The sequence below is a fragment of the Maylandia zebra genome, linkage group LG15, assembly GCF_041146795.1.
Source record: "Maylandia zebra isolate NMK-2024a linkage group LG15, Mzebra_GT3a, whole genome shotgun sequence".
NCBI classification, from domain to species: Eukaryota; Metazoa; Chordata; class Actinopteri; order Cichliformes; family Cichlidae; genus Maylandia; species Maylandia zebra.
In genome coordinates this window covers 23,688,994-23,795,223 of record NC_135181.1, presented here as the reverse complement: position 1 = coordinate 23,795,223, position 106,230 = coordinate 23,688,994, and the positions used below count along the sequence as shown (strand labels likewise).

Here is a 106,230-nt window from a genome sequence, read left to right as displayed (position 1 = left end):
CCTCCATTACAATGTTTTATTATTGTTATGTATTTTAATGTAAAAAGAACGATTTTAATTATTACATGTAATTAATGAGTTTTAATTTTCTCTCAACTTGATGATCGAAAGTACTCATTTTATTGTGAAGTTAACATTTTTGGCCTTTCTATTTTCTCTTAATCTTTTCCTTAACAGTGTATGTAACAATGTACAGTTTATCAGTTAAATATACCTCTTAATAATAATAATAATAATAATAATAATAATAATAATAATAATAATAATGGATTGCGTTTATATAGCGCTTTTCTAAGCGCTAGTATGGTGATGACAGCTTTCTTTAAAAGAGTGAAATTAGCAGTAAAGTGCAAAATCAGCTGTTTTAAATGTAAGTGTCTGGATTCGAGGATTCTGTCTTCCTGTGCTGATGTCTTTTATTATCCTAGTGATGCTGCCCATTAGCTTCATTGTGCTACTGAGTTATTGTTGAAGTTTTTGGTACTTGGTGGATTACTTTGAGGTTCCCTCAGTGTGGTGTTCTGATTCTGAGGGGGTCCAGTGGGAAGCACAATGTGAAAATTCTATGTCTTTCTACTTTAAATAATACTGTGATGCACGTTTAAAGATAGTAGACTCAATAAATGTAGAAAAAACGAGATGTAGTGTTGACATTGTAATGTTACTTTCTTTATCTGAGGTTAAAAATCACCTGTTTTGTAAATAGATCTTTACAAAAAAAAGTTTCGAGGAAGTGTAAAGGATTTCCCACTCATGTTTTTGTGGATTAAAGTTGTTTGTTTGTTTGTTTGTTTGTTTGTTTGTTTTAAAGCTCATATATGGTCCGCGTGAATGTTATCAAAAAGTACTTTTTTACACTTACAATAAGTAACTGACTTAAAAATAAATAAATAAATAAAAACAGGCTATTATGGGACAATTTTACTGTCTGATACTCGAGATCAGACTGAGCTGCACGTGGTTCATGAAGTAAAGTTTGTTTCCACGCAGAGTCAACGTCATGTCTAATTTCTGCCAAAAGAGGGCAGTGTTCTCTAAAAAACTGCCATATGTTTATTCATGAAGAAGTCAGAAAATATCTTCACAACATATTTGTTCTAGTGATGCAAACCCAGATACCAACACCAATGTTTCACTCAACAGTGCAATACCAATAATTTTTCCTGATGCTTAATTTGTTTGTTGTACTGTGTATTACTGTAAACAGTAAACTACATTAGTCCTGCAGTAAACCAGTTTACAGTAAACTTTAATAAAAAATAATATGATAATAATAATAATGTAAATGAAATTATCTTAATGGTAGTGCAAATTCCTGTGAAGTATTGTAAATGAATACAGCAATAATATTATAAACACATTTGCAATAAACCTTTCACAGTGTAACTTTGTGCTAAAATAAGGTCCCCTGAAGGTTAAACTTCCCCCACCATGTTTCCTCCTGCGCAGTCCACCCATAGATATTAACTCAGGGTTCTTACTGTGGTTGTACATCTTGATAAGCAACCCTCGTTTCTTTCCAGTTTTCTACTTTCATTTCACATCTGTCTCCTCGATCGTTACGATTTAGACTTCTCACCCATGTTAGCAGAGTCTGCTGAGCTCTTCTTCCCATGGGAAACATCAGCAGAAAAAAAAAAGTCCTAACAAGCCAACACCCAGCACACATGACAGAGCTGCTGTGGAGCTCAGAAGATCAAAGATCTGATTACAGGCCAGAAGAAACATTTTTAATGTGATAATCAGCCGTGCAGAGGCTTTGTTTCATATGAGGCTGAGAAGAAGTCTTGGTAGGAAAACACTTCCAGTAAATGCATGCACAACTCATGTGGACTGAATATTACCAGAGACACATGACCCGATAAAACACCGTCAAAGGCAACACCCACATTATTTTAAAAGATGAAAAGGTGTAATGGCGTGGAAAGCAAGACAAATATTGTTTGAGTTTCCTAAACAAAGTTCTTTCCCCATATTTCATTTTCTGTGTCCACCCTCTTTATGAAGGACATAAAGGTCTCACAGTCCTTTACCAATCTGGACTTTTACACATATCTTGTTGTTGTTTTGGTTATAAACATTTATGGGTTGCAAACAGCATACATACTCTTATATCACAACAAAAATGGGCATATTTCTAATACTTACATGGGATGAACACTGATATCCTGGATGATGGGAGGAAAAATAGAAATATAAAAACTTAGAAACAAAATCTTATTCATGATAAATGTCTTTGTTTAGGATGACAGTCAACTCATCTTCAGAGCTTCCGAGCTATGCAGCGACTAAACCTCACACCTCTGAAAATGCTGCTGCGAATCTTCTAATAGGCTCCATTTAAAGATTAATCAACTACATTCTTGGTTTGAAACAACTCAAAACTCTCATTTTATATGATGAATGCTCTCTATATACACTTTTTTGAAAGTAAAAGTCTCATGGAGATTGAGAGAGTAGCATTGACAAAGAGAAACATTTTCACAATCCTTAAAAAGCTAATAATTTCAGGTTCTTCTGGGATTATTCCGGAAAATGGGGGCAGCGTTTTTAAAAGCTTGTTTTCCGAGTTGTGTCCGTAAATGCTGGAAACACTAATAATAATATGTTGAGAAAGTAAAGGCCACACTGATTATGGTTATTACACATGTGTACAGTACATGTACACAGATAACAGGGAAGTCGTCCATGGTGACATTTAATATAAAAACAAACCAATGGCAAACATACAGAGACGGACATTTAGCAGCAGCAGCGTAGAGAACAGTGATGTACATGATTTAGACTAATAATAATAAACGTAAAGCACAGTGGCACACACTATCTAAGTTCCTTACTGATACCGAGCAACTGCATTTACAAACAAATGACCCTGATCCAGTAAAGACAGAAGTTATATCTACCTAATTTACTTTCTTACTTATTTTCTCATCCCATAAACAAATCATAGTCACGTTTTCCAGGTCATACTTTAGGAAAATGTTTACAAATGTCAAATTCAGGCATTTTTTCTTTATATGACATAAAGAGAAAATGCCTGAATTTGACATTTGTAAACATTTTCCTAAAGTATGACCTGGAAAACGTGACTATGATTATGTTATGTTATGATGGGGAAAGCACTTTTTAGAAAACTGCAGAGAAAATTGGAAATGTAAGTCTGAGGTCTGTAAAATGACATTTAAAGGAATAAAAGGGCATAATTATATTTTGGAATATGCTTGGGACATTTTCAGTGAAGGTGAAAACTGGGATTAAAAGTGGAAATTGACAAAACCAGCAAATATGATTAGTCTCTTTTTTTCCTGTTAATCTCTGTTTTGTATTGATGAAAATGAAGCCCCTGATAGGGTGCTAAGAACTGCTAAGAATATATGTTTAACTATTTTTTTAGACCACCTGCCATAAAAACAAGAAACAAATAATTTTGAAATCTGTACAAAAAATATGTTTAACACTAAAAACTATATTGTTATTTAGATGCCAAATAAACAGAATTTAAGTTTTTATACTCTGAGAAGTCAGAAAATAATTAAGCATAAAATTAATCCACTAAAACTAATTTTGTATTCAAGCACGCAAGTAACTAAGTGGAATGTAGCATCTTAATAAAAATAATAATAATGATGCGCTTCACGAGCAATTTGGAAATTTAAGGATAACAGCAAAAATTATACTGAAGCATTATAATATAGGAAAGTGTTTGTGGTGGATTAGGCAGTACAGAACATTAAAAATATAAATTGGAAATGGCTAATATTTAGGGCAGCTGTGGCATATACATAACACTGGGTGGTGGTCTAATAAATTTGTTAAGTACTGTACACATTACAATAAAGCTTGATTATTTTAATTTTTTATCAGCTTTTTGTAATCCTGTTGTTGCTTTGTTGCTTAATTGTACATTTGATATATGTATTTAAACAGAAAAGAAAAGCAAACAAACACAAGAAATAAAAGAATAAAAAATTAGTTTCTTTCAAATGCTGTTAAATGCTGTAACCTTTGAGTATTCAAAAATATTCACATATATATATATATATATATATATATATATATATATATATATATATATATAAAATCTGATCGTTTAATGTTGACATAAATGGCATTCCATACAACACTCCCCCTTTCCCCACAAAAGTTAACTACGGCCTCGCATATACTCATGCGATTGGAGGTAAAGGAATAACGGGGCGTGGTCAAAGCAATGGTAACCTGACACCTGCTCCACGCGCTGCTAACCAGCCACCACAGAGCAGCAGGCAGGCAGTCCGTCAGTGAGTGGCGGACTGTTGGGTCGTTGTTTCACTGTGTGTCTCTGTGCTGTAATGGACCTCTTGTGTTCTTTTCTGTGATAAAATCATGTCCCATTAACGGATTCGTCTCGCTGGTTCTGGAGTTAAATTAAACCCTGGTGCTCCCAGCGCTTTGGAGAAAAATGGAAGCAGTGAGCAAGTGGAACCCGCAACAAGTGGTGGAGTGGATGAGAGGTAAGGCTGCTGAAGAGTAGGAACTAACTACATCCAGTGGGTGGGAGTGGTAGTGGGGTGGGGGCACTTTTCGGAGGGAATTAGCGGTTCTTTGGGGGGCAGAGAGGAGAGTTAATGGCTAACTGTAAAGTTCTGCTTTTCCCGGCCTTAACCTACTTGTCATGCAGGAGTTTTCTTGATCTTTATGGATCAGTGTCGGCCCCATAAACTGCAAACAGTAAAATCTACTACTTTTATGTGTGTTTTTTTTTTTCTTTTTAAAAATTAATATTTTTAAAGACGTTTCTAGTTTATAGCTAATTGGGAAGCTTGTGTCTTGGAGGAATGTTTGCTTTTAGATTTAAGGAGTTTACAGCATGTATATATTTAGTCAGAGCTAAATTCACATACAACAGGTAAATATAATTTTTCTTAAAATATCTGAAATTGTTTGAATATTTTACTATAATCTAATAATAGGTTTTCTACTATTTCTTCCTTTTATTGATATGTTTTACTTCTGTTTGTGTTGTGTATGATGTAGTAGACCTGTACTACTGGAAGCTTGCAGTCCTGTTTGCAAAGTACCCTTAAATAACAAAAATGGGGAAAAAACTTGATTTTTACACCATGAGCTGATAAAAGTATATGTTACCTTTAAAAAAGCAAAAGTATTGTAGTAGTCAGGCAAACCTAGCTACATGGTTGAATAGTTTATAATGCATGGCTCTCATGTTTGTAGATTTGCCAATATGTAGATGATAGTGGATTGTATATTAATGTATTTCTAATTACATTTTGTTTATATTTATGAAAATAATCATTTTGTAGTATTAAAAGTTGTCTAAGTGCAGCCACAAAGGTGTTCTTAACAACACCCTCATTTACTAAGGGAAGTAGCATTAGCCCCGACAGTGGCGAACAGTGTTAGAAAGTAATATATAGTTGGCTAGATAGCAATAACTTGCCTATGCTGTGTAAATCTGGTGACGTTTAGAGACCATAAGAGAGAAAGACATGGTGCTAAAATAATCCTGAATTGATTGGATATTTGGATTTAGGCTATGGTTACCATGTAAGCCCCTGAGATTGGATATAGAAGCCAACCATATCTGCTCATATTTTACTACATGGCCACATGGCTGGGTTTTCATTTGATACCAAAAAACTAAACACCCTATATAAATAAAATGCACGGTTTATGTAGACGATGGCTTTTTGATATTAACTTATTCTCTTTCTTGTTCTCTAACATTGAAACTTTTAAAAGCCAGTGTGAAGCCAAATCAGTTTTTTTCTCTTTTTGTGGCGTTCATGTTGTTGTTTGAAGTTACTATTTAGTGGGCTACATTTCTAAGCAAAGAGAGGTACCTAAGATTCTCAGGAAGGTCTAACATTTTAATTTATTTAATTTAGTTACTCGTCATATAAACACTGGCAATAAGAAACATTTATTATGTGAAAAGCATTTCTAAAGCACATTTAAGTAAGAATGCAGAAATTCTACTTGAGAATATACTTGAAAACTTGATTATTGTTATTTTGCAATATAATTTTAGTTTGTATTTAAGAATGTGACTGAAAAATGAACACAGTCGAAACACAAATTAAAACAAACAAAAAAAATCCCTTAAATCCCAAGTATAGTGCAGGTTAATTTGACTTGAACATTGTTGGCTGACAGACTGTCTGATAAGGAAACACTCTGTGGTGGTTACAGTGTTGTTTACTGACTGTGGGATTTGCACTCCCACATTCACTGAGCCAAGTATTCATATTCATCACTAACAGTGTTGTTAAGCAATAAACAGGCATGACCTGTTAGCACATCTGCCATAAAACGACACTCACACTGTTTTAACCTACCGGGACGTGACTCTTAGCAGATGACTATCATTTTATTGTTTTTATTATTAATTTTATTATATTATTCAATTTTCATCATAAATGCATAAAGTACTTTATTGAAAAGCAGTTTATCGCCATGGTTTTAAAAGGCCAGTATGTAGCTTTCCTGGAAAAAACAGAAAATTCCTGTGTAAAATGACCCATTATAGGAAAATTTAGGAACAAGTTCAGGGAAACTATTTTAATTGTATTTTCGACCTTTTAACCCCTCTGAAGTTGATAAGTTTGATAACCTGGGAGTTATTAATGTATTAATAGTCTGATATCTGAGGTAAACTAAGCAGACTGGGATAATTAGCCAAGTCAGTGAGCCTCTGTTGCCTTACTGTGCATTTTCCTGTATTCCAATCCTACTCTGAAAAACTGTTTATTTAAAAACAAAACAAAAGAAACAACGCAGGACATTTTCCTGCCAGAATGTCTTTATATTCATACCATAAGTGAAAAAAGACTTACATACCAAGGTGTAATGACATTCTTATCAAACTCTTTAAACCAATATCAAATCTCTGTAAAAGTTGTCCTATGTTTTTATTTTTAATAATAATAATAATAATAATAATAATATTTGTAATTTTACCTCCCTGGGTCATTGTGGAGCATCTCAGCCTGTGTTTGTATGCGTTTATTACACTGCTGAGAGAAAACCATTCAGTCTAGCTTTGCTTCAGTATGCACACATACAGTCATTCACATGCGCACTGGCCATTTAGCAGTAAAGACAGTGCAGAGCTAAATGCAGTAAAGTGGTGGGCCTCCTGTCATGTGCTGGGTGAAAAGGTCAACGTGATGCTGGAGGTGCTATTAAACCAAATCTGACTATGTGACTTTGTTCTGCGTGAAAATGAATGACAGACACGTGAGCGTCAGTCCCATGGTTTGATGGCAAATGACAGTGAAAAACCTCAGATTTTACATTTGAAAGGCTTCAAAGTGTTTTGTTTTGTTTTCTTAGAAAATAATGGAGTTGTTTACTTAACTGTCAAAGTGGTTATCAGGATAATTTTCCTTTATTTTCCAAAGTTAAAAAGACATGAGTTTGTAAAGTGGCAAACAGAAGCTTAGAAATGAGATGTGTTGTTGGCTCTGATCCTGCTGTAGTATTGACAGAGTGGATTGCTGCCGCTGGGTGAAGGCAGTCGGGGTGTGTATTAGGTATCTTTGCTCGACTCATGCGATCCAAGCTAGAGGTTCTTTTCATGGAAAGTACGTTCAGTCATCTTGACTGTAAAATCACAAGCAGGCTTCCAATGAATTTCTCCACCTGACCTCCAACTCAAGCCATTTTTTCAGTCACTCTGGTTTCTTATTCCTCTGCTCTTAGTTTTGCTGTCTTTTTACATAGACTGTATAGAAAAAAGGACAGCTTCCAGGCCTAAAAAGTCAAGTCATTGAGGAAGTCTCTTAAACATGGATCCCTTTCAGTGGCCACCAGGGGGCACATCCAGTTTTTTTTTTTTTTTTTATCAGTGTTTCCCACAGGATTTCATTGCCTTTGTGACTGTAGTAAGGCATGTGTAGACTTGTGTCTAGGTGAATAAATGATACCATATGCATTCTCTGAAAACAAATAACAACCCAATAATCAGTCTAGAGCAGGGCAATATGACCAAAAATATTTATCACGATATACATTTGAAGATTTGTGATAACTGACGATATAATTGACACTAGACAAAATACTTTACAACTCCACAACTTTATTAGTGCAAAAAAAACCCCCCCATCAATGTATTTTCACTTAAACAAGCAGCTGTTTTTTTTATGTGCATTAAAGTTATATAAAAATGTAACAGTGCAAATTCCTTGCTGACAGTTTAACCAAAAAGGCATTTCCGGTGGAAATTGGCCGACATATCCTCAGCATAACCATGTATAATATCCACAAAACTTAAAAAGAGGTTATACACACACAATACGGTAATATTATGTTGAAGCACAGTACGTATCACTCCTCGAGGCTCCTGCCTACAATAGCCGTAATGCTCCGACAATCCATCAAGCTGTGCGGGTTTGTAGTTTAGCAAAGTCGTACTAAAACATTTGACAGATTTTCGAGCACCATGTACCACATAAAATCGTTTTGAGGTCAGTAAACACAACCAGAATTCATACATAAGGCACACGGGATTATAAGGGGCGCTGACGATTTTCAGAAAAATCAAAGGATTGATTTTAAGTGTGCCGTATTTTCCAAAAAAACACGGTAATAACGACGGCCGGCTAGCACGCTCTACCAAAAATAGTGCTTTGTTGTGTATCTGACGGACGAAAGCTAAACCAGTTCCACACCACTGAAGTTGCAGCATTTTTACAAACCAGTTCTGATTCATCCGTTTCAATCAACAATCTGCTTTCGACGCTATGCTTTTTCCGCCATGTGCATATGAAAACAAAGGCACTGCGCATGCGCGTTTTACCCACATTCTATCGCGATATTTCATTTTCCTATCGTTGCCCAACATTACACCGGTATTACCATGAATGTATGTTATGGCCCAGCCCTAAATCGGTCCATCCTCCTGTAAAATAAAAAAATCTATTACCTAACTTTCCATAGCTAGAAATGTTCCTAATGATTAAAGGTGGGTAAGAATTGTGTCATCAGGTCTCATTTATTTATTGATCATGTTGTCTCAGACAGACAGTTTAGTAGTGGGCAAACAACTTGCCCTTAATTTGAAAGTTGTGTTGCTAAGCAGGTTAAAGGGTCCTTCCCTTCTCGTGTTTCCTGACGAGGAGCCTGCTTGGATTGCTGTTACGGCGGTCCTTGATGTCAGTCCACTGTCTCAAGTATCTTGCTTGAGTGGTCAGTGGTCACAGACGCCATCTCCAACATCTTGGACCGCAGATGGTGGTTATAGTTCTTGTTCTACTCTGGAGATCGCACTCCAACTCCATCTTGTTCAGCAGTTTTCATGGTAGTCGCTGCTCGCCTCTGCAGCATTGAGCTCAGCATAGCGTCAGCAGTTCTCCACCTGCTACAGGTTGGAATGCAAGTGTGGCCCACCAGCTCGTAGTGGAGGTCAGGCACATTTAGGGAAAAAAAATTGGGCTTAAAGACACAATTTTTATCCATCTTTAACCATCAGGAATATTTCTAGTTATTAAATGTTGGGTAGTAGATTTATAGGCTGTGTTTTCATACATTTCATCTGAAATGCTTCTGTTTCATCTTCTAATCAAACCATTGCTTTCATGCTTTCTCTTCTATTTAAATCAACATTAAAATCTTGTAAAACTTGATGAACCTTGCAAGGACGAGAGTACTGCAAGTACAGCCTTAAAGCTCTTAGCTCATCAGTGTTTAGTCTCATGTAAATGTGAGCAGTCCTCCAACACCATGTTCCCTTGTTCTAACTGAAGAAATGTGTGACCTATAAATAAATGCTTACAATAAATACAGTGAGGGTACAATAAGAGTCTACCCCATGTTTCTGTGCAGGCTGATCAAACAGCTGTCACTCACTGGTAAACATACGTCTCAGGGAATTAACTGAACATGTTCAGACAGATCCACATACCGCCCTACTCCCGACAGGTGTAGTTACACATGACGACAGGCTGGTTAGACGGTTGGCACACTCTAAATATGAGGTCAATGACCTCTTTATGGAGAGGTGCGCGGGAAATAAAAGTCAATGAACAACAAGTAGACTGGAGGAAACTACATAGGGAATGGGTAACAGCAAGCTAACGTATTTAACGCAGTTACAGCGTTGTTTGTTTCTTGAATCACTTCTTCTCTTTTTTAAGTCAGTATTGGGCCTTGAATTCAGCATATGGTATTGATCCCCTCGCCCCCAACTGGTTGCAGCAGATGGCTGCTGGAAGTTTCTTCCTGTAAAAATTGACGTTTATTTTTTTTCCCTTCCTGCTCCCTTTGAACTTCATGCCTTGTTTTTTCTTCAGGGGGAATGGGTGGAATCAATATTTTTATTGCTTGTTCTTGAACAAAAACTCCATTATTCTGTTAAACTTCACCGCTCGCATGCTTTAACCAGGCACCAATAGTGCCTGATGAGTTTGGAAATGGAAACACAAGTCAGTATTATATACACTTATATCCTGATTTTGGCCCCAAGATATACTTCCCATCGTATAGTTAGAGTGTAACTTTAAACTAAATAATTTTTCAAGCTAAAATGCCAAACATTGTCTTGTGTCCTTGCTTCTCACACATGATCGTTTCCTTCTTTTCTTTGCCTCCTTTGTTGCTGAATTGAATATATTTGAGTTTCAAGCTAATTTTTATGATTAAAGAAGACTTCTGTTGGTGTTTTCGTGGAATTGAGGAGAATTACCAGTTCATTAAAAAAATCAAAATGATAACATTTGTGTAGATTTCTTTTTTTTTTTTGACAGGAGTCAAACATGCTTCACAGAAGTGTTCTTTGTTTGTTTTTTGTTCAACTAACAACCCCAAATACCGTAATTTAGTTTGTAATCCAAAAACACAATGGATCACTTCATGTTTTTGTTTTGGATGCTATAAAGTTACTGAGAGTTTTATTGTCAAAGTAGTTTCCAGCTGGTTATTTTACAAGCACCCAAACTTCTTTGACAAAATTAATGACGTCTTTATGAATGTATGTAACTGATAAGATTTTCCTGTTTGGGCTGTAAAACTGGTTGTAACAAACTCACTGACTTGAACAGTATTTAGTTTCAAGTTTTAAATCCGACTGGTTGGAAATGCAGAGTCTGTAAAATCAGATTGTTAACATGGACATTGACTCTTTGACCCTCCTCTTCCTCTCGATGCTTTTTGGCCAAAATAAACAATTTTATCTCTAAAAATGTCGATCAGCAGAAAGCTGCCAGAAATCAGCATCACTGTGGTTTCAGTTTGAGGAATTTTATCTAACAAAGAGCTTCCTCCCGACTCTTTAAAAAAAGCAAAACCCCCAAAAACCATCTAGATTACAGCTGTCACTCGTGAAACCCATTTTAATCAGACTTTAAAAGTGTGGGCCATGAGCAGGAGCTGGAAACATCTGTTATCTGCAATCTGGTCAGATTACATTGATCATTTTCACCACCACATGTCTTTGGTGACTCGGGGAAACTTCTTTGTTGTATTCTTGGATTCAGTTTAAAGAGAGTCGTTTTAAATGGGTCACATGACTTCCAAAGAGCATAATTATTGGTAGTTAGTACAGGAACAGACAGACCAGTGTTGGCCAATGATCATTGAGAAACCAATGCTTTAGTTGAAGGCTAAACTTAAACAGTCTATCGGAATAATAATATTATAAAATAATCAAGAACATTAAAAATGAGACATTAAAGGGGCTCTATGGCGTGTTTCCTAATTAAGGTGATCAGTGTGTTACCTTACTGTGCTGGTGCCTGTTTAGAAAAGCTGGTGATGATTTGACTTTCAGTGAAGGTCACTGTTTCTGAATAGTTATTTGAGTGGACGCTTCAGTCATGTGACCTGAGATATTAATTCATATTTGGATTAATTTATATCATGTTTCTGGACTGCTGATGTTGAGCTACATTAGTAACAGAGGCACTGACACAGCATTTAAAGCTGAAGTGTAACGGGCCAGGGAATGAACTTGATCAAAAACAAATGAAGGGGATTATGTGGCAGAAGACAAGGGACACTGCAGGTTTGTTCCACAAGCTTTGTTGTGTTTACCTGAGCTTCTGTTTGTGCAAACAGCATGTGTCTAAATAAAGATTCAGAAGTGCATAATGATCCAGTATTGTACATCATGATATGGTTAATGCCTGGAAAAAACTTGAAATAAATTGATAATTTCTACTTCACGACCAAATAAAGATTTTTGTTTGAACCTAAATGAGGATTTTGATAATTTTCCCCAATATTGTATTAATGATGTAAGTCAAAGAACAGCATACCTGTCCTAACAATATGTCAGGCAGTTTGAATGGCTACCTGCCTGTCAGTTATGAGCGCACCTGTAAATCAAACAGACTCAAGTGAATTCCCGTTACTGGATTTATAAACCAAAGAACAGTGAGGAGGTTGCTGTTGAGGTTTGTGGTGGCGCTTCAGTCTCTCACACAGCGAGTAGCAGAGAGGCTCTTGAAACCCAAACCAATTCTTCAAGCTTAAATGCAACGCAGTGTCTTTTTAGCTTCTTGTTTTATGATTTGTTTTATGCAGAGACAAAGCTACAGATTGAGGAACAAGTTGAAACAGAAGCAGACAAAGTCGGACTGTAATTTAGTTTCCCACAGACTCTGAATTTGGCAGGTTGCTCACTGAGCTGTGGTAGGTCTAGTTCACTCACAGTTTAATCAATTTTAAAAGTTAACTTCACAGTTTTTGCAACGTCTGCAAGATTGTGATTTGTGACACAAGTAAACTGCTTTAATCACAAATAAATGGATTTTGCATTGACGGGTACTTTTTTAGGATGGCCATTTATCAAATGGCATGTGAAATAAATCCAGGATTACATGGCTGAAAATGAGCTTCTGTAACGTAATCCAGTCGAAAGTGTTTTTGAGGAGCCTGTCACTGACTTTCAACACATCATCAAATTAAAAGAAAACGATCGTCTTCTTGTGTATCCAGACTCACACGAGTGAAGTTTGGCAGGTTTTCACTGTTTAAACTCAGCTGGAATGAATCCAAATAAACAACGTCTCATCCAGTAAGACGAGATAACCGAAACTTTTGTTTTCGATAAGGAGGACGCGACATCCACATCATCATGTTTGTTTAGCGGGGACGACGACCTTTAATCAGTGTAGTCCCGCGTAAAGAGCATAAGACAGTCTGGGCTGGGGGTAAAATTCTTATCAAAGATGCACTTCATTGACAAAATGAAATCTTTAATCTGCTGCGTTTGCTCTGCTTGTGTCTGGCTTTCCATCATATGGTCAGTGTAAAAATCTAATCTGCCTAAGATGTTCACATCTTAGACATTCAAAGTAAGGGTCTCTGATTTTTATTTTATTTTTTTGTTCTTTCCTTTTCCCTGACTTAGCAGTTGAAGTTTCAAAATGTGTTGAACTGGATGCTCATACCATCCATGCTGCTAGCAGAAAGCGGCACTTCAAGGCACTTTGTGTTTTGGTTACAGTGTTTTTCTCACACTTCCGATGAAGCTGATTTGATAAATCAACTTGCATGAAGTAGCTTGTTGTGAATATTGAGAAGGACATGTTGGGTTACGACCTATGATAATTCATCATATCAACCGAAATTCATGGGGAGAATAAAGAAAGAACGACAGCAAAACAGCATCAGTAACCTTTAGAAATTACTTTTAGGATCGGGTGTTCAAAGTTTGAGTGTTCTGCCTGAGAATTTATCTCGTTTATTCAACAGTTTGTCACAATTTTCTTCAGAGCATCATTAAGTCTTAAATTTATCTTACTTTAATCAATCAATTTGATTAAAGTAAGATAAATGAGCAAAAAAGAAAACTGATTGTTCTGCTATCAACAAGTGATTGATGATTCACGTAGCCAAAGATATTGATAACTCTTTTCATTCTTAGGCTACGTCCACACTAATGCGTTTTCGTTTGAAAACGCATCGTTTTCTCTCCGTTTTGACCTCCCGTCCACACTGAGGCTACGTCCACACGTACACGGGTATTTTTGAGAACGGAGATTTTCCGTTTTCGTTTTAAAAAATAATCCCATCCACACGTAAACGCAGAAATGAAGGAAAACGCTGCTAAGAACATGCCAAAGCAACAGGTGGCGATATATTCCTAACCGTGTAGAAATGTTGGCCGATCAAAAGTCTAGAAGCCTCGGTGGGAAATAGTAAACAAGGATGGGGCATAGAAGCAGAACCGAGTCATATGTGTGGAGGCACAGTAACTGTGTGTGTATATGTAAGCATTTAAACACTACAGAGAGTACAAGTAACAGTATTGTAGAAATTCACAGTGCGCACAGTGTGCCGCACACCTTTGACGCTGCATTTTCTCTGTTTACCTCGTCCACATGTAAATGCAAAAACGGAGTTTTCGAAAATATCCACCCTGGCAGGCGTTTTTAGAAATCTCTGTTTTCAGTGACCGAAAACGCCGTTTACGTGTGGATGAAAGGTGCAAACGCATAGAAAAATCTGCGTTTTCAAAAATACCCGGGTACGTGTGGACGTAGCCTGAGACGGCGTTTTCCTCAAGGAAAAATGCAGCATTTTGAAAACGCTCCCGAAAACGCATACATTTCAAAACGCAGATGTCCTGTCGCAGTTTGGACACACGAAAATGCAGACTTTCTAAAACGATGATGTATTTTAGTCATGTGATGCAGTCATGTGACCAAATAAACAAAGGTAGGGGAGGGCATTGCAGCGGTTGCTTGGATTGCTCTCAATTTTGACAGCCCTAAAAAAAGATGAATATCAGTCTGTACATGCTCCAGATAGCTTTTCTTCAAATTCTTTAATTCTCACTTGCTTTTGCGCAGGACTGGAACGTAAGCGTTTTCATCTGTTTCAGTGTGGATGCACGACTCTGAAAAGACTGAAAACGCTAGTGTGGATGCGGAGCGTTTTCAGTTGAAAATGTCATTTTCAAATCTATCCGGGCTAGTGTGGACGGATAGATTGTAGTTTGTGGTGTTATTGGATGTTTGCAGAGAGTGCTGTTCGGTCATGAATAAATGTTACCCTGGTAATAGCACCAGCTCTAACCAGATGGATTTAAATGAGAAGTGCTGATTGTCGAGGAGTGTGATTTTGATCAAAGACTGAACCAGCTGGTGGATGTTTCTTTTTTTTTTTTTTTTTTTTCCTTCTTTTTTTTCTCTTAGTTTCTTATCAGTGAAGTTGAGTTCACCCAGGGAAGAGCGGTGAATCACAGGAAGCAGCCGGAATATCTCCATTGAGGCCCTCTTCCTGCCTTTTGTCCATCTGTGAGCAACTTTTGGGTCGCTCAGTAGAGAGAGTGTCTCGAGTCACGTTAGCTATATCAGCAGGTCCAGATATCCAAATACACCGATCACGCAGCGTACTGTTTACTAGACAGGCTGCAAAACCAGAAACTGACCCCCGTAAACTTTACTTACTTTTACTTCAATTCAGCTGTTTAGCTGATATCTCTCACTAATTAAACTGAATTATTGACATTTGTCTGATTGGTTCAAAAACAGTGATACACCACTGGCAGCAGCCCTTTAGAAATTCACCCGTGAACACATTATGTTTTTAAGTGTTTTGAGATGGATTTTGCTCTATTATGAGAGGTCTCAAGTTTTCCACCTTATGTCAGGGTCAGTTGACTAATTCGAAAACTTCGAAGTGCGTTTTCCATGTGGAGTAGTTGGATGGTCAAAACAATTTATCGTATATGAAATGTCTCCTTTTTATGCATTTCACCTTTGATACCAGGCTCACCTTGTAGGTGTGATTCCTTGTTTTTCAGAATCGGTGCACAGAAGTGAGTTTTAACCCTAAATTCTTTATGTGGTTATCTCTGGGACTTCTGAAGCTTTTGACCAACATGTGTGTGTTCTATGAAGTAAAAGTATACATGTATAAAGGTAATGATTTCATTAAATATAATAAATATACTAAAGTTAAAGAGTCTAGGGTGGGGTCAAGTGTAGACTTTTTCTGGATGTGATTGAAATAAGTGCTAAATATAACATAACTATGCCTCATACTCCTGAATGGTTACTGTTAAAACACAATAACTTTACACCACTACTTGTAAATAATAAGATAAATATTAAAGTTTGATATAAACCACTGATACAGTAGGCCTGCTCTGCTTTTCACTCAGTCAACTGCCACAGTTCCCATTTGTTTAGTTTTTGAGGACAGATCTACACGGTGCTCAAGGAAATCCTTTTTCCTCTTGAATGGTGTTTGTTCGACAGAAGGCTGCCTCACACCCCTCAGATGAAGTGTGTGTGTGTGTGTGTGTGTGTGTGTGTGTGTGTGTGTGATATAGTGCAGGGTTTGACAGAGGCCTAGTCAAGCTATGAATAGCCTCATTGCTCTTTTACCACTTTTCCTTGCAGCCCTCCACCCTCGTCCTGTTGTTTTTGGGTGGTGGTGTAAAGATTCCTTTTGTTTCACCCAGTTGGGGAGTGTCGGGTCCGGACTCCATCTTTGCGCTTCAACGACTCAACACGTGTCATTTGTTGTAATGAAGAGGTGACTGAGACCTCGACAGGGATAAACCTTCAGTACAGAAAGTTTCTGAGGAGATATCTGACCTTTATCACCCGAGTATCACACAAGCCAACTGGACTTGTGATTTTTGACTGCAAAATTATAAAGTAATTCTCATCTTTCAGGAATCATTTCAGTTTTCTCTCTAGCCCAGAATGGTAGAGCGCATACTAAAATCTAGACACAGTGGAGTTTTTGGTCTATATAGCAGTAGCAGTGACACTCTTAAAACCTTTATTCTCTTCTTTCTGAAACTGTTTGAATTTTGCCTCTAGGACAAATTATAACAGAGTTAGGATTATTTAAAGACTGCTTGTAAAATTGGCTCACCCTGAGACAATGGTTTAAAAAAAAATAAGGGCTGAGGGTATTTTCACGTTTAACTGCCCAGTAGGTTGTTTTTACATGTATATTAAAAATGCAAACTGTAAGCCATGAAAACTACTGTTAAATCTACACATTTAACAAATTCAACATGTTATTTGTTCCATTTAAGACCTCAAACGAGACAAATGCTCAATACAGAAAGTTTTGAAAGGGTATAAACTGCATCTATAAGTAGATATTTAAACTTGTTTTAGTAGTTTAAATGGATTTTAATGGAGTTTGTTGTATTAAACATTCCAGTAATCATAATTCAACAACCCAAATTCCCAAATAGATCTTTAGTATTATATAAAAATGCAAAAATTTACCAAGCAACAGTTCTTTTCATTTCTGCTTGAATAAACATAATGGATGTCTTTAGGTTTTCGCTTCAGCGTGTTTTCTTTAAAGGTGGGAGGTATCATGGTGCTCCTCGTTTTGTTTGTTTTCATCTTTTTGATAAATGATTAACTCGGCTGTTGATGAGCAGCTGGAGTTTAACCTGCAGCTTTTTTGATATTCTCTCCCGTGCTTGAGATGGCTAGAATAACCAACTTTATTATGACCAAGTCTTATAAATACTCCTTAACAGTCAAAATTGAGTCATGTCTGACAGAGGATGTTAATCATTGGCCATATAAATCCTGCTTGTGTATTTAAGACCCTTTATTTTTTTTCTTTCATTAACATTTCATTGATTTTAAATGTCACTGAATATTTGGCACTATGGCCACTCGGCGCTACCAAGTTTACCTGATGTTAGCAGCACAACAGCTTTCTTTTCCTGCAGGTTAACGTGCATTTTGTGCTACGGCTGACTGGTTTGCCCTGAGACAGTTTACATAAAGCCACTTGTTTACTCAGTTATGGCGTCATGGGACTGAGGCTGTGTTCTGTCTAACCTTGCTTATTTACAACGCTATGCAGCTACGTACGATCCACACATAGGCACTGCTTTAACGCTTGCTAGCCATGCCTGAGAATTCTGTGTGGAGCATCTTCTCTGTTGTCATAGCAACAACCAGTCTTACAAGACAAGCTGGCCAAACTGCGAGGAGGAGTAGTAGTAGTAGTAGTAGTAGTAGTAGTAGTAGTAGTAGTAGTAGTAGTTTACCTCTGTAAACACCCACAGTTGTTATTTTATCCACAGTCACTTTGTTCATACTCAATCTGCACTGCAGCTAAGGAAGTACAGCAAGAAAGAATCTTTTTAAAAATATATTTAATGATACACATATTGATACTGTAGGAGAATTGATGTGATAATACATCCAAAAATCTCAATACATCTGAACATTACTCGTGAACAAATTACAGTCTGTGCTTTGTAAGGCTTTTTTTTTTTTTTTTTTTTTTTTTTTTTTTCAGGATGTGGAATCTGGCTGCTAAAGGTTGCTTCAGCCATAAAAATGTTTATTTGTGAGTTTGATTAATAATGAGTGTGTTAATTCCTCAAAGAAGGGAAAATGGATGTAGATGTGTTTTCACCCCTGCATGGCTGGTCAGGCCTGGTGTGAAGTAGGTGTGAACATTGCGCCATCGGGTTTTGGAGAGCTGTGGAAGCAGACACCTCCTGTCAGATGTCAGGATGCTGTGGAGGGGGGTTGAGGTCAGAAGTCTTTCACACTGAACTGTTTAAACAGTTTCTTCATAAATGTAGCCGTCTGCCAATCCAAAATGGCCTCCACAAAGTTGGGGGGGGGGGGGGCTTAAAAACATGGCTGTCTTATCCTTCTATTAAACTTAACATGTCTTTTACAGGAATGTTCTTGAAGTTGAAATCTTGTTCTTTTAACATAAAAGGAAAATGTATAAATGGGGATGAATGAAGCGGGGTTGCTCAGAGTTTGACACAAATTAGTGAATGCTCTGTGGCTGTATAGCTTATCTCGCATCCGTCTGTGGGTGGAGAGGGTGACAAGGATAGTCAAAGTTTGTTGGATTATTTTGTTTTCATAATCTTGGAGAGCAAAAGTAGTCACAAAGCCCTTAGCACTGCTGCCATCTTTTGATTGATAACAGATAAAATTGATTAAGACACATGAAGTAATGACCCATCAAATATTAACCTCCTAGTTTTCATGGATTTGAGGCTATCGTGCAGCTTTGTCATTATGGTAACAATTAAAACTTTCCCACCCTGAGCTGCTGCTTCCTGTTGGCACACAGTTTCCCGGCAGCAGCTGAGAGACAGATATATATACCCATTTCAATTATTTATTTTTACCAGTGAAACCAATATAACATCTCCACATTCACAAATATACATTTCTGACATTCAAAAACAAAACAAAACAAATCAGCAACCAATATAGCCACCTTTCTTTGCAAGGACACTCAAAAGCCTGCCATCCATGGATTCTGTCAGTGTTTTGATCTGTTCACCATCAACATTGCGTGCAGCAGCAACCACAGCCTCCCAGACACTGTTCAGAGAGGTGTACTGTTTTCCCTCCTTGTAAATCTCACATTTGATGATGGACCACAGGTTTTCAATGGGGTTCAGATCAGGTGAACAAGGTGGCCATGTCATTAGTTTTTCTTCTTTTATACCCTTTCTTGCCAGCCACACTGTGGAGTACTTGGACGCGTGTGATGGAGCATTGTCCTGCATGAAAATCATGTTTTTCTTGAAGGATGCAGACTTCTTCCTGTACCACTGCTTGAAGAAGGTGTCTTCCAGAAACTGGCAGTAGGACTGGGAGTTGAGCTTGACTCCATCCTCAACCCAAAAAGGCCCCACAAGCTCATCTTTGATGATACCAGCCCAAACCAGTACTCCACCTCCACCTTGCTGGCGTCTGAGTCGGACTGGAGCTCTCTGCCCTTTACCAATCCAGCCACGGGCCCATCCATCTGGCCCATCAAGACTCACTCTCATTTCATCAGTCCATAAAACCTTAGAAAAATCAGTCTTGCGATATTTCTTGGCCCAGTCTTGACGTTTCAGCTTGTGTGTCTTGTTCAGTGGTGGTCGTCTTTCAGCCTTTCTTACCTTGGCCATGTCTCTGAGTATTGCACACCTTGTGCTTTTGGGCACTCCAGTGATGTTGCAGCTCTGAAATATGGCCAAACTGGTGGCAAGTGGCATCTTGGCAGCTGCACGCTTGACTTTTCTCAGTTCATGGCCAGTTATTTTGCGCCTTGGTTTTTCCACACGCTTCTTGCGACCCTGTTGACTATTTTGAATGAAACGCTTGATTGTTCGATGATCACGCTTCAGAAGCTTTGCAATTTTGAGACTGCTGCATCCCTCTGCAAGATATCTCACTATTTTTGACTTTTCTAAGCCTGTCAAGTCCTTCTTTTGACCCATTTTGCCAAAGGAAAGGACGTTGCCTAATAATTATGCACACCTGATATAGGGTGTTGATGTCATTAGACCACACCCCTTCTCATTACAGAGATGCACATCACCTAATATGCTTAATTGGTAGTAGGCTTTCGAGCCTATACAGCTTGGAGTAAGACAACATGCATGAAGAGGATGATGTGGACAAAATACTCATTTGCCTAATAATTCTGCACTCCCTGTATGGTCATCAAAAGAGCAAAATACACTAAACAAAGTGAATGTAGGAATTCAGGAATCATGTCAGAGTTCAGAGTGTCTGTGCACTTTGCTCTCTAGTGGCCTTTCATGTCAAGCCGAATTTATTCTGTCAACAAACACGAAAGTTTCAACGGAAATACTGAGATGGTTCTCTCATTTTAACTGTGCTGTGATGGCAGTGAACTCGGAGCAGGTAAGTTTAAAATCAGAGGTTAAAAACTGAAAGTTAAAAACAGTTTTCTTTTGTTGACAGTATATTTAAAGAACACTTGCAATAACAGCATTTCTGATGATACAGACAAAAATACTAAACACTCAGTAAAACTGTGTTCATTGTATGCAGTATTTATGTCTTATCTTTTTCCGATGAAAAAGGTGAAATAAGACTGCATGGGTAAGCACAAAAGTAGCGTGGACAGTATTTTCCCTGGAAATGTTAAGTACAACATAACTGGCTTCACACTTGTTTTACAATGACTAAAATAACTTGACCTTGAAAATATTTTCTTCCTGGGATGTTCTGCAGTCGATTCTGCAGCATTAAACAAATACTGGAGGCTTCCTCTCAGACATGCCTGGGCTCTTTTTATTGTTGTGTGCACAGGGAACACAAGCTCATGGAGTTGCTATAGCAATCATACCACAATATGATATTTTATATCATTTAAAAATGAATTATCTATTATCTCAGACGATATGATGCGACACAGGTCTAGCTGACACTGGACGTATCGATGGGCATCGAGGAAATGCCCTTCGATACGTGCACTGTTTCTTCACGTCTTTTGAAAAGGTGTTCCATGGCCTCGGATGGGCTTGGAACTGTGAGTCACTGGCAGTTTGTCTATAAATGTCGGTGAATGAAGCAGCTGATCTGCTCCCAGCGTTGTTGTCCCTCCTCCTTCCTCTCACCTGTTTGGAAATCAATCCTCTGAAACAGGCTATGAATATTTCATCAGTCTGAACCTGAGCTCAGAGTACACTGTGAAACATTCACATTACAAGTCTGTACAAATTAGATGAACTAAAAACATAAGTGCAGATACAGTTGCTTTTTCCCCACCTATGCAGCTGATCATGTTAAAGCAATAATTATCAAACATTTTGTACCAAAGGGGACAACCAAGATGATCTGAATGGACCTCTGTGGTTCAGTTTTATCCCAAGAGATAACCCTACTGTTTCAGACCATATTTGCTCAATAAATGAGGGCTTCTCTCCAGCTCTTCCTAAAGTAAGTGTTTCTTGTGGTGCTATGGACAGAAAAGGTTCACACAGATACCATCTGCTGTGTTTAATTATTCGTGCTGCTTGAGAAGCATCTCACAAACCAAACAACTAAACCGCCAACACAAGGCTCTCAGCAGTGTTACAGTGTGGTAATCCAGCTCGATCCTCGGCGCCTGTCAGAGGTTTGAAACGGCTTTCCGAGAGTTTGGGCCGAGCGCCAAACCCGACAGAGCAATCATCGAGATGAGGAATGATAAAAATGACTCAGCAGCTACAGAAATTAATGAGGTTTTATGTATTGCTGGAACATTGGATCCAGACCTGAATGTTGGACTTGAGTTTTTATTCTTTTATCTACTTTATTTAACTTGTTAATCTCCCATAATTTGAGCAAACTGTCTAAGCCATTGGTTTTCAGACCTGAATCTATCGAACGTTTCCCATCTGAGCAGGATGTTTCTGCATCACAGGAAGAATCAAGTGTAGAAGCTTAGCAGAAACTCCTGTTTGCTTATGTTATGATGGTAGTTGTCTCTGCTTTTCAGGGAGACTCAGTCTTTTGTTATCATGCTTTCATTAGCAGGCGATTTGGCTCCCGTGTGACGTTTAGCCGACCCTGCTGTGCAGCTGAGAGATTATCGGCCTCCTCGGGTGACAGTAATGTGATCCAGGCTGTCACCAACACATTCCTGCTGACTGCAAACTGCTGTCCAGCTCTGACCAACAGCAGAGGGAGTTTAGTTTGAAGTGTGGAGATGCGCTACAACCTAGAAGGAGCAGGAATTGTGGATATTTACCTGAGGAAGGTTTGGGAGTATGGTCACAGTTTCAATTTGGGTGTATTGAGAAACTTTCAGGAGCAACTGAACTGGAGCAGAAACCAAAATGAATGTGTGAAGATATAGGAGTTCAAGGCTTTCACAGTAGTATCTCATTTTCTTTTAGTTTGATGAATGGAGAATTTTTAATTAAAGTTTAATTTACATGCTTTAATGGAGGGATCTCAAACTTGTTCTTGTTTATCATGAACTGATCCATTGCTAATTACCACCTCAAATTAAACTAAATATATTTTGTGACAATAAAGAAGCAGTATCAGTATCACTGTCTTTCAGTGACTTTCTCATCCCATCCACAATCTGAAGCTGCTGTTTGGGACTCATTCAGCTCTCCACCTGCAGCAGGTTCTGGAAGCAGATCTTCAAATCAGATGCAGGACTGCTGGGTGCAGTCCAAGAAGCTGGAGTTGGAGTCTGTCATTCTGCAGGATGAGAGTGGTGACCAGATCACTCTATGAGGAAAGCTCAGTACTAAGTGCTTAACTTTCAAAATGATAGGAAGGGGATCAAAAGACAATGCATGTTTAAATCCGTTGTTTAAAGTCTGGCCCTCTGAGAATGTCCTGAAGTGTTGCCCATCCCAGATGGTCTAAATTTTACCCTGTTGGGGGATGAGCAGACGACCCGTATCCTCCTGCTGGGGCCTGATTTGGAGTGCTTCCCAGACAATTTCACCCCCTCAAACTTTGCTGAAATCCTGTGAGTCTTTATTCTGGCCTTTTATAATAAAGACCAAAATTAATCGAATCTTACCGTTGTACTATCAGTAAGCAAACAAACACGCTTTGTATTCTCGGTGCAACTCTGTGTCAGAGGCTGCTGAACTCGGAGGTGTCCCGTCAGCAGTTAGTTAAGAGGAATGTTCCTCCCTGCTGTCAGAGAGAAAGCGTGGGCCATCTGTCGTCCCGAACACAAACAGGAGTCGCAGCTTCTTTAATGACCACATGCTGGGGCAGTTGTTTTCTTCTCACCCTCCCAGACATTTTGTTGGCCAGTTGCTGCTCGGCTTCTGCATAACATCATCATCATCTGCCATTTGTTGAAAGCTTGTGTGCTAAAACTCTAACATTTATTTTTAGTATGATGCAGGATTCAAGTCTGAACTTAAATCAAGAAAAAGAACTTGTTGAAATGTTTTGAACAAAAACAATGCTGTGGAGTGAACTTTGAGATGGAGGATTTCACGCTGGCAGAACGGAGAGTTGTAGAGGCTGTTGAACTGTTAAATTGCTGTAGACAGTTCTTCTCTTTAGCGTACAATGTGTGCACGTATGCTTAATATATTTTTTTGAGTTTTTCATATTCTTCCCAACCAAACACATCCAAAAACCCTGCAGCGAACCTTGTCTGTGCTCATGTGTGTCAGACAGTAACTGGTGCGTGATTGCTCATTTTATTGATCCAGCTAAGAGAACTCTTTGAACTCGTTCACAGAGGTCAGAGGTGAATGTTGGGTGCAAAGTGGCGCCGCTGAAACGGGCGCCATCTCCCTTGAGGTCTCATGAGGTCACGGGGCTGAAAGTGGGGTGCCCAGTATGACCATACCGGGCCACCAGAGAAAGATGTCATTAAGCATGCAAACCTGCGCATTAACCACTACTGGCAGAGCTATTAAATGTTAAATGAACCAACACTTTATGGATTGATGATTTGAGTATTTCTGGCATTTTAAGTGACAGTAGCCGTAGATTTGTGATGATGGTACAGAGGATTAGTGCTACGAGTTCAATACACGTGAGCTCCCCGACGATGTTCACATGCACGCGTGTGGTTGAGTTGGCTGTCAAGGATTGATTCATGCCAGAAATTCAATTTGTTCTACACATGTGGGGGGGAAAAGGTCTCATCCTGTTCCCTCCTTTCACAGTAAAGCTCTCTTCTCGCATATTCTCTGTTGTGATAGAGTAAGTCATGCATTAATAACTACTGCTTAAATTGTCAAATGTATTTCTTCAAATCAAATTAGTTTGAGTGTTGTTCCTGCAAATGTTTCACAATAAAAGCCTCATTAAGATGTGAAGGGTTTCTGTACAGTTACAAGTGCTATAGGACTTTCAATTTGAAATATACAGGAAGTGTTGAGATTGTAAGAAACAACAAAATGAGGCGACTGTAACAGAGAGACTGAGATTTTAAAAAACTAAATGGGGCTAATTAAAATTGTCCTAGCTATCTTTAGCTACTCAGGTAAAGTTAGATAAATAAAATCAGAAAAACATTATACTTGAAACAAAGTCTAGGACTAACAAACAGACAGTAAGTTATTGAAAGAAACGTATTCCTTTATACAGGAATGTGTTTCTTGGTCTGTTATTAGGTGACGAAAATAGTTTGCTTGTTGGTTGGTTGACGGAGGTGATGGATTTAAGAAAAGGTGTGGTTTGGTGAGCTGGCAGGACGCTGCCAGGCTGTTGGCTGTCACAGTGACTGATTGAGTCAATAAGGCGATGTTGACTCAGCAGCTGTTTGCTGTAAGACCTGAATGGATCATTGAGAGATGACTTTCACTGAAACTCAGATGCTGAAGTCATGCTCTGGTTTACTTGCATGTGTGTGCCTTAAGAACTCCAGGCTGATTGGTGATCCATGATATACAACCTAGAAATGTGAGCGATCAAAAGCACTTCTGTTATAAAACACTAATTGTGTTGCATCCCTGATGAATTTGTCAGTTTACTCAAATAAATTTCAAACCTGAGTTTTGCTGAATTAAAATGGTGAATTTCATCAATAACCTGTTCTGTGAACATTAAATGTGCTTCATTGTCGTTGTCTCTCTCAGGTCTGGATGACAGCCTGCAGCAGTACATCCCATCCTTCCAACAGCTGCAGGTGGATGGGGAGAAGCTGCTCAGGATGTCCCACCAGGAGCTGCTGTCTCTGGGCGTGGCGAGGGTTGGACACCAGGAGCTGATCCTGGAGGCGGTGGATCTGCTCTGCGCTCTGGTCAGTTAGAAATCAGAAAATCCCACATTCTCTTTTTACTTCTGATAACGTTCCTGTTTAGAAATGTTCCTCTACTATATAACTGTGGATTTCAGTGTCCGCTGTCATCACTCATGAGTCAGCATGTTAAATATACCTGTTTCAAGTCCTTTGAGATATGTCTTTAGCAGTGTTGACCTCCAATTCTTGTTCAATCAAACAATTTCTAATGATGCTGATGAGAAACTGCCAAAGCTTCTCTCCGTGTGAGACTCTGCTGAGATGGTGTCTGGACCACACAAACACCTGGCTTGTGTTACAAACCATAAAAATGTTGTAGGCGAATGCATGCACTGGAGTTAACTGAGTTAGCAGTTAGTAAAGGGGATATCTCAATTTGAGCTTCCATCCATTTTTGGCCACTTGTCATGTTTTTCTGGCTTGTCCAGGGAGTCCACTCCAGGGGAGGCTCAGGACTGGAAATGCCTTGGAAAGTCTGGAGAGTCCAGGAAGGAGGGAGGTTTGGGAATCTTTGCTTAGACTCATTGGCTGATACTTATAAGTTCAGCAGCAGAGCAGAAGATGATCCTTTTCTGTCCATCACTGATGGCAGTGCTGTAAACCTTGTGTAAAAGTTTCTAGAGCAAAGATTTGTTTCTTTTAAATAAATGTTTCAGTTGCATTTAAAAACAGCACCACAGCTACCACCATGCACATTACACGCTGCCTGAGGGGGCATTAAAACAGCTCAGTGTTCATCATAACAATCATAAGACCAGTGCTGTGATCAGAATCCTACTGCGTCTGATATATTTGGACAGTTTTTCTCAGAAAGTCTGAAAACTGAGCAAGAGAGGGATTTTCTAGGAAACTACAGAGTTTATCTTTGGTTTTTTAGGTTTAATGCCACAAATGAATGAAAGTTGAGCAGTAGTTTGTGTTGTGATTCTCCTGTTGTGCCCTTTAGTGGAACTGAGTTTTGGTTTAGTCGGTCGTGGCTAAAAAGTTCAGTATTCCTGTTTTCACTCAAACAAATCAACGGCAAACATTTATATGATTTCTAAAAAAATTGTTTCGCTGTGAAACACAGAGCTGTGTGATATGTTTTTAATGCCCAGAAGGTGTCAAACGGGAGCAGAAATCTTTGTTTAAAAGCACGTCAGTTATGCATGAAAATCAGTAATGAATGAAATAACCAGTGACTTAAGCCGATGACACGTGGACATTGAAACAAAGAGACGACAGAAGAGTAAATGATCCGGTGACTCAGCATGGAGAACGTCATAAGAGGAAACATCTATCATAGAGTTAATATTGGAAGGAAAACAGAAAGGGTAGTAGTGATGTTGAAATTAAATTATCCTGAAAGTCACTCCAGCTTAGGCTGGTTAACCATATCCAGACACAAAGGTGGAGTTAACTAGCAGGTAGGTTGGTTTGCAAAAGGCAGACTGGATGTGCGAATCACCTGACCCTGAAAAACTAACATTGAGGCTTCATAATAGCTGTGTAGTGGCTGCAGACTTTGGTGTGACCCGTTTAAAGTTTTGAAGCACACACAGAGCCCCTCAGTCAGCTGTTTATGGGCTCTAACGTCTGTGTGGTGGTGAAAAGGGGGATTTACAGGCTGTGCTGAGGTTTAATGTTGTGACTGGCCTGAATAGGATTCAGTGGCTTTTTTTAAATGGAGACTGACACTCTGCTGTACCCGCCAACAAATGGTGACGATAAAAGAACAAGTGACCACAACAGACACTTATCAACCGCACTAACTACAAATTACTGTGTCCACCATATCAACTTTTCTCCAGTATAGTTGTTCAGATTGTCTGACTGCTATCTGATAATATGACATTTACACGCAGACATCTGTAACTGAACTTTTCAATGTTTGTTTAAATGTGAAAAGCATTAAAACACAGAATACTTCATTGGCTGAAGAGAAGATTCCTAAAACTCCCAACATTTCAGGGAAAAGTCTTTTTTTATATATATTTTTATATATATATGGCTTTTCCTCATAACAGCTGGGGCTGTGCGATATGACCAAAATCTCATATCCCGATATAAGAATTCTATCATCCGATAACGATATAAATCACAAAAATGCAACATTTTCTGTAAATTCTGTGAATCTCGGGCAGCTCGACTTGCGGGAAGTGTTTCCAGCTGCGCGTCATGTAGCTGGAGTCGAGTGTTTTAACCGATGCATGAAACTATACATTTTTAGACATAAGTTGTAACGGCCGCCGTTTTCTTTGAGTATTTATTACACGGCGTGCTGCAGGGAAAAGCCTGTTCTAACGTTTGAGTCTAAGGTTTATTTTTTAGCACCTGATGGCTCTTTTTTACTTCTCATCCGTAAATAATCTGCTCTTTCACGTGATTTAGTTTATTTAGAAAAGTCTCAACTGGATCTTGAGCTTTATTGTGAAAGCTTTATGTGGACGCCCTCAGACATCGGTGCGTTGGTGGTTCTTTGTGTCTGGGGGTGGGCGTCCAGGTACACACCGGCTCACTCCTTGGCGGCCGCTTATCGGGGCCTGGAGCCTGGGGCTCGCTCGGGCCCCTTCGGGGGTGGGGTGCCCCCGGCCTCTCGGCCTGGGGCTCGGTCACTCAGGCACAGCTGGCGGCCGGCGGAGCTCACGGGCGCGTCACTGCAACTCCCCCTGGCTTCTGCTCCGCGGCTGCTGAGTGAACCCTCATCTGGGACTCTCCTCAGCTCTTACTGGAACAGTGGCGCGGCTGCCCCTCTGTTGGTCTTCCATGGTTTCTTGTGTTCTGGGGGCCTCTGGATGTCTGGAGTTTTGATCTCCTCCATACCTGCTTCACACCCTGGAGGACGGGGCTGTGGCCCCCCCACACTCCCTAGCAGATCGTTACATGGAGAAACCTTTGGAATACAAGCGCGCTGATCCACACAGGTATGCACACGGGTGTTCACTGCTCGTAGACCCAAATTACACCTTTCTTGGCTGCTACTTCGAAGCACATCTGTCCTGCGTGCTGCACAACAACATTGAATATTTAGTATTTACTGCTGTTTACACTTAGCTAGATTAATGCGATGGTGTTGTGTTTAGTATGTTGCTTTGTTTTTTGTTTTTTTTTTTGTCTTTTTTTGCTTGTTTTCTATTCTTCTCTCAACAGGTGATCCAGGAGATTTTTTATTTTTTTTCTCCCCCCCTTTCTCACTGTCCCTCTCCCCTTCTGTTTTTCCTTTCCTTCCTCTTTCTTTCTCCCTTTCCTATCTCTCACTCATGTCTGTCCCGTCTGTAACATCTGAAAATAAAATATAATAAATAATAAAAACAAAGATCGACCAAATGGACCAATACGGCAATGCCACGATGATCCATTTGGCAAAGTAAATCCATTGGGTATCCTTGTTGGTCTTCAGACAACAATTCTGATGGCTAAAGAACCAAATGGGACAGGCGGAAAAAAAAAGAAAAAAAAAAGAAAAAAAAAGAAAGCTTTATGTGGAACATAAACAAGCGGACATGTGATGGCGTTACCGTCGTTGTTCCTAACCACAACGCATAAAAAAACAGGCGCTTGTCCGTCCGTAGTGTGGTTATATAAAATATAGGAGAAAGAGAAAAATTTATGAAATTAATATAGCCACTACAGTGACCATCAAAACGGTGAAAAAATATTGCCGTAAACAGTTTATTTTGCGACACCACGAAACAAACGATAGCATAAAATGAAACAATAGATGTTTTTATATCGTCATCCGATATATATCTGATCCCTCAAGCCATCCCTCAAGATTTTGTACATTAAAAGCAATGCATTGTCCGGGATTGTAACATTTAGTCCTTTACTGAATCAGTGGAATCGTTAGTACAGTCAGTGGGGGATTTGCCCAAATAAATGACAATTTATTTGCTTCTGGTTCATAACGGCTTTGTCTGTCATATGATTCAGTCTTTAGGAATGTCATAAGGAAAGGCAACTTAAAGAGTGCTAGTCAGACCCCTCCTCATACTGTATTTGTGTTTGCAATTAGCTGATCTTTATTAGATTCCTGACCCCAGGCAAGGCTGAACAACCTGACAGTAGCGTATTTCAGAGCTTTAGTCTGTATCCCACATCCTCCCTCAGCCATGTGACGGGCACAAGCGACGTGTCATTTCCTGAAATGCTTTCACTTACCTCTGGAAAAATACAGTTATGACATCACACTGAAACTAACCAATCAATGCTGCGATCAGAGCACACACAGCTCCAAAGTTTCAGGGAGCGTTTTCCTGCAGCATTCAAGCAAGGTCAAATGATGTGTTGTGGATATTTTTTGCAGCATGAGGCAGAGTTTGCTGCATTTTGGGGTGGAGCAGGAAACAGATGTGACCCTCCCACCTGTCAGAGACCCCCCCCCCCCCCCCCCACCCTTCCCCTGACACACACACACACATTCAAACAGTTTTCAGCATGTAGAGGAAGAGTTTTGTTCCAGCGTCTTGTCACATGATCAGTTTTCAACTGAGGCTCATTTAACAGAACAAGAGAGGCCTTTTCTCTCCCGACTTTAACCCTCAGTACATACCACAGACTTATTCTGATAATTGGAGTGACATTAGGCAGCCACAGGCTCTTAATGACCCAGATTTTGTGTAACAATCATGATGCACTCAATGATCAGGGAGGCCTGCAGTTGGGTTCACCGCTGTTGAGGGAAAAAGATGTTTTTGTTTCAGCTCAGGTCTCCTGATTGACTGGAGGCAGCTGTCTCTGTTCCACAACAGACGTAAAAAGAAATTACAGAGATGATGCTCTGGGGATAATAATGTGGAAGAAAAGAGGAAACGAGCATTGTTTTATACTGACAGTTACAGTAAACATTTTCTATAGATTTCGATGTGTTTGGCATATTAATTTATCCAGATGTTGGCAAGATTTCTGGTTAATGTTGCATTTTATAAATGATTTTGTGTGCAGATTGTGTGAGATAGTTGTTCTCTCTCTTCTTTATGATTTTTGGCAGTTTTGCCTCTCCATATGAAAAGAATGGAGCTGACACAATTAATCTGCTACCAGAGAAGCTTCTATTTATGTGAGATGATGAAAATTTGTTGGTTCAGTTTGTTCAAATGTGCAGATTGGGTACTTTCTCTGTTTTTGAAGACCTTATAAATTTTGTTTGATCTGTAATACTTCTAGAGATCTTTCACTTCAGTGCCGACATTTTCTGAAAGTTTTAAAATACTTGAACCTCCTAAAAACCTTCTGATAGTTATGCTCCTTGTTTCACTCCATCACAGCCCAGCATCATCCTGAGCTCTTTTCTGATTGACACCTAGGGATCACATCCTTTCTAACACGATTTGAAAGTTCTGCCTGAAACATGAGGTCAGGTGTCATGTTGTGTTATGAAGGATGTGTTTTCTGCGTTCAGTCAAGGTGGAACGTCGATTTGGCTCCAGATGTTTTGTTTGCATGACGCCTCAAACATCTGAATCGCTGCAGGCGACAAAGCGAATCAAAGGTCGTGTTCAGACCTGCAGATGTAATAACACATAAACGTAACACATCTGCACTTATTCATGAAAATAAACAAAAAGGTATCAGATTCATTAAACTGATTAATTAAACACGTGGCATTGATGAGTCATTTAGTTTGACGTTGATGTGGTGGGGAATTTTTTTTTTTTTTTTTTTTTTTTTTTTTTTTTAAGTCGCATAATCGCTATGGCGACTGGTTTGCAGGAATGTGTGTGGGGTTTTTGTGTGTGTGTGTGTTTTCATTAGGGAGACAGGGTGTGTTTGTGGTCAAGGGTCGTGGGAATCTCTAAATTCCCTCCAATCATTCCTGAACATTGTTGTGTGTTCTCAAACAAAAAGTACTTTGAGGTGCAAAATACAATGTGGACTACTCAAACTGCAGCTTCGTGCAGTGTAACGTTTCCGCAGTGCCTCTTTCAGAGTTTCCTGTGGCAGCATACTTGTGCTAAGGTTAGTGAGCCAGGAAATAGTGACAGTGCTGATGGGAAGTGTAGTCTTTATGTTTAATAATTGAGTAAGAAGCAGGTTTGTTTCACTGAATCTTTCATCTTTCTTTAACAGAACTATGGCGTGGAGTCGGACAACCTGAAGACTTTGGTGGGGAAGATGAGAACAGCGCACCACAACCTGAGCAGCGCCGTGACGCAGCGCAGGAAGAACCCCGCCTACCACAGCAAAAATTCCAATCAGCCCACCAATGAATTCCTCACCGCCGTGGTCGAACTGATCGGCACCGCCAAGAATCTGCTGGCCTGGCTGGACAGGTAACCACGACGGCATTCAGAGTATCCTGGTATTAAAAACGAAACATTATTTGCTCATTAAAACAACCGCGATCTCGTAAAAAGCATAAAAATAAAACTGGATACCATGATGTCACAGTTGATGTTTTCATCCAGGCTTTCTTTTGAATTTGTAAATTTAACTGTACTTGCATAATTGCTCACACAACACTTTCACTAACATGGCATTTGTTTTTATTAACGTGTCAGTCAGAAGTTCACTCATAACGTGCAGCTCAGTGCACAACTTTGTTCCTTCTAAGATAGCGGTTGTACTCTCCCCTCCGTTCTGATTATTTTAGTATCGTGTTTCCTCGCAGCGCTGCTCCAGTTTACTGCATCGCCGCTTTGACTGCTTCAGCTTTTTTGCAGCTTGTATCAGCTTGAAACACATTCCAGCTTGGCTGCAGCAGCTGGAAACAAACATGGATGCCCCATAATGCACCTGACATCTGAAGTGTGTCAGCTCGCTCACCCAGAAACACCTGGGGCCACTTTTTATTCAGTCTCCATCCAGTTATCTCATCCAAAAAATTTTCATACTCGATATGTTTGGGTTGGAACAGCTATTATGATCTGAAGTTAATGAAAACTTACAGAAAGTCAAATTTTCATTAATTTCTTTGATGTTCTGTCCTTTTTTTAAAATGTGTTTTAAAGTGTTCAGCATTGCATGCTGTTTTTTTTCACTGTTTTTCACTTGCTTACCATTGGCTGTTCATGGCCGATCAGTGTGAAGCAGTAAAAGATCAGAGGTAGTGTATAAAGAGACCGAATAGTCTGTGGCCCTGCTCGTATTTTGAATCCGTTTTAAAACACAGCCCTGTTGTCTGCCAGCACTGACATGATTCTATAATTTTAGTTTCTCTCTTCTTGCTAGGACTCCTCTGTCGAGTGCCAATGACTTCACCTCAACCAAAGGCAAGATCATCCAGCTGTGTTTGGAGCTCACCTCCACCGTCCAGAAGGTCAGTGACGCTCAGACGCCGCTCTGTGTTTTCTTCAGTGTTTCTGTGCTTTCCTGAGTGATTAACAGATCCACTCTTGGAAATACAATCTCCACATGAGACCTTAAAAGAGAAACAGATCTCTGATGTTTTCTGTGTGCAGCAGCTTGTCATAAAGACACATCAGAGAGGAAGGAGGTCATGAACTAAAATGTTTATTTTCTGGATCTGTTGTTGTTGGTGGTGATGATCATGAAGAAGCTCCAGATAACTACTGTATACATGAGCACAGTCATTTTGATGGCATATCTCCTTCCGATAGCTGAGATCCTTACATGTTTCATACTTTAGAAACTTTGAGATTATTACTAAAATGTAAATGAAAGCACAAGATGTGGAACTTCAACAAAACCAGTTCATGGAGAGTGGGAAATGTCAAGTACGTGTCCTGAATACATTTTAAAAGTTTTACATTTATAATTAAGAAGCATCCCAATTCTGTGAAGACGTATATTCATGCACCATCCTAAAATGCTGCTGCCCAAAGAACATGTCATCTAAGCAGTTTTACGCTCCTTAAGCTATAGACTGTATTTAAAAGATGGACATACCCCTGATGTCAGCTTTTGAACACATTTTGAAGCCTCAGTTTTCATATTTTGGTAGTCCACTTTACTGGAGCCAGAAGTGACCATTTGGTTGAGGTAGTGGAGCTAAGTTATCAGCTAATGCTAGCTGGCTTGATTATAAAACCTGCGAATTTCTCTTAATTTCAATGTCTTTACCACACAGAGGAATAATATTTGTCAGAAAGTTGCATTAAAATGCTCTAAAAGCACTGACAGCAAAAACATAGTTGGGAAGTTTAGCTGAGGTAAAGCCTAACAAACGGAGACTGGCTACAACCACTCACGTGCTTTTCACCCGTCATTTAAAGTGACAGGCCCCTAATTATACACAAGCATAAACTATTAAGAGACTTTTTAAAAAATTCCCTCACTGTACAGTTACCATGAGGAGGGGAATTAGCGTCACAGAACAGTTTGTTTCACATCTCCTTCTCAGCTATCAGTTATCCCATAAAGAAAAGTGAAAAAAATCAGGTTTTCTCAGCTCTGTTAATGCTAAATCCACAGCTTAAGGATCTATTCTATACAAAGTCTTGTGCAACCAAGCATAAAGTCATGAATCAATGATGAATTGTATGTAACCCTTTACATCGTTGCAGAGTCTACCTGAGGCAGTCGTGCTGTCACACGACAAAATATGAGGGAACTAATTGTGTGAGAAGTTCAAACATGATGCATATTAATGCAGCTGAGGCGTACAGACATGTTTTATGCAACGGCAGAATACTTCAGCTGCAAATCAGCCAGACGTTTCATTAGTTTAGAACTTTATAATTTCCTTTAGGGACGGCAAAAGTTTGTTTCAGAGCTTCACATTTTGCAATAAGCTGGATTTCTCTTCATTTATTGAAGTATTCAGAAGCGGATGTGCACTTGGAAGTTTTCTGCAGCGTGCCACCTCCCTGCATGTGTCTGCAGAGCCTTCTGAGGCGTCGCCCTGCTGCGCTGTCATGCAATCATCCTGTCAGCGTGTTTACGGGGAACTGTTATTTCTCCGACCGCAGCAGGAATCCTCTCGGTGTCTCTGGGAGGCGTTCACCGTCCCTGCCTCCTGGTTTCACTCTCCTGTAGGCTGTCATTTCTCAAATATTTGTTTTGCCGCTGATTCCCTTTCTCCTTTCCCGTGTTTGTTTGCCACACTCACAGTTCTGGCTTCTGAATGGAAAACCTGCCAAATTTGATATGAGCAAGTTCTCCTTTTCCCCAGATGTGAAAATGCTCCACTGCATCTGTTTTCTGAAACAAAAAACTTCTTTAACCATCAAGATGAAAATATTCTGTCTGCTGTACAGTAACACGATATTAGCCTGAAAGTTCTTTCCAAATACAGAACAACATAAAAATAAATTTACTGTCGTCATGACTTTTAATTCTCTTCCATAACTAACTGTAAAGGTATGACTGTCAAGGCGAGACCCCATACAAAACACAGCTGTAGTTGTTTGGCACCAGAATGTTGTGTGGAAAAAGTCTTATTTAGCAAATGATTAAAAAATTACAATATTAGAAAATTGATCAGAAAACAGTAAGAATAGGAGTTAAAGAAGAGGAGGTGAAGCATTGATTGATTGCCATCACTGAATGACATTGTATGGAGATTTTGTTTGATATCAGATTTTACAAATTCAGTCTTCTAACGTGAAATATTACCAAGGACATCCAGACTTCAGATCTGTGTTCATGAACTTCTCGTCCATCCTGACACCTAATTCAATTTAGTGTGAACAGTATTTGCTTTTGAAGCAATACTAAATTGGGTCACATAGTTTAATCATGTGACTCTGTTTTCCTTACCAGCATGGGTAATTTCCCAACTCTTATCAGTTGTTTTTGTGTCATACGCCACTTCAAAATAAAAGCATACAATTAAAAAAACCAAAGGCAGGGGCTGCCTTGTTTCTCTGATATTTTTTTGTTTTTTGTTTTCTCTCACAGTGATGATAATAAAGCAGATGTTGGACAGATGTTTGTGAGATCTCTTAGTCTCTGTGTTTATGTCTGTAATTCCAGGACTGCACAGTTTATGAGATGGAGGAAAAGATTCTGGAAGTGGTGAGTGCTGCTTTTGCTTTTCTTTCCTCTGTTCGAACATAGGTGTGTGTGTGTGTGTGTGTGTGTGTGTGTGTGTGTGTGTGTTCGGCTCAGGCACATCCACTTCCTGTCTTAGATAAGACTTCCTGTTGTTTCAGGATTCACACTTGGATGAAGTTCAGTCACTTTCCTTCTCATAGCCAGTTTGTCATGTGACCTCTTTTTATACAGTAGCACTGCTGTACTGTTACAGCGGTGGATGTTCATTTTACACATGCACGTTGTTTAAATTCATGTGGTCAGAGGATATTTGATATGTAAGTAATCAGAGTTTTCTTACACAGGAAAAGCGCTTTGAGTCTACTTTTTCTGTACTCGTCACATCTATAAGATGTTAACTTGGGCAAACTTGGCTTATAGTGACAAGTGGACAGAAAAGCTTCAGCTTACAGTAAACAGAACGTGGCTGGAAATGGACCTGATGTTTAATGTACACACTGTTTTAATCCTCATGGAGACAGATGGGCGAGTATAATGTGAATAAAAGTGTCTTTCATGAACTAAAGATTTAGTCTTAAAAACTGCTGAAGTATAACATTGGTTTTGCATTATTTTTTTAGTAATATTTCCAGTACTTTATGGGATAAATATCTATGAAGCAAATTTACTTTGTCTTTGTAAGGGGAGCAATAAAGTCACCATATTTGAAAAAAACAAACAGCAGGAAGCTGACCAGCTATATCCCCAGAGGAGCATGTTTTCCTGGTTTACTTGTAATTTCCTGCTGGTTTGTGTTTTCCTGGTCAGCTCTCTGCTTCCCATGAGCTCGGGCTCGGTGCTGCGCTCCAGGCCTGGGTGTCTGGTCATTTGTGATGATAATATGAGGCTGTTCTCGTTCTGCAGAGGCATCAAGCTCTTCTCCCGTACAACAAAACCAAGCACCGTCCCCACGTCCGTATTTGGAGCTTTTATTTGATGCTTTTCCAACTCCTGTTGCATCTGTTGTTTTCTTTCCCTTTTCCACTGAAAGGTCAGAGGTTTGGATCAGGCAGATTTGGTGCAGGAGGCGATTCAGCATTTCAGACTAAATTTAGAGCACTTTATAGTCATCATGAGAGATGTAAGCTAAGACCACCATGCTGCCAATGGCTTTCTGTCTTGAATCATGTTTTATTCTTTATTCGAGAGAAAACGCACGACAAAAAGTACCTTGTTTCGTTTTCAGTCCAACGATATTACACAAGCTATAAAACACTAAAATGTAACCACAAGACAAGTCATAAAATCAAATATGCAGTTGATGTCGTTTAAAATGTAACCGTGAAACTCAAGCAGTGTACAAGCTGGTGTGTAGAGTTTGATTCCAGAAGGTTAGCAGTCAGAAATGTATTATTTTATTATTTATATAATTAGACATTGTTGCATATGGTCAAAACAGTATTTGCAGTTCAAGGATCAGAAATGCCACTTAAAAAATGGTAACCAATAATTTTCTCGATTAGATCATGGAAACAAGATAATTATTGTCAAGTCTTTCAACTGTGAAATCCAAACCAGCACATTTATTCTTACATGTGCATGTTTGTTCTACAGCAGGGTAGGGTTTAACCAACAACAGCAATATGAAAAACTAGTGTTAAATAAGGCAACACAGACTTTAACTCATATTTACACAAACCAGTCAGGTGCATAGTCACCACCTCGGGCCCATTTTGAGGATGGAAAGGCCCAGGTGTATAAATCGCAAACCTACATAGATACGCACCTACATAATGAATGACACCTTTACAAAATCAATGTAAACCACGTATATGCATAATTATAAACCGCTAATTATACAAAATAACAATGTTTTCCCTGGCATTTTTTAATAACTACCAGGTGGGTGACACCTGTGGTTTCAAAAAGGCTTCCAGTTTTATAAAAGTGTATAAAATCTGAATCAGACTCTTATATCTTTTGAAATAATTTTTGGGGTTACAGTATGGGACAGAAGAGTGAGCAGTGTAATAACACACTGTAATACAATTGTTGCCTGATAACTGGGTGAACACTTGCATGTATCCATCCATTGGACAAGCTGAACCTATTTGTATATATTTTCTTGTTTTTCAGTCCCGAGCGCTCAACAGCATCTGTGAGAAAACTGTCCAAGCGACTTCTGACCCCGCAAAAAGGGAAATGTCCTGTTTGGAGGAGGTTCACATCACCAATGTCAAGCCTGGGGAGGGACTGGTGAGGATTTTCTTTTAAAGGGCATAGAATAAAAAAAGAAAATACACAAATGGGACAGAAATGATCATTTCCCTGTTGGGCTATGTCAGCGGGACGCCGCTGTCCGATAAGTACTGACTGCTGTAAAAAGAAAAACCCACAATATGACCCCACTTCCCCTCATTAACAGGTATTTTAGTGCTATGCCATGAACCACAACCAGCGTTGAATCAAAAACAGAAACAGATGTAGGTCCAGAAAGGAAAACCCCATCACCACCACTGCAGCGAGGAATTACAGAGGAACTGTGGGAGGTGTATTTATGCAGAAGATCCATGTTTAAGTTCTGTTTTATCTTTCAGGGGATTTACATCAAATCCACCTACGACGGGCTTCACGTCATCACGGGAACAACAGAGAACGTGAGTGAGCCTCTGGGTCTTCTTCGCCGCTCATGTGCCATTTATAGACTTAAAAAATCTCTCCTGAAAGTCTTCATCACTACCAGAGATCATGGAAACATGCAGTCAATGAAATGTTAGTCTGTTAAACTCTGCGCTTCTCTTTGTGTGCTGTTCAGTCTCCGGCAGATAAAACCCAGAGGATTCACGCTGGAGATGAAGTCATTCAGGTCAACAAACAGACAGTGGTGAGTCGAATAGCCACAAGTTTCTCATCATTTTGGGAAATGGCCTTAGTCATTTTCTTAGATGGAGAGATCCCACACACGTCTGCGAGGCAGGACGTAGCTTCAACACTTGACTGTAGTGTCAAGTACCTGAGGATTCTCAGGTATTAGTTGTATAACAATCTTCTTGGATGACACGTGAAACATGTTCACAAACTTCACAAAGTCCAGCTGTCTCTTTTTTTTTTTTTTTTTTTTTTTTTTTCAAGCGACAAGTTGTATCTTCTTTATTTTGTCTTATGTATAAACTGAAGTGTTGCGACTTTTCAGTATGCAGGACTTTTTCCTTTCTGTCATATATTTAGTGCTACAACAGTGAACACTAATGTTAAACGTGGCCTTGTGAAATAAAAGGTCAGACTTCAGACTGCTCTGAACCATTTCAGATAGGCGAAGAAAACACAAGCTCCACCCACCTACAGTTCAGATATGCTTATTTTTAGCAGGAGCAGCCAATCAGAAGGAAGTTGGCTTTAACATGTTTTTCACTAATGAAGATATCACAATATTTATTAAATGTACATACTCCAAATAATTATTAGTGAGATTTATAGATTTTACAATCATGCAAATGCATTGATCTTAATAAAATATTTATTATCATGTAAGTGTAAATGTGATGTGAATTACATGAAACTGACTGTAAGCCAATAAACAGCTTGTTTCAGACAGTACTAAACCAAGGCCAAGTATAAGAGTTGGATCCGTTTCCGCAGGTTTCATAACAGTTCACAGCTCACAGTACGTGAAATGCTTCATTAAACGCTGACGTTCAGGGTCGTGAAGTTTAAGGTCTTTCCTCATGCTAGCGCTCTCTAGAGGCTGCAATTCTCTGACTTTTGCTCTGGTTGGTCCAGGTGGGCTGGCAGCTAAAGCACCTGGTGGGGAAGTTGAGGGCGGAGTCTGGAGGTGTTGTCTTGATGCTGAAGAAGAGGCCCTCTGGACCTTCTGCCAGCTTCGCACCGGCTCCACTGAAAAACCTGCGCTGGAGGCCGCCGCTTGTGCAGGTGAGCCGCCGCTTGTATTGTGCTGAAGTGCTTCTCAGCAAAATAAACGACTAACACCAGGGACTGTCTCCTCCTTTTCATCCTTCCTGATGGAGGCCCTCTGTGGTGGCAGATTGTTCTCCTGTCGTGGAGAGGTCAAATGATGTGGGAAATCCCAAGCTGGAGTAGAAATGGACAAGTACTTGTGTTGCAGTTTTTCTACCTTTTTTATCCACAAGTTCCACATAATTTGATGAAACCAAAAACATGATGACTGCACAATAAAAATGAGGAATTCAGGCCTAAAGCTCTGTGTAAAATGCAACGCTTGAACATGATCTGGAGTCTTTTTGTTTTCTAATGTATTCTCGCTTCTCTTTTTCGCTGTAACATGAGCTCAGTATTCGGACTTCCCAAAATGAATCTGAAATGCAGATTAACAGTCCTAACAGCCCCCGTCTCAGGAGCGTTTATTTGTGTGCTTGTATGGACGAAAAGAGAATTTTCATCAGTGAAAAACTTCGCAGCAGAATTGAGCAGGTAGTCTGTATATCCTGAAATCTCAAATTCGCTACATTACCTGTGTTTTTTCTTACACACAAACATTTTTGTGAACTCAGTCACTGAGAAACTGAAGGTTTTATTTCCCCATCCACAGATAAATCAGTGTTTGGCGTAACACGTACTCAAACCTGTTTGCTTCTCTCTTGCTTTCCTGATGCACAACAGAATTTTAAAACATCAAAATTCACAATGAAGCTTTTATGATTCACTTTCCTGTTTTTGTCGTCAGGATTGAAACAGTGACACAAATTCACCCAATAAAACTGACTGATTGTAATCCAGCCTTTACTTGTTAACACACTTCTCTTCACTGTAAAACAAAGAAGTCGTCCTTGTTAAGATTTTTTTTTTGTTCTTCTGATATTAAAACATGCAAACATGTTCTTGTAAACCTCTAAAATTAAACAATGAGCTTGTAAAGGGCAAATCTTAAAGATACAACATTTTCTGAACATTTGACCTTGAAGAAGAGCTCAACATAACATGATATTTAGAATCACCATATCATTTCTTACATCTTTATATGTTGACAATACAAACAATGGCATTAAGAAACATAGTTTGAAATAGCTCTACATAACTTTATTGACACTTTGGCCTTCAGATTCATCTACTGGCCCTGAAAAAGAAGTGAGGAGAGGTTCTTTTTCCTGGTTCAAACTGGACATTTGGGAGTGATTGTGTTTTCGATTTTAGAGAAGTCAAAGTTTTTCCTGTGGGGGGGAAAAAGAAAGAAAGAAAAAGCACGAGTGTACAAAGTTCTGGTTAATATCGGTAAATGTGGAAGGATAATGGATTCTTTCTGCAGAATTTCCAGGTGAGGCGTAGTTGACGCAGGTCCTGAACCTGCAGCAGCTGTAGTGTTGTGACAGACGTCACTGCATGAAAGTGAAGCAGACTGTGTCGGTAAGAAAATCAAGCTGCACGTGGTGGTTTTCAGTCTTTGTCGTAGCTTTGAGGTTTTGATTCGAGCAGAAAACGCAGCAGCCGCTCAGTCTACAGCTCCTCTGAGATGAGCGGGTGAAACAATGGAGCCCTTCTTCCCTTTTCCTGAAAAAAAGGAAGATAGGAAAAACTCTGCGTTGATGTCAGATCTGCGGTGGCTGACTCACACTTTAGTTCACAATGTGACAATCCTGCATTCACCAAACCACCTTCAGGGGTTTTGTGCTGACAGGGGTCCAGGATGTGTGTGTTTAGGGGAGATAGGAATCCAGAAAGGCGCTGGGTAGCTCAGCTGATGAGCTCAGGCTCTAATCTCAGTCTTTCAAAACGGATCTGAGATCTCTTATCTCATCGTCACTCCCACCATTCACTTCAAAGGTTACGCCACCTGCACTTACATTTGTTTATCTTTTGTTTTGTGAAGTGGGAACAATGACAAGCCTGAAACTATTAGAATGAGTAATAATAAGTTAGCTCAGTCAGCTTGGTGTTAAAAACAGATGACTGAATCAAGTAGCAAAGACCGGGGTCACTAATGGAACCTCTTATTCTTATTTCGTGAGACAAGAGCTCCACCACTGGAGCCACACCCACCCAGCAACAAACATTAAAACCCACTCATGATTATTTTCTAAAAAGCCGAGTCACACACAGATGTTACAACTAAGCTTAGTGCAAACTCTGGTGTCCAAGCGACGTGGCCCCATGAAAAATTACAGATCAGTTCGCCAAGTACACGACAATAAGAAATAACACATCCTTACAAGGTTGGCTATTCCAGTTTTGGCTACTCACATGTAACAGTTAAAGGTTTTAGGTTAAATACCACGAGCTAATATCAACTGCTGTTGTGACATTCACCTTAATTCATTTGTTGATGAGTAACAGCAACTACCAAAGTCTTAAACACCAAATACAAACCTGTAGCTTGTGACTACGACACCTGAAACATGTCAAATTATGTGCCTGTTTGTTAATGCTGGGCTGATTATACAGCTGATTATGATGCTGTTTTTTGTTTGATCAAAGGGCTTTAGAAAAATGTCTTGCTCCTTATTTAAACACTCCTAGGCATTTAAATGTTGGCAGTTATATTGAAGCATCTTACTGGGTCTTTACATATTTCAAAACTGATTCATCACATTTGCTTCGTAAACATCAGGTATACTGCAGCAATCCTGAGGTTGACTGAATAAGATAAGACAAGATAAAGATAAGACTTTATTGATCCCACAACGGGGAAATTTTTGCATCACCTCAGCTCAGGTACAGATATCAGAAGGAAATACAAATAGTACAATCAATGAAATGAACTTAACGATGAAATGAGCCCTTTTAAGGGAAGTGTATGTGTGTGTAAATGGGTGTAAAAGTGGTAATGAAACCACTCAGTTTCTGCTTGTTTTGGTCTTTCGTTGGATTTTTCACAATTGGGAGCATTCACAGTATCGCCAGACTGGATTAAGTCTGGCATGGTTAAAAGTGGCTGCATTGAAACGTCCTTTAAACGTGTTTTTCAAAGTGCAGGTGAAACAGAAAACGAGCTGAATGAAGTTCCTGTGTTTGTGAGAACTTGAAAGTGAGGAAGGAAACAGAAAAGCCTCCTCTGAGCTGGAACGACTTTCGCTTTTGTTTGACGATAAACGCAGTTCACAAAGTCATCGTCTGTTGTGTGCTGAGACACAGAAGCAACCAAAAACACAGATTAGAAGAGACAAACCAAACGTGTTAGTTACATGTGATTCTTTTGTTTCCTTTATTAAAGGGCTTAAATTTGTCTTTTTTCTTTATTAGACCTCTCAGGGAGCGCCAAGTCTCTATAAATCACGAGAGTCAGAAACCTCAGATGCTCCTGGAAAGAGAGGGAAGACGACCATCTTGGATTTGTATATCCCTCCTCCCCCAGAAGCGCCATATGTCCCGCTGTAAGTACCTCACTCAAGCTTCAGTATTTCAGAATCATCTTTATTTATTTTCTTTTTTATGCCTGTAATGCTGAGTTTCCTGCTCCTTGTGGCAGAGATGGGAACACAAGCGTATTTGCAGGTGTGAAAATGCGTCCCAAGTCTCCAAACTCGCATCTGGATGCAGACGTGCGGCAGCGGCGCTACACTGTAGCAGAGGAAAACCGGACGTCTGTCGTCCCTCCACCTGAATCCAGTCATCCTATCCCAGTTCGCCTCAGGCAGCGCTCCTCCTCACGCTGTAAGGACACAAAGGCTCTTAACCTTACTCTAGAGCAGGGGTGGGCAACTCCAGGCCTCGAGGGCCGGTGTCCTGCAGGTTTTGTATAATGTGTATGTGTTAGTCCCCATAGGGAAATAGTTCCTCTGCATTTAACCCATTCACCCAGTGAAGCAGTGCAGCGCCCGGGGAGCAGTGTGTGGGGACGGTACCTTGCTCAGGGGTACCTCAGGGTAGCCGTTCAGTGGAGTCGAACCCCCGACCTTCCGATCATGGGGCCACCACTCTACCTACTGAGCTATCCCTGCCCTTTTAGATCTCACCCTGGGTAAACACACCTGAATCAAATGATTAGTTAATTACCAGGCCTCCAGAGAACTACGAGACATGTTGTAGAGGTAATTTAGCCATTTGAATAAGCTGTGTTGGATCAAGGACACATCTAAAACCTGCAGGACACCAGCCCTCAAGGCCTTGAGTTGCCCACCACTGCTCTAGAGCTTAGTCTAACAATGAAAACAAAGCTCAAACTATACTTTGAATAAGAAGGAAAAAGTTTAGTCCTGTCCCAGTGTTTTATATCCAGACTAAGTTTATAGGCTGAGTGATTCCATGCCCAAGGGTCAAAATATGAAGCGACAGCCAGCAGCCAGTCATCACAGCACAAAGACAAAATAAGAGCACCACAATGAGGGGAAAAACATGTGGGTTATGATGAGTTATACAACACTTACAGTACCACAGGAAATGAAAGCACATAAAACCACAATCAACTGTTTTTTTTAGTTGTTGTTTTTGTTTTTTTTGCTTGATGCATAGACTGTTCTCACACATGCACAGCAGCCCTGAACTTTTGTCAGAGGCTCACTTTAACCTCACAATCCTTTAACCTCCTGAGACCCAAACTCTTTCATGGCATGCGTTTTTAATTTGTCTTTGCTATTTGGGCTGATTGGGACCTGACGAACGTAAAAACAAAGAATTCCCTAAAAAGTTTTTTTTTTTTTTTTTTTTTTACCTGATTTTTGTTTCTGAGAAAATGAGATCCACATAAGAGGACAATCATTTTACATTTCGATAGAACAGTGGCAGTATAAGAGACTAGACTAAAATATAATGTCCACACATGAGGTTAACCTGACAGTTCTGTAGTTCAGTCCCTGTGATTTCATGTGAGAGAATAGCAGATCAGATGATGTCATGTGTCTGGACCAATCTAGCCCCATCAAACCAAACAAAGCGTTTCTACTAATAAGACTGTGTATCCTCAGAGAGCTTCTGTTGACTTTAAGGCTTGATTTCATGAACAGTAATTCCTCCCCGCTGAGTTTGGAGCCGTTTTGTTCTGGTTTTGGTTGGAAACACTGGGATATAGTGCCACCTTTGTCTCTGGAGTCACCACAAAGCAACCTGAATGCATTGTATTATATTTTGAAGCTTTACTGGGTCATAGTAATCAAGGACACCTTAAGCCAGGAGTGGTTCTTTGGGGATTTAAAGATGAATCATTGATTTAGAAAACAGCCTGATTCTCCCAAGAAGAAAAAACCCCAAAAACATTTCTGTTAGACTGACTGCAGCTAGCTGTTTATGGGCCATATTGGTTTGTGCTCTAATATCTGGCTAAGTGTCAGCCTGAGGTGGAAGTAGAGGAGTAGTGTCTCTGAGATGGAGCTGATGTTTTGCTCTTTCTGGACTCTTCGCAGGTAAACCCAGACCCATCTCCATGCCTGTGGAGGCATTTTCAGGCGTGTCTGACCGGCTCTCCAGGCCCAGTACTCAGGGAAGGAAAGGTAAGTCCCACCTGTCCAGCTGGACCAGACGCAGTGAGCGCCAGTAATCTGACAGTTATCAGTAATAGCCATCTGTCCAACTCATTAAAAGGCAAGGACAGACTGTAGCAGGGATGGGCTGCGTGCTTTGAATTTTTACCTGGTTAATCATTAACCCCGAAAGCTGCCACTGCATCTGCGCGACTCATTTCATACTCTGCTCAGTCTGAGCGTTAGAGCACTTCACCTTGACGAGCACGGTGCATGTTGGCAGTTTGTCCAAGATAACAGGCAGTTAATGAACGGTTAAATAAAGACACGTGAAGAAGTGGACTGTTTTCCACTGACGGCAAACACGAGGCCGACAAAAGAGCGAAGTTTACACACTGCTGCATGAACCTGTGAGGTTTAAAGTGGAGTCATCCTTAGAAGTTCAGCGTCGAATTTATTTCTAAAAATATTCTTTTTTTTTTTTTTTTTGCTTTGTTTGCATTATTACTTTTCTTTTAAATGAACAATTGAAACATGAAACGTCATGTCCAGATTTATCTCAACTGTTTCTTTAAAAAGACTTGCTTACTTGCTTTGACCTGCAACTTAACAAGTCAACTGTTACTTTTAGCTGTTTTGTACGATTCAACAGGGAGGATGGAAGGATAGAAGCTCGTTTAGGGAGGAGGACTTGCTTATTATGTCTTTTCACTCACATGTAAATCCAGTATGTAGGACTACCTCCTTTCTTCTTCGGTACAAGGTTGTCGTAATTAGGAACATGAAAGCCGTCATTTAAAGGTCTCGCAGCTAAAATGAAACAAGCCGAATAATTAAATAATTAACCTGTTGTCTTCTAACAGGTAAGGACGTCCTGCACATGTATCGGAGTAATGAGGGCATTAGCACTATCACGGAGGAGGAGCCGTGTTTCCCTCTGCCGTACCGAGGTCACCCATCTGTACGTGGCGTCGACCATATCAGGGGCAGCCAGTGCTACATTAACGCCAACCTGCACAACACAGCCACCATACCTTACCAGGAAGTGGGGTCCAAAAAGGCTTCTGCCTCCACTTCTGCCGCTGTCTCTCCCACTAAGGGTGTAAACAAACAGTCCACGTCGCTGCTCGGCGGCTGGCTGGCTCGACTCAAACTGCTCAGTCACTGAGGAGGAAAAGCTCAGTTTGAATTTTATTAGATGAGACAATTATTCTCACCTGGTTTCTGGAAGAGTTTTTAATATTCTGCTTTTAAATATCCATTTAAGTTTCACGGTCCTGATAAAAGGCAATGCAGTACATCATTTTATAGTTCTGGATAAAAACAGCAGATCGTGGACTGTTGGAGTTAACCGAACATGTTAAGATGGTGAGGAATTCATCTCAAAATCTAGCACCACAGCAAGGAAAAAAACTAATCCGGCATAGTGCTTTCCACTTAATGAACCTGATACTGGAATCTACTGATCGCTCATTTTCTGTTTGATTTATCAGTCATGGAAAATTTGAAGATTTTAAAGTCGTCAAGGAACCTTTTGACAACACCAAGCTGAAAACAAGCCCCACCCGGGGGGAAAAAAACACTGCAACTGTTACAGTTTTTATATATATATTTTTAATCATAAAGGAAAGTTACATCTCAGAGTTAGTTTTAAAATTGCTGCTATCATTTAGCAGAATTATCTGCAGATGTATGGATGCTTGAAGGATTGGTTTGCTGCAACATTCCAGCTTCCATGTTTTCCCTTTGGCCTGTAGTGCTGTAAATTCATCCAGATACCTATATATATTTTTTTGCCTTCTGGTCTATGTTACAGACCTAAATGTCACCTGTGTTGTGGCCCAGTTACTCTAAAAAGACCTCTGCAAACCTTGTTACGGAACTGTTTTCCTACCACTGTTTACACCTGACAGCTAAACGAAGAGCGCAGCAAGCTAAATGTAGCTCAGCCAAGGTGATTCAATTAATGTTTGATTCTGTTGTTCAACTTCATCACAGGTAGATGGAGCCTGTTTATTGCAGTGTGAAGAAAGAGTTGTGATACAGGGTGTAGTTTGGTAAAGAGAAAATTGTTATTTCTCAGAACTGCTTTTGGAATAACTATGTCAGGATTTCTGGAAATAGACTTCTCTGCTGTAGTTTTTGGCACTTTTAACAGCACAAAAAAATCTCACTTGGACAACTCAAACCAAAGCAGTCTGTAGACGGATACAGAGGACTACATGCGAGAGGTCAAATATAGAGATTTGAATTTGTGGTGAACTGTCCCTTTAAAGTTTTAATTTTATAACCTGATCTTCCTCACCTACCCATATTGAATGTTTCACATGTAAGGAGGAAAGGGTTTTCTAAAGATTATTTAAAAAAATGCTTCATGACAGAAACTTCAAATATAAAAAAATATTTTGAAGGCGTTCCTCAGGGAACCATCTCGGAGCTCTTCAAGTTTTTTTTACCCAGTTTCTAGGTCATGAATATTTGGTGCCTTTTTTACTAATGAAACATTATGCAAAAGCTCCTAAGCTGCTAGGGTGACTCTTACTACAGAAACTGGGCAATATGGCTACAAGTGTTGTTTTGTTTTCATTTTAATCTTCTTTTTCTTTGGATTTTTTTTAATCGTAATACTTTGGGTGGCAACAGCTAACAATGAAAATAGCTCAAATGTTACTCTGAGTTGACCAACAGAAGTCAGTTTCCATCTTCCAGTTAGTTTTATGTCAAAGTTGAAGCTGTGATTCTAATGTGGAAGATTTTATTTTCTGTCACAGTGTACAATAATAACCTCTTCAAGCTTTTAGGAGAAGATAATTTAGCCGCTCATATCATATATAATATACAGATTTTAAATACAGCTTAACTGTTATATTTAAAGAGGACCTTTTATTAATTTCCTGTCATATTTACTGTTTAAACAGTGGTTGCTCATAATTAAAAATGGCCAATTTGTGGGTTGATTTGGATGCTTTTACTTGTGGTTCTTCTACATATTCTACCCACTGAATTTGAAAAGAGGCAGGCTTTAAAGGGGGAGGAGCTTAAAAGGCTTGTTTTAGGAGGATGAATGAATTCATCAGTAAGGCCCAGGATCACATAAATAAGGATTCTTTTGAACTGCCAGTCATGGAAATGGACACTACTAGAGTCCAAGAATGAAATTATGATGGAAATAAATAGATCTGGTTTTTGATCTGTTTAGTGTTGAATTAAAACATTTCTCAGCATTGCTTCTTTTTTTTAACATTGAAAATAAAGGTTTCACGTGTTGACCATCCAGATTTAAGGCAAAACTTCTATTTTGGGGCTTTGATCTGAAATAACAGATTATAGCATGCTGAATCTGCTGAAGATGAAGCTGGTTTTTGTTTTCAGTAGACTTCTTGTTTTGTTTTGTTTTTGTTTTTTTTATTTTCAAAACTTATCAGTGGATTATCAGAGCCTTAGCGTTTATGATTGTTGAAGTATTTTTCTAGTAAAAACACCATTTGTAATTAAGGAGCCATTAGTGCCTCTTTAGATATTTTGGTTTGTATGCATAATATGGTTTCTAAAAATGTTTTTATCTTTTGTTCTTTTCTCAAAGAACTTAAGATTTGTATACATTTCTAACGTTATCAGGGACATGAAAGTGTTAAAAAGAAGAAAAAAATGCACATTTCTTTTTAACAGAGGGAACACGGCAAATAAAAACAGTGAAATGATTAACCAGTGTTTTAGTACAAGGATTATGATTTTATGATTTCAGAAAGCAGTTCAAAAGCTACTCTACCTGAAAATATGCTGCATCCTTTTGTAATAGCTCAGAATGTAAACACTTTGATTTATTCTTTGTGCTAAAAACACAAAGTAAAGAGAAAAACTTGAACCCTGACGTGGAACAATTCTGAATCCGAAACTGAAATCGGGATAGAAGCATCCCCAGTATTGCATTATGGTTCCAACTTGTCGTACTGTGGAAGCTGTGATGTTTAAACATTGAGGTAATAAATGAACTGGAAGCATAGCACATTTAGTGTAATTCATTTCATCTCATGATCCAGTCATGATCGAGTGATCAGGCCACTGTAGCTAATTGTGGTTTCAGTCAAATCTATTTTACACCCCTAAAATAGATTTAGAATTAACTTTGATAACAGATTTAATGGATTTAAATACATTTGAAGTATCTAATATAAGGTTTAATTATCTTTGTCATTTGGCAGATTTGTCTGCAGGAAGCTGACAGAAATTTTAGGTATACTTAAAAAAAATTTTTTAAAAAATGATTACGTTCTCATCTCAAGTATTTGTTTTTCTTTTTATTAATGGACTCAAGAAAATGTATATTCTCTTAAGAAATTCTTTGCAGGTTTAAGGTTTCTATAATGAAAAATTTCCTGAGGGCGTTCCTCAGGGAACCTTTCTGGATCCACTGATATTCAAGAACTGTGGACTTAAATGTTGTTGTTTTTTTGTTTTTTGTTAAGTCTTAACTTTTCTAAAGGGTTTTTCTAATTCACATTATTTGCTTTTATACAAACGAAACCTTATGCAAGCATTATAAAAGATTCTCAGCGTGTATAGAAAAATTTTAAATGTGTTTGTGAGAAAATCTATAATGTGTCATTTTAAAAGTGAACATAAATCTCTTTACTTAAAAAAAAATAATAAAGTTTAAATGAACACACAATAGAAAACAAAGTTGCTTCATTGTGAATGCTTTTGGAGGGAGTTTGTGTTACAGCTTTACTTTTTTTGGTAAGTGGCCTGTATTTGTATAGTGCTTTACTAGTCCCTAAGGACCCCAAAGCGCTTTACACATCCAGTCATCCACCCATTCACACACAGGTGATGGCAAGCTACATTGTAGCCACAGCCACCCTGGGGCGCACTGACAGAGGCGAGGCTGCCGGACACTGGCGCCACCGGGCCCTCTGACCACCACCAGTAGGCAACGGGTGAAGTGTCTCGCCCAAGGACACAACGACAGAGACTGTCCAAGCCGGGGCTCGAACCGGCAACCTTCCGATTACAAGATGAAGTCCCAACTCTTGAGCCACGATTAAAGAAGACCCGCTTCTCTTTTCCTTTTCTTCCAAGTCTTCTGTTCCAATTGTGGATGTTTATATTATGTATACTGAGAGGTGATAACACGAACATGGTCATGTTAGGCTCAGAACCACACCCGCCACCATAAACTGAAACTCGGTGAATTAAATATAAACTCCAAATCAAATCACAAACACATAACAAAAACTAAGAACCCAGAAAATCCAGAAAAAATCTGATACATAAAGATTACAAAGATTACAAAACTCAACCAACACCATAACATCAGAATCCAAACTTGACTAGAAATGAACCAAAACTATAAAAAAGAAGAGTCCAAATATCAATACAAAGTAAAAGCTCAGGCACAAAACCCAGAGTCCATGACATAAGTAAAAAATGTAGGGCGTAGTTGAGTGAGGTAAATGAGTTTTGTAGAGAAAATAGAAGTTTGACACCATCCTTTATTTTTGCAGAAAAATTAATAGGATTTTTTTTCATGCTTCTGTAAATATATAAATAAGTTGTAGAGCACGTGAGGTGCCAACTGTAATGCTGTGTTTGAAGTGGGGTGTTGCAGAATTGATCTAAATGTATAGTAGCCATAAAGACGGAGGAGTTAAAATGCCTTGTTTCAGAGGGAGGATGAGGTGCAGGAAGGCCCAGTGGTGAAAAATGAAAACCTGGAAGTGGAAATGGGCGGAACTGATCCCTTTTAAATCAGCTGAAGTGAATAAGGGGTATACATTTATTTATTTTCCTCTAATGGCCACTTTTGGCAACAGCTGTTTAGCAAAGTTAAAGTGTTGAAGTTCACTTGTTTCTTGATGATCTAAAGTGAAGCTGGTTTGTAAAGTTGTCCTTTTGTCAAACTTCATGCATCATAATCTGATTTTGCTCTGTCTGATTAAGCACAAACGGTCCCTCTTCAGAGCTCTGTGTTTTGTTGCCTCTGTAATGCTTTGGAAAAATAAAGTGCAATTTATTTTGAAACTTTGCGTTCAATATTTTTATTTTTTGGAAGTTATAGCAAAGCTTATAATTTATATATTTTTTAATGTTAAATTAGCAGCTGGATTATAATGATAAGTATTAAGCTACAAAAACATAAAAAAATGAATTTGAGTGCAGAGGGTCAGTAGGGTCCTTGGTTCTCAAAAATGTGAGGAGCACTGATATTCTATTAGTACCTGACAGTCATATGAGATAAAACATTTGAATATATATTTTAGAAGAAGCATTTTAATTTGGTGACTGCAGATAATTTAAATACTAACAAATGACAAAACCATTTAACCCATGCTGTTTATGTCCTGTCCTAGATTCTGTTTAATATTGATGATATAGAAGTTTCATAAACTCCCCAAACCTCATGTATCAGTTATGATACCCCTGCTGTTACAGGGTTAACCTGCATTTCTGCAGGCGTTCCTGAGCCCATGCACCAATTTCCATGACAGATTTGTATTTTTTTAATGCAGTGATGCCTGAGGGCATGAAGGTCACTGGCATCCAATAGTTACTTTCATCCTTGTTCTTTGCACACGGAAATTTCTCCAGATTCTCTGAATCTTTTCATGATATCATGTAGTGTAGATTATGAGAAGGTCAGTTTTTCATTGAGGAACCTTATTCTGAAATTAAAGATGCATCTTTTTTGCAGCTCGTAGTTTTCATGGAATATGATAATGTATTTGTCAGGCTCCGGGGGAGGCTGGAGCCTGTTCCAGCTACCAGTGAGCAAGAGGCGGGGCATACTCTGGACAGTTGCCAGTCTCTCACAGGGCTAACAGGATATTATTTAAATATTTGATAGATTTTTATGTTCCACTGGGAACAAAATATTGGCTCATGAGATTTGAAAAATCATTGCATTTTGTTTTTTATTTACATTTAACACAATGTTGTAGCTTTTTGGAGTTGTGTTATAGCTGCAGATAAACCTTCATAAGAAAAACTGAGATGACCATGTTAGGAATATCTCCTCCCACTGACTCAAGAAAAAAACTGTCTGACACCCATCTGAGCTCACAGAAAACTTGCACATTCACTGATTTATTTATTTTGTCCGATTTTAATATGAACATCCACCATTTTAAGAGTAGATATATGACAGAAAACAAGAAAAGGCAATAACAGGTCCACTTTAATCTGTTTAAATGCTAAATCAAACTTTAGCTTTTCTGGTGTTTTTTATTTTATTTTTTATAAATAATTAGTGAATTCTGTTGTTTGAATCGGGCTTTGCTGTGTTACAAGATCAGTGTCAATGAAGCAAAGTGTAAGCTGTTCATTATCTGGTTCTAAATGAGCTAGTCCCTCAGGTAATAATCTTAAAGGGCACATATGAAGCTGTCAAAGACTAACAGCTCCATCTCGTGGACCCTGTGGTGAACTGCAGTTTGAACTTATGCCTACTATTAAACTCTCATTCAGCTCTGCAGCTGTGTAATAGACAGACTCAGGTGTATCTTTAGAATAGTCCACATTTTCTTCTGTAATATTTGAGTGGATGCTCAGGAAATTTGTAGCAAACAAATGTTTAGAGCTAAAATATGCAGACTGGTGCATGAACACATTTCACCCCACTATAGTTGGCAATAAGGCGGCCTTGAAGTTTTATTTTCTGCTACAAGAAGGCTGAATGTCAATGACATGTGTCTCTTTGATTTGACTGTAAGAGGGAAATGGTGTGAGATACTGAAGTCGGATGTCTCCACTGTAACTAAACAGCACTGCATAAATTTGCTTAATTTCCTGAAAATAAGTTTTATTTTCTACAGAGCAAACGGGAAGTTTCTGAGAAACAGACGAGGGCATAAAGATCACGAAGAGCACCGAAACAGGAAGGACGCTGTGGAGTCTGAGTGGTGCGTTTATGTAGAGCGTGAGTGTGATTTTGTGACTTTGTGGTCTGCTGATGTGTTAACATAACTTCTCACAAGCGGAGCACACTTCAGTTCCTCCTGTGCTGCGCGTCTGTCTGCAGGAAACGCATTACACTGCCGGACACCCAGACTGCAGGTAAGGGCGCTTGTTTCGGCAAAGTTTCTTGCTTCAGTCCCCCCTCTGTTTCATTTGGCGCGTGTACAGAAACCTTAGCTAGACAGAGACATGTAAAGTTAAGACTAACGAGACCACAAACATCTGCCCAGTCTCATACAATTAGCGGTGAGTCTGTAGAGGGTTTTTTGTTTTTTTTGGTGACCGAGGTAAACTGGTTTTAGAGTACACAGGAAAAACAAAAAAAGGAACCGCTAACAGATGAAATATGCAGCATCATGCAATATCTCTAATACTGTAAACCTCTAAAGTGCAAGGTAAAGTGTTAAAAAACAGACAAAGAAATCAAATTTCATTATATCATATATTATTTTTAGCTGTTTTGGACCTCACAATTACACCACGTGATCTTTACAGGTATGCGCTCATACATTTTCCTACCAGAAACTTGTGATTCAGTGCAGTTGCATTTATACAGCATCCCATGAAACTCTTTTATATTGTAAGGTAAAGTAAGGTAAGCACTTGGTGATGGTGGGGAAGAAGAGACCTCCAACAGAATCAGGCTCAGGAATGGGCGGCCATGCTGTGACTGGTTGCAAAACGATGGGAAAAAAGACCAAAAAACAGGATAAATAATTCAATGTAAATATTAATACATGTTCAGCTATAAATGCATGTGGAGTGGAAAAGAAGTGCACAGTGCATCATGGGAAGTCCCCCAGCAACCTGAGCGTATAGCACACATGTATACCACCTACTAAACAGTGGAACATGACACCCACAGAGATGTTGTATACTCAACTTTGGTATCAACATATTCATGATCAGCATGTCCAGGATATCTTTGCCTTATCTTCACAGAGATGAAACGCAGTGTAAAGGCTGAGGACAAGTGAAGTTTAAATATCAAAACAGAACTCGGACCAGGAAGTCCGCTTAGCCTACTTGCAAAGTCAGCAATTATAAAATGTCTTGCTGTAGCAACCATGATTTAAGGCATGCTTAACACAAAAAATCTTTTTAATCTTACAGGAAACACGCACACAGAAAATCAGTGTTTCCTGTAAATTATGCTTGCTAATTAAGGAAAGGCAAAGACTTCAAAGACATCAGACTGTCTCTAAAACCTACAGACTCTCCTATACCTGCACACTAACAACTGAATTTACATAATTTACACAGAAGTGACTGGACAGTACATGGAGACTTCTGCATACTACTATGACGCATAAATTACCACCCCCGTTAGAAGTGAAAGGTTAAACCTGAAGTTTCCCCAATAACTTATACAGAACAGTGCAGAACTGTGATGCCCCTCCCTGCCCTATCCTATTTGTGTGAATGTGTTAATATTCATTAAACCAACTTCCACACTGTGATATAAATGAATACATAACTTCATTTCCTCTTCCTTTCTGTTTGTGTGAGTGTATCTGACATCAGACAGCTGACATGAGAATGTTGTCAGCTGCTGCAGGTCTCTCTTCCATCCTGTCTGGCAGCAGTCTTCTTTGCTGTTTGTGTTTTGCTAGTTTTGGGTAAATACCTAATTTTGTACTTAAGCAAAGCTTCTTGCCACATACCGTGCGCACATTTATGATGAATGGGGGATCATCCCGGATATTCACACCATGTTAGTGTTTGGGCCATTGTTGAAACCACCTTTCCTTGTCGTTGCTAAATGCTAAATTAGGTAGAATGGCTTTCTTGGGTCAGGCTTAACATTTTGTTTAGATGCGTTACTTGACTCTTGAGTTAAGCTGCTCTTTTACCACAACTTAAGTTAAGTTCCTATTTTTGTTCCTATTTTTGTTTGGTACATATACTCATCTGTTCTCTTCTATAACCACATAAGTTCATGAGTCATGTATTCCTTTAGTAGGTTTACTTGAAGTGAGCTTTTAATGCTGGTAAAACTGGTGTGTAAATACCCGTCATGCATATCTGTCCGGAATCAAGGTTTGGGATTAGTGTGGGTGGATTACCTGGGACTTGTTGTTTTTGTTTGTTTGTTTGTTTTTCATTTTACATTGAATATATGGTTACCCTATTCAAGAAAAAAAAACTATTTAATGCTCACGTTCATGGTCTTCATGCCTTTATTACTCCAGCATAGCTCTCCTCTCTTACCTGTCTCACCTACCTGTCACTTCCTCTGTAGCCTGGCTGTGGCTGTGTCCCAATTCAGGGTCTGCACGCTTGAAGTATGCACACTACACATACGTACGTACGGTGCGTACTATAAGTACGAGCAGTGCGGAAGTGAAGCAACCATGATACTAACTGCGAGAAACGTTACATACAGCTTTGTTTGACAGAAATGAAGGAGAAAAAATGTTTTGTTGGTCATTCATTTTTGTCATGACATCACTTTGATTAGTTGAGTATCTGAGGCTGAAACCACGGGACTATAAAACATGATTGTTGGGCTTCATTCCTGTACTGAACAGTCATTTCAAGATTACTTAGTAAATAACAATTAGCTAATGTTGTTCATGAGACTAAAGTCATCTCACTGTGGTAATGTAAATATATATATATATATATATATCCTTCAAGCTCGGGTCCTCTACCAGAGGCCTGGGAGCTTGAGGGTCCTGCGCAGTATCTTAGCTGTTCCCAGGACTGCGCTCTTCTGGACAGAGATCTCCGATGTTATTCCCGGGATCTGCTGGAGCCACTCGCCTAGCTTGGGAGTCACCGCACCTAGTGCTCCGATTACCACGGGGACCACCGTTACCTTCACCCTCCACATCCTCTCGAGCTCTTCTCTGAGCCCTTGGTATTTCTCCAGCTTCTCATGTTCCTTCTTCCTGATATTGCTGTCATTCAGAACCGCTACATCGATCACTACGGCCGTCTTCTTCTGTTTGTCTACCACCACTATGTCCGGTTGGTTAGCCACCACCATTTTGTCCGTCTGTATCTGGAAGTCCCACAGGATCGTAGCTCGGTCATTCTCCACCACCCTTGGGGGCATCTCCCATTTTGACCTCGGGACTTCCAGGTTATACTCGGCACAGATGTTCCTGTACACTATGCCGGCCACTTGGTTATGGCGTTCCATGTATGCCTTGCCTGCTAGCATCTTGCACCCTGCTGTTATGTGATGGATTGTCTCTGGGGCATCTTTACACAGCCTGCACCTGGGGTCTTGCCTGGTGTGATAGACCCCAGCCTCTATGGATCTTGTACTCAGAGCTTGTTCTTGTGCTGCCATGATTAGTGCCTCTGTGCTGTCTTTCAGTTCAGCTTTGTCCAGCCACTGGTAGGATTTCTGGATGTCAGCCACCTCCTCTATCTGCCGGTGGTACATACCGTGCAGGGGCCTGTCCTTCCTCGTCTCCCTCCTCTTTCTTGGGTTTCTGCTGCCATGCCATGCATGGTAAGGAGCTTTCTTGTCTTTATGTCAGTAGCTTCTATCTCCTCCTTTGGCCAACTTATTATACCAGCTGGGTACCTGATCACGGGCAGGGCGTGGGTGTTGATAGCCTGGATCTTGTTCTTACTGTTCAGCTGACTCCTCAGGACTTGCCTGACCCTCTGCAGGTACTTGGTGGTTGCAGCTTTCCTAGCAGGCTCTTCATGGTTCCCATTCGCCTGCGGGATCTATGTCTGCAATGTTGCCTTCTGGTAGCTCGATCCCCTCAGTTCTGACTTCCCTCTCTTTGTTATCATCCGACTACACTTCTCCAGCCCGAATGTCATTGCTGTATATCCTGGTAGTGTGGATCAGTGAATCGATGTCTCGTTCACTTGCATAGATTCGCATACAGCTTGATGTCATCCATGTACAGGAGGTGGCTGACAACTGCTCCATTCCGTAGTCGGTATCTCACTGGTTCAGGCATATGCAGAACAGCAGTGGGGACAGAGCATCTCCTTGGTAGATCCCGCACTTGATGGTGACTTATGCTATGGGCTTGGAGTTGGCCTCTAGTGTTGTACACCACATCCCCATTGAGTTCCTGATGAAGGCTCTTAGGGTCCTGTTGATCTTGTACAATTCTAAGCATTCCTGTATCCATTAACATCATCTAGCAGACCTTCTGAGGGTACTTCACTTAATCTTGGTAACTGGCTACGGGGGATCCAGGTCTCAAGCTTGGCCAGTTCCTCTCGCACTCAACGATCCTTCTCCTATTGCACTTGGGGCTTACTTGCATAGTAGCATTCCAACAACGCCCTGTTTTCGTCTCTTGCCCACTGATGCCTTCTTGTTCCAGTAGCCCACTTCTCGTCAGGGTGCCCTGGTTCCTCAACACCTGACCTTGTTGAACCGGGCGACGTCCGAGCTTATCCCAGGGTTAGGGATAATACTGATGAAGACTTACACCTGGTAGTGACATAAATTTTGGATAGAAAAGAGAGAGAATTTATTCAAAACATAGACAAAATTGAAAACCTTTGCCCACTGGGGCAACAGGGGCCAAACTTCACTTTGAGTGAAGTTTGGCTCATGTGAGAAGAGAGCAGCATTAGTTCCTATTTTTGTTTGGTTCATATGTTTTTTTGTTCTCTATTGTAACCACATAAGCGTATGAGTCGTGCATTTCTTTGGTAGGTTGACTTTGGGTGTTAACTTTCTGTGCTGATAGAATTGCAGAGCATTAATGTTAGTAATATGAGAGTTAAGATTATATCACAGATGTTACAGAGTAAAATGTCGCAGTTGGGAAACTTGCCATGCAGATAATGCAGCATATGAAACACACTAAATACCCCACTCTGTCAGTATAAATATACAAAAAGGGTCAGACAAACACAGAAAAATGACTCTATTAGTGCCACCTTTGAGCGGGTTAAACAAGCAAACCCCAAGGATGGTAAGGGTCCACAATGGCACTCTGCACCTTTGAGATGGTCCAAATTTCAGATATACTGAAGGTTATCATGGTGGCACCTCTGATCGCATTGCACAGGTCGACTTTTTTTCTAGTTTGTTTTGAAACCAACAAATAAAAAAATGAAAGTTTACAAAAACAAAAAAGGAAGAAAACGTTGCTCTCATGGCTTTTGTGACAGATGCTCTTCAGTGGGGTGGGTAGAAGTCCAACAACAAAACCCAAACCTTGCAAGCATAACAGCTCAAGCATTGTGTCTACAGGTAAAACTATGTTTTGAGATGATTCTTCAAGCAGTTTGGCAGAAAACTATCAACATGCATCAATTCTAAGTCATCACTGATCCTAATAAAAGTAAAAAAAGTTTTATCTTATGACAGAGTGCCTTGCTTGTTCTCTATTGTTATTAGAATACCACAAATTATCTGTCAAGACTTCCTGAAACTTGTTTTTATAGAAAATGAAAGGGCAGACTCAACAAAGAAAGAATGAAACAGTCTCATCTGTATGAGTTGATCAAAAGAGACAGAAAAGCAGCTCAATGATGTTGTTTATTCTAAAATTAGTGCCAAAACCGAACATCAGAGTGTGCAGATAAACCGGTAAACAGTGGAATTAGGACAGCATGATTTAAAAACATTTGCACTACCCAGGCCTTTGTATTTTTAGGACACACTGAGGTCTACAGAGAAGATCAGGAGTCTGTTTGAAAACTCATAAATACCAAATCAGGAAACCAAAAGTGGCTGAACATAGGATGACCACTGCACCGAGGCTCTGTGGGTTTCAGCCTGCTGCTCACAGCTGCAGGCAGCGTGGGGCATTTGACAAACGTGACACAAATGTACAAATTTACTTAACTGCTTGTTAAGTAAAACTAAAATAAGTTTCAATCAATAAAATAATGTTAAAAGTAAATTAAAAATGGAAATACAGGAAGATAAACTGCAAGAAGAACAGACAATGAAAATCTGTCTAAAAAGATAAATGTATAATTTAATAAGGAGCTGAATAAATAAAAATGGATATACAATAAAATAAAAGTCAACAATAGAGGTAAAATAAATACAGGTGAATAAGTTAAATATTGTACATTAAAGTGTCTCAGGTCTTATAGCTGAAGAAATAACTCAATAAATCCAATAAAGTAAGCAGGTCTGAAATTAGTAAAAATAGTTGTCCAGTTGTCTGAGTACATGTGAGGCCCCTAAGGAGCATCATTGTTGGATGGCTCCTCCCTCTGATCTGAAGATCTGAACCTGTAACCTGCCTTCCTCCTTCTCCTGCAGAGTCTGCAGCCATGAGTCGGCGTCGGGTTTCGGTCAAAGACCTGGGAGCGGTGGACTGTCAGGGATGGCTGCACCGGAAGAAGGAGAGCCGTAGCTTCCTGGGAAGCAGATGGAAGAAATACTGGTTTGTCCTGCAGAGGAGCTCTCTGTACTGGTACAGTAACGAGATGGTGAGCCACAGTTATCTCACAGTTAAGCCCTACAGCTCAAACAACGTGCAGTAGAATTCAGGTCTGACATGTGCGATTAGCATCAGAAAATCTGTTCCCGGTTTGCGGAGACTTTGCAAAACTTGAATGAGCACTGTATTCTTAATCTTGGACTCTATTAGAGTGTTTTTGCATGATTCATAGTTCAAAATAATCCTTCTTTATCTTATACTCCTCATTTGATCCTCTATCCTTATTTGAGCTGCCCACCCTACCTTGAAGCTAGCTTGATTCTGATTGGTTGCCCCTCTTAAAAGTTTAAATAGAAGTTGGGTGGGGCTTTTGGTGTCTGAGTTGACCATATTATGGGTACCTAACTCTGTGACATCACGCAGAGATAAAAAGTAGACCTAAATATCTGAGTGCTGAAGCTCACAATGTTTACCTGTACACACAGTGACCTCGTGAAACTTTCGGATATGATGTGTCAGACAATTGCATGAAAGTTGCTCCTAAAGCCACGAACATGCCCAAGATATCTAGTTTAAAGTGGAGGGGAGCTCTAAATAGATTTTAAGTGGCTGAGTTATACATGAAAATAACCTTTGCAGTTGAAGTCCAAACTGTTGTTGAAGCAGGTTTTAACATGGGAGTCTGTGGGGCCTGACTCACTGTTGAAGTGAGCCTTAGAAGAAGTGCTGCCTGTGTGTGACACACATGACATCTTTTAGAAAAATAAATAACTAAATTACGTGGTTTTGAAATTTTTTAAGTTTCTACTTTGATACAAATACATTAATATTCCATATAAATGTGTTTAAATAGAAACATCTCTTATATGTTAAGAATCATATGTAAATCCCTTTATCTCTGTGAAGCTGTAAATTTAAATAAGCATATAGTCAAACCACACTAAGACACGAAGTAGGTCAAACTGCAACCAAACAGACAGACAGAGCACAGTCCACAGCGATGTGCATCCTCTGGCTCTGACCACTGACACTTTGCTGAGATCACACAGGAACCTGAGATACAGACACATTGTTTTCTGCAGACTTCACTGCATTAAAGTGTTTCTCATCAGGTTTTCTGAGCTCTTTTTGCTCCTCTCTGCAGGCTGAGAAAGCTGATGGATTCATCAACCTGTCAGGCTTTACCATCGAACAGGCCAAAACCTCCAGGAAGAAATAGTATGACATGTTTTGTTTTTTTAAATTTCCCCCTCTTAAACCACAAGACTTTTTGCTGTTTGTACACTCTCTGTTGCTAAAGCATCTTAAAAAAATGTCTCAGTGGTGAGAGATCCGCTGCAAGGCATTTGTTTTCCACATCTTCACCAACTGCTTTATATAGTGCATTGAATTTACCATTACTTTGCTCTGTGTTGTGTTTCAGTGTCATAACAGCCAGTCATCCTAATGTAGTGACTATTACTATTGGTGCTGAGAGCTACATAGAAATGAATAAGTGAGTACTTTTAACCCATTGTTATTATTTTATCATATGTCATTGAGTTGACTGATACTGCTTCTCTTTATTTCCTGTCATTGACTGCGTACACTTACAGGAATGAATTCTTCTATAAAATATGACTTTTGACAGTTTTTATACACTTGGTGCTGAATGATGTTATAGAGATTTGGATAGAGATGCCCCTCCCATCTACTGTTTAAACCTTACACATGGAGCAGCCAATCAGAGGTTGGCTTAAAGGGGGTCAGTTCAGTCTAGTAATGCATGTGATGCTGGAAATCAGCATCTTAGGCCCACTTTGAGGGTTTATACCAGCAGAAAAATGTCATTATAACTTTTCAAACTGATCCACATAAGGCAGAAACTGTTGAGATTTTGCAGACATGCTTGTCTCAGAATGTCCTCTCCTGACTTTAGTGGCTTAGTCTTATAGAAAAGAGTGAAGCCTAGAATTAGTGACATTTGCACTTCAGCCAGTGGTGGCTGAGAAACTTTGCTCTGAACTAATAAGTATCACTATTCTGTGTCAGAAAGTACAGTCATTTCCTCCTCCCATCCTTTTAATGTCATGTTTCTTTTTATTGATTCATTGCAGTACACCGTGTAGTATGTTGCATGTTGTGTGTCATTTGTAGAGTTTAATGCAGTGTGTGTGTGTGTGTGTGTGTGTGTGTGTGTCCAGGTGGATCAGTAAACTGACAGAAGCAGCTGAACTAGATGAGGCAATCAACAGTGAAGGTGAGAGGATTAAAAATAAGAATCTACCAAAATGATGATGGTGACACAGCTGCAGTCTGAAGTTTCACACACTCATGAGCATGACTGTCAGGGTAACTCTGGCTTTTAATAATTTCTTTGAACTCTTTAAATCAAACGTAACATTATGACCACTGACAGGCGACATGAATAACACTGATCATCATGGTGGCAACTGTTAGTGGGTGAGGCACATTAGGGTGAACATTTTGTTCTCAGAAACTGGCAAACATAAAGATTTGAACAACACGGGCCAAACTGTCATAGCCAGACGTCTGGGACAGAGCATCTACAAACCTGCAGCTCTTGTGTGGTGCTTCTAGTCTGCAGGGGTCAGTATCTGTCAAAAGGGTTCCAAGGAGGGAACGGTGGTGGACCAGTGACAGGGTCACGGGGGGCCAAGGCTAACTGATGCACGTAGGCAGCAAAGGCTGGCCTGTGTGGCCAATCCAGCAAACAAGACGTTGTAGCTTAAATTCCTGAAAAAGTTTATGCTGGTTCTGATAGAAAGGTGTCAGAACACGCATGGTCTGCATAGTTACAGACCAGTCAGGGTGCCCATGCTGACCCCTGTCAACCACAAAAAGTAAAGAAGAAGGACTACCTGCAAATTCTTCAACATTGCCTCAACTCTACATTTGAAACTTGTTGAAACTGACACATTTGGGTTCTCCTGTGGGACAATGATCCCAAAAACATTAAAACTGATTAAATCAAATTAACATTAAGCTTTTAGAATGGCCTTCCCGAAGGCCTGACCTCAGCCCTAATGAAAATATGTGGATACACTCAAAAGCTCAAAAGTCCAGTTTTTTCAGAGTCATTAGAGATGTGTGCTGTGCAATCCTTCCACTGTGGATGAAGAACTGTGCAGAGAAATCATTAATGCCAAAAAATACCATGACATACTCACGATGAGTGTCTGTAAACGTCTGACCACAGTTACTTCCCACTAATGTATCTCTCTTACAACTAACATTTCACACTGCACCCTCTTCTTTTCTTTGATTATCCCAGCTTTCCTTTCCATCTTCACAAATTTGGTTTTCTAAAATTTCTTTGCTCATTCCTGTCCCTTTAAAGGAAGGTGGTATTTTTCCCTTTTTCATATATTTTTTCCTTGACACACTTCCTCTCCCTTTCCCATTGCTACATCTTCCTTTCCAGTTTTCATTCCTTTTTTCCCATTTACCCTTTCTCAGTTTTTCCTTCTTTTTTGTTTTTTCTATCATTCTTTCACTCTGATTTTCATCACATCTTCACATGTGTCTTCCCATTTCTTGTCTCATGTTATCTCTTTCACTGATCTGTTGGTCCTCTAGTTTCCTTCACACATCATCTATTTATTTTCTGCTTTGCTGCTTTCTTTACATTGTCTCTATTTATGCATGTGTGTGCAGAGCGCTACAGTGAGGGGAGTGATCAGGATGAAGAAGACTTGTCGTTTTCTTCTCTTGACTCTCAGCTGGATTCAGTGGCCACCCAAAATGTAAGTAAATGCATGAAGTCCATAGAAGAGAGCTTAATGTAAAAGTAAAATAGGCACTAGCCATACTGTAGATGGGGTAATACATTTGGGAACAAATGGTCTTTGGGCTGCAGCATTTTTAGCTGCAGTACCACAAATGACCACTGACGAAAACTCTGGCAAAGTTTGTTCAGGCTGTTGTATTGATTTTGATTGATCGATTTGAAACCATAGTTGGTAACACCAGTTTCTGAAATACCTTGGCATTAGTTTGGGGTGTCATCACGATGCCCATCTTTATCTACACTGATCAATAACATTAATACAAGCTGCACTCTGTGCATGATGAGGCCAAAGAAGCTATAACCTGTGATGTCACGTCCGCCGGCACAAGCTGTTGTTTTGGTGTTGTTTCAGCCAGTGGTGCATTTCTCAATTTTGTGTGAGACTGTGTCGGTTTTCTAACCCCAACCCTTTCTGAAAACAAAAAACCTCAAACTCTGTGATTAGTTTGCGTTCAGTTTTTACTTCCTGTAACAGCGCTGATGTGAAACTTTTGACTGAATGGGAAAACCTATTGTTCAGAAAGACACTGTGGTGGGTACGCACGCTGTAAATGCTGGTTTAAATGGTACGTAGCTGTGGCTATAGCACCATCAGTATTTGAAGCAACCTGTGCTGGTGGGTGTATTGGGGCACTAAAAGCTGAGTACCCAGCTCCTAGGCCTTGTTCCAGATTCAGATCTTCATCTGGAATTCCCCCTCAATTTGGATTTCCTATTCACAAAGTTGGAGCAGCCCAATTAACTCAAAGTTAACAGTGGCAGCAGTGAATGATACATGATTGGCTCTACCTCTCTAAGAACCAAAACAAGTCCTTCTTCACCAACCTTGCATTCATTGTAATTCTCTTCCTTTAATAATTCCTCCAACCCTCACAGAATCCCAGCTCGAACTTCACTTAATTATTCCAGCACACTGATTTCAGATAATCTCAGGATCTTGGCAAGAAAAGTGACTTCTTTGAGTTTTTTTAAGTCTTTACTGTACATCTTTGCTGATTTGATGAAAGCTGGCATAACCTTTACATTTGTGTGCTCCTTTTGTTTCCCTGATGCCTTGGAGGGAACAGTTTCTGCCCGCTGTTGGAGGGTCCTGATTACTCTAAGTTTCTTCCAGATGGTAGTGTCAGCATAGGATTATTTAATGGTCTGTGTGCATGGGCCTCCGGTAAACTTCAATGTTGAGGTTTCCATTCTCCTCAATGTGCACAGCACAGTCCAGAAACAGCAAATTATTATTATCCTTTGTTATATCACTGAGTTGACCTGAACAATGATTCACGTGAACAATTGGTGTCATCCACGTATCTGTACCAGAGGCTAGGTGATGTTCCTTTCCTGTTCCACCTAGCCACTTCCACTTCCTCCATACAAAGGTTGGCTAGAATGGGTAACACTGGGGAGGTCATGGCGCACACATGTCCTGATAAAGACCCACATCCTTTTTCATACCTTGGCACATGATCATTAGTAGGTCAACGAAACTCATGAGCATCATGAAACCAAAAATACAACAGGGAAGATTCAGAGTTGCTGAGCAGCTAGAGTCCTCTGTGAGACTATTTTGACATGTTTTCCTGCCAGAACATTTGAAAAGAAGATTCAAAAAGGGATAAAAAGAGATATCATATTTTTATTTAAAATGGTACACTTGCTCAGTTTAAACATTTGATAGGTATGTTCTCCTGATTCCTGAGTGGGTTTTTTCCAGTTTCCTACCATATTCCAAAGACGTGTATGGGGTCAGGTTGATTGGTTGTTCTAGCATGCCTGTGAGTGTGAACTGTTTTTTCCCCTCTGTGTTAGTCCTGTGACAGACTGACAACTTGTCCAGGTTGTATCTCTCACTGGGATAGGGGTTAATCAAGGGTTAATCTTAAATTTAAAATGACTGAAAACACATATTCTGAAACACTTTCTGCCCTTTTCACAGGGAAACCGTCTTCAGCCACCCTGGGAGTCTTTATCCTGCACCTCACTCCCCACCGTCTCATCAATAATCACTGAAAGCAGAAGCAGAACCAGCTCGGCTGGAAGCTCTATGAGCAAAAACCGAAGACAAAGACCAGTTTCTGAGGGCAGCGGTCGTCTGTCCTGGCTGGACCTCCCCAAGCAGGATGAAACCAGCGGAACACAGACTCCTCCTCTAATTCATGTTAGAGAGGAAAAAGAGGAGGACACAGTCCAGGGTAAACACCTGCAGCTACACGTGGTTATCATGTCGTCTCCTGCTACTTAACCTTACTGATTTTTTTCCTGTTTCCAGAAAAAACGCCAGATGAGATGGAGAGCCTCTACAACCATCTGAAAGCAGCCAGCGTCAATCCAACTGGACAGACATTTCAGAGGGACTTCAGGGCCTCATTTATCCGGCGATGTAAGAATGAAAAAGTCAACGAAAAGGTTCACCTGGTCCGGATACTCAAAAGCACATTAAAGGTGAGTCTGAACTTTTGTCTTTAACTAAATGCCAAAAAAAAATGAAAGGGTTAGGGTACTCAGTTACACGTGCTGTTATCAAGCAGCAGACCCTGGGGCTGAAATGTCAAAGGGCCATCATTCATCAGCTGATGGAGGAATCCAAACAGCGTGTTGATTCCTCTAATGGCTGCTTCAGCCTGGCTCCAAAAGTGAGTCAATCCTAAAAGACGTGTTAAAGTGTCCAATTTTACAGTCGAAATTATCATGTTTACAGCCAGTATAAGAAGCTAAACCACATACTTAGATAATATCAAACAATAAATTCTTTATTTATCCCAAAATTTGGAAAAAATTACTGTGTAACACCAGTTAATTACATAGAAATACACATATACACATACGAATATGATACAGTAAGGAGCTATTCTTGAAAATGAATCCAGGTATCATGGTGGTAAGGATTGTCTGCACCTGTCCTTGAAGCAGCAGAGCTGTAACAGATGTTAGTCTTCAGCTACATGTGTGGTAAGTGGTGCAGAGGGTGTTCAAGATCCTTTATTGTTAACTTAGTTTGGTTGGTGATCAATAATTAATGGTACTCGTGGCCATTGATCAGTGGTCTTTGATCAATGGCCAACTGCAATGTTGAATTGCTAAGCTATCAGCTAATGCTAGCTGTCCTGCATAATACAGGGTCAATCGATGTTGACATGCAGACTGACTATCTAATAAATCCCTAGATTTTTATTTAAGGAGACTACTTCTGTGACTGCCTCTGACTTTATTAACAATAATATCTCCAAACTATCGCTCCCGACCTGAGCTGTTTTCTTGTAGCAGGTCTTTTCTTCTGTAAAACTGGACATTTTAATAAGGGAGTTAATGGGAACTGACCCGCTTTTGGGGACACCCTACACTAAACATTAGAGTAATCTACACCCTGTTTGGATTCCTCCATGAGCTGATGCCTGATGGAGGATCACTGCATGTTTCTAACACTCGTGTTTTTCAGGCTAAAGAGTCCGAGCTGCTGGCTTTGGAGAAGATCCTGAATGAACCAAATCTCACAGCGCTCATGTACAGGGAGTGGAGACTCTCCAACACCATCCTGCTGCAAGATATCCTTCAGCACAACCAGGAAGCGGAGGGTGCCACAAGCCCAGACGGGATAGTGTCTGAGATTTTAGAGCTGCCCAACACTGCTGTACAGTAACGTTATGAAGTCTGAAAGACACTGAAAGACAAAAATGTCTAAACCCCACCATCATCCTGTGATGAGAGGAAGTTGGTTCCTACTCTGGATTGAATAACGATGCTACAAGTTTACTCGAGGTTAACCTTTAAATGCTTTTCACCTCACTTCTTTTCATGCAGCAGATTGGGATGTTTGTAGGTCTTTAAAGCTCAGGAAACACTGTTTTTAATTTCAAGCCAGAACTTTAATTTGTATTTGATTAATGTTTTTTTGGGTTTTTTTTGACGATTTGCTTTATTTTGTGGATGTATTTTTTTAATATATAATTTCTGTTTATTTTATTTAAAAAGAGATGACCTCCACCAAGTAGCTTGTGTGACTTTTTTCAGTTTCTTTAGCAGGAATACTCCAAAGGAAATGATGGATCTGCATGATGGTTTTATGTGAAGTGGGGATCATTCCAGCTTAGAAGTGACTAAAGTGTTGGATTCAGCAACTTTTGGAAGGATTCTTTGAAATTGGAAAAAAATTGACATGTTGAGTCACAGCTTCACAAATACTTCCATCCATCCATCATCATTCCCGCTGCTTCACACACGGCTGCGAACCGTTCCAGTGGGAGCTGGAGGCCATCACTCAATGAAGCCAACAGAACCACATCATCCGCAAAAAGCAGAGATGAGATTCTGAGGCCATCGAAGTGAAAGCCCTCCGCCACATGGCTGCGCCTTGAAATCCCGTCCATAAAAATTATGAACAGAATCGGAGCCCACCCATATGGAAAAGATATATATAAATCTTATAAAGTTTGTATCTGTCTTGTGTGAAACTTGTATGAAAAGCATACAAGAGTGAAAACAGATATAAGATCCCTTGAAAAATTATATAAATGAAACTTGTATGTTTTGGATACTTACTAAAATAATATCTGAAGGTGGCCACTTTCATGAGTAAATCATATAAGCCTTATATGATTCACTATATGAAGTAGGCCACATCTTATGCAAGTCTTTTATAAGTTTTTTTCTATTTCTTTTCCATATGGGCATCATCCGCCCAGGAACGAGTCCGACTTATTGCCAGCAATGTGAACCAAGCTCTTGCAACGGTTGTACAGGGATCGAATGGCCCGTAGCAATGAGCCAGACACCCCATACTCCCGCAGCACCTCCCACAGGACACCCCGAGGGACACGGTCGAATGCCTTCTCCAAGTCCAAAAAACACATGTAGACTGGTTGGGCAAACTCCCATGCACCCTCAAGTATCCTTGAAAGGATGAAGAGCTGGTCCAGTGTTCCGCGACTGGGACGAAAACCGCATTGTTCCTCCTGTATCTGAGGTTCGACTAGCAGACGAACTCTCCTTTCCAGCACCCTGGCATAGACTTTCCCAGGGAGGCTGAGGAGTGTGATCCCCCTTCTTAAAGATGAGGACCACCACCCCAGTCTGCCAGTCCAGTAGTACTGCCCCTGATCTCCACGCAACATTGTAGAGGCGTGTCAACCAGGACAGCCCTATAATGTCCAGAGCCTTCAGGAACTCAGGGCGGACCTCATCCACACAAGGGGCTCTGCCACCAAGGAGTTGTTTAACTGCCTCAGTGACCTCGCCCCCAGAAATTGGCGGGTCATCCCCATCATTCCCAGACCCTGCTTCCTCCTCGGAAGACGTGTCAGTGGGATCAAGGAGGTCTTCGAAGTACTCCTTCCACCGCCCGACAAATACTTTTCATGTTTAAATTTAAAAAATCTGGTAGACATTAACTCGGTATATGGGCTGGTTCTTATTCAATGCTTTTTTTATCTACTCTTCCTGAGCACTCAAAGCGCTTTATTCAACACGTTCACACATATCCACATCCACCTTTTTCTATGTCTAAGTGCTTTCTATCTAACATTAACACTGATGGATGCAGGAGCAACTCGGCGTTCAGGATCTTGCCCAAGGCCTCGTTGACATGCAGACCGGAGCAGCCAGGAGTCGAACCTTCTATGCCTTAACTTATTGTTGTAAATAAAATATTACAACTAATCTGGATTCAGGAGCCGAGTTCATGCCAGGTGTCCCTTCCAGTTATGAGCAGTGTTAAAGTTTACTCAAAGTAAAAGCAAATATTGATGTTTGCAAAGATTTAAATGAATTTTCAGTGAAAGAAGAGGCGGGATCTGTATATATTTGTTGATACTTTTGTTGTGTGAACAAGTCTGAAGCAATGATTTTACGACAGCTTGTTTTCTACCTCTGAACTCGTTCACTGCAGTGTCGTCTTGAGGATGTCTCACATTTTTATCATCCAACACAAAAATCCCATTCAAGCTGGGGCTGCGGTCGAATGCTCAGTTTGAATCTGCTCATCATCAAGCTGATGCCTTGATTTAACATTTACAATAATTCAGTTTGCGTTTTTACATTCAGGTATAAGATACTTTATCATAGGTGTGTTTTGTTTGTCTCTGAGCGGAATGAAATAACACAATAAGAACATGTTGTATTCAGTCTTCTGACTGCAATACATCTAGAAACTCTAGAAATGCTGTGAAAATATTCTGCTATCAAACTGGTGGAAATGTAGGAACGGGTTCCCAAAAGGCACCGAAAGTAGAACTGGGTCTAAACTGGTGCTGCACCGGTGAAAGACAGGTTTTAAAGTCTGTTAATATTTTGCTTTTTGCTGTATTTATTGTACATTTGCAGTAAAATGTTTGAAGTTTCTCATTTTGTTGAGTCATTGTTTTACGGCACACTGTAGGAACCCAGTACTGACATTTCTCCACATTCAGATTTCAAGTTTGAAAAAGCGATTTTAACAAACTAGTGTTAGGAGGTTGAGGCTCCAACAACACGCGTTATTAAAACTCCTGGATTTGGCCTCTAGATGTCATCAGATTAAAAACAACCAATGTTGGAATCCTGTTTATGATTGAGGGCCACAGGTAAAATGCATGCAGGGGCAACATCAGTATTTATAAAGTGTGTGTATGATGTGTATAAGTTCTTTTCATTAAAAAAGAAAAGAAAAAAAAAGGTTTCCTTTTAAACAGTAAGGTGGCATTTCTTGATAGCAGAAAAAAAGCTGCTGCTGACAACCCACCTCTGGCGCTGGTGCCCTACCCTCAGTTTTAAATGGATATAGACACTGAGGGTTTTCGGGAGGAGCCTGGGTCTAGGTGCGGCTTGCCGCTCTGGGGCGGGGGTACCTGGACCTGGGATATAGAGTATGTTTGGGGAGAGCGACTGTCTGGGCAGTGTCTATTTGTGTCTGTCTACACGTTGGGTGAGTGTCGAGTATTTGGTTGTGTATATGGGGGTGGGAATGCACGTTTGTGTCCGCGTGTGCCTGTTTGTCTGTGTCTATATGTCAGGTTGGGTCTTAGACTCAACCTCTCTGGGTACATCTCAGGCCCTCCAAAGTACGGAGGCCTATCTCCCCTCACCACACTCCCTGCCGGTGGCTGATGCCCTCAGACGTTGGTGTTTTGGTGGTTCTTGTCGACCTGGGCTGGGTGCTCATGTATGTACCGGCTCACTCCTGGTGGCCGATTGGCGGGGCCTGGCGCCTGTTGGGCCCCTTCCGGGGGGTGGGGTGCCCTCAGGCCTCTGGGCCTGAAGTTCGGTCCTCTCTGGCACAGCTGGCTGCCGGCAGGCACGCCACTGCAACCCCCTCTGGCTTCTGCTCCGTAGCTGCTGGGTGACCTCTTGTTTGGGGCTCTACTCAGCTCTTCCCAGGAGGGTGGCACGGTTCCCCCCCTTTAGTGGTCCTCCTTGGGTCCTCGTACTCTGGGGCCTCTGGATGTCTGGGGCCTGGATCTCCTCCATACCTGCTTCATGCCCTGGGGGACGGGGCTATGGCTCCCCACACTCCCTAGCAGATCGTTACATGGAGAAACCTTTGGAATACAAGCATGCTGATCCACACAGGTGTACACACGGGTGTACACAGACGCGGACTACACCTTTCTTGGCTGCTGCCTCAAAGCACATTGTGCGCTGTCTATCGTGCGTGCTGTACAATATCGTTTTAGTATCTACTGTTATCTACTGCTAGCTAGTTTATTGTGATGGTGCTGTATTTATGTTGCTATTTTTTGTTTTTCTCTTGTTTTTTTTTTATCCATACAGGTGATCCAGGTGTTTTGTTTTTCTTTCTTTCTTCCCCCCCTTCTCACCGTCTCTTCTCCCCTCCGTTTTTCTTTCTCTCCCTCTTTCTTTCATTCTTTCTCCCTGTCCTATCCCCCAGTCATGTCTGTCCCGTTTGTAGCAACCGAAAATAAAATAAATACATAATTATAATAAAGGTCAATCAAATGGACCAATATGGCAAGGCCATGATGATCCACTTGGTAAAATAAATCTGCTTGGCATCTTTCTTGGTCTTAAGACAACAATTCTGATGGCTAAAGATCCAAACGGGACAACAAAGAGGGGGGGAAAAAAGCTGCTGTGACAAAGAAAAATCTGTCAGCATGAAATCTTTGGACTATAATTACACAAAATAAATGCATAAAATTACAGAAAAAGTTCTGAAAGCTCATTGTCCACACGTTTTGCTTTGTTTAAATTTAATGGAAAAAAAATTCTGTCATTTAATTACTTTGCAGTATGAACGGAGGGAGGTTTTAATCTGTAGGAAAAGCTGTAAAGCTGAAAATACTAAACTCAAAAACCTCTTGTGGTGAGCAACAGATCAAATGGCTTCAAGTGCACATTCAGGCCTGTACGACTCATTTAGACATTGAGCCAAGGCTCTGTAAACATGCACACGTCTGCCATTCAAATACACTTTTTTGAATATAAAACTATATACAAACTAAACTGTAAATGTAATTCAAAGAAACTATTTGTATTTAGTTTTCATAAAAAGCCTTAGTTTAAGTCATTTACGACTACTTGGGAGAACTCAAAGTGTAAGACCTGGACAAGTTTGAAATCTCCTGTCCTCCACAATGAAAAATGGATCAACATAAAAATGGGTGTCATTATTCTTAAATAATAATGAAATGCAGCCAGATGATGCAGATTTTATGTTTTCGCCCGTTCCCCCTCCCGGACAGGCTAGCATTTAAATCTGGGCTCCGATCTGTGTACCTGGCCTGTATCACTACATTCACCGTCTTCGGTCAGCCACCCACCCTTCTTTCCAGTAATGGTATGATCTGAGCTTTTGCGAAAAGTGTGCCAATCAAAATAAAATCCTGCTTGCATGGATTTTCAACAGGGCTGAAGATTTTGCTCCCACATACTGACAGGTTATTAATAATTGACATATCGTTTGAAAAGCTTAATAGTGCTCCGCTGGTCTCCAACGTGCCCTCTGAGAAGGAAATCAAAGACCACAACCTGCAACAGTAGTGACAGTAAACAAATTTTATTTTGTCATCTGCATTTACAGCTGGAATTCTGGGAATTCAAACACGACGTCTTTGCCTGTGAGCTTCTTGTAGACACCAGAGAAGGTCTCCACCTGAATCAGGAAAGAATAAAATCAACGTTAGTTTAACTTAACCTGCCTCTTATTTACCATCACCACTTTTTCTTTACATGATATAAAAAAAAAAACAAAACAGCAACAACCAAGGCTGCAGGACAAACTCCTGTCTGCAGCTGAAGGATTTAAACAGGTCTATTTTTTATGCCAGTATGTTGTACTTAATACAACCCTTGGATTTTGGATTGGACTTTGATCTGTGCATAAAACTCAAAGTAAAGGACAAGTTAAGCCATAAATTCAATTTCTGTTTATGATCAGTCTGTGCACTGCATGGTTTAGCTCCCCAGTAATGGCCCCAAAGGACTCTGGGAAGATGTAGGAATATGCAGGACGCTCGTCCTCACCGGCCAGCAGCCGGGGACAGAGCTTTCTGTCCGACATTGTGGAACGGGACTGTACGTCTCAGCTCAGAGCTACGCTCCCATACGCCACCAGGACAGAGCCAGGAGAGCAACTCTCTGGATGTCCACGTCGGAACAAAAAGGTTTCAGACTTAAAACATCTCCAGAAATTTAACCGAGGGACACGTGCTCCGTCTTATCCTTGTAATAAATCCCGTTTTTGGGAGGTGTTTGGTGTGACAACGTGACTTTTTCCACACCAAACAATCCTTCCACTGATTAATACATTAAAGACTGACACTTGAAAGCATCGTTATTCGTGTTTCCTGAACATGCAGACGCCTCCGCTGCTTTAAAACTCACTTTGTGTTCGACGTTGTTCTGCTGAGCCTTGTCCAGGTGGACCTTGATGAGCCTGCTGCTGTCCAGTTTCACTCTGATCCTCTTACCCACGATCTCACTGGGGAACACCAGGTCCTCCAAGATGGCGTCATGGACCGCGGTCAGAGTGCGGCTGTAGAATTGGGGGAAAGAAAAAAGGTCATCAATGCTTCATTTCCAACTCCGTTTAGTTTCAGTGTGTGTCCACAGCGAGTTTCCGTGCTTCAGTTCAGTTTGGTTCTTATTGGTTGAAAGCTTTAGGTTCTACTTGAGCTTTTATTACTTCTCTACCCTGGTGGGGTATTTATCGTGGGCAGAAACACTTAATCATGCTGACATCCTGCTCGTGTTAATAACTTCGAGCAACAAGACATTTCTTCCTCCTCAAGTCCGGTTTTTATTTCATTTCATTAAAGTAAAACATTTTCCCCGATAACAGTTTTATGTTACAGCAATAATCTTGGGAGTGAGGCCCTGAAGGTCAACACCTGAGGCTTGGTGTTGATTACAAAGCTTGTCTCCCAAGGGCAGCCATGGGTCCCTGCAGGCCTGCCTCCACTGCACTATGTGTGGCTGCAGACCTGCACGACAACCACAGGCCGATCAACAGGATGCCAGCCTAGACAGCCGCCACCTCAAGCAGACTGGAGGGGTGGCAGACTATGACTTACAGAAGCAACGGGCACCGCTATAGTACCCTAATGAGTTTCACTTCCTCTAAATAAATCTTACTGAGAGTTTTAGTCAGCCTGGTCCGAGCTGAACTTCGGATTACTGTGTTTTACCAAACGGTTGAAAGATTTAGCTCGGATAAACCGGGGACCAATAATCACATCAGTAAAGTTTTCCTTCCAAAGCACCTGCAGCGCCCTTTCAAACATCCAACTTTCAGCAAAAACCGGGACTCTCTTCACAGAAAATAAAAACATTCAGTCACACCTTCTTTGGTTTCTATTAATGATCAGTCTGTGCACTGCATGGTTTAGCTCCCCAGTAATGGCCCCAAAGGACTCTGGGAAGATGTAGGAATATGCAGAACGCTCGTCCTCACCGGCCAGCAGCCGGGGACAGAGCTTTCTCTCCAACGTTGTGGAACGGGACTGTACGTCTCAGCTCAGAGCTACGCTCCCATACGCCACCAGGACAGAGCCAGGAGAGCAACTCTCTGGATGTCCACGTCGGATTAGATTTACAAATGGGTTTATAGCATCATTCTGTCCAGTTAATAAACCTTTCTCCCGTTTTTTTAGAAACACATTTGTAGATTTAAGTTTACAGTTATCCTCACAATCTCTTTTATTTTGAAGGACAGAAATAAATCTTAAGGGTGTTACCTGAAAAAAGATGCTTCAACACAGTATTAACATACATCTTTTAAAAATCATTTATACACAAAGCAATTTCTAAAGCTTAAAGAGAGCACTGCAGATGCATTAACGTCATGTGATGAAAATTAATATCACAAGAACTATTAATTTTCATCACATGCATCTGGTAGCATGCATTGCAACAGTACCTCCACAAGGTGGTGGTAGATCGCAAGTAACCACCACCAGGCTACCCGACGCTGGACTGATAAAAGGGGTCTGAGAAGGTGACAGAAGATCGAACACTTTACAAACCGAGAGAACACTGAAGTTCAGAAAAATGAAAGTAAACTAAGCACAGTGTAAATGTTGCCAGCTAAAGTTCATTATAGTGTTTTTGTATGAGCTCAAAAAAAAAAAAAAAAAAAAAGGGCTCAAGAGTATTAGTGGAAATGCTCATCACTGCACCATCTTCCCTCCGTTCTTTCACTTGAATCATTGTCAGAGCTGGAAAGTTTCTAACATTAAAGACTCCAGATCCACTTTAACACATTGACCCACTCTTGCGAGTCAGCCGCAGAAATCTGTGATCAGATTTTAAAGCCAACTCTCGGCACTCACCTCCTGGGACGCTTCTGCTTATTCTTCGTGCGGCTTTTCCTGGTGGGTTTGGGCAGAATTCTCCTCTGAAAGTCAGAAATTGTTCAATTAATCTCCAACGAGGAATTGGGCAAACAAAAGCAACTACAGAGCAGCATGAAGGTAACAATCAGGTTCAGGCTGATATTCTTGCTTACATAAAGAGGTTTTATTTCATTATCAGCCTATAAGTTGAACCCTGATTTGAAAAGATGTGCACTGCATGGTTTAGCTCCCCAGTAATGGCCCCAAAGGACTCTGGGAAGATGTAGGAATATGCAGGACGCTCATCCTCACCGGCCGGCAGCCGGGGACAGAGCTTTCTGTCCGACATTGTGGAACGGGACTGTACGTCTCAGCTCAGAGCTACGCTCCCATACGCCACCAGGACAGAGCCAGGAGAGCAACTCTCTGGATGTCCATGTCGGATAAAAGAATCACCGCAACACACGGACACATACCTGAGCTCACGCCTGTTCTTAACAGGGTTATGCATTTTAAGTAATGTTTTCCAGGCATCCAGCTTGAAAGCAAAACGTAATATTTCTGGATATCAAGTAAGTAATCAAACTGACAGTCACAGCGATGGTATCCTCACCTGTGCAATGAAGACCACGTGCTTTCCACTGAACTTCTTCTCCAGCTCCCTCACCAGGCGCACCTGAATCTTCTGGAAGGACTTCAGCTGAGGGACAGGAACGAAGATGATGATGGCTTTCCTGTTTCCACCAACCTCGATTTCCTGAAAAGAATAAAGCAGCAGTCATTTAAGAGCACAGGGGCTCTGAAGTGTGATGTGACGCCACCTGGGCAGGGCAGGAGCTCTCCACGAGGTGCCCAAATCCCAGCTTTGGATCCTTGAAGGAAATTGTCTTAATGTTTCGTAAATCTGTGGCTGTTAAAACTCAGAGGAACATGCATTGAACTCTAGGTTAGTACGAAAGAATTTTAGTAAAACACGACGACTTATAACACCAGTACGTATCAAAAAGTGTGCACTGCATGGTTTAGCTCCCCAGTAATGGCCCTAAAGGACTCTGGGAAGATGTAGGAATATGCAGGACGCTCGTCCTCACCGGCCAGCAGCCGGGGACAGAGCTTTCTCTCCAACGTTGTGGAACGGGACTGTACGTCTCAGCTCAGAGCTACGCTCCCATACGCCACCAGGACAGAGCCAGGAGAGCAACTCTCTGGATGTCCACGTCGGATTAGATTTAAAACGTAGCATAAAGATAAATTAAAGCTTGATTTTGAGTCAGTGAAAAGCAGCAAACACAGCAACAGGCTTGCTAAAACAAAATCTATGTATCAGTTATGTAAATAATTCAATGACACGAAGCTCATGCACACAGGTTCATGTGAACTCTCACCTTTGCTGCAGTGATGTTCAGTTCTCTCAGCTGAGCCTTCAGGTCAGAGTTCATCTCCAGCTCGAGCAGAGCCTGTGGAAAGACCAGTCAAATGAGTAAAGCAAGCACAACCACATCACTCATCCTGACTAGCTCAAACGTTTTCTATTAGCTTCATATTTCTGCTTCTCTCTAAAGGAGAGCCCAATCCCACTGGTGGCAGATTTTCCATGTGGTCATTAAAAGAAACAAAACCATCCCTTTTTAAAATACATTATAAAAAAACTGAAAGTTATTTTGGGAGACTCAATTATCAGCTGCTGCACCAGTAGGTTCTTCATCCTGAAGACAGACTAACAACTCTACCATCTTGGACTCCAACTGGTGACGGTTATGCTCTTGAGCCTCAGTGAGCTTCAGCTGCTGAAGGTTCAGGATTACATCACCTTCCAAGTTACAGGATCTCTCCACAGCAAGGGGAAAGACTTCCATCACCAGCTGCTGTCCAAGACAGCAGAGTTAGAATCTGAGACAGCTGACTGATCGCCATGAGAGCAACCAGGTAAGCTTTAGGGAACACAAGATGAGAAATACCACAGCCGCCTGGTGAGCAGGGTTAAAACATCACTTCAGTTATTGTTAAACTAATCAGTTAAGCCAGGGGTACAGCTTTCTGTCCGACAGTGTGGAACAGAACTATGTTGAGCTTCAGCTGCTGAAGCTCAACATAGCACTCACAGGTGCATTATTTTACTTGCCTTTTCTTTTTTTGAAAGAGAAAACATGACCTGGGTTACTTTTTTTGCTTACTGAACTTAAAATGTACCACCACTATTGCACTGCAATGCTGGTGCTGCTGGTACTTTATTCACCAGACACTTCAAGAAATATGATATAATTTTAAGGCCGCATCACCCCATCAGTCCACCAACCAGTAAGCGGACAAAACCACCAAACAGGGCTGTCCTAATGAAACACTCAGCCTTACAGGATTGAGAAGAACCAGCAGCTGAGACTTTAATGTCAGTCATAATTAAATCACATTAAAGACTCAATCACACACAGCCTTACATTCCTCCAACAGTACAATTCTTGTTTAAATAGTCACTTGGAGACAAGAGAGTTCTGATACTGTACATGAACCCCTGTACACAAAAAAAAATCAGTACCTTTTTTTAAAATGTAATCTGACATAAAATTGGCCTCATATTAACAGATAGTGCAGTTATGTAATGGCTGACCAATAAATCATATAGTTCTCTTACACCATATTTATTCATGATGCCCTTTACAGTTTTCTCCCCAACGGCCCCCACAGTTACTCATTCAGCTGGACTGAAGCTTCAATAATACATGGATCTGTGATGCCGACTTTCTTACCTGAGAGATCCCAGACTCAAACTCGTCTGGCTTCTCGCCATTAGGCTTCACTATTTTGGCGCTGGTACTGAACATGGCCTTTGTCTCTGCACGGAGAAATAAAAACATTTAGGTTAGACCCACCGGCATCCGAACATATTTAATATCCACCCTTTATTGAAAGCCCAGAGCACCGCTAACCTCCAGGCGTAACACCTCTGAGCTAACCGGGCTACACCACAATAGCACAGGAGATTGATATAACAGCCCAATGGACATAAAACGGCACATACATATTAACTACTTGAGTCACAATTAAAAGAGCTGAACATCCGACCCTGAAAATTAACTTAAGCTCTTTTTCCTTCGGTTTTGTGACGGCTAACTGAACACATGCACGGCCTGTTGCTAGCCGCTACTCGCTTGCCGAACTCATTGAGCAGAGCCCCTCTACTATGTCTTATTTAGACATTAAGATGAGCCATCCGATACTGCAAATCACATAATCTAAGCTATCACAGGATTCACTTGCCCTACTGTGTGTAAACCTTGCCATTAAATACATTTAAAGTACATTTTAAAACAGAAAAGCTAGTCCAGAGTAAAATGGCACGACTAACCTCTGTCAACGACGGCCAAGGAAGAGGCCGGAACATCGCGAGAGTTGGATTAATCCAATCGGGAGCGACCTTTTTTTCTATCGCGAGAATTGTAGAAACGCTTGAAGTGATAAGAACTATCGCGTGAGTGTAGTAGAAAACAGTCGGGGAAACTGCAGGCAGATTATTGCTGTGCGTTTAGACTGATTTTTGTTCGATTTTGTTTACTGCAACATTTTCAGATAGGGATATACGGCCAATGAAGAAACTAAGATGACTGCAAGACTTATTAGACTGGTGTTAAATATATATGGAATACTTTTTTGGGCTTTTTCGGGTTTAGCTTTCCCGGACATCTGTACACCTGGCTGCTAATTTGGTCCCATATTTCAAGATTTTATGTCAAACCACGCCTTCCCTACTCAAATCTATTGATATTTGAATGTATCCGAGTTAATATCACGATGCTAGCCACCTTTGTCCCCGTGCAGTGTGTTGGCAGACAGTGATGTTTAGGCTGACTGGTCTTTTCAGAGTTGCATGCAGGACCTTTTGTAGCGCTGCTGACGACATGGCGAAAGGGAAGTTTTTCTACGCAGTTAGGAAAGGACACAAAACGGGAGTCTACACTTCATGGTGAGGCCGGACACAACTCAATGCCTGCACATTTGTTTTTAAGAAAATCAATGTTATTGGCTATTCAAAGTGCATGTTCTTTCAGTGAGAGTGAGTGGATGCCAGCTTCCGTTCAGATGCACGAAGATTTCTTTTTCTCCTTGAGCTACAGTAAAACAACCCAGCGGGTTTAAGATCATATCAATGTTTCCCTGTCAGTACATCCCACACTTTAATTCGGCATGGAAGCATAACATACACGGCTTCGTTTTCTCCGTTTTTCAGGTGGTTAGCCTTCAAACTGTTAAATGTATTTCCGCCATTAATGTGGCTCATTTGTGAGTAGGAGGGCCTAAAATTGATTTATTCTTACATAATGTAGTATGTCTTTGGTTTGTTTATATTACAAATAAATACATATAAAATAAACAACACGCCAGTACCAGACCAGTGAAACTCCACCTTCTGTTAGTGCACAGAAGTTTAACTACACATTTAATCTTTGAGAAAATAAACTTTGGACCTATTGTTACAAGAAGGGAACATTTTTGTTATTGTTTTTCTGTTACTTAATTAGTTTAATGTACCGTAAATGATAGGAAACAGTCAAAAGTTAAAACACAGTTAAAGTCATCCTCCACAGCTGCCCACTGGGCCGGATTGGAGTCTGTCCTAGATATTTTCTCTCATTTCATTTTCATGCTGGAAATTCAGAAATCACTAGTTTCTGAAATATTCAGGCCAGTGTGTCTGCCACCAACAATCACTGCCATGTTCAGTGCCACTTAAATTCTCTTTCTTCCTCACTCCAGTGGCTCAGTTTGAACGTCAGTGGGTCATCTTGACCATGTCTGTGCCTGAATGGATTGAGTTGCAGTTGAAAAGGTGTATCATTAAAGTGTCCGGAGGGGAGAATGAAGACATCTCAAGGTTTTTATTCTCCTGATTTTTTACTTTTTATTTTTTTTGTCATTTAGGGACGAGTGTAAGAGCCAAGTGGACAAATTTCCGTCCGCCTCCTTTAAGAAGTTTGCCTCAGAGCGAGATGCCTGGGCATTCGTCAGAGGGATCGAGCCTTCTGCAGTTCCAGACGTGAAGAAAGGTGAATATTTTCTAATTTTATACTCTTCAAATACACACGAGAAACTATAATTACTTGGAGCTGGGATTGAGGCTGAACTTGGAGCATCTTGGTTTGGAAGTGGCCGTCAGTTTGGAATCCAAGAATATGTTAAAACCCTCTACTGCATGACTTTTTATTTTTTGGGGAAAAAAATATTTCTGGGGGAGCTTTAGGGTCCCTTATAATATATCAATCATAAAATTTGACCCCCCCCCCCCCCCCCCCAAAAAAAAAACAACAAAACAAAACAAAAAAAACAGATATTGGTTTGTTATTTCAAGGCAACACTGTGCGATAAGGGTAGTCAAATAACAAGTTATTCTATAATACGTTTTATTAGTACAACCAGGATGAACAAATAAATAAACAACAATAAAAAAACTATGTAAACATTTCACAGAACAATAAAACACCAAAATACATCCAACATTTGACCCTAACCCCATGCGTGTACACACACACACACACACACACACACACACACACACACACACACACACACACACACACACACACACACGTTGTGTTTCCATCACTTTTAGGGATATTACATTAACTTGCATTCATTTCCTGGAGACTTATCCTGACCCTACCCATCACAAGTCCCTGCCTGAACCTAACTCTAACCCCGACTCAAGCCTTCACCCTAAAATTGAATGATTTACCTTGCAATTGTCCCCATAAAGTAGGCTAGACCTCACAATATGAGTGTAAACAAATTTGTGTTCCCACAACAGTAAGACACACACACACACACACACACACACACACACACACACACACACACACACACACACACAGTTACTTTACCAACTGACCCCTGAGCTCCTAAGTGTCCCTCAAACCTGATTCAGGGATCCACTCCTCTACTTCACTGTCACTCCCTGAAAGCTCACTGTCCTCACTTTCTGAGGACAGAAAGTGCACATCCCCTTGGTTTCCTTCCATAAAAGGTTTTTACATCCATGTCCTGTAATTGAAAAGTAGAACAAACAATCAAATATGCTTCTTAAACTTGCATGTGCATGAATATGTTTTCTTTTATATACATTTATTTGTGTGAGGCATGAAAATGTGGTTTGTTGCCTCAGGGCAACGCTATGCAGTAGAGGGTTAACCCAGCCACTGTGTCTGTTTGAGGTGGTAATACAGCATGCAGGTCTGGATTCACACAAAGCTCACAGGTGATTTTAAGTGGAGAATCAGGTACTTGCTGCACACTGTTCTTGATGAACTTCTTGTGTTTGTGGCTTTCAGTAACTCAGAGCGTGGAGTCTGATGTCACTCTGCTTCCTAAACGAGGCCCGGAGCCGCTCGAGTACATCCCTCTTGGCAAAAAGAGATGTCACTCGGAGGAGGAGGCGGGGCACCAGCCCAAACGAGTTAAGCCATCAGAAAGCTCGACATCACAAAACTCGTCATCAGAGAGCTCGGACGGATTCACGTACATGGGTGAGATGTGCAAGATTTAATATTAGAGCTCAACTCCATTCAACATGTTATCGGGACAAAATCATGTCATTTACTACATACAGAAATATTTAAATATAAAATGTAGAAAATGGAAGCAATAAAACTTGAACTCCAGTCTGAACTGTTCTGCGTTCTCCGTACAGGTGACGCTGTGGTCGTTTACACCGATGGCTGCTGCTCAAGAAACGGACAGAGCGGCGCACGGGGGGGCATCGGGGTGTACTGGGGATGCAACAACCCACTGTGAGAATATGTGCACGTGCTACAACGAGCATGTTTTAAACAGTTCCTAAAATCTGCTCAGTCTAAACCTCCATAGTGAAAGTCTTAACTGCATAAATGGATGCATCGGTTTCTCACATTTTGTTGCCTCTGGCTTTATAGAAATGTTGCAGAGAGGCTGCAGGGAAGGCAGACCAACCAGCGCGCAGAGATACAAGTAAGATTTACATCTCAGCATGAGAGTTTCTGTCTTAAAAGTCCAGTTTAATGCTCAGTGTTAACTCTGCAGGGCTGCACTTAAACAGTACTTTTTAAATTTTTAACACTAACATGGGGTGATTTTCATTCTGTTGCTTTAGAATCTTTTTAAAGGGACCACCATGACACCCTTTTTTCCTTTTGTGAGATGTTGTGTAGAGAGAAATAAAAGAAGAGCACTTCAATTTGCCACTTATTGTTGTGCTTTAATATATTTTAATGGGAAGTATGTTTTTTATTTTTTGGTTTTTTTTTGGGTGTCGGGTAAAATCTACCTGACATTAGTGATAGTGTTATAAAACTGCATGTTAGTGTGCTAGGGTTAAAGAGAGGAGAGGCTGAGGCAATTTTAACCAGTTTAAACTACTGAGGGCCAGCATGTAAAGAGGCTTATTAAATGTACAGCAAATACAAAGAAGCGCCACCTGATGGTCATAGAGGGAACAAAACTAAAAATGGCACCATGAGAATGAAGGTTTTAAACTCAACTTCTGAAAAGTTTCCTGAGGGAGCAGATATGTAAATGTACCTATTTATTGGAAAGAATAGCAAGACGCAGGCCTGTAAATGCCTGTTTGTTATTTTATGCTTGGATTTTTCTCTACAAGCTTTAAAGCATAACTAACTGTCGTCTCTGCTCTCGCTGCACCAGGCGGCCTGCAGAGCGCTGGAACAGGCCAAACAGAATAACATCAAGAAACTCGTTTTATACACTGACAGCAAGTTTACGATAAACGGTGAGTCACAAACTCGAGTCATGCTGCAGTCATGTTGCATTACCACTCAGATTTCAGCTTTTGAATTTCCCACTGAATGGGTAAAGGTTTTTCTTTTCTTTTTCCTTCATGCAGGTGTGACCAGCTGGGTGAAGAACTGGAAGCTGAACGGCTGGAGGTTGAAATCTGGAGGTCAGATTACCAACAAAGACGACTTTGTGAAACTGGACAGGCTGAATGGACAGGTGGAGGTGGTCTGGGTAAGTATCAGTGTTTCTTTGCGGACGGGGTCTTTAGATTCATGCAGGTCAGAAGTAAACAATGTTTTTACATTTACCGCAGGAGTCTTTTTGCAGTCAACCGCCCCCTGCTGGGGAGGTGATAAATCTGTCCATGGCCTGAAAAATGGCCACAAGGGGGCACGGAGGGCTCAGTACAGTCAGACAGAGCAAGCAGCCGAACAGCTTTCCTCAGAGGCTAAAACTGTATATATCAAAGGGACAGTTTCAGTGGATTACTTGGATTAAGATGATTATGTTTTGTTTTTTGTTTTCTGAAATCTTATGCTTTTGATAAGCAGATGAAGTGTTACATATCCAAATAATTTTGCTATTTCAAACGTCTTCAAAAAAGAAAAATCTGAGCATTCGGCTGAAGACAGGTTCAGCGTTCCTGTTTCATTTTGTTTGCACATTAGAGTCTTAATTCAGAAAAATATCGTAAATTTTTATTCTTTTAATCAGCTCTGAATGATAAAAATGTTAAATGATAGAAACTCCCTGGTTTGTTAATAAGACTAAGTGTTCGACAAGTACACATTTGATACTAAAATATGCTAATGTTTCTTTCATTAGTACTAATTAAATGTGCTAATTTGCATAAATGTTGAATAAACAACAACATTTTATTCAGACTAGTCTCACAAATGTGTAAAAGGTTCCTGCACTGCGTCACCTTTCTGTTCTTTGGTTAAAAAAAAAAAGTAATTTTATTCCTCTTGCTGCGGGATCATCTGTGTTTTTATTTTAATTGTACGAAGTCAGGCTGGCACAAGGTTGATTGTCACTTAATTTCTGATTCAATTATTCGAATGCTTAAAAATGTAAAATATACGTTAAAATAAGGGTCCACAAATAAATCGTGAATGCCAGAAAGATATTACGAAAGGGTTCAGATTATCGTGAGGGAAGAATTAAACCCCCTCAGTCCAAATTAGGCCCAAAAAAGGTGAATATTCAGATTTTTGAAGGTGAAGCCAGAGAAATTCAGCATTTTCTGCTTGGAAAATTTAACTTAAAATGATGAGCTCATTATTACATTGTTCTCTTCACTTCTGGTGGATTGTTTTGATGTGCAGAAAGTAGTCTGATCTGGAAACGGTGTGACAGGTTCAATTTAAAAGTAACAGTCAGAGAAAAGCATCAGCAGTATTGTTAATGCCTTATCTGATGGATGAACCGGTAATGGTAAAAACCGCCTGTTTGAAGGTCGTACGTATCAGGATGTAATGAAAAATCTTCTGGTCATTTGCAGGTCTTAATGATTTAAATGCAACCCGTGATGAGCACCCCATGATTTGGCAGCAATAATTTGAAGTGATCATTTTACTGTGACTGCATTACAGGCCGCAGTAGTAAACAGTCTTAGTGCTGCATAGTACAGCCATATCCAATCATTTGTTTAATGCTCAGTAAGCGTCCAAGTGATTGATTATTAGTTGTTATTTTCATGTTTTTATACTTACTTGTCTGCCCTTCTGGTCCTCCTCCAGATGCACATTCCAGGTCACGCCGGCTACAGAGGCAACGAGGAGGCCGACAGGCTGTCAAGAGAAGGAGCGGCGAAGCCTCTGCAACCAGAGCACAAAGAAAAAGACGAGCACCTTTAAAGAAATCTGCTGCAGGACTGTTTAATGCTCTTTTTCTGGTTCTTTAGCTTTGAAACAAACCTTTGAGAGGTTTGTTTCTTGTCCGTGTCAGTTGTGACTGTACCGAAGCTTGAAGGTTGCAGAGAGTCTGCACGCTCATCCTTTTTCTTTTTTTTTGTGTTGAATGTAAATTTCGATTTGTTTTGGGTCTGAATAAAGATTTTAAGTTTCACCTGTTGTTTCCTGTGAAGTAGCAAGAAGTGAGAAGACAGTTCTTGAGTCTAAGAAGTTGAGGAAATCAGGTGAGCTCAAAAAGGTCAAGGAGATGGAGACATGTTGATGAGAAACTTGGACGATGTTTTTAGTTTATTCTGTCTCGTTGTAATCCCCGCAGCCTTCCAGCAGGAGGCGCTCCAGGTTATCATTCGAACACAGACAAAGGGCTCCTGAGGATTTGGGGTTTATTTAAGGATCTCCTCGCGAGCTGATTGATACATTTTGATGAACATCGTCCCAAACACGCCAGTGCTTGGGGAATATTGTTTTCAAATCACATGTAAGTAAAGTTTATTACAGTGAAACTGAAATGAGAACGAAGGGGTTTGAGATCAGCGTCTGAATCCTGAAAATCCTGTTTCTCTGTCACAAAATTAAACTGGGAGATGTCTACTCCCAGTCTGACAAACCAGTAATCATTATCACATTATACAGTATTAACTCTCCTTATGGGCAGCTTATCAGAGTAATCCTTGTTTCCTGGACTGAAGATGTACATTTATTTTAGTTTTCTAAAATAAAGTTTTATTGTGAAAAACACCTTCACTACATTAGCAGCAGGTAAATTCCCCTCAGAGGAAACTCTGACATACTGCTGAGGGCAAACACGAAACCTCCTAGAGACTGAAAGGGACACTGTGCATTAAGAAGTTTTTTTTATTTAAAAAAGGACATGTTAATTAAATTGAACGCTTAGTCATGCAGGCTCAGTTTAATATGCAGGTTGGTGGCATTTATAAAGGGTAAAAGAAAAGCAAAGATGAAGAAGACAAAAGAACATCATTGATAGAAGCATAATAACATTAAAGGCCACTTGTAAAGCTCACAAGCACAAAAACACACGAACCTGATTAAAAACATGTATAAAACAGTATTTATCTTTAAAGACTTGGACACTGCAGAGACAGACATCACCTTTCAAAACAATTGAGCCATTATTGTAAAAGAAACCGGAATCCTAAATAGGAGCATAAATAATGAAAGGAAGACATCTGTAGAACTAACAGCTGACAAGGAGGAAGGGCAGCACTGTCTCCCTTTATTGCTTAAAATGTACATTCTCAGTTAATCTCCTCACATCTTAGCCTTCCTGTGGTCCACCAGAGAGGAGCAGAGGAGTAAAGCAACAGGCATTTAACTTAATGAGGCATCCTTCTTTCAGAGCCTCATTTTAAACCAGCTAAGTAGCCCAACTAAATCTTTGTCTCAGATGGAGCAACAGCTTTTTGGAAGGGACAAATATAAGCTAAATAATCAAAAATCTCCAAGGCACTCTCTTTTTATGTGAAATTATATTTCCTTAAGCTCATGGCATCATTATACTCAACCTAAAACTCTGACTTGTTTAGACACACACACACACACACACACACACACACACACACACACACACACCTGGAAGAAAACGGACTCCATGAACACACCGACTATTTTCCAGTTGGTGCTCTACCAGTAGGAAACTTCCATTTAGGTGAGAGCGGAAAATTCCACCAGGAACACTCCACCAATAGGAGGAGTCTTCAGTATCCTAGAATTAACCAAAATGAATCAGATTCAATCCAAATCAGATGAGAAAAACAAAACACAGATAACATAAATGTTATAACAAAGTAATAAAATCTTAGTCCTCATTTACTGTAAGTTGGGGTATTCAGTAGTTTCCTTTTGGTTAAGATGCCTTTTTCTTCAAGATGTGGTCAATTCCAAGTGTTTATATTATAAAAGTCCAGGTAGTGCTTGGAGGTAATGTTACATGTGCCTATAGGATATTTTATATTCCCAAATAAAACAGTGATTTAACGAAACGTGTGCTGCTTAAAGAGTCCTCCTGTATTTTCCAGCCATGCTGTGGCATATTTATATACTTAAAGGTGACCTCCCCCTCTGAGGATACACTTGTGCCTCCTTGATTATATCTCCTCCGTCCTCCAGATGCTTTTTAACAACTGAGACGCACTGAGACTGATTTACGTGTCATAAGCAGGAAATCAGAGCGACGAAGACAGGAAGTCAAGCCGCATATTATCCAGTCAATTACAAATGTTTGACTGTGAATTTAGTACATAGGTCTTTTTATATTTTTATTACTTAACCTGGCAGGAGTTACATATGGTCATATTAACCAATTATAAAGTGCTAATCTGAGGCTGCACCTGCTGAAATTTCAGTTTCCAGTATTTCCATTCCAGCGTGCAGTCTCTTTAATATGCTGCGTTGTTGTATGCATCGCTGCTGATAGGTTAACTCTTCATACATGCTCACAAGAATGAGATTAAACTAAAACTACTATGTTGTTACCACAGTGAAAAGTTGTTCACTTGTGTCCCTTAAATTGATCTAGTCCTTTCGATATTTGGCGTAAGCACCCTTTAAACTCTTGACATCGATGATGGCCGCTAACCCTGCAAGTAAACCCAGAGCTCCGCAGAAGTTTGAATCACAAAAGAAGCACCTCCGAATCGAAGGATTTAGCAATGCTCCCAGTCTTTTATTTTGAAAAAACCAGCTTCTCTGTGTAAGTCCTGTGTCAGGCTTCCTGACCTCCTCATCTGGTCTGTGCAGCCCAGCAAGCCTAAAAAATAGACACAGCTATATTTTAAGTGAAGCTCAGTGAATCAGATGCTTAAAATATTCCTGGTGGAATGACAAACATTGTCTTGAGGAGGTGACAGGATTGGAGCTGGAACGCGGTCCAGCATGTGGGATGTTCTCGTGATAACCCTTTGCAATCAGAACATGGAATTTATTATTTATTTAAATTGTGCTTCCAAATATTAGGAATCAGTGGGCAAAAAATTGACATTTTAACTGACACACCTCAAAAAAATAATGAAATTCTTTCCAAATGAGTCCTGTTTCATTTTCTTTAAGACATGGGCTTGGGTTTGTGACCTCACAGGGTTCAAAATGACACTTGGTTGCAGTTGGCAGAATTGTTGTTTTGAACATTTTGGAAAACCCATCTGAATGTCTTCTTCTCCATGAGGCCTAAACCTTCTGCTGCAGGACTTGTTCTTCTCGTGGCTGAAGTTAGTTCCTCATCTGCAGCTGCTTCAGAAGGAATTCAGAGCCAATCAGACGCCTCCCTGATATTATTGGATAATAAATGGAAACATCTTGTAGGCCCAAAACTTCGGCACACACTGAGAAAAGCTTTGTTTCTCCAACACGGAGAAAGAGGAATTAGACTCATTTGTCCTTCCTCCTCCTCCATTCTCCTGCAGCCTTTCGATTGGTCGGTGTCGATGTTGGAAAAAGGACGGAGGCTCTGGGTTTCTCGCTCTGACCTCGACCGCTGCCTTCCGGCAAGCGTGGGGCACCGCGACCCCGCCAGAGGCAGCTCAGTCTGAAAGAGAGTGCCTCTGAGGGTCAAAGGTCACCCCGCAGCAGCTTCACCTCCTCGTTGGCTGAGACTCGTTAGCACTCCTCCTCAACACATACATGCCTCCTTAGCAGAATGAGCTCTGGCATCGTTCCGCCGCTGCCCTGCTGGAGGGGAGGAAGACCAAACAAACTGCAAAGAAACTTAACTAACCAGACATTAGAAACATCCTGCTCACACTTCAGCTGGAGGTTTTGTCAATTTTTAGATCATCTGCTCTAAAATAAACCACAATGTTCTGCCGGGGTTGCAGAACTCTCTGACACCGCAGACCGTCTGACACTGAGCGGGGGATGTTCGCTGAAGTGCTCGCAGTGCTGACGGGGAGAAAAGAAAACTTCACGCAGGCGTTCAGCCGCTTGACAGGAAATCAACCCGGTCTACGCCGCTGCGTTAGCCAAGTCGCTCCATTCCAAGTAAAGTCTCATGAAGTTTGAGGCTTCGGAGTTAAGGTCCTGCTTTCGGTCGTGTGCAGGTTGACGAGGCTGCACCAAAGTTGCTTAGAGGTTAGAGCTAAAGTGTCTCACATGGTGCTACTCAGAGCTTTGCACACACACATCTAAATGTTATAGCTCTACTCTGTCAGCAGGGGCAGTGTTGAGAATATTTATAATAACTGGCAATGTGGGCTGCTCGTGTCCATCTTGGTCCTGCCTCTGGTCCTTCGGCCACAAGCGGGGCGCAGCTGACTTCTTTCCACTGAAATGAAACACAGTGTTGGAAACCAGTGAAACTCTACTGCAGCAGCTGTCTGTGCTCCTCATGCAAGGTTTTTTGATCTTTTATGTAGCACCTTTTCCTCTTCGTGGAGAGCAGTGTTGGTCAAGTTACTTGAAAAAAGTAATCAGTAACTAATTACTGATTACTTCCCCAAAAAAGTTATCCCGTTACTTTACTAATTACTTATTTTCAAAAGTAATTAATTACTTAGTTACTTAGTTACTTTTTAAAAACACGATTTACAACCTGATAGAGGTGATAAAGAGATAGATCTTTCAGCCCAATTCTACTTTTTCTACATAATCCATCATACAAAATGTAATCAAATGGAAAAGTCTCTTTTTTTTAACTTGTTTTATCAGTTTTAATCTTTTAACTTTATGCATCAAGCAAAAATGTAATTATATGCAACATTCTCTGCGTTGAATAAATTAGTTTAACATTTAAACCTATTTTCTGCACATTCCAGCACATAAAATAAAATATTTTTTGTGTTTACACTCACTCTTTCAAATAGATGCAAATGAGGAGACTTCACTCAGGCAAGTCTGCTGGACCAGACGGAGTGAGTCCCCTTGTCCTCAAGGCCTGTGCCCCCCAGCTGTGTGGAGTCTTTCATAAACTGTTTATGCTGAGTCTGAGTCTGCAGAGGGTCCCGGTGATGTGGAAGACATCATGCCTCGTCCCTGTACCAAAGACGCCTCGTCCCAGTGGCCCCCAGGATTACAGGCCCGTGGCACTGACCTCCCACATCATGAAGACCCTGGAAAGGCTCATCCTGGACCAGCTGCGACCCATAGTAAGACCACATCTGGATCCCCTTCAGTTCGCTTATCAGCCTCGTCTCGGAACAGAGGACGCCATCATCTACCTGCTCAATCGTGTCTACACCCATCTGGACCAGCCGGCGAGCACTGTGAGGGTCATGTTTTTTGACTTTTCCAGTGCTTTCAACACCATCAGGCCGACCCTCCTGGGTGATAAGTTAGCAGCGATGCAGGTGGATGCTTCTCTGGTGTCCTGGATTGTTGATTACCTGACAGGAAGACCACAATATGTACGTCTCCCACAGTGTGTGTCTGACAAGGTGATTAGCAACACAGGGGCACCACAGGGGACTGTCCTCTCCCCCTTCCTCTTCACCCTCTACACCACAGACTTCAGCCACTGCACAGAGACCTGCCATCTTCAGAAGTTTTCTGATGACTCTGCGGTGGTTGGATGCATCAGCAGGGATGATGAGACAGAGTACCGGGCTGTGGTCGACTCCTTTGTCACGTGGTGTGAGCAGAATCATCTGCAGCTCAACGTGGCAAAGACCAAGGAACTGATCGTGGACTTCAGGAAGACCAGGAAACACTTGACCCCTGTTTCAATCCAGGGGGTCAGTGTTGACATTGTGGAGGACTATAAATACCTTGGAGTACACATTGACAATAAACTGGACTGGGCTAAAAACACCACAGCACTTTACAGGAAGGGCCAGAGTTGTCTCTATTTTTTGAGGCGACTGAGGTCCTTCAACATCTGCCAGAAAATGCTGAGGATTTTCTATGAGTCTGTGGTGGCCAGTGCGATCCTCTATGCTGTTGCATGCTGGGGGAGCAGGCTGAGGGTCGCAGATGCCAACAGACTTAATAAACTAATCCGTAAGGCCAGCAATGTTGTGGGGATGGAGCTGGACTCCCTCAAGGTGGTGTCGGAGAGGCGGATGCTGTCCAAGATAAAGACAATGTTGGATAACACCTCCCACCCACTCCATGTATGTGCGCATGCGCCAACCAGCGTGCAGCCTGTTACAGTCGCTCCTGCTTTTCTCTTAGTTTAGCTCTTTTTTCTTACGTATTCTTTTTTTTTTCTGACTTGTATTTTCCTCCGTTTTCTATCTCTTACTCAATCATGTGGATTGAGAGAGTTTTTGTTCTTCTGGTGGCCGTGGAACTGTTACTTTTATCATGGAACGGGACCGCGGCACATCTCCTACACGCACGGACTGTTTACTCCAGAGATCAGCTGATCGCCCTGATGCCGGCCGGCTCGCTGGCCAGGCCCGCAGAAGTGCCCGCAGAAGTACCAGCTGAAATTTGGAGGAAAACACATCGGGGATGCAGAGGTCAAGGACAGAAGAGAAGAAAAAAGGTGACGGTGAGACAGCGGAGGCTCGAAGCGAGGAGGAGGTTTAAACCGTGTCTGCCGTCTATCGTGATGGGAAATGTGCGATCGTTGGCAAGTAAAATCGACGAGCTCTCAGCACTGGTACGGAGTCAGAGGGAATACCGAGAGTGTAGCCTGATGTGTTTCACCGAATCATGGCTGCACCAGGTCATTCCCGATGAGAATGCTTCCGTGGAAGGCTTCCACACTGTTCGGGCGGACAGGGACAGCATCGCTAGCGGTAAGCGTAAAGGAGGTGGGCTTGCTGTTTTAGTTAACAACCGGTGGTGTAACCCTGCCAACATAACAATCAAAGAAAGGATTTGTTGCCCGGACACTGAACTGTGTGCTGTTGGACTCAGGCCGTATTATTTACCCAGGGAATTCTCTCACGTCATCTTGGTGGCTGTTTATGTTCCCCCCTCTGCTAACCCCACAGCTGCATGTGACACTATCCACTCTGCCATAGCTCGGCTACAGACTCAGCACCCGAGTGCCTTTATTGTGATCTCGGGTGACTTCAACCATGTATCACTGGACAATACACTACCAACATTCAAACAATATGTGGACTGTCCCACCAGGGGAGAGAAAACTTTAGACTTACTGTATGCTAACGTCAAGGATGCATACAGCTCCTCCTCCCTCCCCCCACTTGGTAGGTCAGATCATAACCTGATTCACCTCACCCCCCGCTATGTGCCAATTGTGAGGAGGGAACCTGTGACCACCAGGACTGTTAGGAGGTGGTCAGAGGAGGCAATAGCGGAACTACAGGGCTGTTTCGAGGTGACCGACTGGGAAACACTCTGTGAGCCTCACGCCGAGGACATCAATGGGCTTACTGAGTGTATCACAGACTACATAACTTTCTGCACCGACTCCATTGTTCCAGCTCAGACTGTTCATTGTTACCCAAATAACAAGCCGTGGGTGACTAAGGACATCAAAGCCCTCCTCAACAACAAGAAGAGGGCTTTCAGAGGGGGCAACAAAGAGGAGGTGAGGAAGGTCCAGGTGTTACTAAAGGACAAGATCAGAGAGGCTAAGGACAATTACAGGAGGAAGCTGGAGTGGAAACTCCAGCAGAACAGCATGAGAGAGGTGTGGAGGGGCATGAAGACCATCACTGGATTCAGGCCAACCAACAGCAGGGGAGCTGAGGGAGGTGAGAATAGAGCCGACGAGTTGAATCTGTTTTTCAATAGATTCGACACCACAGTGTCTGCTCCTACCCCCACAACCTCACCTGCAGTCAGCCTGGAATCCAGAGCCACACCACTGTGCCAGCCTCTCTCTTCACATGTTGCCTCCTGTGAGATTCCTGACACCCCTCCCCCACCCATCACCTTCACTCAATACCAGGTTGAGATGCAAATGAGGAGACTTCACTCAGGCAAGTCTGCTGGACCAGACGGAGTGAGTCCCCTCGTCCTCAAGGCCTGTGCCCCCCAGCTGTGTGGAGTCTTTCATAAACTGTTTATGCTGAGTCTGAGTCTGCAGAGGGTCCCGGTGATGTGGAAGACATCATGCCTCGTCCCTGTACCAAAGACGCCTCGTCCCAGTGGCCCCCAGGATTACAGGCCCGTGGCACTGACCTCCCACATCATGAAGACCCTGGAAAGGCTCATCCTGGACCAGCTGCGACCCATAGTAAGACCACATCTGGATCCCCTTCAGTTCGCTTATCAGCCTCGTCTCGGAACAGAGGACGCCATCATCTACCTGCTCAATCGTGTCTACACCCATCTGGACCAGCCGGCGAGCACAGTGAGGGTCATGTTTTTTTGACTTTTCCAGTGCTTTCAACACCATCAGGCCGACCCTCCTGGGTGATAAGTTAGCAGCGATGCAGGTGGATGCTTCTCTGGTGTCCTGGATTGTTGATTACCTGACAGGAAGACCACAATATGTACGTCTCCCACAGTGTGTGTCTGACAAGGTGATTAGCAACACAGGGGCACCACAGGGGACTGTCCTCTCCCCCTTCCTCTTCACCCTCTACACCACAGACTTCAGCCACTGCACAGAGACCTGCCATCTTCAGAAGTTTTCTGATGACTCTGCGGTGGTTGGATGCATCAGCAGGGATGATGAGACAGAGTACCGGGCTGTGGTCGACTCCTTTGTCACGTGGTGTGAGCAGAATCATCTGCAGCTCAACGTGGCAAAGACCAAGGAACTGATCGTGGACTTCAGGAAGACCAGGAAACACTTGACCCCTGTTTCAATCCAGGGGGTCAGTGTTGACATTGTGGAGGACTATAAATATCTTGGAGTACACATTGACAATAAACTGGACTGGGCTAAAAACACCACAGCACTTTACAGGAAGGGCCAGAGTCGTCTCTATTTTTTGAGGCGACTGAGGTCCTTCAACATCTGCCAGAAAATGCTGAGGATTTTCTATGAGTCTGTTGTGGCCAGTGCGATCCTCTATGCTGTTGCATGCTGGGGGAGCAGGCTGAGGGTCGCAGATGCCAACAGACTTAATAAACTGATCCGTAAGGCCAGCAATGTTGTGGGGATGGAGCTGGACTCCCTCAAAGTGGTGTCGGAGAGGCGGATGCTGTCCAAGATAAAGACAATGTTGGATAACACCTCCCACCCACTCCATGACATGTTGGTCAGTCACAGGAGCTCGTTCAGTGAGAGACTGAGATTACCGAAAAGCACCACTGAACGACACAGGAAATCATTCCTGCCTGTGGCCATCTCCCTGTACAATGCATCCACTTAACACACTGTTTGCTGCTACAACTACACATGTTTCTTTTCCAAATATTTATTTATAAGTGACTTATGTATGTATGTATGTATATATATGTATATATTGTACTATTCTTAGTTAGCGTATTGTCTGTCTTGTCTTAATGTTGGTTTAAAATGGAGCACTGTAACAAAAAATAATTTCCCCCAGGGATCAATAAAGTATTCTGATTCTGATTCTGATTCTGATAGATGCAAGTAAAACACAGCAGAAAGTAAATAAAGTCAAAGACTCAGCGGTCCTGTTGCTCTATTTTCACCTATTAAGCAGCACTGCGGTAGGCGCAGGTTTACCCTGGTGCAGGTGTGCCGCGGTCAGTTGAAGAATCCGCGACTTTCTCTGCGAGTTTCCCATTATGTGGTAGCGCACTCGGTGCTTGCTTGGAAGTTTAGGGTTTTTTTTCACTGTAAAAAGAAGTTTTCTTCCCACGCACAACGGACGCTAATGTTTTTGTCACTTTTTATGGAATCAAACTCAAAGTAAGGTCAGTACTTTAAACGCTGCACGCTCATACTCTCTCCCACAATCGATATGTGATCCATTGTTGATCTGCACACAGCTGTTGTCACTAACGGCGCACTCGCTTACGTCACTGTCGTGAGACATTCTCGCAAAAAAATCACGGTTTTAGTAACGCAGTAACGCAGTGTTCCTACGGGAAAGTAACGGTAATCTAATTACCGTTTTTGCAATAGTAATCCCTTACTTTACTCGTTACTCGAAAAGAGTAATCAGATTACAGTAACGCGTTACAAGTAACGCGTTACTGCCCATCTCTGGTGGAGAGCTCCGATGTGGTTCTTCTTCCCTGTTCAAGTAAACCTTTTAACCAGTCAGCAGTCTACCAATGCAGAGCTACATGCTGTTGGCTTTTTGGGCTCTGTGCTCGCTGAATTCCCATAATCCTTCCCTTCATGTAGCTGCAGAGCTACGAAAAATGGACATTAGTGCAGGACCAATAATTGCAAAGTTTATCCTTAAGTCACTAAAGTCATGTCTAAATGTTTGAGTCCATAAACACTGGGGTATTTTCATATGTGAGCATCTGTGCTGCTGCTTAGCATTGGATACTTAATGGGCATGTTGCAGTATGTGCTCTCCCTCTGCTACCACTGTGCAAACAACTGGCCATGTCTCAATATGCGTACTTGTGTGTACTTGCGATCTTGTGGACTTATGATACATCATCAGCCGCAGATCAAGTACTGTTCCAATTTAAAGTATGCTCAAAATTCCCAGATGTGTTCTCGCTCCTCCTGTTTTGTTGAGCATGCATCAGTGGACTTGGTGCAGCCAAATATCCCAGAATGCATGAGCTGCCGTACCGCCCGCTCTTTTCTAGAATCGGACGCATGCCTGGATACATAGACAGTGAATGGGAGATATGCACATTATGCTGTGGCTCATTTACAAACTGGTTTATGACATTAGTGAGACGGGGCTGGCAGTCCCAACTCGTCATTTTCAGCATGCAGGGTTTGTGTTCTGGAAGGTAAGTCAATCTTGGTGCGTCAGCCTGAGCACTTAAAGACTGAGTCAAGTCAAAGTTTATTTCTATAGCACATTTAAAATAACCTCAGCTGACCAAATTTTACTCATGCTATAAAATCACTAAATCAACAATAGAAATGCAGTAAAACACACAATAGAACATACATTTAAATGATAATTTTCTATTATATTCTGCTAATCTAGAAACGAATGCCATCAAGACTAAATACGTTTTTGGAAGTGTTTTGAAAATCACTGAGTGTCTGGGCAGCTCTTCTATGAAAAATTAGGGATGGACCCAGGAACATCCAAGAGCAGTTGGTTCATAGGTCCAAACAGTAAGCAAACTGCAGGATGAGAGCATGCCGTGGGCCTCATATCTGAGTTAGTGAAGCCGTGGTAAGTCTGAGCTCATGTCAGGTGTAGCTGCTGTCATCCTCTGAGGTATTGTCAGAAATATCTGGGGTCATATCACTGGTTCCGGGTCTGATCACGGCTGAGCTCATGAGCCAGGCTCCTGCTCTGAAATGATTTCTTCCCCATCTCTCCAGTCACTGGTGCTTCCTTTTTCATCAGACATGAGGCAGAAGTGTAGCTCAGCACGGTGTCATCGGCGATCAGGGCACAGAAGGAGTCACAATCAAAGATGGTGAGATGTGAAGTGGCATCTGTTTCCATGACAGTTGCCTGTGTCCAGCTCCCTCCACAGGAAGAAAATCCAATCCAGGGTAATTTTGAGGTGACTGGGGAATAGTTCTCGAGGTTAACTGAGCTCCGTGTGTGTGTTTTTGTTACCGTCAGTGATAACATACCACCCCCACATACCATATATACATACAATATATATTTTCCCCTTAAAAGGGAGGTTTTCACTACTTCACTGAGGGATCAGACCCACCGCACATCCTGATCCCTATAATTCAAATCTTGTGGTCAAGATTTTTGTGCTTTTAATTGACTCTTCTGGTTTCCTAAGAGGAAGGCATTGGCCAAAATCTCTCTCTGATTTGTTAAATAATTTGCTCCCATCGGGATCTGATTTTTTTTTATTTATTTTTTCGCTTTAACAAATCAAGCAAAGAGGCAGCTGCTCAGATTTTCCTCTCTGGGTAAATTTGTGCTAATCAATGAAATCAGAAAATACTCGAGGTCAAAACCCCGCCAGCTCTCAGCTCATTAAGAAGCTAACACATTTATCTTTAAAAATAAAATCTCAATTTGTTCCGTTGTGCTGATGTCAATCAGTCATGCTGACATCAGCTTAATTCCAACTCTGGGCTCACAAATTTGAAGCATAGTATGTAAATATATGTAGTCTGACCCTTTAGTCGTTGTGGCCATATGACCATGTGATGGTATTTCCTGGCAACAAAGGATACAAAGACTGCATTTCTCTGCTTTTAACGCTCGGATGGATGAATCTGTTGGTCAGCCAGGTCACTGAACGCACCGACGGCCTCAGTCGGACTCTCTGTCTGATCAATTTTTCCTTCATACCCACCAATCAGTGGATCAGCTATTTGCAGTTTGGCAGGTTCCTGTCATCCGGGGCTTCATTATCTCGTCTCCCTGCTGATTTGCATCGTGGACAGAAACGTATGAATCAATCTGTGCCCTCGTGGAAAGTTTGGCAGGCTCAGCGCCCCTGCAGCCATCTCGGCGTTTGTAAAGTTTCACTCCAAAATGAGATTTCAAGCATTTCAAAATTATGACGCCCACTCTGATTAAAAAAAAAAAGAAAAGAAGAAGAACCCAGATTCTGCCATGAAAGTAAAACTCATTATGGAAATACATTGAACTTATTGACTATTCATGGGATTTGCCTGCAAACGACGGGAAGTTTCCAGAAGGGTATCTGTGGTTTTTCAGATCCACAGAGGTAAATTTGTCATAAGTGATTATTTGTTTGGTGAGTGTATTACAGTCTGTGTTATTCCAGGAAAAAAATATAGAGGGTAAAGTTACAGTAAATATCAGACTCTAATTTACCTGTAAATGTCCTCTTCTGCATTTTTCTAATGCAACACAATTATAGCAATTAAAGGAAATCTTTATTTTGTATTGATCTGTGGCACAGGTGAGTGGTGGTTGACTCTCTTTTGCCTGTTCAGCAGGTGCGAATGTGAACATCTCTGTGTGTGTGTGTGTGTCAGACTGGTACCCTGACCGGAAAGATTTGTTAAGAAGATGGATGAATGGGTTATTTTGCGTGGATAAAACAATAATGAGCGCATTATGATGACCTCGAGGTTTTAAAAAAGCAGAACAAAAAGAAAAGAACAAGTTTTGGAAAAAACATTGCAGAGAACACAAACAAAATTGTGTAGAACAAAGTAACCAAACCTAAAATACTAATTTCTTATGGATGTTTTATATTTGAATTAATGTAATCAGTTGCATCAAGGTGCTTTGCATGCTTTATATTGGAGCTGTGGTAAAGATCCCACAGTAATGCGGATAAATCATCGTGTTTCTCTCAATGTTCCCGAGTTTTTTCTGCAGTTTTGGAGGAAGTATTGCACCACTGAGGGAGGCTGCTGCCATCTGGATGTGCTGTTGCCATGAAGGTCTTACATGCACATGAAAGCCAGGATCCGAGGCTGACCAGCAAAACCATGTATTGTAATGAGATGGTCAGTGTTAATCGCTTCACCTGCCAGCGGTTTCAATCAATCGGCTGTACATTTGTGTGTTTTTTAAGGTTTCACATCCCTCAAAATGAAATAATATGCATGTAGCTGAGAACCACAGTCTGAATAAAGAAATCAGACAGTATGAAGAGACGGACTATTGTGAAGGAGACTCCACTTTAATATAAAATAATCCCTCAAGAAGTGAATAAGGACAAAATGCTCTTTTTAATATCTTTTACATGCACCAACAAAACTGCTTGTAAACGATTCAGTGAATACTGCAAGTCATCTCTGAGGGTACTACAACTTCTCCAATCTCTAATAATGATCAGGCTGTGTGCATGTGGCTGAGGTCCAGCACTTATTCCCTACTCACTCGAGGGTCCCTTAACAGACTCATCATTCTTGCCTGCACACATGAACACTATCAGAGCCTCACAATCAATCAACACCATTAACATCATTAGGTTGCCATGACCTGGCCATGATAATATCTCTACCAGAACTTTCCTAACTCTTCTGATTATGAGATCTTACAATTGGACATTTTAACAGGTCAAAGTAGGAAACTCACTGGTGTAAATAATGAAATTAATGATGATTGATTTGTATTTAATGTGCTGAACTGCTGGTCCAGTGTCAAACTTCAGGCTCCAGACTGTAAAACTTCAAAAAACATATGCAAAATAAACTTAGGCAGGTAATCAGTGATAATAATGCCCACTGATTCAGTTCCTCTCTTGTTTATGTTTATGCTATGTCCTCCAGAGCACAGTCAGGATAACTCCTGAAGGACTCAACTGGATTTTCGTCTTTGCTGGAATCCTCCAGATTTGGTTTTGCACAGTTTACTTTCATCTTTGGATTTAATTCTTTTCTTTTTGTTTCCCCACACAGTGGCATGACTTAACTTTTGGCAACCATCAAACTGTGATCTTCTCACCTTTTTAGACTTTTAGACGCCATTAGGTCATTTCAAGAGCCATCTTTGAAACTCTATCACTGTGCAGCACAAGACTGCTGTTTCAGAGCTGCGACCAAACACATCACCGCTATTCTTTCACGCTGGTCATCTTTTATCTTGGACATACAAAAATTGCACACTATACACCGGACATCATGCAATCCTAATTTCCAAACACACTCCAGTGTATGTTCAGCACACTGTGCGCTTGCAGGGCTGCCAGGCCTGTGTGACTAAACCAGCCAAATACTCAGAATTGTTTTCGGGCCGGAGCATTTCAGCATATTGTGTGTGCTTAGCCATGTTAGTGTGTGCGCTGATGTGGAATTGCTTTGGTAGAATTTGAGTATACGTGATATAATGTATAACATGCTAAATTGATTCAACTTGCAGCCAATTTCCATGGGAAAAACTGTGCACATACCCAGGCAAAATTACAATATTTGACTGTTTCTGTGGCTCTTTGCTCAATGACGCTGGTGATGGTTTCATTCAGCAACATGAGATCACATGCTGAACACCTCTAAGAGCTAATTTAAGCTAGTGGTCTGTTAGTTCAGTCCCATTACACCCTCAAACATCTTTTTCTTTGCACTCTTTACTTTCACCCTTTGTTGTACATGATGAAAATTTAGCTAAGCTTATAATCTTGCTGGTTTTGGCTTTAGTATGACCCCTTGTTATCCAGTTTTCTTTAAAAAAAAAAAAAAAAAAGCTAAAGCATTTACTGCAGGATGCTGATTTAGATGTGAGCACAAATAAATAGTTTGAATCCTTAATCAAGAAAAGTCCTTTTTTACAATACGTTACTTAATCACTTGCTAGAAAAAGTAATTTGTTACGCAATCCGTTGTATGACGTCTGTGTTACTCTGTAAAATGACCTGAAATGCATTGTCACATAATTGCCAGTCAACTATAAAAACCAAACACAAATCCCCGAGGACAGAAACAATCTCTCTTTTAGTTTTTAAGCACGAACAATACACTGACAACACAAAGCAAAGATCAAAACCAGCCACAAGAGACTTCAGTGTTCACCTCGGTGATTCTCTTTTACCATTTTCGTCCACCTGTGCAAGGGAAGAAAAAAGGAAACGTTCTGCTGCCCTTCCTGCAGATAACTAAAGACCTGCTGTAACAGCATTATTGTAACTGTAACATAAGTGCTGAATTTTGTGCAGTGACACATTAAATGTATCTATTTTCCTGTAATGAGTGCATTTATTTGACAGAAACAACAAACCAAAAATCATTAGCATGAAAAAAACTGTTAGCCTCTGCTCAAGCTAACGACACCTGTGTAATGTGAACGCCGACTGCTCCCCCTGGTGGTGGCATGTTTTACAGCCCAAATAACACAACCTCATCGGCTTAGCTTGGCTGATAGCAACACAACAAACTGCTTAATTCTGCATCCAGATCATAGCTGGTATAAATCGACATAGTGACTGTGATGTCACGATGTATGAAGCTATGAAGCCTCGAGCTTGGCAATGTTCACTTTGGTGTTTTGAAACCAAAGAGCACACCATAATCATCGTCTGAATCTGAGAATGACCAGCATTTATGAAACTGAGTTAATGCACAATATGACCTGAAAGCAGACGGGGAAAAAAGGCAGAGGCGTCCCTTTTCAAATGTGGAAGCTACATCCATCTTTTACCCTGCTTTTATTTGCTCCAACAGAAGCAGTTTAACTGGCGTGAACAGCCTTCTCTGTTCAAGGCTGTGGCTCTTCATCTTCTTAAAAGCATATATTCATGTTTAAGTTAGCTCTGCATGGGGGAGATACATGTTTGTACTGGATTTCTCAGCACAGTATATGAACTGAGCAGTCATTGTTAATACTCGTGCCTTTCTTACTGCAGCACGTCTAAACGTCTGCCGTGAGACGCTGCTGGAGGTGGCTGCTTGTTTTTGGTCTGTATAAAGGAGGAAAGTAAGGGTCGTTTTCAGGCCCATGCAGGCCTCAGCACGGCTGAGGTGAGGCCAAGGTCGTCAGGGTGGAGGTGCTGCAGTGCCATCCATCAGCTGCCAAGGCTCCAATTATGCAGCAGAGTCCTAACCAAGCGTGAGATGTCATTACACAGATGGAGCTCTAGAGGAGAGAGAGTGAGTCTGCATCTGTTTGTCTGTCAGGCTGCATCAGTGTTCATCTGTGTGTGTGTGTGTTTGTGTGTGTGTGTGTGTGTGTGTGTGTGTGTGTGTACACATTTATTATCTGAGGCAGGATAGCTAGAAACAGTCTTGTCTATAGTATTCTTTATGTGTGAACAGATGCTTCCAGCTGTGGGCTGGCATATGATAATCTGTGTTGCTTTTTAATGTCACCTGTGAATTCTTAACATGATAGATGAATCTACCTCTGCATTACTTACCGCGCAGTAAAGACGTGCTCCACCAGGCTGTGTGCGCACAGTGTGTGGGCAGCTGTTGTCAACATTCAAACAGTGACAAGAGTTTGGTGTTTGGCAAACGTAAATCTCTGTGGACTTTCCGAGTCAGGCGTGAGCAACAGCAAAGTTAAAGCAACGCCAACAATTAGCTTGCTGACAATGACGTTTTACTCTGACACGAGTAAAGTTAAATTAAAAACAATGCTCCCCGACCTTCATGGCTAAAATAAAGTGTTTGTCTGTGATCTGTAGTGACCAGGTGAAGTAAATTCACCTAAGTAAAATTATAGTTACTTTAATATTTGTAATAAATTTTCCTTTTCCTCTTTTGATAGTGTCACTATATTAAACATTTTAAACTCTATATTTATGCATTACTTAATTATTTTACTTGTACAGCAGTAATATATATATAATTATACATGTTTTTTTTAAACATGGCGCCTTTTAAAAAGTAGAATTTAACTGCCCAACTGCAAAGCAGTGTCATTACGGTCATATTATTTATTTACTTATCAGTGTTTCTATGGAACAGGGGTGGAGGAACTCCAGGCCACAAAGATCGTGTCCTGCAGGCTTTAGATCCAACACAGCTGATTTAAATGGCTAAATTACCTCCTCAACATGTCTTGAAGTTCTCGTGAGGTCTGGTAATGAACTAATCATTTGACCCATGGTGATATCTAAAACCTCCAGGACACCAGCCCTTATGGCCTCGAGTTTCCGGCGCCTGCTATAGACCTTTATGCACAGTAAAGTATATGTAGATGTATATGATGGTATAAGACCTTTATGTACGCCAAAAATCAAGGTGCCAGTTCCTCTAGTGGCCACTTGAGGATGAGAAGATGGAAATAGCTTTGAAGCCTCAGGGTGAGTGTTTTCAGCATCATCATCATATTGGTTTCCAAAAAATGGATGTGACGATGTCATGAGATTCTCATTAGCTGAAGAAGATACGAAGGATAACCTCCATCTCGAACCACAGCATAACCAAGTGTTACTAAACAGATTTAATTTTGAATACATGACTTTTATATATAATAGGATCCAGAATGAGGGACTGAGCCCATAAACAGGTAAATGTCTACAGAGGTCATATCAGAAAGCTGTTTTCCCATAAACTTCTACAGGACCAGAAGCCTTTTTAAAACCTCAACTATTGCCATCTGGTGGCCTTCAGACCAAACAGTGAGTGGAAGTGAAACTTAAAAATCCACGATGGGGCTCAAACTCCAGTGTGCTGGTCAAAATTTGTGTTTCTGGCTCGCACCAGTTGTTTCAGAGGGCAGGAACAAACAAACGATGTCACTGTTTGGTTACAGGACTTATTAGGGGAAAGGGAACAGTAATTGTGGAGGAACATAAAAATAGTCCAGCGGAAAATTCCCCACTGTGACTCTCAGGAGGCTCTGAGGCGACCAAACGCTGAAACAGAAACACAAGATCAGAATTATCATGAAAAAGACTCGAAAAGGTTTTTACATCAGAGGAAAACACTCAGCTGTCTCCAGCATCAAGCACCAAACTCCCACTTTCACCTCCTCACCAAAACTGACTCATAAACTTCTTCTAATTGCTGCTTTCAGCGTTTGAACTCGGCACCGTGAGCGCCCAGCGTCCTCATTATGAGAAGAGGTGAATTGTGGGTAGGATCTGCGGGTGGTTTGACAGCCCGCTGTGAGCGCTGATGTTTCAAAATGCGGGAAACAGGAGGAGGGAGACGAAAGAGAGGACGGATGAGATGGAACAAAAAAAAGAGATTAGAATTGGGGGAAAAAAGCTGGCGAGGGCGAGGAGCGAAGAAAAAAAGACGTGGGAAAGGAAGGAGATGACAGCGAGGGAATGGGGAGAGATTTGAGGAAACATACGGCAACGATAGAAACAAAGAGAGGAGAAGGAGGGGGGAGAGGAACTTTGGGAGGACGAGGTGGATAAAACTGAGAAGAAAACCAGGTGGAAAAATAGAGTGGTTGAAGAGAGTGGAGACAAAGTAAAGAAAAGTACAGGCAGGTGAGGAAATCAGAAAAAAGAGTAAATACGGGGTCACTTAGAAATGGCCCTGCGTGGTTTTCCAGTGATCATGTGTCTGGGAAGTTCTTATTTTGAAGAATAAGTTAACTTTCATCTCAATAGTCACCAGGACATGAAAACTGCTTGTCTGGAATCTTCCTCTTTCAGGTGCTCCCTTGCCACAGCAGATCATCTGCCTCCGTCTCACCCAGTCACCAGCATCCTCTTCTTTTACACCAACCTCTGCATGAATCTTCTCTGTGGTCTCCCTCTTCTCTTCCTGCCCAGGTGCTCTTCCGTCTTCAACATCCTTTGTCCGATATACCCACCATGCCTCCTCTGCACAAATCTGCATGCATGGAATAACAAGTCATATCTGATAAAACAACCTCCTTAGAAAGAATTAGCCGACTTTGACCCCTCCAAACATGATGTTTTAAAAAGCTTTTTTCCTCCCCGATAATCCAAGTACCATGTCTCTCTTCTATAATATCAGATAAAATGATGAGGTGATGACATTTATATCCAAAAAAAGTGAAAGGTTGCTTTTACCGTGACATCCAAACGTTCAGCAAAAAGACTTTTCTGGACATTCTGCAGAAATTCTTCCATGACTCAGTGACAAAAGGGGATACTGTGACCATAGTTCATATTTGGTCAGATACTGACTTGGTGACACTAATCTTTATACTTTTGTGACTGCACAGCTCTTCTGTGCTGCTGGGTTGAAAATGTGTTAGAATTTGTAGCTTTGAAGCGGATTTGAAGCTGTCTGTGTTTGTTTCCACTGGCCCAGCTTTGATTAAATATTTGGATTGTTTTTAGATTTTTCTATTAGCCTCTTGTGTACTCTGCATTGTCTCTCCACTGCAAAATTGCTTTAATACTAAAGCAGAAGAGCCTGAAATGTCATTTTTTTAATGGCCAGCAGAGGGCGGCTCCATGGTTTGTAAAAACAAATGTGATTTGTATTGAAATCTACCAGAAAATCAATCTTTTGTATCCTTGGTCTGTGACTTCAGGAAACACTTTAGCTATTGGTTTATGGTCTCAATCAATAGTCTCAAGTCTTTTTGAGTAAAGCATGACACTCATTTGTAAAACATGATCCCAATTAGAGTAAAAAAGCAGGATAATGTAGAATATTTTTAAGGGCAGGCCTATCTTATAATCGATGGACTGCCACTGCACAGAGTGTCCCTCGACTTGTCATTCAACTCTGCTCTGCCCTTTTGATTCCTAGGTTAAGACAAAAAGAGGGTGATGGGAGAAAGACTCATGGGTGAGGTGCCTATGGCTTTGTCCATCTTGTGCACACAGTGGGTGAGGAGGAGGGCACAAATCAGCCGGAAGTTAAGTATTTCTTTAAATATACAACTCTCTGCAGTGACAAATGACAAGTCACCTGTTTGGATGTACGTCATTACTCTCCAGCTCTGCTCTCAGCTCTGCATGGGTTAGAAGTGGGACTGTGCGGGTACTGCAAGCTGCCTGGTGGCTGTTAAAATGCTGCTCAGGTCTGCAGCAGGCTGAGATCCAGTGAGACAGCCGGCAGCAAAAAGGCAGACAGCCTGAATCCCAAGCACACATCCTGCCTGCCTCAACGGAAAACATCTTCATCCACACAGCTCAGCTGGCAGCAGGAATTTTGCAATCAGACTTTTTAGTTGGAGGCAAAATTATTGGAGGAAAGACAGGACTGATGGGAAATGTGGTCTTAATTTAACCAAACACAACCAGCAACAATGCAGAGCTGCTCTTCGTCTGCTTCCGTAAAGGCCTGTGGTGTCTGCCACAGGCCTGCATATTTCTGCATAAATTAACAGATTTTTGGCTCATTTCTCCACTCGGCATCAAGTGTTTCACATAACTTGCTTGAGGGGGACCAGATCTTCCCAGTCATATGCAGTCATATGAAGAATTATTATTTCGTAGGCGTATTGTAATTGAATAAGAGGGAAAATATCTCCGGCGCTGTGTGAATTTTAGCTTCTTCTCCATCTGAAAGTGCCGTTAAAATGCAAAAGGTGAAATATGGGGGTTTCAGACTCCACCAGTGAGACATAACAATAAATAAACAGTCTCCTTTTGAAGTTACACTCTGTTTTGAGTTTGATTTCGACTAATCGATGACAGAGTCATTTCCTGAGGTTGCTCTTTTACTCATCCAGTTGGCAAATCCCAAATAAGATGTGCTCTTAAAGCTGCTTCAGTCTGCCCAAAGTCGACTCTTTGAGTACAACCCATGGCAGTCTTACTTTTGACAGCAGACTTTCATTTATAGTCATAGTCTTTTGACTAAAACATCATAATTTAGGCATCCACATTTTTTAGTTTTAGTCACACTATTTACAAAGCATCTCATTTTTGTTGGCATCAAATGCAAAATGTGTCCATATGTGTGCTGTTCTCTTCCTCCGAAACGCCAGCATTTTGTCGCGTTTTCATGAAAAACAGGGAGCGTGGAAGTTAGATTTCCAGTGGCGGATCACTCTTACTACACAGGAGATTACTTCTGCTTGGTACTCGTCTCGCCTTTCTACACAAGTTCTGATTGGGTCTCATCTCTTCAGAATATTTTCGCAGTATTCATCTTGTTTTCGTCAGAAAAAATCATAGTTGTGCGTTGGTCCTACAAAGACCCTACAGAGTGTTGTCCACATGCTGCAGCTGTTTTCCACCATCAGCGGCTACTGAGACAAGCAACCGGTCTGTGGGCTACTCTTGGGTTTTCTCTTGAGAGAAACTGAAGTTCTAACAGAGTAAAAAGTGAAAATCAATTGTTTAAAGCAATGAAATGTTTCTGTTATGCAAATAACTGAAAAACGTGTATGACTCAGGAGTGTAGTCTGTAACTGTAACTGTAATGTGTGTGTGATGTGAGTGAAGCTCCTACTTATCATGCCGTTTCTCACTCCGTGCCATATCTGTTGTCCCTGATGGCTGATCTGTCCCTGTGCTGGAGTCTTGCTGTTAATCTCCTCATGTCTAGCTTTCCATGTACACATGTGGAACGTCGAGGAGGTCTCAGAGCACAGCCATGCCACCAAATATAAATTACAGCAGATGGAAATGCTGATCTTATTTTGACTCACAGCCCTTGCTGATATTTATGGGTGTGAGGAAGTGAGCCAAATATTTCTAAATGATTCTTTTTCTTTCTTTGCATATTTCCACTGACTGAGACCTCAGCATATGTGGAAATCATCTGCAGACTGTGCAGCAATTTTTATGTGTTAACAAAGAAAACAGACATTTACAGATGCTTCAGAGTCTGTTTGTTTGGATTTTTTGTGTGTTGCTTTGATTTTGTGCTTTGTTGAAATCCTTTATAGGGAC

At 40.9% G+C, this 106,230-nt stretch overlaps 4 protein-coding genes and 4 non-coding genes across 9 annotated transcripts; 3 read left to right on the top strand and 5 right to left on the bottom strand.

Moving 5' to 3' along the window:
* Positions 1–4,253: 4,253 nt before the first annotated feature.
* On the top strand, positions 4,254–50,681 carry LOC101466308 (cnksr family member 3). The gene is made up of 13 exons (XM_012923918.5): positions 4,254–4,493; positions 25,277–25,440; positions 31,489–31,691; positions 32,590–32,677; positions 35,296–35,337; positions 37,432–37,551; positions 37,893–37,952; positions 38,111–38,179; positions 39,076–39,225; positions 42,508–42,638; positions 42,734–42,918; positions 44,604–44,690; positions 45,524–50,681. Exons 1-13 carry the CDS (start codon positions 4,442–4,444, stop codon positions 45,826–45,828), a joined length of 1,656 nt encoding a protein of 551 aa, XP_012779372.3. The 5' UTR covers positions 4,254–4,441; the 3' UTR covers positions 45,829–50,681.
* Positions 50,682–52,154: 1,473 nt separating this feature from the next.
* Positions 52,155–69,064, top strand: LOC143412684 (interactor protein for cytohesin exchange factors 1-like). 2 transcript variants are annotated; one of them, XM_076874162.1, is made up of 10 exons: positions 52,155–52,364; positions 52,472–52,712; positions 58,828–58,997; positions 60,093–60,166; positions 60,372–60,443; positions 61,132–61,187; positions 62,606–62,694; positions 64,669–64,924; positions 65,002–65,174; positions 66,169–69,064. In XM_076874162.1, exons 3-10 carry the CDS (start codon positions 58,839–58,841, stop codon positions 66,367–66,369), a joined length of 1,080 nt encoding a protein of 359 aa, XP_076730277.1. In that variant the 5' UTR covers positions 52,155–52,364; positions 52,472–52,712; positions 58,828–58,838; the 3' UTR covers positions 66,370–69,064. The 2 variants fall into 2 exon arrangements, with proteins under 2 accessions (XP_076730277.1, XP_076730276.1); XM_076874161.1 differs by having other exon boundaries at positions 52,332–52,712.
* A 2,638-nt stretch (positions 69,065–71,702) lies between these two features.
* On the bottom strand, positions 71,703–77,950 carry rps7 (ribosomal protein S7). The gene is made up of 7 exons (XM_014411289.3): positions 77,838–77,950; positions 77,239–77,324; positions 75,880–75,951; positions 75,108–75,251; positions 74,492–74,556; positions 72,546–72,696; positions 71,703–71,814 (listed from the first exon to the last, which is right to left on the bottom strand). The coding sequence occupies exons 2-7, from the start codon at positions 77,311–77,313 to the stop codon at positions 71,737–71,739; spliced, it is 585 nt and encodes a 194-aa protein (XP_014266775.2). The 5' UTR covers positions 77,314–77,324; positions 77,838–77,950; the 3' UTR covers positions 71,703–71,736.
* Positions 72,099–72,316, bottom strand: LOC111501157 (small nucleolar RNA SNORA73 family). The gene has a single exon (XR_002721406.1). It is a non-coding gene; the product is annotated as a small nucleolar RNA SNORA73 family (small nucleolar RNA).
* On the bottom strand, positions 73,528–73,745 carry LOC111501154 (small nucleolar RNA SNORA73 family). Its single transcript, XR_002721404.2, has one exon. It is a non-coding gene; the product is annotated as a small nucleolar RNA SNORA73 family (small nucleolar RNA).
* LOC111501155 (small nucleolar RNA SNORA73 family) lies at positions 74,720–74,937 on the bottom strand. Its single transcript, XR_002721405.1, has one exon. It is a non-coding gene; the product is annotated as a small nucleolar RNA SNORA73 family (small nucleolar RNA).
* On the bottom strand, positions 75,499–75,716 carry LOC111501153 (small nucleolar RNA SNORA73 family). The gene has a single exon (XR_002721403.2). It is a non-coding gene; the product is annotated as a small nucleolar RNA SNORA73 family (small nucleolar RNA).
* A 15-nt stretch (positions 77,951–77,965) lies between the features above and the next one.
* Positions 77,966–84,322, top strand: rnaseh1 (ribonuclease H1). The gene is given in 8 exon segments (NM_001285799.1): positions 77,966–78,452; positions 79,409–79,533; positions 80,812–81,006; positions 81,171–81,270; positions 81,412–81,466; positions 82,160–82,244; positions 82,359–82,483; positions 83,995–84,322. Coding segments are annotated over 8 exon segments (930 nt in total). The 5' UTR covers positions 77,966–78,324; the 3' UTR covers positions 84,112–84,322.
* Positions 84,323–106,230: the final 21,908 nt, after the last annotated feature.

Bases quoted from the DNA above. Each gene is read 5' to 3' on its own strand.
- LOC101466308 (XM_012923918.5), top strand. From the start codon at position 4,442: ATGGAAGCAGTGAGCAAGTGGAACCCGCAACAAGTGGTGGAGTGGATG. The intron at 4,494-25,276 runs GTAAGGCTGCTG...TGTCTCTCTCAG, and splicing joins AGTGGTGGAGTGGATGAGAG to GTCTGGATGACAGCCTGCAG. The intron at 25,441-31,488 runs GTCAGTTAGAAA...TTTCTTTAACAG, and splicing joins TGGATCTGCTCTGCGCTCTG to AACTATGGCGTGGAGTCGGA.
- LOC143412684 (XM_076874162.1), top strand. From the start codon at position 58,839: ATGAGTCGGCGTCGGGTTTCGGTCAAAGACCTGGGAGCGGTGGACTGT. The intron at 60,167-60,371 runs GTATGACATGTT...GTTGTGTTTCAG, and splicing joins AAAACCTCCAGGAAGAAATA to TGTCATAACAGCCAGTCATC. The intron at 61,188-62,605 runs GTGAGAGGATTA...ATGTGTGTGCAG, and splicing joins TGAGGCAATCAACAGTGAAG to AGCGCTACAGTGAGGGGAGT.
- rps7 (XM_014411289.3), bottom strand. From the start codon at position 77,313: ATGTTCAGTACCAGCGCCAAAATAGTGAAGCCTAATGGCGAGAAGCCA. The intron at 72,697-74,491 runs GTGAGTGCCGAG...CCAATTCTACAG, and splicing joins AAGCAGAAGCGTCCCAGGAG to CCGCACTCTGACCGCGGTCC. The intron at 71,815-72,545 runs GTGAGTTTTAAA...TTCCTGATTCAG, and splicing joins AGAACAACGTCGAACACAAA to GTGGAGACCTTCTCTGGTGT.